The sequence below is a fragment of the Anolis carolinensis genome, chromosome 4, assembly GCF_035594765.1.
Source record: "Anolis carolinensis isolate JA03-04 chromosome 4, rAnoCar3.1.pri, whole genome shotgun sequence".
In the NCBI taxonomy this organism is placed as follows: Eukaryota; Metazoa; Chordata; class Lepidosauria; order Squamata; family Dactyloidae; genus Anolis; species Anolis carolinensis.
The window spans coordinates 252,741,831-252,886,009 of NC_085844.1; the positions used below are offsets into that span (position 1 = coordinate 252,741,831).

Sequence of the window (144,179 nt, forward strand, 5' to 3'; positions counted from 1 at the left end):
GCAGGGTTCCATATTTCACACTTTAACAACACAACCGTTCAATGCTAAGGCTTCCCGCCAAATAGAACTGTAGAGGAGAGTCTACCGCACAAGCCAGTACCTGCCGCATACCAGGACTGCCACTTGTTGGAGTTATGAAGGTGGAGGCATTACTTTTCATTCAACCCTCATATCTCGCATCTCACAAGATCCCTTTGGCTGTGCCTAAGAAGTAATGTTTTCCCCACTTCTCTTCTATAGGGTAAACCCTATGGCATATCCAAAATGAAACCATTTTATTATCATGTCCTTCTGCTTGAGAGCTGTAGTTCTTTGGTTTAGAGGAGAATCTATTTGAGAAGTACACGGATGGTTCATGCCCAGCCTAGGAGATGCCTTAGAGGCCTAGACTAGAACGAAAAACAAATAAATGACTTTAAGGGCTGGAAATAAATGCCTTTATGAGATGCTTGTTGTGCTGTTGTTACCTTCCTGGAGGTCTGTGCATTCGAGGGTGCAGCCGGTGAAGCAGCATTTCTGCCACGGGAGACAGTCCTGGTCATTCTCACAGTTAGGTGTGCAGGGATCATCATTTCGCAACACTCTCTTCGGCGGACACACTCCTGGGTGAGCTAGGAAAAGAACATACATGATAGTATAATTTGATATTACATGATTCGCCATCTTTCCCCTCGTTTTGGCAACAAAACACTAAAACATACCATGGAATCATAGAAGAGTAGGAAGGGGTCGCACAGAAGCCACTTAGTCCAACTCCCAAAAGAGGCCATCTAGTTCAACTCCAACGACTCAATGCAGGATCTCCCACTCAAACCCTTTTAGAAGGGGGTTCTCAGAGGCCATCTAGTCCAACCACCAGCAACTCAATGCAGGATCTCCCACCAAAGCCCTTTTAGAAGTTGTCTCCACAGGCCATCTATTCCATCCCCAATGATTCAATGCAGGATCTCCCACTAAATCCCTTTTGGAAGGGGTCTCCAGACGTCATCTAGTCCAACCGCAATGGCCTAATGCATGATCTCCAGCTAAAGCCCTTTTGGAAGGGGTCTCCAGACGTCATCCAGTCCAACCCCAACAGCTCAATGCAGGATCTTCCACTAAATCCCTTTTGGAAGGGGTCCCCAGAGGTCATTTAGTCAATGACTTAATGCAGGATCTCCCACTAAATCCCTTTTGGAAGGGGACCCCAGACGTCATCTAGTCAATGACTTAATGCAGGATCTCCCACTAAAGCCTTTTGAAAGGGGTCTCCAGAAGTCATCTAGTCCAACCCCAATGGCCTAATGCAGGATCTCCTGCTAAAGCCCTTTTGGAAGAGTTCCCCAGAAGCCATCTAGTCCAACCCCAAGAAGCTCAATGTGGGCTCTCCTGCTAAAGCCCTTTTGGAAGGGGTTCCCAGAGGTCATCTAGTCAATGACTTAATGCAGGATCTCCCACTAAAGCCCTTTTGGAAGGGTTCCCCAAAAGCCATCTAGTCCAACCCCAAAAGCTCAATGCGGGATCTCCCACTAAATCACTTTTGGAAGGAGTCCCCAGAGGTCATCTAGTCAAACTGCAATGACTCGATGCAGGATCTCTCACTAAACCCCTTTTAGAAAGTGTCCCCAAAGGCCATCTAGTCTGGCCTCAACAGCTGAATGCAGGATCTCCTCCAACAAAGCCCTTCTGGAAGTGGTCCCCAGAAGCCATCTAGTCCAATGCAACATCTCCAACTGAAGCCTCTTTGCCTCCTTCTTGCTGGATCTCTGTCCTGTTCTCTGCAATGCCTTCCTTCCCTTATTCCATCCCTATTCACCTCGCTTCCAGGCTCATCCTTACCTGGCTCTGCATCGACGCAGGTAGAGACACAGCCCCACTGGCAGCACTTCTGGCTGGGACCGCATTCGGCATCCGTGATGCAATTTGTCTCACAAACATCGGGGTCGCTAGGGTTGGACTTGGGGCAGTAACCAGGATGCTCTGGCCAAGCAGACAAAGAGAAGGCAGAAAGTCAGGGGCTGAGCAAACTAGTTTGGGAAATGACAGCTGAGAAACTGCGGCCTTCCCCTGGGAAGGTTGGGTGTGAATGTGTTTGCATAGAATTTGCACCCAAATACGTGTTTCTCTTTCTCTGCACAAGCACAGCTTTCTCTTTCTCTGCACAAGCACAGCTTTCATGCAGCTTCCTACATGAAAGAGAATATGGTTAGTGCAACATACATTGACTAGCCTGAAGCCCGATGCTGGTGTTCATGCATGCCTAAGCCATCTCTTGCCATGCAGTTGTATTTTTCTGGCCATAGTGCAACCATTGTGGATTCCTGAATTGTGCACAATAATTTCCCTGTTCCTTCAATGATTCACTGATATTCTAGAAAGCAGAAATGGAAAGAATAGCTAAAGACCTGGGAGAGGAATGAAGAGGAGTGTTGAATTTATTAAAAACCTGTTTCTTCATTCCCTTCTATAACGGAAAACCTAATTATAATGGGGATTTTGTCTATGTTTATGGATGTTGTTACTGTGAAGGTATGGTTTTGTGTAGTTGTGAAATTTCACTTATGGTTTAAAGCAAACTAATTGTGTATGCCTGTAATGCAGCATTCCAGTAATGGAAGAGTTAATTGCATAGAGTAGTGTTTTATTGCTAGAGGGAAACAGTGTGTGGTTTCCAGATTCGTAACAGGATATTCATCATTGCTCTGGAATGTGGGAGTGGACAGCAGTTGGGCTTCTCTCCTGGCCATCAATCAGGTCGGATGCTCAAATGCTAAGCTCTGGCAAAGCTATGTAAATAGTGTACATTACTTCAATAAATACAAGTGCCGCTGGCTTCAGCTTTTTCTTTTTTTCGTGTCAGGAGCAACCGGAGTTGCTTCTGGAGTGATAGAATTGGCCATCTGCAAGGACGTTGCCCAGGGGACGCCCAGATGTTTTTTCTGATGTTTTACCATCCTTGTGGGAGGCTTCTCTCATGTCCCTGCGCTGGCTTCAGCTGACAGCTGGGAAGTGTGTGTTTATTTCTGTGCAAATGCCAGATCATCAGAGAAGAAGGTAAATTGAGACAGAAAGTGAATGTGTCTCAATTTAACCCTTTCTTGACTGTTATGTGGCAAGGGTAGGCAGGAATTGACTGCACCTGATTGGTCGTTGCATCACCATGGATACACAGCCATTGCAGTAGAAATGTACCCATTTTAGAGTGGCTAGCAAGAAAAAGGGGTGGGGCTAGATGAGAGGAAAAAGAGGGAACATTCTGAAGTTTATTTAGTCTCTAGCTGGGTGAGCTAGAGGGAATAGGATCCATGTTTAAGTTGTAGCTTCCACTGTTATATTGAAGTAAAAAAGTGACTATTTTGAGTCTAGGTTCTCAGTCAAGTGGAACCGAGAGACAGAGAGTCCTTTGAGACTAAGTTTAGGTCAGATTATTGATGGTAAAGAGTGACTATAAGTTATCCAGCCAGAAGGATAACTGAAACTGAAGAAAGTACCATATATACTCGAGTATAAGCCGATCCAAATATAAGTCGAGGCACCTAATTTTACCACAAAAAACTGGGATAACTTATTGACTCGAGTATAAGCCAAGAATGCGAAATTCAGCAGCTACTGGTAAATTTCAAAATAAAATAGATACCAATAAAATTTCATTAATCAAGGCATCAGTAGGTTAAATGTTTTTGAATATTTACTGTATTGCAAATAAAAACAATAAATTAGCTCTATAAGTGGAAAAGTAGGAGCAACAAAAACAATATGGTATCAACAATAACATCATAATAATAATAATAATAATAATAATAATAATAATAATATTCACATCTGATGTACATGGATGACCTGAAGCTGTATGGAAAAACGAAAACTGAAATCCAGTCTCTGACTAACACTGTCCGAATTTTTAGCACTGATATCAACATGGAGTTTGGTTTGGACAAATGTTCGACAGTGGCATTGAAGAAGGGGAAAATCATTGAAAGTGAGGGCATAAATATGCCTAATGGCCAAACAATAAAGTGTCACCAGCCAGAGGCCTATAAATATCTGGGCATATTACAGCTGGACAACATCAAGCATGAACATGTGAAGACTGTGGTCAGTAAAGAATACACACAAAGGGTCAGAAAAATTCTCAAAAGCAAGCTCAATGGAGGCAACACCATCAAGGCCATAAACACCTGGGCCATACCTGTCATAAGATATACTGCTGGCATTATAAACTGGACACAGATGGAACTGGACAATTTGGACAGAAAAACAAGAAAACTCATGACCATTCATCACTCACTGCACCCTCGCAGTGATGTTGACCGGCTATATCTGCCTAGAAGATCAGGGGGCAGAGGACTCTTACAAGTCAAACAAGCAGTCAAAGAAGAAGGACATGCCCTGGCAGAATATGTAAAGCAAAGGGAAGAACCTGCTTTGATTGAAGTCAAAAATCAGAAACTCCTCAAAGCACAGCAGACAAAAAAACCAGTACAAGAAAGCCACACTACAAACTAGAGCTGACAGCTGGCACAACAAAACATTGCATGGAAAGTTCCTTGACAAAATTGAAGGAAAAGCTGCCAAGGAGAAGACCTGGCTCTGGCTCACGAATGGGACCCTGAAGAAGGAGACAGAAGGCCTGATCCTTGCAGCCCAGGAGCAAGCCATCAGAACAAATGCAATTAAGGCCAAGATTGAAAAATCAGCTGATGACCCAAAATGCAGACTGTGCAAGGAAGCTGACGAAACCATTGATCATCTCCTCAGCTGCTGTAAGAAAATTGCACAGACAGACTACAAACAGAGGCACAACTGTGTGGCCCAAATGATCCATTGGAACTTATGCATCAAGTACCACCTGCCAGCAGCAAAGAACTGGTGGGATCACAAACCAGCAAAGGTCGTGGAAAATGAACACGCAAAGATACTGTGGGACTTCCGAATCCAGACTGACAAAGTTCTGGAACACAACACACCAGATATCACAGTTGTGGAAAAGAACAAGGTTTGGATAATTGATGTCGCCATCCCAGGTGACAGTCGCATTGATGAAAAACAACAGGAAAAACTCAGCCGCTATCAGGACCTCAAGATTGAACTTCAAAGACTCTGGCAGAAACCAGTGCAGGTGGTCCCGGTGGTGATGGGCACATTGGGTGCCGTGCCCAAAGATCTCAGCCGGCATTTGGAAACAATAGACATTGACAAAATTACGATCTGCCAACTGCAAAAGGCCACCCTGCTGGGATCTGCACGCATCATCCGAAAATACATCACACAGTCCTAGACACTTGGGAAGTGTTCGACTTGTGGTTTTGCAAAACGAAATCCAGCATGTCTATCTTGTTTGCTGTGTCATACAACATCGTTGTGTCAATAATAATAATAATAATAATAACTTGCTTATATAAACAATGCAGAGCTAGATATAGCGAAAATGTTGGATAATACGAAGGGATTAAGGAAAAGCCTATTAAACATCAAATTATGTTATGATTTTACACATTAAGCACCAAAACATCATGTTTTACAACAAGTCTGTCACTTGAATGGGAGTGTGGCTGCACTTGTGTTGTTGTTGGGTGTGTTGGCCTCCTGCATGTTGCTGCCTAGAGAAACAGATGTGGATCCAGGCAGGAGGCAGACTGCGTTGGATAATACAGAATGTTGGATAAGCGAGACTCTACTGTACATGGCCATGCCTTTCAGGTGCAGAGGAAGCCAAGCACTGGTTGTCAATAGCCATAGCTGCCAGGTTCCTGCATTTGGTTGTCAAAGCTGGATAGTGGAGAAGGAGGAAAGCTCTTTGGACACTGATCAAACCAAGCCTGAACTTTCCCTAGGAGACAAGATGACCATGAGCTGAATGTGGGCATGAATTGTGCTTGCACAAGGAGCTGCAAGAGAGACTGACTGACATCTCCTACCGTCAACAGGGAGCAGACACTCCTGGCAGCAGCCGTACTGGCAGCAAATCTCATTCTTGGGGCAAGGGCCGTCCAAGGAGCAGAAGGGCCCGCAGTCCTCATCTCTGTCACTTGCATGGCTCGGGCATTGCCACGTCTCTGACCAAACAGACATCTCTTCCTCTTGCATGCTTAGGGCTGGAAAGTGAGCTAAGAAGAGAAGAAGAAGAAGAAGAAGAAGAAGAAGAAGAAGAAGAAGAAGAAGAAGAGGAAGAAGAAGGGATACTTTGAATGCCGTTCCCAAGCTGAGGCCTGGGGGAAAGTGCTTTACATGTATAAACAACACATATCAAAACTGTAAGGGGGTGATGGGGTGCAGAGTGGATTCCAAAATTCATCATCCCGGTCTCACCTCCTTGTCCCGACTGTATTCCCATGCGGAGAATCAGCACTGGTCATGAAATACTCCAGCAGGCGAAGTCCAACTGTTGATTAACTTTATTTATATGTCTATTTACAGTTTGCATTTCTCGGCTTCAGAGCATAGCATTCATAGTCCATCTTCAGCGAGAGCTCAAGCCGAACACACCACAGATAAGATAAGAAACATATTCCTCTGTCCAGAGGAAGTTCCCCCAAAGTCATGCCTGATAGGTCATAGCAATCACAACAGGCTGTCAGTCAAAACTAGCCTGCTGTTAACTATTTCATTACTGAAAAATACACACTCTTGCTCATCAGTAGTAAACGCTTGATTTACATTTCATACAAATACAACCATACTCCAACAAAAACAACAACGACAATAGTTTAAAACCATTAAAATTATAAAAGTAGAAAGCAACAGTCACACACAATACATAAAACATTTAGGCCTTGCACAATCCCAATGATATCCTTAACTACTTACATGTTTCCATGTTTCCGTCTGTTGATTGATGCTCCTCAGAAGATGACGACACTGCAGGGAAATGGAGAGGGAGCAGGATGAGATGTCATGCAGGCAACAACTCAGTGGCAGCAAGGTTGGTGGACCTCAGTCCACGAGAGCTTGGATCCACTTCAGCTCCACTTTAAATCCACTTGAGGGACGGGGCTTTAAACACCTCAACCGGACAGGTCCTGGGCCTCTCCAAACTACAAATCCCAGAATTCTGCAGGAGGCAGAAACCGGATTTAAAGTGGATTCATGCTCTAGTGTGATGAGGAAGTTAAAGAGGCATCTTTGAGAGGGAATCATCCTCATCATCTAAACAGGTTTTGAAGTAGCAGTGGTTTGGATTATGCCCAAAACTCTAGGATTCAGAAGATCCAGCATGGCAGAATGGTTTGAGCATTGGACTACAGGAGCATCTACACTGCAGAATTAATGCAGTTGGGCAACACTTGTCTTTTATGGGATTATGGGAGTTGTAAGAGTTTGGTAAAGCACCAAGGAGGGCTTGTGAGGCACCACCAAACTACAGCTCCCAGGTTTCCTGAGCTAGAACATCCCCTGTAGGGTTGTTGTGTGTTTTCCGGGCTATATGGCCATGTTCCAGAAGTATTGTCTCTTGACGTTTCTCCCACATCTATGGCAGACATCCTCAGAGAATATATCTCACAACCTCTGAGGATGTGGGTGAAACGTCAGGAGACAATACTTCTGGAACATGGCCATATAGCCCGGAAAACACACAACAACCCTGTGATTGCAGCTGTGGACAAGTCTACATAGGGACCACCAAACACAGCACCCAAACAAGAGTCAAAGAACATGAAAGGCACTGCAGACTAATTCAACCAGAGAAATCAGCCATAGCAGAGCATTTGATGAACCAGCCTGGACACAGGATATTATTTGAGAACACAGAAATGCTGGACCCTTCCAACAACTATCATGTCAGACGACACAGAGAAGCCATTAAAATCCACAACCATGTGGACAACTTCAACAGAAAGAAAGAAACCATGAAAATGAACAAAATCTGGCTACCAGTATTACTAAACTCCAAAATCAAAACAGTAGATGGGAACCAACACTCTGAGGGCTTGACTGAACAAAGGATGCCCCCAGGCAAGAGGCAAAACATTTCCAATGCTAATTAGGGTGATTAACTGAAACATTAATGCTGGCTCCCAGTGACAAAGGACTCTTACCACACCTTGGACTCTACACAGATATATATTCTTTCCTTTCCTTACTTAGTTTATCCATACCTCACAACCTCTGAGGATGCCTGCCATAGATGTGGGTGAAACGTCTGGAGACAATACTTCTGGAACATGGCCATATAGCCCGGAAAACACACAACAACCCTGTGATTCCGGCCATGAAAGCCTTTGACATCCCCTGTAGGGTTTGAAAACTGTTGTACATGAAGTGATTTATAGTTCTCAAATCACAACCTCCCCGAACCACTGCAAGCTGGATAGCAAGTGTCCCAGAAGCAAACAAAATACAGCAGAGTCCTTTCACAGCAAAAACATGTGCTTCAACCTGTCTATCAGCAGAGTCCAACTCCCAGTTCCTGACCCTTATGTACACACTGTTTAGTAAATTCAAAGATTCGGGTTTTTATCCAAAATGTCTGGAGGCTTTAATTCTCATTATTGCAATATATACAGAAATGTACAAAGAGGATCTGCAGATCCACTTTCTGTCTTGTACTTGCAAACAATCAGAGTCATCAAATAGTCATAGACATAGGCAGACACTCACACTGAGTCACACAGCAGAGAGTAAGATGAAAACTTTCAGTCTCCTTATCTAGCCACCTGTGATAGGTCATTGGATTTGCAATACCTCTCACACGGTTATGACTCAGCCATTACTATACTCTGTTAGGTATTGAGGAGGAGTGTCTTTTAGACCATCGGGTTGATACCCGTTGGGTTATGCTGTTATGCTATCGCTCTACCCGACTAGTGCCATGCCAGTCGCCATTATGCTCCACCAGAAGACCGAACTTTTCAGTTTCCTTAACTAGCCACCTTCTGATAAGTCTGTTAGAGTTTTGTTGATATGTAGTGAAATGTTTACTCTATTGTTGCTGTGGAAGTGTGTGTATTTTGTTCCGGCAAGCATTCCAGCAGTCAAGGGGTTAATTGCAGCGAGCCCTGATTGATTGCTAGAAGGGAAAAGGACAAAGACTTCCGTTTGAACTATGTGACAGGAAGATATGTCACAGGCTGTGGAATGCAAAGAAGGTGCTTCAGTGTACTGATAATGAACTCTGAGAGAGACGGAGAAGCTCCATGTTTTGATCTTGCGAAGGCAAGATGTGTCCAGACAGCTTCAGTAATTAGCACTGTAAATATTAATGTAAATAAAGCTTTCAGTGCCGCTGGGATCAGCAGATAAAATCAACAAAGTTGTCGTTCTTTGTCAGTGCCACTTTCGCCGTTTGCTAAGTGGTCTGATGGGTGAGCAGTGGTAAGACCTGACTCATTAATCAGTCAGGGTCACCGGTTCCCTGAGAAGGTCAGTAAAGGACATTGGATTTGCCATAACTCTGTCATGGTTATGACTCTCCCATTACTATACCCCCTTAGATATTGCAACATGACACTCACAGTCACTACCCAGGTGCTATCAATATTCCGCATGTGCATCAAAAACTATTTTCTCTATGAGTAGAAATGCTTTGCCATTTCTATCTAACAAAGACATCCAAAGAAAGAGACCCCCACCTTCTCTCTAGGGCCAGTTAGCTTCATTGACAAAGCATTCTCACTCTCAAGAAGTTCCTTTTAATGTTCAGTCGAAATCTATCCCATCAATTCAAACCATTACAGTTGACCCCCCCCCCCCCCTTTCGGGGCAAGAGGACAGCTGTCTCCAAAAATAAAAAATAGCTCCTGGTCTCTCTTCCATCAGGCTGAACAGGCCCGGTTCCTTCACCTTTCCTCATATTTTCCCCCCTCCATAACTCATGTCATCCTTGTTGTTGTTCTTTGAATCTGGTCCAACTTGTCTCTATCCTTAAAATGACAATACTGAGAACTTCAGAAAAAAACTGAAGACCTGGCTATGTACGCAGGCATTTGAAGAATAAGCATGTGTTGGCTTTGACGCGGTCTGAATTACGGCTCTTGTATAAGGTCTGGTGGATGAATGGCATAAGCACTTTGCATTGTTTTAAACTTTGTATATTGTATTTTATGACTGTTTTAACTGTTTTAATGTTTTAGTTCATTGTATATCAGTGTAACGGCATCAATTGCCACTTGTAAGCCGCCCTGAGTCCCCTCGGGTGAGAAGGGGGGGTATAAATGATTGAAATAAATAAATAAATAAATAAATAAATAAATAAACTGAACATAGGATTCAGCATGGAATACAGTTGGACTATGACTTCCCCATGTCCTCTTGTAAGGCAGCTGAAAATTGCATCCCCTTTCTTTGCTGCAGCATCACACTGCTGGTTCATGTTGAACTTATCATCAACAGTCCTCCAAAGAGGTCAATCCTGTCATCCTTTAGTCTCACCCTTCAGTCTTCTCTTCCCCTGCTGAATCTGCTCAACCCCTTCAACTTCTCCTCATAGGTTTTCTACTCCATCCCTCTCTGAATCTACCTTGAATTGTCTTTATCCTTCATAAAATGAGGCACCTAGAACTGAACACAGGACTCTATATGGGGCCTTCATGATAATTCTTGATGATATATTGAACACAAGCCAGCAATGTAATGCTGAAACCTAAAATAGCATTCGCCCTCTTTGCTGCAGCACCACACTGCTGGCTCATGTTCAATATAGGTAAAGGTTTCCCCCTGAAATTAAGTCCAGTTGTGTCCGACTCTGGGGGTTGGTGCTCATCTCCATTTCTAAGCTGAAGAGCCAGCGTTGTCCATAGACACCTCCAAGGTCATGTGGCTGGCATGACTGCATGGAGTGCCGTTACCTTCCTGACGGAGCAGTACCTATCGATCTACTCACATTTGCATGTTTTTGAACTGCTGGGTTGGCAGAAGCTGGGGCTAATAATGGGAGCTTACCCCGTTCCCCAGATTCGAACCTGGCAACCTTTAGGTCAGCAAGTTCAGCAGTTCAGCAGTTTAACTCGCTGTGCCATTAGGGGCTCCCATGTTCAATATATCATCAAGAATAATCCCAAGAGGGATATCATGTCCCTACTCAGTCTTCTCTTCACCAGGCTGAAAATGCCCACCTCCTTCAACTTCACCACATGTGTTGGTTCTCCATAGTTCTTCACACTTGTATTGCCATCATTTGAACTCACTCCAACCTAACTATGTGTGTGCATGTATGTGCATTCAAGACACCTATAGATTCATGGCAACCCCATCAATACCATAGGATTTTCTTATAACAACAACAACAACAACAACAACAACAACAACAACAACAACTTGCAATGAAACAATGGAAAACTGAGTTGTTTGTGGGCAACAAAAGCTATGGAACTGTTAACATAAGGAGAGGAATTTTCTAGGGTGATTCTCTGTCACCACTGCTGTTCATCATTGCAATTACTCTGTCAGTAATTCTACAGAAAACAAACCTGGGCTACCAAACAGCAAGAAATTCACGAAAAAATTTCCCACTTACTGTACATGGATGATCTAAAGCTTTACAGAAAATCAGAAACAGAAATCCAATCACTGACCAACACAGTCAGAATCTTCAGCACTGACATCAGTGTGGAGTTCGGCCTAGACAAATGCACCACAGTGGCATTAAAGAAAGGGAAAATTACTCACAGCGAGGGCATAGAGATGCCTAATGGACAAACCATAAAACGCAATCAGCCTGAAGCCTATAAATATCTGGGCATACTACAGCTGGACAATATCAAGCATGGGCATGTGAAAAATGTGGTCAACAAAGAATATATCCAAAGAGTCAGAAAGGTTTTGAAGAGCAAATTAAATGGCGGAAATACGATAAAGGCTATCAACACCTGGGCCATCCCCGTCATTGGATACACTGCTGGAATTGTGAACTGGACACAAGCAGAGCTGGATGATATGGACAGAAAAACAAGAAAACTGATGACAATCCACTACTCATTATACCTGCGTAGTGATGTCTACAGACTTTACCTGCCCAGAAAATCAGGAGGCAGAAAGAGGGCTTCGACAAGGGAAACAAATGGTAGAGGAAGAGAAACATGCCCTAGCAGATGATGTGAAAGGCAGTCAAGAACCAGCATTGAGGGAAGTCAACAGTAGTAAACTGCTTCAAGTACAAAAGACAAAGAATGAATTCCGCAAAAACACAATCTAGAGCAAAAGAGAAAACTGGTGAAAGAAGGCTCTCCATGGACAGTTCCTGGGAAAAATCGAGAGCCAAATTGACAAAGAAAAAACATGGCTGTGGCTCACAAATGGAACTTTAAAAAAGGAGACGGAGGGCCTGATTCTGGCAGCCCAAGAACAAGCCATGAGAACCAATGCTATCAAAGCCAAAATTGAAAAGTCGATGACAGATCCCAAATGTAGACTCTGCAAGGAAGCAGATGAAACAATAGATCACATCCTCAGCTGCTGCAAGAAGATTGCACAGACAGACTACAAGCAGAGGCATAACACCGTTGCTCAGAGGATTCATAGGAACTTGTGCCACAAAGACCATCTGCCTGCAACAAAGAACTGGTGGGATCACAAGCCGGAAAAAGTTACAGAGAATGAACATGTCAAGCTACCCTGGGACTTCCGAATTCAGACAGACAGGGTTTTGGAGCACAAGACTCCTGACCTCATGATAGTGTTAAAAGACAAAGTATGGATTGTCCATGTTGCAATCCCAGGGGACAGCAGGATTGAGGAGAAACAACTGGAAAAGCTGACATGATATGAGGATTTAAAGGTCGAATTGCAAAGACTGTGGCACAAGCCAGTCAAGGTGGTCCCAGTGGTGATGGGCACACTGGGTACAGTGCCTAAAGACCTTGGCCTGCACTTAAACACAATTGGTGCTGACAAAATTACCACCTGCCAGCTGCAGAAGGCCACCTGACTGGGATCTGCACGCATTATTCGCCGATACATCACACAGCCCTAGACACTTGGGAAGGGTCTGACGTGTGATCCAATACAACAACCAGCAGAATGTCTGCTGTGGATTCATCTTGTTGGGTTTCAAATAATAATAATAACTTTATTTTTATACCCCGGCTCCGTCTCCCCGAAGGGACTCAGGGCGGCTTACAAGGGGCCAAGCCCAAGTGGTTACGAACATAGTGATAAAAACACATCAATGTAAAAACAGATGAATACACATAATAAAATCACATTAAAATAAAACCTGGTTTCATACATAACCAGAGAGTATTCATAAAAAATGAACTGGGCCGGAGAAAGTGCATATAGTGAAGAATGTAAACTAAAAAAGTGGTAAGTCACCCGAGACTATTATTATTGGTAAGGGGCTTGGGATGGGTAGGGGCTTGCCTGAGCTCCCTGGGGAGCAGGGTTCCAAAGCCGGGGGGGGGGTCACCACGGAGAAGGCCCTCTCCCTCATCCCCACCAACCATGATTGTGAAGGTAGTGGGATTGGAGGGCCTCCCCCGATGATCGAAGAGGCCGTGCAGGTTCATAGGGGGAGATGCGGTCACAAAGGTAGGTGGGCCCTGAACTGTTTAAGGCAGTGGTTCCCAAACTTATTTGGCCTACCGCCCCCTTTCCAGAAAAAGTATTACTCAGCACCCCCTGGAAAGGGGGGGCATGGCTTAGAGGGGTGGGCGTGGCTCCTACTCAAGAGGGCGGGGTTGGGCCTCTCCCCTAGTCCAAGATGCAGGGCTGGGAGGTGGAGGTGGGCGGGACCACAAATGGGCAGCCAGGACTGAGATGGCTGGAGTTACGAGCTCTGAGGCAGATCTGAGCTTCTATCCCTGTCCTGTGGTGCCTGCTGTCACGCCCAAGGCAACGGAGCACTGAGAACCGAACACAGAGGCCAATAACTATCTAATATCTTTATTAAGGAAATATATAAGAATAATAAAAACAAGTAGAAAATATAGTCCAGAGGCAGACCTATCAGATGAGGTCAAATATAGTCCAGAAATGTTTTGTCCAATAAATGATATTAGAGTTCAAAGTAGAATCCAACAAACCGAAACACACACTATTGCCAAGCAATAGTGTGGGGAAATGTCCAGAGTCTTTCAAGGTCCGAGGTAAATCCACAACAAGGCTGGAAACAAAACTTGATTCTACGAACAAGGTCCGTGGCTAGGAACAAGGCAAGGTAATTCTTGAATACTTAGTTAGGCAAAGCAAGGAGACTGCGGTTGCGGACTTTGCGAAGTCCACACTAGGCTGGAAACACGAAATCACTCCTGAAGCTGCTCTGTTGACTCCACACGGAACCTACCGTGCCAGTCACATTTAACTAGGTCTCGTTTTCCTGCAAAGCAGGTGTCCAGCGCTCCCTTTCCCTAGGGAACAGGAAATGAAACACAGCTCTCTCCAGATGTAAGACTCCCTAGATTTTCCCAGGGGAACATGGCTAATCAGTGTCTTGTTTAGCTGCAAGTCTCAAACTCCTCTGAACCTGCTCCTTCTCTCCCCTGCCCGCAGTGTAGAATTCTCTCCTAACAAAAGGGGGTGAGAACTGCTCAAGGTCTGTTTTAATGGGTTCTTGGGCAAAAACATCAACATCAGGCATCTGGAAAGATTCCGGCTCTTGCTGAGCCGGCGAAAACCCCATGTTTTCATCTTCATCAGCCACGGTGGCACTGGGAGCAGGACTACAAGGCCCATGAGGCATTACATCTGCCAGGACACAGGGGGCGGGGCTAGAGCAGGGGGCGGGGCCTCTTCCCAAGTGCCTGATGGGGCTGAACCTCTATACCCTCAGCGCCTCAGGGGAGGTATACAGAGGCTCAACCCTGTCTTGTGCTCTTGGGAAGAGGCCCCGCCCCCACCCCTAGCCCCGCCCTTTAGTCCTAAAAGGCCTCTCAGGAGAGGTATAGAGGCTCAGCTCTGTCTCGGGCTCTTGGAAGGAGGCCCCGCCCCCTTCTCTAGCTCCACCCTCTGTGTCCTAACAGGCACCTCAGGAGAGATATAGATAGATTCTCAGCCCTGTCTTGGGCTCTTGGGAAGAAGCCACGCCCACTCCTCTAGCTCTGCCCCCTGTGTCCTAACAGGTGCCTCAGGTGCTCCGTGTCACACCTCAGATTAATTCACCTTGCCGTAGACACCAGGCAGCACACAGTAGATAATCTTTTGTAATTTTATTGAGCAAAAGCAGAATATATATAGTATCAAAGCAGGCAGAAATATAATTCCAAAAGTAGTTGCAAATCCAATAATCCATAGACAAGAAGCAATAGTCTTTTCCCAATGATACACAAATCCAAAGGTTACAAGGATTCACAAACAAGAGTATATCCGAAACAGGAGTAGCATGAAGACATAGACCATCCACCCTGATGAAGCGAGAATTTGCTTTGACAAAGATTTGCCCTTCAACACACTGTTTTAAAAGCAACCCAAAAATGCATTCTTTTTCCCTTTACTGGCCTCCCTTTTCCCAGCTAATCTAAGACTTCGCTGTGGCATTCCTTTCCATTGTAAATGATCAGCCCGAGAGAGCTACGGGCCTTTAGACTCTCCCTGACTGTCAAGGCCAAACTCCCCATTATCATTATCTCGCACCTGCACCTGAGCCTGAGACAGATCAAGCTCATTATTTCCCATGGGAATGTTTCCCTGGTTCTCATCCATTACAGGCTGCATCTGGAGCTCATCAACAGGCTGCACTTCTGAACCAGCCTGTGTCTGAATTCCATAATTCCCCACAGCATCATACTGAAACTCATCTTGAATCCCATCATCTGACATCTGCATCTGTAATCCAAAATCCCCTTCCTCATCTTCACTCTTGAACTGCTGCTGAGTCACAACACTCAGCCCTGTCTCCGGCACTTGGGAAGAGGCCCCGCCCCTCCCCTGGCCCCGCCCCATCTCCTAATACGTGCCATCACCACCCCCTGGATCTCTGCAGCACCCACCAGGGGGCGGTAGCACCCACTTTGGGAATCACTGGTTTAGGGCTTTGTAGGTGATTACCTGAACCTTGAATTGGAAAATAAATGGCAGCCAATGGAACAGGGGGGTTAACCGCTCCCTGTAATTCACTCCAGTTAATAATCTGGCTGCCGAACGCTAGACTGGTTGTAGTTTCCGGGCCATCTTCAAGGGCAGCCCCACATAGAGAGCGTTGCAATAATCCAATCTAGAGTTAACCAAGGCATAGACCACCATGGCCAGATCCGACTTTATGAGGTATGGTCGCAGCTGGTGCACGAATTTTAGCTGTGTAAAGGCCCTCCCGGCCACTGCCAGCACCTGAGCATCAAGCACTAGCGCCGAATCCAGGAGGACCCCCAAGCTGCGGACCTGTGTCTTCAGGGGGAGTGCGACACCGTCGAGTACAGGTTGCCACCCCATACCCCGATCAGACATTCGACTGACTTGGAGGACCTCTGTTTTGTTAGGATTCCTCAGAGGTGGTTTTTCTTGTCCCTTCCTCTGAAATACAATCTACACTGGAAATCTCCCATCCATATCCTAACCAGGGCTGACATTGCTTAGCTTCCGAGATCAGATGTGATCCAATGCCCTTGTGTGTCTTCAAGTCATGTGTCGACCTATGGCCAGTGCATCAGATGTTTTTTAAGAAAAGGAATCCTCAGAGATGCTTTTGCCTTATTCCTTCCTCTGAAATATCACCTACAGCACCTGGCATGCATTGGCAGTCTCCCAACCAAGTCCTGACCAGGGCTGGCCCTGCTTATCTTCCATGATGAGATGGGATCTGGTGCCTTTGTGCTTCTGCAGTGCCCGTTTTATAGAGACATCTGAATGTGTCTCATCACGCTATGGACAACTAAATACCCAGGATGTTCTGGACAAGTTTACATAACCTTACTGCTCTCAGATACCATCTCGGCTGTGACGTACAACGTCGCCAAGTTCTGCACAGCTGCGATTAAAATCTGGCAGACGATGATTGAGAGCCAAAAGATCTAAATATTACCCATAGAATATAGATGGGAAAGCAGATATAGACCAATATTTATAGCTAGTTATACTGTTATTTATTTACAGTTATGGGTATCCCCCCCCCATTGGTGCCATCCCCATTCCCTCCCTTTAGACTCCCCCCAGATGATCCTGTGGGTTGAACTGGATGGGTCTTAATAGTACTGGTATGTGGTCTTTAACCTAGATTTTAAATTTTGTCAATGATTCTATTTTATAACGGTTTTTATTAATATTGAAGTTTGAAGTATGCAACCCCTTGGGCTTCATTTGGATGTACAGGACTGGGTACTCTTGATATGAGCTGGTCATTGACCGTAATAAAAATTTATTTACTTACTGGTGCCAGATGGTTATTGTGTGTTTTCCAGGCTGTATGGCAATGTTCCAGAAGTATTCCTTCCTGACGTTTCGCCCACATCTATGGCAGGCATCCTCAGAGGTTGTGAGGTATATGGAGAAACTAAGCAAGGAAGGTTTATGTCTGTGGAAGGTCCAGGACAGGCATCCTCAGAGGTTGTAAGGTATGGAGACAAGAGTTCTTTCTCTCACCCTAAACAGAGGAGTTCCAGACATGGGAACCAAGGGCAGCTAACGACTCTGAACAAAGGATTCCCCCAGGCAGGAAGAAGCCAGTAGATAAAGCTATTCAATGCTAATCAAGGTGATTAACTACAACATTCACACTGGCCTACAACTGACAAAGAGTTCTTCTCTCACCCTGGACGTTCCACAGATATATAAGCCTTCCTTGCTTAGTTTTTCCATACCTCACAACCTCTGAGGATGCCTGTCATAGATGTGGGTGAAACGTCAGGGAAGAATGCTTCTGGAACATGGTCATACAGCCTGGAAAACATACAACAACCCTGTGATCCTGGCCATGAAAGCCTTCGACAACACATTGAACACCAGATGTTTCCACCATAGATACCAGTGGAGATGGTAGAATGGAGAGGACCTCCCCTGCGTTGGGGGGGCTCATATAGTAGAACATATTTATTTATTATTTATTTACATCATTTATATTCCGCCCTTCTCACCCCGAAGGGGACTCAGGGCGGATCACATTACACATATTAGGCAAACATTCAATGCCTTTTTAACACAGGACAAAGACAAACAACATAGCTCCGAGCGGGCCTCGAACTTATGACCTCCTGGTCAGTGACTCATTGCTCTCCCGTCTGCGCCACAGCCCCGGGCTAGTCACAGAGAAATAGAATCATAGACCTGGAAGAGACCACCATGGTCAACCTTCTTTTGCCACACAGGAAAATGCAATCCAAGCCCTCCTGACAGATGGCCGCCAGCCTCTGCTTAAAAACCCCCAGAGAAAGAAGGAAAGAAGAGGACTCCATTGGACTCCAAGGCAGTAGATGCTATTTACTGCCATGAGGTTCTTCTCCCTCAAGATATCCAAAAAAGTTCTCAGTTTCACCGATGTGCAAGCCTTCTCTCCATCAATTCCCATCATCCCCAGCAGCTGTTGTTTGCATTTCCAAAAGCTGGCCACCTTTAATGCCAAGGGAATGTGTCCTATCCCAATCCACCCCACAAGGAGGCCCAGAAGTGCTTGCCAGAAGGCTTACCTCTCACCCTCCTCTGAGCCGACGCAGGGGGTCTCCTGGCCCAGAAAGCCACAAAGGCCACCAGGAGAAGAAGGCTTCCCTTCCTCATTTCTTCCTTGGCACTTTGGTATGCTGCTGGCACACAATTTGTTTTTATACCGGACGTCAGAAAGGGAGGAGAGGTTGCCAAACAACCAACCCCCAAACAACCATGATAGCAATCAGTCCCAGTTGCTATGGATCCAGGATATTTATATATCAAGGAATTGGACATGGCTGTGTGGCCTTGAGACCCACAAAATGCCCCATGAGTTCATGCACGATTTGAACCCAGGATTTCTGAGTCATGACCCAACTCTCAATATACTGCACCATATGAGCTTACACTGACTCTATCAGTGCACCTACATTGTATAATTAACACATTCTGACACCACTGTGAAATCCTGTGAAATCCTGTGAGCTGTAGTTTGCTAAGGCACCAGCACTCTTGGGCTGAGAAGGTTAAAGATCTAGCCAAACCCAGACTCCTTGTTATGAGCAGATCTTGTAAACCCAACTCTGTGGCTTCTTCAGCCTATATTTTAATGCACTTACATCATTTTAATTTGCACTGTGTCATATTTATTGTTAGTTCCAATACTGAGAGAAAATAAGGTAAAAAATTACAGATGTGTAAATAAAACATATAACGTGAAATGTCTCCAGCGTCCTGTTCCAAGGAACCCAAAAGCCAGGATAACGTTCCCTGGAAATCTCACTATTTGGAGAGTCGGATATAGAATCAGAGATGAAGTGTTACTTTGTTTGATTTGGGACCTTTTATATTGGTGTTTGCTAATGCAACCAACCTTTTAATATTGCTTGAGTTTTATTCTGTATTGCATGCCTTCTCTTAGCTCACCAATATCTATCAAAGCCAGATAATGAAGATGCCAAGATACACATGTCCAAGCTGTAAGATACATTGGTAGCTGACATGTGTTTGAGGAGTTGGCCAGCCAGGTTGCACATACTCCATTCCCTTCTTCCACTCTGAATCTTGCACTTACTTGTCTGGAAATGCAGCCTATTTTTCAAAATGCAGCTCATTCTTGCACAAACTCCATTCATTCTTCCAAAGGTCCAAAGAATAGCTTACAATGGAACAGATGTAATTCTGATGAACAAACAAGCCAAGTTCTTGTGGCTTCCAGCTGAATGTGGCTGGAGACAGAGCAGTGCAACCAGAGCAGATGGTTCTTGGGTCTGCAGGGATCCATCAGGGATCTTTGAATAATAGCTCCATAGAATGTTGGAAGGGACTCCCAGAGGTCATCCAGTCCAACCTCTTTTTGTTATGCAGAGGATACACAACCCAAGCCTTTCAAACAGCTTCTGTTTCAAAAGCTCCAGAGGAGACTCCAGCAGACTCCCAAGCAGCACAGTCCACTATTAAACAGTGCTTACCGTCAAGGGTTCCTTCTTAATGTTTTGGTGGAATCTCTTCTCCTGCTAGTTGAATCTATTGCTCCATTGTGTCAGTAGAAAGCCTTATCCCATCTACAATATGACACCCTTTGAAAGATTGAAACCTGTCTCTCATGCCCTTTTCTCTCAACCTTGTCTTCTACCAAGCTAAACCTTCCCATCTCCCAATGTCTCTCCACATTTGACTTGCCTTCCAGATACTTAACCATCTCGATCACCCTTCTCTGGCCACCTTCTCACTTGTCAATATCCTCCTTGAATTTTGTTGCCCAGACCTGGAGTCAGGGTTATTCCAGGTGAGGTCTGATCAAAGCAGAAGAGAGTGGGACTATGATATGATCACTAAACTCCTCTTGATGCAACCTATAATCACATTGGCTTTCTTTGTTGTATCAAACTGTTGATTCATGTTCAACTTACGATCTACTACGACTCCTAGATCCATTCCACATCTATTCTTTTCAACCCAGGTGTCACCCACCCTAGGTCTGTGTAATATCATACAATACTCCCTGTTGAAATGCATTTTGTTGCTATTGGCCAGTTAGCTATCTCATCTCCTAAGGTCATTTTGGATCCGGATCCTATCCTTTGAGGTATTAGTTATTCCTCCCAGTTTGATTCCCTCTGCAAATTTGATCTGCATGCCTTCTCGTCCATCATCCAAGTCATGGATAAAGATGTTGAGGAGCCCTGGTCCCCACTTCTCTCTCTTCAGGATGAGCCAGACCCATTGAGAAGCACCTTTGGATTTGGCCAGTTAACCAATTCCCAATCCGCCTCACACTGTCATTGTCCAGCCCATATGTAATTAGCTTCTATGTGCAAATATAGTCCTTCATTTACCTCATTTCCAGACTATTTTCCACTTGTGACTGGAATGCCCTGACTTGCAGGGCTTTTCTTCCGGAATCTAAAAGAGTCTCTCATTGTTCTGGATGTGGCTTTGATCTCATATAATGGCATTAATGGCACCACAAGAGGTATTAGTCTCTGGTATTGCAGACTGATAGCGATCTGATTGTGCTCACAGGACAACACGTCTCTGCCACACAAACCTGGTTAGGTGAGTTGCACAGGCAGAGCCACAAGTTTGTGTAAAAGGATATACATGCAGACAATTAAAGACTATAAGTGTCTGCATGCTGCCATATCGGTACAAGTGTTTGTGTACATTCATACCCTGTTTCCCCAAAAATAAGACATCCCCGAAAAATAAGACCTAGTAGAAGTTTTGCTGAATTGCTAAATATAAGTCCTCCCCCAAAAGTAAGACCTAGCAAAGTTTTTGTTTGGAAGCATGCCCAGCGCCTTCCAAACAGAACACCAGAGCCTGCAGGATTGGTAAATGTACATACCAGCTGTACATGGAAATAATGGTTATAACAAGAAATTCTTGACAGGATTCACAGTTGTCTGGTTATGCTGGTTTGTGATGACAACTACGGTACAGTATATAATAAATGTTCATTTTTTTGTTCAATAATAAATGTGAATTCTTCTTCATGGAAAAATAAGGCATCCCCTGAAAATCAGACCTAGCACATCTTTGGGAGCAAAAATTAATATAAGACACTGTCTTATATAACACGGTATCTGTACATATGACCGCAGTTCCGTTCCTTTTGGATCCCACAAATGTAGCTGTAGGTTCTGAATCCCTTTCTGTTTTCCTGACATGGAGGAATGTACATAGTCCAAGAGGCCTCTCCCTGGGTGCATTTATACTATAGAATGAATGTAATTTGACCCCAATTGAACTGCCGTGGCTCAATGCTTTGGAATCTTGGAAGCTGTAGTTCCACAAGGTCTTTGTTCTTCTCTGCCAAAGAGTGCTGATGCCTCACCAAACTACAACGCCCAGGATTTCAGAATCGTCTTCCATGGCAGTTAGAGTGGGGTGCTTAGAGCAGGGGTCCCCAAACTAAGGCCCGGGGGCCGGATGCGGCCCTCTGAGGTCATTTACCTGGCCCCCTCCCTCAGTTTTATAATATAATATATTGTATATACATATAATATTGATAATAATATTATAATGTAATACAATATAACACTAATAATAATACCATATAATAATATTGATTATATATTCTATATTACATATAATATTACTAATAATATTACAGTATAGTGGTATAGTTCAATATAGTAATATATAATGCTAATATTGTGCAATGCTAATAATATAATATATTGTATGTTCATATAATTTGTAAGCCAATCTGAGTCCCTTTTGGAGTGACTTTGGGGTGAATGTAGTAAATAAATGCAGTAAATAAATAATAAATAAATTTTTAGACTTAGGCTCACCCAAAGTCTGAAATGACTTGAAGTCACACAACAACAACAACAACAACAACAACAACAACAACAACAACCCTAATTAACTTGACTATCTCATTGGCCAGAAGCAGGACCACACTTCCCACTGAAATCCTGATAAATGTATGTTGGTTAAAATTGTTTTTATTTTTAAATATTGTATTGTTCTTTCATTGTTCTTGTTGTTGTTCTTATTCTTGTTGTTGCTTTTGCACTACAAATAAGACATATGCAGTGTGCATCGGAATTTGTTTGTATTTTTTTTCAAATGATAATCCGGCCCCTCAACAGTCTGAAGGATTGTGGACCGGCCCTCTGCTTTAAAAGTTTGAGGACCCCTGGCTTAGAGTAATAAATGTGTGCTACAATTGTAGCAAGTTTCATTGTGATAGCCCTAAAACTGAGAGAGGGAGGAGCCCCATTAGTGTCCCATTGGCACAAATGGGTGAATAACTTAACAAAAAGTGAACAACCTGTTCGGCATGCCGTATGTGATGTCCCATGGCCCTCTGGGTCCTGACCCTGGCGCCATTATGGATCACAGCGATGAAGACATGGGATTTCTGCCGCTTCAGCAAGAAGTTGTTCCTGTCCAGATGCCTATTGTTGACAATTCTAGCTCGGAGCTCATTAAACAGGACCTTGAACAGACACTTATTCCCAGCACCTCTCCCCCCTTTGCAAGAAGGGAGTTTTTGGAAGCTGGCCGTTTAGAAAAATCGCAAACACGAAGAAGCGCCAGATTAGCGGCCAGAGAGGGGGTTAATTAGCTCGTTTCCCCTGAGAATTCTCAGGGAGGATCGCATCTGGACGAAGATGTTGTTTCAGTTCTTTCCCTTGAGAAAAGGAGCTTTGGACACCTGCTTTGTAGGAAGAATTGAAGTTCTTTAAAAGTTCCCCGCACTGACTAATCCGTGCGGAGTCAACGAGTCAGTTGAAGGATTAACTTCGGTTCCAGCTAAGTGTGGACTGCGTTTTGAGTCCGCTATCTCCAGTCTCTCCATGCCTTGCCTTGCCGTGTTCTTGACCGGTCTCACCGTGTTCCCAGCCTTGCATCTTGTGCCAAGTACCCAGTCTTGTCTTCAGTTTCCTGCCTTGGACTTACTTTGAACTCTAGTAAAACTCTTGGACGCTTTCCCCACTCAAACTGCTTGGAAGTTGAGTGTGTTTCGGTTTTGGGATTATAACTTTGAACTCTAATATTATATACTGGACAATATATTTCTGGACTATATTTGACCTTCCCTGAAAGGTCTATTGCTGAACTACATTTTCTACTTGTTTTTATCCTACTATATTAATCCCTTAATAAAGATATTAGACTGTTATTGGCCTCCGTGTATTGGTTCCCAGTGCTCTAGCTGCCAGGGCGTGACACCGTAATAGTTCTGACAAGGACCCCTTCTGATTTCTCCAACACTTTAGAATCAAAATGGGGGTTGCTCAATTTTCATTTAGACAAACATGGCAGTTTTTCAAAGTGGGTGCACTCTTACTAGTTAAACAATGGGTGACAAAGGGTGTTGGCACAATTTGAGTGGATTCCCAGGAAAAGGGTCTGGCTGGGTATTGGGTAACTTCTGTGATCCATTATTGGGTACACAGAGCTATTATGAAGGGATTATGCTTACTTCCTGGAGGGATGATGGGAATTGCCCTGCTGTGTGTACATGTGCTTCTGAAGCATGCTGGGTTCAGATTAAAGGTTGCCTGCTGGGGTTAATCAATTGGGGTTTCTGGGGGAAAGGTCATCCGTGGGCTCTGTGTCTGGGCACTCCTGGTGTTGCAGGTGTCGGAGTCTCTTCTTGGAGTCCCAGGGTGTCAACAGCATCCTCCTAAAGTAGTTCAGCACATGAAAGCCCCTGCAACTTTCAGGCCAACATCATGGCGTGGATATGGGAAGGACTGATAGCATGGCTTTCCTTGCAAATATACCATCAGGGAAAGGGAGGCAAGATGTGCAAATATTCACAGCACATGGACCAGGGTGCAACTGGGAAAGGTAGATATAATTATTTTTTATTCAGAGGTAAAGATTTTTTTTTTAAAAAAAAATGAGGACAATTTAAAGTGGATTTTCATACTATTTAACCCTACAATACTATGTAACTCTAAAACTACAACATTTTATGAAACTAAACCTAACACATACTAATTGAAGAATTATTTATTTCCATCATTTCTATCCCGCCCTTCTCACCCGAAGGGACTCAGGGCGGCTTCATACCATTAGTGTAGGTATGAAGACATACCTACACTAATGGTCCTGGAACTCCCAGGGGCACAATGAGTTGTGTTGGCAGGACTGCTGACCAATTGGTTGGCGGTTTGAATCTGGGGAGAGTGAGTGAGCTCCCTCTGTTAACTCTAGCTCCCCATGCGGGGACATGTGGGAAATCTCCCACAGGATGGTAAAACATCAAAAAATCCAGGCATCCCCCCAACAATGTCCCTGAAGACGGCCATTTCTCTGTCATCAGAAGTGACTTGCAGTTTCTCAAGTAACTCTTGACATGAAAAAAACAATGATCCTGCATGGCGGGGTTTGGGCTAGATGGCCCATGTGCTGTCTTCTACCTCTATGATTCTATGATAAGGGTATTAAACAGAGCAACAAGAGCTGAAAAATACCTCAAAGGAGCAAACAGAATAGGGTTTTAATTAAAAGCATTTGCAGATGATATAATAATAGTCTTAAAAGATCCTTGCATCCAGGTAGGAGTTTGAATGCCTTCCTGAAGGAATATGGAGAGAGGTCAGGTTTCAAAATCATTAAGGAGGAAACAGCCATTTTGATAAAGTATATAACTAAAAAAGAACCAAAAAATTCAACTGAGAATCTGGGTTACCAGGTTGCCCAAAATGTCAAATATTAGGGAAAAAATATCTACCAAAAATCTAACTTATTTAATTATAATGATGATACAATATGGAAAGAGATTTATAAAAAGATTTGTAAAGGTGAGAAGGTCTACAACAGACATGGGCAAATTTTGGCCCTCCGGGTGTTTTGGATTTCAACTCCCACCATTCCTTACAGCCTCAGGCCCTTTCCTTTTCCCCTTCAGCCGCTGAGGGGCAAAAGGAAAGGGCTTGAGGCTGTGAGGAATGGTGGGAGTTGAAGTCCAAAACACCTGGAGGGGCAAGGTTTGTCAATGCCTGGTCTCCAACTATCAGTTAGAATCTACACTGCTTACAATGCAATTTGAAACTGCATTATCTAAGTTTACACTGACCATCTAATGCAGTTTCAAATTGCATTAAATGTCATTGTAAACGAGTCCTCAGCAATCAAGATGAATTTGTTACCTAAGATCCTGTTTCCATCACTACCAGTATCAATGAATGACATGCCATTTAAGCAATGGAGGAAATGTAGGTCTTTATTTCAGAGCAAGCGGGCGGTTCCAAGAACTGCAAAGCTGTCCTGCAATTCAGTCATCAGTCGGACTTTTCTGTGGAAAGAAAAAGGAAGAGATCAGAAGCCGACAGTTCTTTCATATAAAGAGATAAAGTGTGGAACAACAACAACAACAACAACAACAACAACAACAACAACAACAACAATTCCACATTTGCCTCAGAGGAAAGCCAAAGAGTTCTGTGCAACACCAGAACACCAAGGTGTTTGCACACTTGCAAGACAATCTCCTATGTGTAAATAATCCCTTGTCTCTTACTGATCTCTCCGCAGACCATTTGGCACTCCAACCGGGTGCGGAACTGGTTGCCGCTGACCCTGCACCCACAAAAAGCATCCTTCTTGCAGGAGCTGGTGGTTGAGTTGTAGTAGAAGAACTCTGAGAAAGACAGGCAACTCCCCGTTTCTTTTGGCAGCTTGCACACATCTGTGTAGGGAGAGAAAGATGGATAGGGTATAGTATAGATGGTATCAGTGATGGCGAACCTATGACATGCATGTCAGCACTGACACATCTAGCCAATTCTGCTGACACGCGGTGGTCACCTCTTGGGTTGTTAAGTGTTTTGTGGCCAAACTTGGTGTCATTTCATTCAGTTGGTTTTTTATTTGTTTACTCCGTCCTACAAATGAACAGTACATATATATATATATATATATATATATATATATATATATATATATATTATATCATATTATTATATTATCCTATTAATATATTTTATATCATTATATTATATTATATTATTTATATTCTATCTATATATATAAAAGAGTGATGGCATCACGGCAACCCACAAAACAACAAAACTACAGGCCCCCCAACCTCGAAATTTGACAACACAACCCATCATCCACGCCTCTAGGTTGATACAACAAAAAGAAAAGAAAAATAAAGTCCTAATTAGAGAGAGAGGAATAATTGCTTTTATCCAATTGCTGCCAGTTAGAAGGCTAAGCTCCTCCAACTTGGTCTCCTAGCAACCCAATAAAAATAATAAAAAACACTAAAAAATAATTAAAAATACTAAAAAAATTAATACAATAAAATACTATAACAGAAAATAACTAAAAATAATACAAGAAAATAATAAAATATAATAAATAAAAAGATAACATACAATAAAATTAATTTAAAAATACAAATAATGTCAAATAAAAATTACACAACAATTTTTAACCAATACCACCACCACTTTGCCACAGCAACGCGTGGCCGGGCACAGCTAGTTATTATTATATCCTTCATTCTATTATTCTAGTGTAATATCATATTATTACTATTATATTATATTATTATTATATTATTCATTATTCATGACTATATTGAAACTAGAATAGAGAGAAATCAGTGTGGAAACTTTGTGAAGCTTAAAATGCAAGAAGTACCATAGATTGTTGTACATGGAAATAATGGTAGTAAATAGTTTTTGATTCATTAAATACAGTTATATATTACACTTATACATTTTTGTTATTTAAACTACAGTAGAGTCTCACTTATCCAACACTCGCTTATCCAACGTTCTGGATTATCCAAAGCATTTTTGTAGTCAATGTTTTCAATACATCATGATATTTTGGTGCTAAATTCGTAAATACAGTAATTACTACATAGCTTTACTGCGCATTGAACTACTTTTTCTGTCAAATTTGTTGTATAACATGATGTTTGGGTGCTTAATTTGTAAAATCATAACCTATTTTGATGTTTAATAGGCTTTTCCTTAATCTCTCCTCATTATCCAACATATTCGCTTATCCAACGTTCTGACGGCCCGTTTATGTTGGATAAGTGAGACTCTACTGTATACATATTGTGAAATTATGGTTTGTTTGTTTTTTGTTCAAAGTGACACACCACTCAAGTCATGCTAGGTTTTTTGGCAAATTTTGACACACCAAATGCAAAAGCTTGCCCATCACTGATCTATACTGTAGAATCAATGCAGTTTGGCACCACTTGAACTACCATGGCTCAGCGCTATGGAATCCTGGGAGTTGTAGTTTAGTGAGATACCAGCACTCTTTGGTAGAGAAGGGTCAAGACCTTGTGAAACTACAACTCCTGGGATTCTATAGCATTGAGCCAGGACAGTTTTTTCTATAGCGCGGATGCATCCATAGAGCGCTCAATCGATGTGCCTCTTTGTCTTTCTGAGCCGGCCAAACCTGCAGCCTACAACCTTGAGCAGGTGCCCCTTACCTGGGCTCATCTTGTCGCAGGTCTTCAGACATTCCTCCTCGGTCTTGAAGTTGTTGGTGTTGCCCTGGCATCCGCCGTAATAAAACGGCAGGCAGGCCTTGTTCAGAGGGCTATAGAAGTAGCGCCGGAACATGGCTCTGCAAGGACCTCTATCCGGAGGAAGCTGGCACTGATAGCTGCGAACTAGATTGACAACAATAACAATGATGATGATGATGATGATAATAATAATAATAATAATAAATATGAAATCCAGCATATCTATCTTGTTTGCTGTGTCATAATAATAATAATAATAATAATAATAATAATAATAATAATAATAATAATAATAGATTCCCAGGAGCAAGCCATCAGAACAAATGCAATTAAGGCCAAGATCGAAAAATCAGCTGATGACCCAAAATGCAGACTATGCAAGGAAAGGTTTGGATCATTGATGTCGTCATCCCAGGTGACAGTCGCATTGACGAAAAACAACAGGAAAAATTCAGCCGCTGTCAGGACCTCAAGATTGAACTGCAAAGACTCTGGCAGAAACCATTGCAGGTGGTCCCGGTGGTGATGGGCACACTGGGTGCCGTGCCAAAAGATCTCAGCCGGCATTTGGAAACAATAGACATTGACAAAATCACGATCTGCCAACTGCAAAAGGCCACCCTGCTGGGATCTGCGCGCATCATCCGAACATACATCACACAGTCCTAGACACTTGGGAAGTGTTCAACTTGTGATTTTGTGATACGAAATCCAGCATATCTATCTTGTTTGCTGTGTCATAAAATAATAATAATAATAATAATAATAATAATAATAATAATAATAATAATAATAATAATAAATTAATTTGTATCACAATGTCCTCTTTCAATTGAGGCTGGATCTACACTGCCCTATATCCTAGGAGCTGATCCCAAGTTAACTGCTTTGAACTGTATTTTATGAGTCTACACCTACCGGCTGTTAGGAATGGTGGGAGTTGATGTCCAAAACACCTGGAGGGCCCAAGTTTGCCCTTGCCTGGTCTACACTGCCAGATAATCTGGGATAAACAGATAATCTGAGAGCAGATTCTGGGATATAGGGCAATGTAGATCCAGCCTGAGTCCCAAAGCAGCTCACAATATTAAAAGCAATGCAAATAAAAAACCTACAGGTATTAAAATAGAATTAAACCTAAAATGGCTAAAACAGATAATAATGTAGATCTTTCTTTCATTTCTCAGTCAAGTCCCCAATATTTCTCCTTCCAATAATAATTTATTTTCTGCTTTCCTTTCTTAAGTACTACTGCTGCTATTACTACTTCTATTACTAATAATTTATATCCCACTATCCTCTCTTAAACACTATGAGCAATACAATCAAAATACTACTACTAATAATAATAATAATTTATATCCCACTTTCCTCTCTTAAACATTATGAGCAATACAATCGAAGTACTAATACTAATAATAATAATTTATATCCCACTGTCCTCTCTTAAACATTATGAGCAATGCAATCGAAGTACTAATACTAATAATAATAATTTATATCCCACTTTCCTCTCTTAAACATTATGAGCAATGCAATTGAAGTACTACTACTACTAATAATAATTTATATCCCACTTTCCTCTCTTAAACATTATGAGCAATGTAATCGAAGTACTACTACTACTACTACTACTACTACTACTACTACTAATAATAATAATTTATATCCCATTGCCTTCTCTTAAACACGAGCAATGCAATTGAAGTACTATTACTACTAATAATAATTTATATCCCACTTTCCTCTTTTAATTGAGACAGAAAACAATTCACATAATTAAAAGCAATGCGATTAAAAGAAACCTACATTTAAAAGAGAATTAAATCCAGAATTGCTAAAACAAATTCATTATATTACTAGTACTACTATTAATTTTATTTTGCTTTACTCTCTTAATCAAGTCCCAATTATTATTAGAACTAGCATAAATTTTTGTTCTGCTTTCCTCTCTTAAACATTAAAAGCAATACAACTGAAATAATAATAATAATAATAATAATAATAATAATAATAATAATAATAATAATAACAACTTCAAAGACTCTGGCAGAAACCAGTACAGGTGGTCCCGGTGGTGATGGGCACACTGGGTGCCGTGCCAAAAGATCTCAGCCGGCATTTGGAAACAATAGACATGACAAAATCACGATCTGCCAACTGCAAAAGGCCACCCTGCTGGGATCTGCGCACATCATCCGAACATACATCACACAGTCCTAGACACTTGGGAAGTGTTCGACTTGTGATTTTGTGATACGAAATCCAGCATATCTATCTAGTTTGCTGTGTCATAATAAAATAATAATAATAATAAATTCCACTTTCCTCTCTTTATCAAGGCCCAAGGCACATTACGACATGAAAACCAAGAAGCCATGGTGGTGCAATGGGTTAAGCCTTTGTGCTGCTGAACTGCTGACCTGTTCAGTAGTACCTATTTATCTACTCACATTTGCATGTTTTCAAACTGCTAGGTTGGCAGAAGCTGGGGCTATCAGCGGGAGCTCACCCTATTCCCTGGATTTGAACCATCTTCATTTCAGTCAGCAAGTTCAGCAGTTCAGTGGTTTAATCCACTGCACCACCGGGGGCTCCGTCATAACAATAACAATGTATATTTTGCTTTCCTCTTGAACCGTGATCAATTCTGTACTCTTAAATAAAGCTGGTAGACTTCCAGTGGTCAAAGGGGCCACGGGGTGCAGCTTGAGGGAGTGATGCTTGGCCACTCTACCTGGGTCCAGGCAACCAAGGCTGCAGCCTGTGAAGCAGCACTTCTGTTCCAGGGGACAGTCCCGGTCATCGCTGCAGGTGTCGTTGCAAGGAGCAAAGGTCTGCACAACCGGCATTTTAGGGCACACACCAGGGTGCTCTGAAAGAGAGAAGAACAGGAGCACTACCTCATAAAAGTGCATCCACACTATACAGTTAATGTTGTTGGATCCCACCATATATGGTGCGATTAATGCAGTTGGATATAACGGATTGGTCCTCAGTATTGGCCACTACTGAAGTCAACAGAGTTGAAATGTTAGGGCAAACAAATTAGTCAAATGTGGGCTAAGCGAACTACGGTGAGGTGGATCTGTAATTGGCTAAGTGAACGAACCCAAAAGGTGAATCTCCCCAAGGCTTTCTCTTGATCCTGGAAAGAAGTCACGAGTGGAGGGCCATCTGCAGGGTTCTGTCCTGGACCTGGTTCTGTCCAAGATCTTTATTAATGATGAAGGGTAAGAAAGCATGATAGTCAAGTTTGCAGACAACACCAATTTGATAGGGATAGCTAATACACCACAGGAGCAATGGGGGACACCTAGCACAACAACAGTATGTGTGGAAAAGATCTTGGAGTCCTCATGCGGAGGAAGGGGAACATGAGTCAACAATGTGATGTGGTGGCTTAAAAAGCCAATGGTATTTTGGTCTGTATCAATAGGAGTATAGGATCTAGATCCAGGGGAGTCATGCTCCCCCTCTATTCTGTCTTGGTCAGACCACACCTGGAATCACACGGTGTCCAATTCTGGGCATCACAATGGGAGATGTTGACAAGCTGGAAAGCGTCCAGAGGAGGGCAACTAAAATGATCAAGGGTCTGGAGAACAAGCCCTATGAGGAGAGGCTGAAAGAGCTGGGCATGTTTAGCCTGCAGAAGAGAAGGCTGAGAGCAAGGAGACATGATGAGGGCCATGGATCAAGAGGTGAGGGGAAGTCCTAGCAAGGAGAGAGCAGGTTTGTTTTCTGCTGGCCCAGAGACTAGGACGCAATGGAACATTGGCTTCAAACTACAGGAAAGAAGATTCCACCTGAACATCAGAAAGAACTTCCTCACTGTGAGAGTTGTTCAGCAGTGGAACTCTCTGCTATGGTGTGTGGTGGAGGCCCCTTCTTTGGAGGCTTTAAAGCAGAGGCTGGATGGCCATCAGTCAGGAGTGTTTTGAATGTGATTTTCCTGCTTCTTGGCAGAATGGGGTTGGACTGGATCTCCCACGAGGTCTCTTCCAACTCTAGAATTCTATGATTCTAAATGTATCCAGCCAACACTGTGTTATTGGTGTATTTCCATCAGTTGTCAATCAAGCTTAATGGAAAAATATGTCCCATTAACTCACACTTCTATTGTGCCTTTAGTGCTGTAGAACTGTATTGATTATATATTTTTATATATGGATCTTATAAATACAGTAATAGTGAGATGCACTTCAAGCTTCTGTTGGTTTCATCAGTGGCCAATACCGATGTCCAGTCTTTTTTATTTCATAGTTCCTCCTGCTAGTCAGAGCTGGAAATACTTGGAGGAGATTCTTCATGAAATAATTTGAAGGCAGAGGATACTTCTAATCTTTTTCTTATAATTTTATAATACAGGCAGTCCCCAAGTTACAAACATCCAACTTACAAATGACTCATACTTAAGAATGGGGCAGAGACAAAATGAATTGAGAGAAATGTGTCCCTTGGAAGGGAGATCCATTCCTGAAAGGGTTATTATTAGGGTTGTGCAATTTGGGTAAACTGCGATCCATTTTGGTGTCCCAATTTTGGTGGGTGTCCTGATCAATTTTTCGGGAACTTCCCAAATACAGGAGGACATAAATCTGTTTTTGATCTGGGAAGCTGAAAGATCCATTTTCAATCCAGCCCATTGGTGGCAATGGGGGAGGGACTTCCCAGACTCCCCTTCCCATCATTTTGGGGCATCAGTCCTAAGAAACCACCCTTTCTGACATCGTTTGTCCTTATATCCTTCGTTAAGACCTGGATTAAAAACACCAGAGTTAAGATACCACCCTTTCTGGTATAGTTTGTCCTTATATCCTTAATTAAGACCTGGATTAAAAGTACCAGTGTTAAGAAAGCACCCTTTCAATGGGAGCCACAACACCTAAAAGAGCATTAGCCATTCCTATAAAAAGATAGAAATTGCCCCCACATCTTATGGTGACTTTAGAAATGGTAAGATAACCCTACCACATATTTGAAGCTTGTCTCCTATGAAGGGCTCCAGTTTACTGCATCATAGGAGAAGCTTGTCTCCTATGATGCAGTAAACTGCTTATTTGTTGCTATTTAAGTCAAAAAGCAAGCCAAGCCATGCAGGGCTGCAAGTGGCACTGAGAAGGATCAGTCTCTCTCAGAAGCTTGCTCACAAAAGAAAAACAGATACCCAGCGTGGGTAAAAAACATGATTGGCTCAACAGGCAGGGTTCACAGGGAAACCCATGTGCCCACTCGTGACTGCCTCTGCGGCAAAAGAAAAAAAATTACGGCAGCCTGTGCTGTTACAGCGGCCTGTGCGCAACCCTAGTTATTATCATTAGGGAAAGGGGCCTTCATTGAAGCTTTGTCAGTAATCTTCATTTCCACAAGTCAATTTTTCCGTAATCCAATTATCACAGGGTCAGAAAGTGAGGTGAAATCTTCATGCTTTAAACCCGCAAACCTTTTTGCCACTCGTTGCCCACTTCTGATTTTGGGGAAAGGAGGCAAGTTGTATGTCCAGTGCATATGACAATGGGGGCCACCTTTGAAAAGCGCCACGGGGGCAAGTGTGGAGTGATCCCATTGGCCACAACCTGCCCGATGAATTTATGGTAGGGGAGATGCATTGTGCATGCATTGACTTATTTTAAATAAAAAATTTACAAAGGAAAAAAATGATAAGGGAGGCTCAACAAGTATATCTACGTATAAACATACTTATGTAGTCCATGTGGATGTGTGACTAGCCCCCTTTCTCCCATCCCTCACACCCTATCTATAGCTCTATCTACAAACAGAATATTCCAAAATCTATTTAACCTCTGCTCCCAGGCATTTCCAGTAAGGAATATTCAACCGGTATATGTATATAAATTTACCTACATATTTCTTATGGATTGTATGGCTACCCTCTTATCCCCACTCTCTCTCTATATAGACAGATATTCCAAAATCCAAAACACTCCCAGGAATTTTCAATAAGGGGGACTCAGACTGGATATCTGTATATACTAGTCTATTCATTTATGTATTTCTTTTAGACCTGTGACTAGCCCCCTTTCCCTTGTTCTTCATTCACAATGTATATACAAATACTGGCATTCCCAAAGCCTAAAAATGTATAGTCACAAGCATTTGCGATACGGGGGGGGGGGGGGGGGGGGCTCAACCTGTGCAGCTGCATATAACTTTCCTTATATGTTTTCTGCCTCTGTTGGGATATGAATGTGGCTCATCGTCCTTTCCCCCAGGGCTCTGTCATGTTTCCAGAATGTCCCACCTTCTTCGGCTTCCCTGCAGATCCGCCGGCATCCGTATCTGCAGCACTTCTTCTTGGGAACCCGGCTACCCAAACCGCAGTCCAAATCCTCAGTGCAAGTGACCGCACAGGGGATGCTGATCCTTCCTGGTTCCTTCGGACAGTATCCAGGATGGACTGGGAAAGAGAAGAAGCAGAAAGGCTGAGGGCCACTTTGTCGAGGATATGGATGACCATCAGATGGATTTTTGGAGACTGGTGAGAAAGGCCTAATGCACAAATGGACTGAATCCTATAGGTTGGTCTTGCCTGGAGTGTCCTCATGGAATCAGCTTGAATTTCCTTTTGAGCAGTGGTTCTCAACCCAGGGTCCCCAGATGTTTTTGGCCTACAACTCCCAGAAATCCCAGCCAGGTTGAGAACCACTGCTTTTGAGGAAAAGGCAGAATTTAATGGGAGACATCAGACACCACTGGGTTTTTGTTATATGAAGGCCTCTAAACAAAGGTTGGATGGGCGTTTTTCAGGAGTGCTTTTGTTGTGTATTCCTTCAGAAGAAGGAAGTTAGACTAGAGGTGCATCTACACCTTAGAATGTGTGCAGTTTGACACCACTTTAATTGCCATGGCTCCATGCTATGGAATCATTAGCCATCTTGCCGAAAGAGTTCTGGTGCCACAGTGAGCTACAACTTCCAAGATTTCATTGGAAAACTGAAAGTTTTTTTTCATTATTTGAATTGGCAAAGCACTCACCTGTGAGAACTGAGTTGGCCCTGTGTAGTGCCAGATTTTTTAAAAACCACCATTTAAGGAGAGAGGATCATGTGGAGCTGGATTGCGGGAGCACCCTCAGACCACAGGGTAAGACCAATGGCTTGGTCCTGGGCTTTCTTTGAGCCTCGCATGCCAACAAGGCCAAGAAACAAACCTGCCCTTTCCTTCTTACCATTTAGTGGGAGATGGCACATGTGACCACAGCTGGTCTCGCAGCATTTCTCATTCCCAGGGCAGCTGGCATCCGTGATGCAGTACTCGCCACACATCGTGCTGTTGCTCTCATTCAGAATGGGGCATGTTCCAGGCTTGAATGGGGATGGCTCCGGCTCTGCTGTTTCTGGCTCTGGTGTTGTTGTTCCTGGATCTAGAGTTGTTGTTCCTGGATCTGGTGTTGTTGTTCCTGGATCAGGTGTTGTCGTTTCTGGCTCTGGTGTGGTTATTTGTGGCTTGGTATGTGGCCCTGGGATGGAAACACAAAGCCATGAAGACTAGATCTTTGACAATGTAGTATGGAACAACATACTTTCCAACATATTACAGAAAAAAATTTGGGACATGTGTGGCCAAGAGGGCAAAATATATTTCTATCTCTACCTCTGCCTCTACCTCTCTATCTCTACCTCTCTACCTCAACTACTCTGTCTCTGCCTCTTTACCTCTCTACCTCTCTCTCTTCTTCCACCTCCACCTCTCTATCTCTATCTCTATCTCGTTGCATTCATGTGGTATTGAGGCAGTGTGATGGTGGTGGGCGTGTGGAGGGGTGGGTGTGTTGTGTTTGTGATGTGTGCTTGGGCAAGCATTTAATTTCATTGTACAATGTACAATGACAAAAAAGTTATTCTATATCTAAGGGTGGAAATACATTTGTTTATTTGTTCTCGGAAGTGTCCTGTTTTGTCTTTCAAGAACACCCTCAAGACACTGTGGTAAGTAAATGAAAACTGCTTTACTTCAGCAAAACATAAAGTACAGTACACTCAGTGAAATAATGCAAAAGAAAGCCAGGATGTCTTACTTCAGACAAAGAAACAGGCATAAATCCAGACACAGACTTGGAGCAGGCACACAGAGAGTGAAGGCATTAGAGTCAGTTTGTTACCAGCAAGAGCTGGCTGTACCTGCTTCTGCTTTATAGCCCTGAGTCCCCTCACAGCTGCTAGGGCGGTTCCTCATTACTCAGCTGCATTTCTGGCAGCTAATCTAGCTGAACGATGTCTCTGCTCTGTTTCCTTTCACCTCTTCTGGAATGAGGGTACTAGCGAAGTCTCCTCCTCAGACTCCAACTCACCCTCAGATTCATGAACACTTTCCTGCTCCCCTTCCTCTTCTGAAGAAGAGGAATCCCTGACAGGAAGACGCCTACATGACGTGGTGGATCTGGACCAAAATTGATACACGTTCCCTTCAATATCCAACTTAAAATACTGGGAGGTTTTCAACTAAAAAAAAATGACCCTCAAAAACAAACAAATAATATTTAAGTATGTATGCAGTGCCCAGACGCAACCACAAGAGGAGAGTATATAGACAAGAAGGAAAGCTACCTCTGAGGGAGAGATAACAAATGGAAGAGAGCTTCATCATAAGCTGTAGATGTTTTATGAGTCCCTCTCAGAGGACTGGCCCACCAATATTTAGACCAGTGGTTCTCAACCTTCTTAATGTAACCCCTTAATCCAGTTCCTCATGTTGTGGTGACCCCCCAACCATACAATTATTTTCGTTGCTACTTCATAACTGTCACTTTGCTACTGTTATGAATTGTAATGTCAATAACTGATCTGCAGGATGTATTTTCATTCACTGGACCAAATTTGGCACAAATACCCGATATGCCCAAATTTGAATACAGGTGGGATTGGAAGGGGATTGATTTTGTCATTTGGGAGTTGTAGTTGCTGGGATTTATAGTTCACTTACAATCAAAGAGCATTTGGAACTCCACCAATGACGGAATTGAACCAAACTTGCCACACAGAACTCCCAAGACTAACAGAAAATACTGGAAGGCCTTGGTGGGCACTGACCTTGAGTTTTGGAGTTGTAGTTCACCTACATCCAGAGAGCACTGTGGACTCAAACAATGATGGATCTATACCAAACTTGGCACGAATATTCAAAATGCCCAAATGTGAACAATGGTGGAGTTTGGGGAAAATAGACCTTGACATTTTGGTGTTGTAGTTGCTGGGATTTATAGTTCACCTATAATCAAAAAGCCCCTTGAACACCACCAAATGATAGAATTGGGACAAACTTCCCACACAGAACTATGACAACAGAATATACTGGAGGGATTTGGGTTCCTAAGGCCATCAGAAATATATGTTTTCTGATGGTCTTGGGCGACCCCCGTGAAACCCGCCTTGTGACCCCCCCTGAGGGGTCCCGACCCCCAGGTTGAGAAGCGCTGATTTAGACTATGCATAAAATCCTTAACGCCAAATGTGAGTATTCCTAATAAACTCATATTAGAAAATGCATATCTGGGCAATGCTGGATAGTGGCTACTAGCTAGTTAATGATAAAGAAAATCTAAGCTAGGGGAGGCTGTGGCAGGTTGCTCTTGTCTTGATCTTTACCCAATTCTCCTTAATTCCCAGCTGAGTTCATTGAGTGCAAATTATTTTTGAATTTCATACCCTCAGAATAACAACAACAACAACAACAACAACAACAACAACAACAACAACATGCTAGACTCGCAGTTAACCAGAACTCAAGCAACTGGAACCTTCAAACAACTGGCAAAATTTTTGAAGAAATAATACTTTAAATAAAAATAAAGTTGGGTCTAGCTTAGGCATGGCGAAACTTTGGCCCTCCGGGTGTTTTGGACTTCAACTCCCACAATTCCTAATAGCCTACCAGCTGTTAGGAATTTTGGTAGTTGAAGTCCAAAACACCTGGAGGGCCAAAGTTTGGCCAAACCTGGTCTAGCTTTATGCTTATTTGAAAGAGCTATTGGATCACATCTAGTATCCATCTCCAGGGGAAGGTCTGCTGATTCCTACTTGGGTAGACACATTTGCTCTCGCAGTCTTCCCGGGTCTCGAAGTTGTTGTCGTTCCCTTCGCAGCCGCCATAAGTGAAGGTCAGGCACTGTCTGGCCCAGGCGTCATAATACCACCGTGTGAACAAAGCCAGGCAAGAGCCACCCTCCGGAGGAAGCCGGCAGAGGCTTGGGACCACGGCAAAGGGACCTGCGGGGAAGGGGCAGAGAAGACAATGCTCAGCAAAGGCAAAAAGGGTGATGGAATGGGCAGAAACCCAAAGGACCATCCAGTCCAACCCAATTCTGCCTGGCAGGAATCCATCAAGCCTCTCTTTAAAAAAACTCCATGGAAGGAGACCCCACCACACTTGAGTGCTATCACTTTATCCCATGGAGAAATTATCCTCTTGAAGGACACTTCAAGAAGAAGGAGACTCCATGGAAGGAGACCCCACCACACTTTGAGCCCTATCACCTTATCCCATGGAGAAATTACCCTCTTGAAGGACACTTCAAGAAGAAGGAGACTCCATGGAAGGAGACCCCACCACACTTTGAGTCTTATCACCTTATCCCATGGAGAAATTACCCTCTTGAAGGACACTTCAAGAAGAAGGAGACTCCATGGAGGGAGACCCCACCACACTTTGAGTCCTATTACCTTATCCCATGGAGAAATTACCCTCTTGAAGGACACTTCAAGAAGAAGGAGACTCCATGGAAGGAGACCCCACCACATTATGTGTCCAATCACCATATCCCATGGAGAAATTACCCTCTTGAAGGACACTTCAAGAAGAAGGAGACTCCATGGAAGGAGACCCCCACCACATTATGTGTCCTATCACTATATCCCATGGAGAAATTACCCTCTTGAAAGACACTTCAAGAAGAAGGAGACTCCATGGAAGGAGACCCCACCACACTATGAGTCCTATCACCTTATCCCATGGAGAAATTACCCTCTTGAAGGACATTTCAAGAAGAAGGAGACTCCACGGAAGGAGACCCCACCACATTTTGAGTCCTATCACCTTATCCCATGGAGAAATTACCCTCTTGAAGGACACTTCAAGAAGAAGGAGACTCAATGAAAGGTGACCCCACCACACTATGAGTCCTATTACCTTATCCCATGGAGAAATTACCCTCTTGAAGGACATTTCAAGAAGAAGGAGACTCCATGGAAGGAGACCCCACCACACTATGAGTCCTATCACCTTATCCCATGGAGAAATTACCCTCTTGAAGGACACTTCAAGAAGAAGGATACTCCATGGAAGGAGACCCCACCACACTTTGAGTCTTATCACCATATCCCATGGAGAAATTACCCTCTTGAAGGACACTTCAAGAAGAAGGAGACTCCATGGAGGGAGACCCCACCACACTTTGAGTCCTATTACCTTATCCCATGGAGAAATTACCCTCTTGAAGGACACTTCAAGAAGAAGGAGACTCCATGGAAGGAGACCCCACCACATTATGTGTCCAATCACCATATCCCATGGAGAAATTACCCTCTTGAAGGACACTTCAAGAAGAAGGAGACTCCATGGAAGGAGACCCCACCACATTATGTGTCCTATCACTATATCCCATGGAGAAATTACCCTCTTGAAGGACACTTCAAGAAGAAGGAGACTCCATGGAAGGAGACCGCAACACATTATGTGTCCTATCACCATATCCCATGGAGAAATTACCCACTTGAAGGACACTTCAAGAAGGAGACTCCATGGAAGGAGACCCCACCACACTTTGAGTCCTATCACCTTATCCCATGGAGAAATTACCCTCTTGAAGGACACTTCAAGAAGAAGGAGACTCCATGGAAGGAGACCCCACCACACTATGAGTCCTATCACCTTATCCCATGGAGAAATTACCCTCTTGAAGGACACTTCAAGAAGAAGGAGACTCAATGAAAGGAGACCCCACCACACTATGAGTCCTATCACCTTATCCCATGGAGAAATTACCCTCTTGAAGGACATTTCAAGAAGAAGGAGACTCCATGGAAGGAGACCCCACCACACTATGAGTCCTATCACCTTATCCCATGGAGAAATTGCCCTCTTGAAGGACATTTCAAGAAGAAGGAGACTCCATGGAAGGAGACCCCACCACACTTTGAGTCCTATCACCTTATCCCATGGAGAAATTGCCCTCTTGAATGACACTTCAAGAAGAAGGAGACTTCATGGAAGGAGACCCCACCACAGTATGAGTCCTATCACCTTATCCCATGGAGAAATTACCCTCTTGAAGGACACTTCTAGAAGAAGGAGACTCCATGGAAGGAGACCCCACCACACTATGAGTCCTATCACCTTATCCCATGGAGAAATTACCCTCTTAAAGGACACTTCAAGAAAAAGGAGACTCAATGAAAGGAGATCCCATCACACTATGAGTCCTATCACCTTATCCCATGGAGAAATTACCCTCTTGAAGGACATTTCAAGAAGAAGTAGACTCCATGGAAGGAGACCCCACCACACTTTGAGTCCTATCACCTTATCCCATGGAGAAATTACCCTCTTGTAGACACTTCAGACTCTTTTCAAGCATGGAGAGACATGGAGCTCATCACATGAGTTAAACTATTTCCAGCCATCATGCAATAGATAGGTTCAAAAGAGGCAGAGCTGTCCTGAAAGGAGGGAACTCCAGCAATCGACCCCATCACATTGAGACATTTGCCCCTGGTAGGACACTTCAGCCTCTTTCCAAGCATGGAGAGGCACGGAGCTCATCACACGTTCCGGGGTTGATTAGAGGTAGAAACATCCTGAAAGGAGGGAACTCTGAACACGGGACAGCAATCCTGTTCAGAACTCCTGTCTTTTATCACACTTTACTCCCATGTTTACAACTGAAAAACAGGTGGGGTGGGAATCAACAACAACAGCAAGAAAACTTTGTTTATATACCACTCTATCTCCCATGGGGACTCAGTGCAGTTTACACATGGTAAACATTCAATACAGCATACAACAGTCCAATAATAAAACAACTGCTTAAGCATAATAAAAATTTAAAACAATGTGTTCTTTAGGTATAAAAACAGTTTCAGATTATTCCATTGGATAATTGGGTGATTTAACAACCAAATGGGCTTAATTTCTGGATAGAACAAGACAGCTGTAAGTGCTAGGGTAAGGGCCCAACAATAAGAATAACATAAAGTCTGGGGTGAAGTGTGAATGGATAGCAGGGATCTGCTGCTGCTCAGTCGCATAGTCGTCTCTGACTCTTGTTGACCTCATGGACCAGTCCAGGCCAGAGCTCCCTGTCTGCCGTCACCACCCCCAGTTCCTTCAAGGTCAAGCCAGTCCCTCCAAGGATCCCATCCATCCATCTCGCCCTTGGTCGGCCTCTCTTCCTTTTTCCTTCCGTTTTCCCCAGGATCGTGATCTTCTCCAAGCTTTCCTGTCTCCTCATGATGTGGCCAAAATACTTCAGCTTTGCCTCTAATATCCTTCCCTCCAGTGAGCAGCCATCGGACATTATTTCCTGGAGGATGGACTGGTTGGATCTTCTTGCCAAGGTCCAAGGCACTCTCAGGATTCTCCTCCGGCACCAGAGTCCAAAAGCGTCTCTCTTCCTTCGCTCAGCCTTCCTTATGGTCCAGCTCTCGCATCCATAGGTTACTATGGGGAATACCATTGCTTTCACTATGCAGACCTTTGTTGCCAGTGTGATGTCTCTGCTCTTCACTATTTTGTTGAGGTTGGCCATGGCTCTCCTCCCAAGAAGGAAACCTCTTCTGATTTCCTGGCTGCAGTCTGCATCTGCAGTGATCTTCGCACCTAGAAATATAAAGTCTGTCTCTGCCTCCACGTTTTCTCCTTCTGTTTGCCAGTTATCAATAAGTGTGGTTGCCATGATCTTGGTTTTCTTGTTGTTTAACTGCAACCCAGCTTTTGCACTTTCTTCTTTCTTTCCCCTTGGTGATAAGGCTCCTCAGCTCCTCCTCGCTTTCGGCCATCAGAGTGGTATCATCTGCATATCTGAGGTTGATAATGTTTCTTCCAGCCATTTTAACTCCGGCCTTGGATTCCTCCAGCCCCGTGTATCGCATGATGTGTTCTGCGTACAAGTTGAATAGGGAGGGTGAAAGTATCCAGCCCTGATGTCCGCACTCCTTTCCCAATCTTGAACCCGTCTCCTGTTCCGTGGTCTGTTCTGACTGTGGCTACTTGGTCTTTATACAGATTTCTCAGGAGACAGACAAGGGGACTTGGTCTCCCCAGACCACCAAGAACATGCCACAGTTTATTATGATCCACACAGTCAAAGGCTTTAGAATAGTCAATAAAGCAGAAGTAGGTGTTTTTCTGAAACTTTGCAGGGACCAAAGGCCAGGATTTCACCACTTCAGACCTGCTGAGTAGCTAACAAGGATTAAACTAGTTAAATTAGCACCCATAAACAAAATCGAAGGAAGTGGGTAAAGTGCTGAGCAGGGACCGTACGGTGGTCATAATCCCTATAACTACCTCCGGTCAAGAGCCTGGCTGCAGATCTTTCCAGGCCAGCTGGAATTTCCAGGCCGTCTTTAACAGTAGCCCCACTACATTACAGTGCATTACAGTAATCCAATCTAGATGTAACCAAGGCATGGACCACCATGGCCAAGTTGTTGAAATGGGAATGATTGTATATAGCGTTGTTTAAATGTAATTGAGTTATAGTGTTGCAATGTGAGCTGGAAATTGCATCATGCACTGTCTGCTGTCCACTATGCGAGTGTGTAAAGAGTTAACTGTGTATTGCATCAGACAGCAGAGGTGGTTATAAATAGCTCCTTGTGTTCTGCCCTTTGCTCCCTCTGCTCTCTGCCTCTCTGCACTCTGTCTGTATATATCGTCTTGTGAGTTTTCCATTTGTTAGTAAACCTTTTGTAGATAGCCAAACAGGCTTCAGCCTCTTTATTGGTGCCAGTGATTCTTCGTTGATCTTCCGCTGCATGTGTGTTTATCCAAACCGCGCGCTCTGACACAAGTTAGGCTTCTCGAGGAATGGTCACAGCTGGCACACAAGCTTCAACCATCACAGTTTCCCATCCTGTTTCATTGCCCAACCATCAGCAATGGTTTTAAACTGGGGCACTGTCTCTTGTATCCTATGGGGTTTGATGCAGAAACATAGGATCCCATGGAAAGCAATGGTTTTAAATTGGTACCAGTCTCATTTAATATAAGGGGCTTTGGGCATGACAAGGGATCTCTTGTTTTTTGGGTATTGCTGTTTCTCCTGATTAAAAACAAAAATAATACTGACCTCGTAATGAAGATAAGATAAATCTTTTGCCAGCTCTTATGTTTCCATGTGTGCGTGTGAATGTGATGGGGAGACAGAACGTGAAACGGGACTACTGAGGATATAAGAGTCTCTACTTTTAAAGGGACGGTCACCCATGCTTTCCCCTCTCAATGGGATGAGGTGGCTCGAATCGCAAAGTGTTAATTCTACGTCAGTTCTATATTGGAGACACACTCCATATTTCTTTCACCTTGGGAGACTCTTCTTGGCCAGGAAACTAGCCATCAAAGGTTCTTTTCATCCCTAGACTGAAGGAGAAGAAAATGGAGAGAGATTGGATGGATAACCATCTGCCAAGGGTGCTTTGATTGTGTTTTTCTACCTGGAAGGATGTTAGACTGGATGTGTTGTCGAAGGCTTTCACAGCCGGGATCACAGGGTTGTTGTATGTTTTCCAGGCTGTCTGGTCATGTTCCAGAAGCATTCTTTCCTGATGTTTCACCCACATCTATGGCAGGCATCCTCAGAGGTTGTGAGGTATATGGAGAAACTAAGCAAGGAAGGTTTATATATATCTGTGGAAAGTCCAGGGTGAGAGAAGAACTCTTGTCTGTTGGAGGCCAGTGTGAATGTTGTAATTAATCACCTTTGTTAGCATTAAATGGCCTTCCCAGCCTTGCATCCTGGCCTGGGGGAATCCTTTGTTCAGAGTCATTAGCTGCCCATGATTGATTTCTGTCTGCAATTCTTCTGTTTTCAGAGTGCTGCTCCTTATTTACTGTTCTGATTTTGGAGTTTTTTTTTTTAATACTGGCGACCAGATTGTGTTCATTTTCATGGTTTCCTCCTTTCTGTTGAAGTTGTCCACATGCTTGTGGATTTCAGTGGATTCTCTGTGTCATCTGACATGATAGTTGTTGGAGTGGTCCAGCATTTCTGTGTTCTCAAATAATATTCCGTGTCCAGGTTGGTTCCTCAAGTGCTCTGCTATGGTTGACTTCTCTGGTTGAGTGAGTCCGCAGTGCCTTTCATGTTCCTTGATTTGTGCCTGGGCAATGCTGCTGCGTTTGGGGGTCCCTATGTAAACTTGTCCAAGGCTGCATGGTGTACAGTAGACTCCTGCAGAGGAGAGAGGATCCCTCTTGTCCTTCACTGATCGTAACATTTGTTGGATTTTCTTCGTGAGTCTTAGTGAGATTTTCTTAGACTGGATGGCTTCTTGGGATCTCGTCCAACTCTAGGATTATAGGATCCCATGGTTTTAGTCTATGACTGTGCACTGTAGAATCAGGAAATCATAGAATCATAGGGTTGGAAAAGACCTCCAGTCCAGCCCCCTGCCAAGAAGCAGGAATGAATAGAGTTTGAGCACACTTGCCTCAATGCTAGGGAATGATGGGAGTTGCTGTTTTCTGACAAAGTGTGCTGAATGCTGATGCCTCAGGGAATTATCAGTCCCAGGATCCCATAGCATGGAAACATGACAGTAAAGGCAAAATCAAAGGGCATTACAGTAGAGTCTCACTTATCCAACATAAACAGGCCGGCAGAATGTTGGATAAGCGAATATGTTGGATAATAAGGAGGCATTAAGGAAAAGCCTATTAAAAATCAAATTATGTTATGATTTTACAAATGAAGCACCAAAACATCATGTTAGACAACAAATTTGGCAGAAAAAGTAGTTCAATACGCAGCAATGCTATGTAGTAATTACTGTATTTATGAATTTAGTACCAAAATATCACGATATATTGAAAACATTGACTACAAAAATGCGTTGGATAATCCAGAATGTTGGATAAGCGAGACTCTACTGTATTTCTATTGTTTAGATGCACGCTGGGTGACCTTGCACAGGTCACATTTTCTCAGAGAAAGGAAGCAGCAAACTCTTAGCTGAAGATCAAGTGATCTCTAAGACAGGCTGGCATTGACTTGACAGCACATCACAATGACAACTTGTGACTGGAGGTCCAAAAAAAGGCTTGGCACAGTTTCAGGAACCCAACAACACCAAAAGGTGCATCTACACTGCAGAATGAATGCAATTCTATGGAATCTTGGGAGATGCAGTTTCACAAAGTCTTTAACCTTATCTGCCTTATCAAATTGTCTGGTTTCCATTGCAGTTCAACTGGCATCAAGCTACAATGCAGATCAGGCATGGACGAACTTTGGCCCTCCAGGTGTTTTGGACTTCAACTCCCACCATTCCTAACAGCCTACCGGCTGTTAGGAATGGTGGGAGTTGAAGTCCAAAACACCTGGAGGGCCAAAGTTCACCCATGCCTGGTTTAAATACACCCAAGGACTGAAAGGCAGGGAAAAAAAAGAAGATAAATGAGAATGGAGGAAGAAAGGGTACCAATTTGCATAAAGAGGTGCATCTATACTATAAAATCAATGCACTTTGGCACCACTTTAATCGCCATGGCTGTATACTATAGCATCCAGGGATCTGTACTTTTGGTGAGGCCCCAGCAATCTTTGGCCATTGTAAAACTGCAGTTCCCAGGACTCCATAGCAGCCAAAGTGGTGCCAAATGGCATGCATGCTGCAGTGCAGATGCAGCTAAAGAGGAAGAGAAAGGTCTGGGAAGGGTCCCCGGGGTGGGATGCCACTCACCCGCCCAGTGTTTGGCCGATGACCACACTGCCCCCGTCGGCTGGGAGCAGAGCACCACGATCCCCCCAAAGAAGAGGAGGCTGGAGGGGCGCATGATGCAGCCAGGAGGAGAGATTTCCCTCTTTAGATCAGGCAGAACATGTGGCACTCTCTTATACCCGGACCTTCCATAGGAAGCCCAGCCCCAGACAATGGGAGGGCACAGAGAGGCAATGTTCCTGAGCGGGAGGGTACATGGCAGAGAGACAAGCCGTTCAGCCGGGCACATAGATTGGATCTGAGGAACCGCCAGAGTGCCTGACAGTCTGTACTACAGGATGGAGAACTTGCAAGAGCCTCTTGATCTACAGAGAGGAAGGTCTCCAGAAATACAAGAAGGGAGATTCCACCTAAACATTAGGAAGATCTTCCTGATGATCAGAGCTGTTCAACAGTGGAACATGCTATCCTTGAGTCTCTGTTTCCATAGGTTCTAAACAGAGGCTGGATGGCCATCTATCGGGAGGGCTTGGATTATGTTTCCCTGCCATTGCAGTTCAATTAGCATCAAGCTACAGTGTAGATTAGGCATGTGCAAACTTCGGCCCTCCAGGTGTTTTGGACTTCAACTCCCACCATTCCTGCAAAAGTCGGACTGGGTGGCCCTTGGGGTCTCTTTCAACTCTATCATTTAGTTATTCTAAGATATCAAAATATCAATGAAAAGTGGAGCCCCCGGTGGCGTAGTGGGTTAAAGCCTTGTGACTTGAAGGTTGGGTTGCTGGCCTGAAGGCTGTCAGGTTCGAATCCCATCCGGGGAGAGCACGGATGAGCTCCCTCTCTCAGCTCCAGCTCCATGCGGGGACATGAGAGAAGCCTCCCACAAGGATGGTAAAACATCAAAACATCTGGGCGTCCCCTGGGCAACGTCCTTGCAGACGGCCAATTCTCTCACTCCAGAAACGACTTGCAGTTTCTCAAGTCGTTCCTGACATGAAAAAAAAAAATCAATGAAAAGTGGGATTCAAGCATCTGAACCTCTTGGGCTTTATGGGCCAACACTTTGAATTGTGCCCAGTATAGAATCATAGAATCATAGAATCGTAGAGTTGGAAGAGACCTCGCGGGCCATCCAGTCCAACCCCCTGCAAGAAGCAGGAAAATCTCATTCAAAGCACACCTGACAGATGGCCATCCAGTCTCTGTTTAAAAGTCTCCCAAACCAATAGGAAGTGCAGCTTTTTGCAATAAAGGAATTGGATAACAAGCTAGCTGTAGCCCTTTGTGCTAACTGAGGTTTCCAGCTTCAACACAGAATCCTAGGGTTGGAAGTGAGCCCCTTCTGCCAGGCAGGAAGACACCATTAAAGCCCTCCCAACAGATAGACATCCAGCCTATCGAGAAGAAGACGCCACTGGACTCCCAATTCCACTTTTGGAATTGATAGATAAGTCCTTACCATAGATAAGTCCTTCCTAATCATTTGGTGGAATCTTTTTTCCTGCAGTTTGAATCCATTGCCCCAAATTGTTCTCATCTCTGGAGCAGCAGAAAACAAGATTGTCAAATTGCATTAATTTTACAGTGTTAAATGCACCCTTGGAGACAATGGAGTAATGAGTTTAAATTGCAGGAAAAAAAGATTCCACCTAAACATTTGGAAGAACTTCTTAAGATTCAGAGCTGTCTGACAGTGGCATCCGTTGCTACCTGGGAGTCTGATGAAATTTCCTTCTCTGGAGTTTTTAAAGCAAAGACTGTCTGTCTATCTGCCAGGAAGGCTTCGATCGTGGCAGAAAGGGGTTGGGCTGGATGTCTTCTTGGGTTCCCTTCTAATTCCATGATTCTATGGAATGTCCTAACTATGACAGATAGAAACCTTCCCTCTAATAGATATAGTACCTTGGAGAGCTCCATTCATCAACATGGAGAAAACTCCTTGGATGTGAGAAGCTTCTCCTTGATTCTGCATAGTATTTCACTTACTATGTGATGAAAGAGTCTCCATTGCCACCTTGTATGGCCAATTTATATTCTAATGAGTTTGTGACATAATCCAGTGCCGAACTCTTGCTAAGCTAGGAACAAAGAAAGGGGGACAAAGGAGCACCCAGATCTACTCCTTCCATTGGTCACCAGACTTTCTCTCCCTTTTCCCCATTGTTCTGGAACTGGCATTGTGGACATTGGGAAGGTTGTGTGCAAATGATAGGCATCTCACTGTGTGCCCCGGACACTTTGTCTCTGTCAAAAAGACCTAGAAGCAGAGCTGCACAAACACTTCTTTGTGCAGCTCTTTAATTGGCTGTTGTACCTTTTATCAGGGATATTTTTAATTCTCCAAAAATGCATTGTGTTTTGATGTTTGCAAGATGTTTGCTCAGACTTCAATGCAGGGTCAGTTAAAAATGGTTTTGAACACACCTACCTTGCCATCTTCAGGAAAGGGATCTGAACAGTTGCTTCAAGAACTGGAGCTCTTTCTCTCCTGAATAAATTTACAAGCAACTAATCATTTGGTCCAGATAGCATCCTTTGCCTAGGAGTCATTGCCTAATGCAAATGTAGAGTCCTTGTTCTTCCAATCTATATATATAAAAGAGTGATGGCATCAGGGCAGCGGACAAAACAACAAAACTACAGGCCCCCCAACTTCGAAATTTGACAACACAACCCATCATTCACGACTCTAGGTTGATACAACAAAAAGAAAAGAAAAATAAAGTCCTAATTACAGGGAGAGGAATAATAGTTTTTATCCAATTGCTGCCAGTTTGAAGGCTAAGCTCCGCCCACTTGGTCTCCTAGCAACCTACTCAGTCCAGGGGACAGGCACAGTTAGGCCTCACTTAGGCCTCTTCCACAGATTATCAGATTTTAACTGGATTATATGGCAGTGTAGACTCAAGGCCCTTCCATACAGCTATATTACCCATTTAGAATCTTATATTATCTGCTTTGAACTGGATTATCTTGACTCCACACTGCCATATAATCCACTTCAGTGTGCATACTAAACATAAAGACAACCATACAACAGACATTCAATACCACCACTACCTCAACAATTTCTCACCAACACCACCAGACAACGCCACAGCAACGCGTGGCCGGGCACAGCTAGTAACGGTATATAACATATTGCAACAACATCACATCAGTCTTTGAAAAGACTTAGAGGAAAGATCATGGTAAGAAATGCCAGTTAGAATAGTGGCTGTTTCAGATCAATCGGTGGAATTAATAGAACATCTGGAGAGGTAGGTCCTATATGGTAGAAGTTGCTTGTCTGGGCTCAAGCTGGAGATCATCTACTCCTTCAAGTGGTAAAGGACATCTGCCTATAATAGCATCTGTTTTCCCTCACAAATCTGAAGAAGCCTCTTTATGAAGGGCAAGGCGTTACTCAAGTAGAAGGCACTGGATTCCATCTGTTCTTGGAATCTAAGCAAGTCAGCCGAGGGAGATACTTGCATGGGAGACCACCAAGGCATCCCAGGGGCTTTCAGCTCTATTTCAGAGGAAGAAACTGGTCAAACAGAGATCATCTATAGCATGGGGCAGGGTGTTATCAGTATATTAAAATATATATATATATATATATATATATATATATATATATATATATATATCCATGCCTTCAATACAGCTTCAACTAAGGATAGTGTGTCTCCTCTGAATGAATGCCTGGAGGAGGTAACAGGCTGGATGAAGAAAAACACTTTGAAACTGAATCCAGACAAGACAGAGGTGCTTACCATCAAGGGTCCTCATCTGGGGGTGGAGGTGTGTCAACTAGTCCTGGGTGGGGTCCCACTTCCCCTGAAAGACTGTGTTCGCAATGTCTTTGTGTTCGCAGACAGGCTCCTGGATCCGTCTCTCCAAATGTCAGCCAGGGAGATGCAACAATGGTCAGGAGTGCTTACTACCAGCTTTGGCAGATCCGCCAGCTGCACTCCTTCCTGGACTTGAAGGACTTGAAGATGGTAGTGCATGCGCTGGTCACCTCACAGTTGGACTTCTGCAATGCACATTACATTGGGTTACCTTTATACCAAGTTAAGAAATTCGAGTTGGTTCAAAATACTGCAGCCAGATTGCTTATGGGAACATCTAGGAGTGAGCATATTACATCTATCCTAAAGTCACGCCACTGGCTGCCAATTATTTATTTATTTATTTATTTACAGCATTTATATTCCGCCCTTCTCACCCCGAAGGGGACTCAGGGCAGATCACATTGCACATATTAGGCAAACATTCAATGCCTTAACATAGAACAGAGACAGAGACAAACGCAGGCTCCGAGCTGGCCTCGAACTCATGACCTCTTGGTCAGAGTGATTTGTTGCAGCTGGCTGCTAACCAGCCTGCGCCACAGCCTGGCCCAGGCAAAGTAGTGTCCAGGCAAAGTACAAAGTGTTGGTTTCGACCTTTAAATTGTTTCGGTCCAAGTTCCCAACAGTATCGCCTTCTCCCGTACAATCCACCCCACACACTGAGGTATTTTGGGGGGTGGTCACGTCATCCTGCCAGAGCCCGACTGGTGACCGTCACCCTTTTCATCGGCCACCCCAAGTCTATGGAACAACCTGCTGGTAGGGCTTTTTGTGAGCATATCTCTGTATATGCTGATTGTTTGTCAGTATAAATCTGATTGTGGAGCGATGTATCCTGATCTGTGTACAGTTGTAAATAGTGCAGCATGTCAAAATTAAAGCCTCTTGATATTTTGGATGAAAACTGAATCTGTGAGTTTACGAAACAGTGTGCTGAAGAAGGTCAGATGTTGTAGTTGTTCTCTGCTGATAAGAACTAATGAACTAAGCAAAACTGTTATTTGCTGTGAATGAACTTTGCTATGTTTTTTGCTTGCCTTTGTGGCACATGTTTGTCCAGTGTGCAGTAGTTCCATGGAGGGTGTGATTGGAAAACTATAAATCACACACCTATCCTGCCACATAATCTTTCCCTCCACCACAAAACTGGTCTAACTGAGGGATTTGGAAAGCAAGTGGATCCAGGAAGTGGTGGAAACGCTTCCTGGATCCACTTCCCAGTGATAAGGCATTGTAACAATCCACCCCAGAAGTTCTGGAGCAATAGGTGGTTGACCTTTCTATCCATGCTTGAGTCAGGATGGTCTTTTTAGGCATCTAAGATCTCTTAAAAATTCCTAGAGACACTAATGGGTGTATCAGTGCTGCAGAATGAATGCAGTTTGAAACCCTTATATAGCTTTTAGCCTTCTCTGTCAAAACGTGCTGGTGCCTTGTCAAAATATAGCTCCCAGGATTTCATTGCCTTGAGCCATGGCAGTAAAAATGGGGTCTAACTGTATTAATTCTGCAGTGCGGATGAACCCTAATTCTTCCCATTGTTCATTGGAAGAGTAATTGGCTGGTTTGCTCAAGTTTTTTCCTTTCTTTAAGAATAGAGGTTCCCAAACTTTGGTCCTTTAGGTGTTTTGGACTTCAGCTCCCAGCACGCCTGACACTTGGCCAAGCTGATTGGACCTTCTGGGAGTTGGACAGCCAAACACCAGGAGGACCAAAGGTTGGAAACCATAGTTATGTCTGACCATAATAGAAGCATGGGGCCGGGCTGTGGCTGTGGTGAGCAGCCTGCTGCAATAAATCACTCTGACCATGAGGTCATGAGTTCAAGGCCAGCCCATGGTGGGGTGAGCACCCGTCAATTAAAAAATAAAAAATAGCCCCTGCTAGTTGCTGACCTAGCCACCCGAAAGATAGTTGCATCTATCAAGTAGGAAATAAGGTACCACTTATAAAGTGGGGAGGCAAATTTAACTAATTTAGGAAATTGGAATGAGGAAGTGCCGTCAGAGTGGATGATGAAGCAGCTGCTCCCCCTTGTGGCCAGAATCGGACATCCCCTAGGAGAAGGTTAAATTGCCTCTGTGTCTGTCTCTGTCTCTGTTCTATGTGTATATGGGCATTGAATGTTTGCCCTATGTGTGTATAATGTGATCCGCCCTGAGTCCCCTTCGGGGTGAGAAGGGCGGAATATAAATACTGTAAATAAATAAATAATAAATAAATGATAATAAAAAGAAAATTGGAGCAAGAAAGCCTTGAAGGTTGCTGAGAAGGTTTCATTTATTTGACCTCCTTCTCATTCTTCTGGCCAGTTCATAGAGCCCATGGGGGTGAGGTCAAACTGCATTCATCCAACAATGTAGGTGCCACATATTTTCCCCTTTTTTCTTAGAAAGAAGCTTTGCCCAGTGGCTCCAGGAATGGGAAATGTGACCAGCAGCCCTGTGGCATTTAGTCTTCATTTGCAAATGCCATGATTACTGGGACAGGAATTTCAAGCTTTGGGTCCCCATCTCTATGACGTGATTTCCTCCTTTCTTGAGAGTTTTTCTCTTGCGAAACCTGTTCTTCCAATACATAAACGAGAGAGAGCTGGGACAAGGAGCAAGTCCAGAAGAGCCTCACAATGCAGCTGCTAAGGACCCGTCTGTTCTTTGTAGGGCTCCTGACCCTTTGGGTTGAACTTCATGCCATTTCTGTTGATGATCCACCTGGTAAGTGATCCATTCTCCCCCTTGGCTGCATCTACACTGTAGATTGAATGCAGTTTTACCCCACTTTGGTTCCTATGGCTCAATGCTATGGAATCCTGGGAGTTGTAGCTTGGTGAGGCACCAGCTCTCTTTGGCACAGAAGACTAAACACCATGTCAAACTACAACTCTCAGGATTTCTGGGCACTGAGTGGTGTAAAACTGTATTCATTCTACAATGTAGATGCACCCATGTTGAAGTGGAAGCCAGATTGAGAGATGAAAACTGGGGCAGGTTGACCAACATCTGACTGGCTGCAAGGATGCAAAGGAATTAATGAAGAAAAGCAGGCAGGGGATATTGTTTTAAGCAGAGAACCTTGGAATTTATGCACCGAGTTTAGTAAGGTCTTGGGAAGGTAGGAAAGTAGCCAACTTGGAAGGGAAATGTTCCACATTTGCAACATTCCTCCAACTGAGTTAATAGAGTGCAAACAGCTTTTGATTTTGAACACAGTTTGCAGGAATTGAAATGCACAGATGGAAGACGGGTGACGCCTGGCTTGAAAACAGTAAATATTGTAGTGTGAAAAGGATCTAGGAGCCTTAATAGACTACAAACTGAACAAGAGCCAACAGTGTGATGCAGCCATTTAAAAAGCCAATGCAGTGCTAAGCAGCATCAAGAGGACCATTTATTGAGTACTAGCTGTGCCCGGCCACGCGTTGCTGTGGCGAAGTATGCTGGTATGGGACGTAAAGTATTGAGGAATTGGTGGTAGTTAATGTAAAGGGTAAAGGTTTTCCCTGACATTAAGGGCAGTCGTGTCTGAGTCTGGGGGTTGATGCTCATCTCCATTTCTAAGCCGAAGAGCCGGCGTTGTCCGTAGACTCCTCCAAAGTCATGTGGGATGACTTCATGGAGCGGCAGCAATTGGATAAAAACAAATTAGATAATCTGTAGAAGAGGCCTAAGAGAGGCCTAAGTCTGCCTGTCCCCTCGGCTGAGTTGGTTGCTAGGAGACCAAGTGGGCAGAGATTAAAACAAACAATTATTTCTTTCCCTCTAATTAGGACTTTATTTGAATCATAGAATCATAGAATCATAGAATAGTAGAGTTGGAAGAGACCTCAAAGGCCATCTAGTCCAACCCCCCGCTAAGAAGCAGGAAATCGCATTCAAAGCACCCCCGACAGATGGCCATCCAGCCTCTGCTTAAAAGCCTCCAAAGAAGGAGCCTCCACCACGGCCCGGGGGAGAGAGTTCCACTGCCGAACAGCCCTCACAGTGAGGAAGTTCTTCCTGATGTTCAGGTGGAATCTCCTTTCCTGTAGTTTGAAGCCATTGTTCCGTGTCCTAGTCTGCAGGGCAGCAGAAAATAAGCTTGCTCCCTCCTCCCTATGACTTCCCCTCACATATTTGTACATGGCTATCATGTCTCCTCTCAGCCTTCTCTTCTGCAGGCTAAACATGCCCAGCTCTTTAAGCCTCTCCTCATAGGGCTTGTTCTCCAGACCCTTAATCATTTTAGTTGCCCTCCTCTGGACGCTTTCCAGCTTGTCAGCATCTCCCTTCATCTGCGGTGCCCAAAACTGGACACAGTATTCCAGGTGTGGTCTGACCAAGGCAGAATAGAGGGTTAGCATGACTTCCCTGGATCTAGACGTTATTCCCCTATTGATGCAGGCCAGAATCCCATTGGCTTTTTTAGCTGCCGCATCACATTGTAGGCTCATGTTTAACTTGTTGTCCACGAGGACTCCAAGATCTTTTTCGCACACACTGCTGTCAAGCCAGGCATCGTCCCCCATTCTGTATCTTTGATTTCCATTTTTTCTGCCGAAGTGAAGTATCTTGCATTTGTCCCTGTTGAACTTCATTTTGTTAGTTTCGGCCCATCTCTCTAGTCTGTCAAGATCGTTTTGAATTCTGCTCCTGTCTTCTGGAGTGTTAGCTATCCCTCCGAGTTTGGTGTCATCTGCAAACTTGATGATCGTGCCTTCTAACCCTTCGTCTAAGTCGTTAATAAAGATGTTGAACAGAACCGGGCCCAGGACGGAGCCCTGCGGCACTCCACTTGTCACTTCTTTCCATGATGAAGACGACGCATTGGTGAGCACCCTTTGGGTTCGTTCGCTTAGCCAATTACAGATCCACCTAACCGTAGTTTTGTCTAGCCCACATTTTACTAGTTTGTTTGCCAGAAGGTCGTGGGGGACTTTGTCGAAGGCCTTACTGAAATCTAGATATGCTACATCCACGGCATTCCCTGTATCGACCCAACTCGTAACTCTATCGAAAAAAGAGATCAGATTAGTCTGGCATGACTTGTTTTTGGTAAATCCGTGTTGACTATTAGCAATGACCGCATTTGTTTCTAAGTGTTTGCAGACCACTTCCTTAATGATCTTTTCCAGAATCTTGCCTGGTATTGATGTGAGGCTGACCGGACGGTAATTGTTTGGGTCGTTCTTTTTTCCCTTCTTGAAGATAGGGACCACATTCGCCCTCCTCCAATCTGCTGGGACTTCTCCTGTTCTCCAAGAACTCTCGAAGATGATTGCCAGTGGTTCTGAAATAACTTCCGCTAGTTCCTTCAATACTCTTGGATGTAGCTGATCTGGCCCTGGGGACTTGAATTCGTTTAGAGTGGCCAGGTGTTCCTGGACAACTTGTTTCCCTATTTGGGGTTGGATTTCCCCCAATCCTTCGTCCATTCCATGTTGCTGAGGTTGAAGATGGCTTTCTTTTTGTGAGAAGACCGAGGCAAAGAAGGCATTAAGCAGTTCTGCCTTTTCCCTATCCCCTGTCACCATCACCCCATCTACTCCTTGCAGTGGCCCTATCGCCTCCTTTTTCTTCCTTTTTCTACCAACATAAGCAAAAAAACCTTTTTTGTTGTTTTTTATGTCCCTGGCAAGCCTGAGCTCATTTTGCGCTTTAGCCTTGCGAACCTTTTCCCTACAGGAGTTGGCTATACGTTTGAATTCTTCTTTGGTGATTTCTCCCCCTTTCCACTTCTTGTGCATGTCACTTTTGAGCTTTAGCTCAGTTAGAAGTTCTTTGGACATCCATTCTGGCTTCTTTGCACTTGTCTTATTTTTCTTCTTTGTTGGCACTGTTTGCATTTGCGCCTTGAGTATTTCACTTTTGAAAAACTCCCATCCATCCTTAACTCCCTTGTTTTTTAATATCGGCGTCCATGGAATGCCGCTCAGTAATTCCTTCATTTTTTGGAAGTCAGCTCTCTTAAAGTCCAGAATGCGTGTTTGACTTGTCTTAGTTTCAGCATTCCTTTGTATTGCAAACTGCAGGAGCACATGGTCACTTGCCCCTAAGGATCCAACCACTTCAACTGTATTGATCAGGTCTTCCACATTTGTTAAGATTAGATCAAGAGTTGCTGATCCCCTTGTTGCCTCTTCTACCTTCTGGACCATAAAATTATCTGCAAGGCAAGTGAGGAATTTGTTGGACTTTGTACTCTTGGCTCCCAGAAACTCAATTAACAGGGGACAATGCCTGCTGTCAATCAACTTAAGTACCTGGCTCTCTTTCAACACAACAGTCACACAACAGTTAGACTTTGACCACAGGAGCCAAGCCCAAACTCAGTTTAAAATCTTAGCCAAATCTTAGCCAAATCCTACCTGAAGCCAGGGAGCAAAAATGTCCTCCTGCTTCCTCTGCTTCTGCGAGAACCAACTGCCCTTCTGGGATCAGGCTCTGGCAGAAACTCACACTGGCAAATAAAGCTTTCCCAGAAACTCAATTAACAGGGGACAATGCCTGCTGTCAATCAACTTAAGTACCTGGCTCTCTTTCAACACAACAGTCACACAACAGTTAGACTTTGACCACAGGAGCCAAGCCCAAACTCAGTTTAAAATCTTAGCCAAATCTTAGCCAAATCCTACCTGAAGCCAGGGAGCAAAAATGTCCTCCTGCTTCCTCTGCTTCTGCGAGAACCAACTGCCCTTCTGGGATCAGGCTCTGGCAGAAACTCACACTGGCAAATAAAGCTTTCCCAGAAACTCAATTAACAGGGGACAATGCCTGCTGTCAATCAACTTAAGTACCTGGCTCTCTTTCAACACAACAGTCACACAACAGTTAGACTTTGACCACAGGAGCCAAGCCCAAACTCAGTTTAAAATCTTAGCCAAATCTTAGCCAAATCCTACCTGAAGCCAGGGAGCAAAAATGTCCTCCTGCTTCCTCTGCTTCTGCGAGAACCAACTGCCCTTCTGGGATCAGGCTCTGGCAGAAACTCACACTGGCAAATAAAGCTTTCCCAGAAACTCAATTAACAGGGGACAATGCCTGCTGTCAATCAACTTAAGTACCTGGCTCTCTTTCAACACAACAGTCACACAACAGTTAGACTTTGACCACAGGAGCCAAGCCCAAACTCAGTTTAAAATCTTAGCCAAATCTTAGCCAAATCCTACCTGAAGCCAGGGAGCAAAAATGTCCTCCTGCTTCCTCTGCTTCTGCGAGAACCAACTGCCCTTCTGGGATCAGGCTCTGACAGAAACTCACACTGGCAAATAAAGCTTTCCCAGAAACTCAATTAACAGGGGACAATGCCTGCTGTCAATCAACTTAAGTACCTGGCTCTCTTTCAACACAACAGTCACACAACAGTCAGACTTTGACCACAGGAGCCAAGCCCAAACTCAGTTTAAAATCTTAGCCAAATCTTAGCCAAATCCTACCTGAAGCCAGGGAGCAAAAATGTCCTCCTGCTTCCTCTGCTTCTGCGAGAACCAACTGCCCTTCTGGGATCAGGCTCTGGCAGAAACTCACACTGGCAAATAAAGCTTTCCCAGAAACTCAATTAACAGGGGACAATGCCTGCTGTCAATCAACTTAAGTACCTGGCTCTCTTTCAACACAACAGTCACACAACAGTTAGACTTTGACCACAGGAGCCAAGCCCAAACTCAGTTTAAAATCTTAGCCAAATCTTAGCCAAATCCTACCTGAAGCCAGGGAGCAAAAATGTCCTCCTGCTTCCTCTGCTTCTGCGAGAACCAACTGCCCTTCTGGGATCAGGCTCTGGCAGAAACTCACACTGGCAAATAAAGCTTTCCCAGAAACTCAATTAACAGGGGACAATGCCTGCTGTCAATCAACTTAAGTACCTGGCTCTCTTTCAACACAACAGTCACACAACAGTTAGACTTTGACCACAGGAGCCAAGCCCAAACTCAGTTTAAAATCTTAGCCAAATCTTAGCCAAATCCTACCTGAAGCCAGGGAGCAAAAATGTCCTCCTGCTTCCTCTGCTTCTGCGAGAACCAACTGCCCTTCTGGGATCAGGCTCTGGCAGAAACTCACACTGGCAAATAAAGCTTTCCCAGAAACTCAATTAACAGGGGACAATGCCTGCTGTCAATCAACTTAAGTACCTGGCTCTCTTTCAACACAACAGTCACACAACAGTTAGACTTTGACCACAGGAGCCAAGCCCAAACTCAGTTTAAAATCTTAGCCAAATCTTAGCCAAATCCTACCTGAAGCCAGGGAGCAAAAATGTCCTCCTGCTTCCTCTGCTTCTGCGAGAACCAACTGCCCTTCTGGGATCAGGCTCTGGCATTTGTCTTTTCTTTTTGTTGTATCAACCTAGAGGCGTGGATGATGGGCTGTGTTGTCAAATTTTGAGGTTGGGGGGCCTGTAGTTTTGTTGTTTTGTTGGTCGCCGTGATGCCAGCACTCATTTATATATATAGATTAATTAGGAATGTCCCCGCTGCATTGGGACATTAGGAGAATATCTTACCTACGTTGCTGTTTCATATATTTAGCAATATGGATCAAGGGCCAGAAACTGTATACTGTGGAGGGGAATTTTCACTCTGACGAGTATATGCTACTGCCCTGGGGGTGATATTACATTATTTCTTATTATATTTTTCTGCATGTTTCAGAGAGCTGGGGTGAAGCTAAGCTGTCAACTTCATAGGCAATTTGAACACCCCTGATATCATTTCCATTGGAACAACCATCCAATTTGTATTAAACTTTTATAGATTGTGGGGGATACTTGGGATTTTTTGAAACTCAACTGGGGAGCATTGGGGAATGCAAAAGTGAGGTTTGGGTCCAGATGTGACCCACAGGTTGTGGTTTTCAGACCCCTAGTTGGATGGGCATGCTCTGGAAGAACTCTTTTTCCTTGCTGTCGCCCAGCCCTCAGTACTAAAGTCTTTAGTCTGAAATGTTTTCTGTTGCAGAGCAAGTAAGGCGCTGCCCCACGCCTCCCCCTGATTTAGAGCCCACTTGTGATGTCCAGTGCATCGGGAATGAGGACTGCCTGGAGAACATGTGGTGCTGCAACTACGGCTTCAGCAGGGCATGCCTCACGCCCATCTGAGGTGAGACCGGTTTGCACCATTGGAGATCTCTCTTGCAAAGCCCTTGGGTTTGCTCTGAGTTCTTGAATTGGAAGAAACCCCTGAAGCAGATGCCATCTACTCAGAAGAAGTAGAATGCACACAGTCCCATGAAGTGTGCTTCCAGGTGGCCAAAGTTTCTGCTTTCTGGGGTTATACGAGAGGCTTACAGTTTTGGGTGGGTATGGAAGACCCCTGTGATGTCTGTGCAGGAAAATAACTTCTCATGAAATAATGCAATGCCTCATGATATGTAATGAATAATGGTCACCCCCTGTTGCCTACATTCTCCTGTTTCCCAGAGTTGCCAGCAAAATTGGGTAAAGTTAAGATGATGATGATAATGATGATATTATACCCGACCACACACAAGCTGGTTGAAGAGGGGGTGTCTCTCTGAAGATTGGATGGTGCCCTCCATTTCCAGCCTTGTTCAGGCATTGGCAATATCTAATCTGTTAGGAATATAATGTAATGTTAGATAGGATTGTTAGAGTATTTGCAGCGCAGAAGTAGATGGATGGAAGCAGTGGAGCACAGAATGAAGAGACACTCAGAGACGTTAGTAAAACTATTTACAAAGTTTTACTGTATGCAGCAGTAATCAACACAAACAGACTTGCAGACGACAGACGAACACAGGACTGTTCTGTTCTCCAACAGAACTTGACTCGAACTCTAGGCAGACAGAACTGAACTGAACTGAACTGAACTGATGCAATCGTTATGCACAAACACTTGTGTCTGGATGCTCCCTAGTTCCAGCCACACATCAAGGTCATCATAGCTTCTTGGCAATTAACTCTTCCCACACTATGGTACATTCTGGATGATGCAATCAGTTGCAACACAAGCATGGCACAAATTGCATTTAAACACTATCAATACACAAATCCCACTTTAACAAGGATTGCATTGACTGCAACCCCATTGTGCAAACTGGTTGGAAAATACAGTTTTAATGGACATGTGGTCACACACCTACTAAAGGGTTAAGTAGGTGGTGATGTGGAACTTGAGGGACATGCAGAGAAGCTGTCATGACAATGTGACAGGCATGATGAGAATGTGAGCTTTGAATGAAAACTAGATTCAAGGAGTTTTCTTAAAATGGCGAGCAGCACAAGGTCAGGCTGTGCAGTAAAACTCTACTGTCAACTGATAAGGACTCTGCAATGTTTGGGTTGATTTTTATAGCTTGCCTCTCAGACAATCAGTCCAGAGCGCAGTGTAGGGAGAACATAATTGAGAAAGGCGAAAACGATAAATCATGCACCCGTCCTGCCATTTCTGACATAATAAACAACAAAGAAGCGCACAAATGGCAGCATCTCCCTATGGCATGTCCTTGTATACTGGTGACTGGGGATGCTTATATCAGTGGTGAGGTGAATCCACACCTGGTTTCAATCTGGACATTCCAGAGTTAACCTTGGTGCTGAAGCAGGTGCCTTCTTTTGCCCATGATGGGTCACGTGCCTTTGCCAATGGCTCCTGACTAACATTCTTTCTATTGTAGGCCAAGAGAGATGCCCAGAAACCAGGACAAGAGCTGGGCCTCTCCCTTCTCAAGGCTTGTTCAGACCCTGGATCTTGCAGTCAGTCAAGGCACCATATGAATAGTTTCACTCCACTGCTAGATCTCTTCTGATTTGGGTTTTGCTCCACCACCAGACCTCCTTCACCTTCTCATCTGTAATAAATACACCAACACATTTGGAAGCTGGAGTTTGTGTCCTCCTGTTCTCTCTTTTCCTTTCTGACTCATGTAGTTTCCAGACAATCCAAGCACTCTCAACTGATGGACATCCAGGTTCTGCTTCAAAACCTCCAGAGAAGAAAACTCCAATGGATGCTGGGGCAGTAGCATATCCGTTGCTTGATGCTGGAACATGATTTATAGTTTCCAAATCACGACCTTCCCGAACTACAGCAAGCTGGATAGCAAGGGTCTGGAGAACAAGCCCTATGAGGAGCGGCTTAAAGAACTGGGCATGTTTAGCCTGCAGAAGATAGCCATGTACAAATATGTGAAGGGAAGTCCTAGGGAGGAGGGAGCAAGCTTGTTTTCTGCTGCCCTGCAGACTAGGACACGGAACAATGGCTTCAAACTACAGGAATGGAGATTCCACCTGAACATCAGGAAGAACTTCCTCACTGTGAGAAGGGCTGTTCAGCAGTGGAACTCTCTCCCCCAGGGCCGTGGTGGAGGCTCCTTCTTTGGAGGCTTTTAAGCAGAGGCTGGATGGCCATCTGTCGGGGGTGCTTTGAATGCGATTTCCTGCTTCTTGGCGGGGGGTTGGACTGGATGGCCCATGAGGTCTCTTCCAACTCTACTATTCTATGATTCTATGATTCTAAGTGTCCCAGAAGCAAGCAAAGCCCTTTCACAACATACTTCAACCCATCTATCAGCAGAGTCCAACTGAGAGCCCCTGACCTTATTTACATACTATTTAGTATATTCACATATTCAGGTTTCCATCCAAAATATCTGGAGGCTTTAATCTTCATAGTTGCAATATATACAAAAATGTACAAACAGGATACACAGATCCACTTGTAGTCTTGTTCTTGAAAATAATCAGAGTCATCAGATAATCACATACAACACAGGCAGATACTCCAACTTACCTATCTGAATGTATCTCCTCTTATGAGCCCATGAGAACCTTAAGATCGTCTGGGGAGGCCCTGCTCTCGGTCCCACCTGCCTCACAAGTGTGGCTGGTGAGAACGAGGGACAGGGCCTTCTCGGTGGTGGCTCCTCGGCTGTGGAACTCCCTCCCCAGTGACATCCGGCAGGCTCCATCCCTTCTGAATTTTAGAAAAAAGGTGAAGACCTGGCTTTGCGAACAAGTGTTTAATGAATGAATTATGATGGCTTTAACTCAGCCCGGATTAAGGTTTACGTGCAAGGTTTATGTGGACAAATGGATTAAGTATTTTTATTGTACTGTTTTAAATGTATTTATTGGATTATTCTAAATTGATTGTTTTAATTGCTATGCTTTATTTTTGTACTATATACCGGCATTGAATTTGCCAGATTGTGAGCCGCCCTGAGTCCCTTCGGGTGAGAAGGGCGGCATAGAAATGATGGAAATAAATACTCTCACTGAGTCACACAGGAGAGAGGAAGATGGATTCTTTCATCCTTCTTATATAGCAGTGGTTCTCAACCTGTGGGTGCCCAGATGTTTTGTCCTCAACTTCCAGAAATCCTGACAGCTGGTAAACTGGCTGGGATTTCTGAGAGTTGTAGGCCAGAACACCTGGGGACCGACAGGTTGAGAACCACTTGCTGATAGGTCATCAGTAAGGGACACTGTCTGATGCAACCCTTTGCAACAACTCTCACATGGTTATGACACAGCCGTTACCACACTCTCTTAGGTATTGTGTCATGACATTCAGTCATACCCAAGTGTTATCAATATACCACATGTTCATCAAAGAGTATTTTCTCTATGATTAGAAATGCTGTGCCATTTCTATCTAACATGAGAGATGGTGGCATAATTATTTCTCTCATTGCCTCCCTGTTCAATAGTAAAAAACAAAAGGAATGAAACCAAAATAAATAAATTTATTTATTTATTTATTTACAGCATTTATATTCTGCCCTTCTCACCCTGAAGGGGACTCAGGGCGGATCACATTACACATATAGGCAAACATTCAATGCCTTTTAACATAGAACAAAGACAAGACAAACATAGGCTCCGAGCGGGCCTCGAACTCATGACCTCCTGGTCAGAGTGATTCATTGCAGCTGGTTGCAGCTGGCTTGCTCTCCAGCCTGCACCACAGCCCGGAGAAATAGAAATAATCATCTAATTATTTAAGAACTAGCTGAAGGAGAATGCCAAAGAAAAATAAATTTTCTATGATAAGAAATGCTTACCAAAATAGATAGAAATAATCCCCTAATTATTTAACAAAAAGCTGAAGGCGAATGCCAAAGAAAAAGAAATTTTCTATGATTAGAAATGCTTTGCTATTTCTGTCTTACATATTCTACTGTCAAACTTCAGGAAGTTCTGCCTAAGGTTTAGGTGGAATATCTTTTCCTGCAGCTTGAATCCATGGCTCCTTTGTGTACTAGTCTCCAGAACAGCAGGAAAAAAACCTTGGCCCCTTCCTCAGTAAGATGTCCTTTGAAATATTTAAACATGCCTCCAATGTCCCTTCTTTTCTTCAAGCTAAACATCCCAGCTCTCCCAATTGCTTCTTATAGAGATTCATGGTTTCCAGATCTTTTACTCTTTTGGTCACTGAAAGTTTGCTTGTGGCTAGGGCATTGCTGATAGCCCCTTAGATGTTCAGAAACATACTAACAAATGCCTGGTTGTTTGAGATGCTTATGGAGTATCTCCAGTGCCCGTTTGGAGTTTAAAAATGTGCCATACAACCACCCTTAGGATTGTTTGAGGGGCTTATGAATTCCATGGGTCCTTCAGAGGAGGCTGTGTCCTTTTCCATTTCTGGTGGGATGGGGGGCATGAGATTTAACTCCTTCCAGAGCAAGAAACCAGGCTTTTCCCCATTGCACAATTTCTATGGGTGAAATTGTATCAGGTCCCTTTATGGCCACTGTGGAGAAGTCCAAGATCCTGCATCCAGGAGAGATGCCAAATAATGTTCCCCTTGCAATGTTAGAGGACGGTGACACAATTCCATCTCATTCATGAGTTGCAACTTGGTGCAACCGGGTGAGCAAGAACGTCTATGCACAAAATGCACATCTGCATGCCTGGCCCCATTTCTATGGGTGCATCTCCATTTCTGGAATGTTGAAATGAATGCAGGGAATGCATATGTTCTCCAACAGGACTCCATCAATCAATAGGAGAAACCACAACTCCATGCAAGAAATGTGCTGTTTCTAATAACAAAAGGATAGTGTTGTATGTTTTCCGGGCTGTGTGGCCATGTTCCAGAAGTATTCTCTCCTGACGTTTCACCCACATCTGTGGCAGGCATCCTCAGAGGTTGTGAGGTATGACAAAAGGATCATTTTTGCCTCATTCCAGAAGAGCAGCCCAAGTCTATCTGACAATATAGGCATGCTCTCTTTTTCCTAATACTCCTAATCAGTTTTTGTTTCTATGAATGTGACCATTTCCTAAAGAAGATGTTAATTCAGCCACAATTCACAGCAGCTACTCAAAGCAGAAGAGGAGACTAGTCTTCCTTGAATCTCCTTCCTCCAGTTCCTTGCTTTGAATGGATGCTGGCGCTGGCTCTTGCTCACAGGTGCATCTACACTGTAGATTTAATGCAGTTTATTTATTTATTTATTTATTTATTTATTTATTTACAGCATTTATATTCCGCCCTTTTTTCTCACCCCGAAGGGGATTCAGGGCGGATCACATTACACATATAGGCAAACATTCAATGCCTTTAACATAGAACAAAGACAAGACAAACATAGGCTCCGAGCGGGCCTCGAACTCATGACCTCCTGGTCAGAGTGATTCATTGCAGCTGGTTGCAACTGGCTGCTCTCCAGCCTGCGCAACAGCCCGGGCGTGACACCAGATTAATGACCAGGACTCAATGCTATGGAATCCTGGGAGTTGTAGTTTGGGGAGGCAACAGCCCTCTTTGGTAGAGAAGGTGAAACACCTTGTGAAACCACAACTCCCAGGATACCATTGCATAGAGACATGATAGTTAAGTGGTGCAGAACTGCATTCATTCTACAGTGGAGATACACCTGTTGGCTTCAGATTAAGATAGAAAGAACCACCAAGACTGAAACATAATTGGGTTACAAATTCAGTATGTATTTATTGAAGAAAAGGAAGGGAGTAAGTCAGGCAAGAAAGTGGATCAAACAAGAAGATCCAGACCAAGAGATCCTTGGTCCAAATTGGTCTTTGGCTTTGGCCTCCTGAGCCCTGGAAGCAGTTCAGGATCATCCAATAGTTTTGGATCTCTGCTGCTGAAAAAGAGAAAGAAAGCATCAGCTAATTTTGCACCCACAGTACAGAATGAATGGCACATGATACTTCTTCCACTGCCACAGCTCCATGAAATCCTTGAAGTTGTAGTTTTGCAAGGTCTTAGCTTTCTTTGCCAAAGAAAGAGCACAAAACTACAACTGCACAAAGTCCATAGCGTGGAGCCATGGCAGTGAAAGTGGGATCAAACTGCATGCATGCCTTCCAAGAAGATCAGCTTCTGTCCAGCATTGCTCTGGACTGGCACCGGGATAAATGCAGCAGATACTTGGGAAAAGCAATCTAAACTTGATCAAATAACCACTTTGGGTCACAGTTCTGGGAGACTGATTTAAATAATGACAATGCAAAATAGTTGTAGCTGGAGTTCTAGGTAATCATTCATGATGCAATCACTTACCTGCGTTTCTAGGCAGGCAACAGCTAATGCAAATATATAGGTTAATTGCTAGATAGAAAGATAGCCTAAGGATATTCAAAAGATTAGATCTGACTCAATCTCTCTCTGGTTGCATCTATGCAGTTTGACACCTCTTTAACTGCCATGGCTCAATGATATGGACCTTTGGAAGTTGCAATTTTACAAGGCCTTTAATATCTTCTGCCAAAGAGTGCTGGTGGCTCACCAAACTACAACTCCTAGGATTCATTAGCATTGAACTATGCTAGTTAAGGGAGTGTTGAACTGCATTAATTCTGTGGTGTAAATGCACCTTTTGGCAGAGAAGGCTAAAGGCCTTGTAAAGCTACAACCCCCAGGATTCCATATCATTGAACCATGGAAGTTGGAGTGGGGTCAAACTGCATTAATTCCACAGTGCAGAGCTAGCCTTTGCCACAGGTAAACAAACAACAATCAGGATTTTTAAAAATTAAAATTGGCAAAGGCTATCTATCTAATGCAGCAGTTCTCAACCTTCCTAATGCGGTGACCCCTTAATCCAGTTCCTCATGTTGTGGTGACCCCCAACTACAAAATTCTTTTTGTTGCTACTTCATAACTGTAATTTTGCTACTGTTAGGAATTGTAATGTAAATATCTGATATGCAGGATGTACAGTAGAGTCTCACTTATCCAACATTCGCTTATCCAACATTCTGGATTATCCAATGCATTTTTGTAGTCAATGTTTTCAATACATCGTGATATTTTGGTGCTAAATTCGTAAATACAGTAATTACTATGTAGCATTACTGCATATTGAACTACTTTTTCTGCCAAATTTGTTGTATAACATGATGTTTTGGTGCTTAATTTGTAAAATCATAACCTAAATTGATGTTTAATAGGCTTCTTCTTAATCTCTCCTTATTATCCAACATATTCGCTTATCCAACGTTCTGCCAGCCCGTTTATGTTGGATAAGTGAGACTCTACTGTATTTTCATTCACTGGACCAAATTTCGCACAAATACCCAATAAGCCCAAATTTGAATACTGGTGGGGTTGAGGGGTTGATTTTGTCATTTGGGAGTTGTAGTTGCTGGGATTTATAGTTCACCTACAATCAAAGAGCATTCTGAACTCCACCAACTATGGAATTGAACCAAACTTGGTACACAGAACTCCCATGACCAACAGGAAATACTGGAAGGGTTTGATGTGCATTGACCTTGAGTTTGGGAGTTGTAGTTCACCTACATCCAGAGAGCACTGTGGATTCCAAACAATGATGGATCTGGACCAAACTTGGCTCAAATACTCAATATGCCCAAATAGGAACCCTGTTGGAGTTTGGGAAAAATAGACTTGTAGTTGCTGGGATTTAAAGTTCACCTACAATCAAAATGCCCCTTGAACCCCACCAACGATTGAATTGGGCCTCCCTGGAGAACTCGCATGACCAACAGAAAATACTGGAGGGATTTGGGTTCCTAAGACCATCAGAAATATGTGTTTTCTGGTGGTCTTGGGCGACCCCTCTGAAACCCTCCTCGTGACCCCCCCAGCGGTCCCGACCCCCCAGGTTGAGAAACGCTGATCTAATGCAAGCAAAAAAAGGAGGGAGGCCATAGGCACAATCTTAACATTCAAGGGCCGAACCCAGGTGAATCAGAGCCTGCTTTTGCTCACGTGGATTGGACAACTTCAAGTGAATAATCATGCAAAAAGGCCTCCTTCTGTGCTTCTTTTCATAAGAGGAGATGATTGTTGTGACTCAGCCACAGCATAGCCAGAGTGAGGATGAAGAAGGGGATTCTGGGTTTCAGATACAAGAGCCAGATGATGGGATGCAGGATGAATTTCAGGATGATGGCATGGGAATGGGAATGATACAGGGTGATTTAGAGGCTCGAGAAATGCAGCTTGAGCAGAATGAACTGTTGACCCACCCGGCCACAGGTAACAGCCAGGATGACATTCCCATGGGAATTAATGAGCAAGAGATGTCTCAAGCCCCGGTGTCTTCAGCCCCGGTTCAGGTGCAAGATAACGAGGACCTTGAAGGGGCGCCATCATTATCTAGGGCGGACCGGTTGTTATGGAAGGGAGTTCAGCCTCGTAGGAGTGTAAGATTGGCGGGGAAGAGAGAGGCCTCCGCAGGAAAGAGAAATGCATTTTTGGGGTGCTTTTAAAAGTGTGTGTTTTGAGATAGATTTTTGTCAAAGCAAATTCTCGCTTCATCCGAGTGGGTGTTCCTGCTTCATGCCTAAGAGAAGTTTCCTGTTCCTGGATCTTTGAAACCTTTGGGCCTTTGTTCTTTGGGATCTATCATCTACTGTTTTGGCTCATGAACTATTGGATTGTTATGGCTTATGGATTAATGGATTTTTATGGCTTATGAACGATTGGATTCCTATTGACTCTTTTACTGCAATCTTGAAAACTTTATAACTGCCTGCTTTGATTTATATTTGCTTTTGCTCAATAAAACTACAAAAGACTTCCTTCTGTGTGTGACTGGGTGTCTATAGAAAGGTGAACTATTCTGAGGTGCGACAATGATGGGTATTGGTATTTAGAGATCAGCGATGCAAGCGCATTCCCAAACGGTGCAGATGATGCATACTCAAGAAGCGGCCCAGTGCAGGCTCACAGAGAGCGTGATGGCTGTCCTTCTCACCTTAGACAGGATTCATGCATTGAATGATGCACCCATAGTGGCAGCATTTCTGGCTCCCAGTGCATCCCCAGTCATCGTAACAATGTACAGGGCAGATGGTGCCGGTATTTGGAGGAGGGCTGGGGCACCTGCCAGGTTTCTCTGCAATGGAAAAGGAGACTGTTTAGAAACCCTCAAAGAAGGGGACTCCACTGGTCTTCCAGGCAGATGCCTCTTCCACTTAGGAACAATGGATGGATGAATTATAAGGTTTGGAAGGGTCCCCCAGAGGCCATCCAGTGCAGTCCTATTCTGGCAGGTAAGAAGACCCCATTCTGTTTAGAAACCTCCAGAAAAAGTGACTCTGCTGTCCTTCTTATTAATGGATGGATGGGTGGATCATAAGGAAAGGGTCCCCCAGAGTCCATCCAATCCAACCCCATTCTACTAAGCAGGAGGATATCATCCAAGCCCTCCCAAAAGATGGCCATCTAGCCACGGCTTAACAACTTCCAGAGAAGGAGACACCACCACATTCCAAATCGTTGAGTTGGAAGAGACACCCAAAGACCACACAGCCCAACCCCATTCTGCCACACAGGAACACCCAATTCAAGCCCTCCCAACAGATGGCCATCCAGCCTCTGCTTCAAAGTCTCCAGAAAAGGAGACTCCACTGGATCCTCAGGCAGCAGCATCTTCCACGATGTAACAAGTTTTATAGATGGATGGATGAACTGTATGATTTAGCAGGTTATCCCAGAGGCCATCTAGTCCAACCCCCTTCTGCCATGCACAAATATATATTCCAAGCACTCCAGACAGATGGCCATCCATCCTCTGGACCAAAACCTCCAGAGAAGAAGACTCACCAGACTCTGAGTCGGTTAATTACTCTGTTGAACTACTCTCTGAACTTTCTTCTTAATATTCAAGTGGCATCTCTTTTCCTGCAATCTATGGCTTCATTGTGTCTCTACTGCAGAATGATTGCTGTTTGGCATCACTTGACCTCTCATTACTCAATGCCATGGAAACCACAAGAGTGGTACTTTGAATTGCTTTCTCTACCCAAGGGGTCTGGTGCCTGACCAAACTACAACTCCCAGGACTCTATTGCTTGGAGCCATGGCAGTTATATGGCACCAAGCTGCATTCATCTGCTCTTCCCCACTTACCAATGCAGGAATAATGACATGCATATTGAGACTGAAAATTGTTCCCATTCCCTGTGCAGCCGCTGTAAGTGAACGTCTCGCATCTATTGGAAGTCGGGTTGTAGTAATAACGGGTTACGTATCCTCTGCACCCTCCATAGTCTGGAGGAAGGTTGCAATGAGCTGGAAGAAGGGAAAAAGTCATCATTGTTGATGCACCCACCAGGATTACATTCCCTATCACATTATTTCCCAAGGCAGCCACAAGGATAGCCAAAGGCCAGCGAGTTGTGGCTTTTCTATTGTTTTCTACTGAAATAATGCTGTAAGGAATTGAATATCCCTTATCGGAAATGTTTGGGACAAGCAGGACTTGGTATTATCGTTATTGTCATTTGAATTATATTTTCCTTATAAGAAATACCTGGAAATGGGACCCACATCTAAACATGAAATTTGTTTACCTTTCAAATATTCTTTATATAGAACCTGAAGGTAATTTTATACAACATTTTAAGTAAGTTTATGCACGCAACAAATTATGTGTACAATGAGTCATCAGGAAGCGGGAGAGTCACTTTCTCAGCCAGTCTTGGCTTTTGGGGTATTTTGGAGTACAGCATAAGGGATGCTCAAGTTGAACGAGCAAAATAAGTCATTAAGAAGGGGACCCAGATCAGAAGTGGCTTCTCCTAGCTTTATTCTTTGAAATATCATGCTGAAAAGAGTGCCACAATCTGCTGTTGTTTTTCAGAGAGAAGAATGGGCAAAACAATGGTGCATGCAATGAGCATGGTGCAGGCAATGGTCTCCATGATGCATGCAATGGTGCATGAAATGAGCTTGGTGCATGCAGTGTCTCTGTGGGGCATGCAATGGTGTGCAATGAGCATGGTGCATCTAGTGTCTCCATGGTGCATGAAATAGTGCACAGAATGAGAATGTTGCATGAAATTGTGCATGTGATGAGCATGGTGAATGCAGTGTCTCGGTGGTGCACACAATGGTGTGTGTGATGAGCATGGTGCATGCAGTGTCTTGGTGGTGCACACAATGGTTTGTGTGATGAGCACGGTGCATGCAATATCTCTGTGGTGCACGCAATTATGTGTGCAATGAGCATGGTGCATGCAATGTCTCTGTGGTGCATGTAATGGTGTGTGCAATGAGCATGGTGCATGCAGTGTCTCTGTGGTGCACGCAATGGTGTGTGTGATGAGCATGGTGCATGCAGTGTCTCTGTGGTGCACGCAATGGTGTGTGCGATGAGCATGGTGCATGCAGTGTCTCCATGATGCATGCAATGGTGTGTGCGATGAGCATGGTGCATGCAGTGTCTCCATGGCGCATGCAATGGTGCACAGAATGAGCATGTTGCATGAAATTGTGCATGTGATGAGCATGGTGCATGCAGTGTCTCGGTGGTGCACACAATGGTGTGTGTGATGAGCATGGTGCATGCAGTGTCTTGGTGGTACACACAATGGTTTGTGTGATGAGCACGGTGCATGCAATGTCTCTGTGGTGCACGCAATTATGTGTGCAATGAGCATGGTGCATGTAATGTCTCTGTGGTGCATGTAATGGTGTGTGCGATGAGCATGGTGCATGCAGTGTCTCTGTGGTGCATGCAATGGTGTGTGCGATGAGCATGGTGCATGCAGTGTCTTGGTGGTGCACGCAATGGTGTGTGCGATGAGCATGGTGCATGCAATGTCTCTGTGGTGCACACAATGGTGTATGCAATGAGCATGGTGCATGAAGTCTCTCCATGGTGCATGCAATGGCGCACAAAGTGAACATGTTGCGTGAAATTGTGCATGTGATGAGCATGGTGGATGCAGTGTCTCCATGTTGCATGCAATGGTGCATGCAATTACCATGGTGCATGCAATGGCTTTTGCAAACTTTGGAGAGGAATGGAGAATCCATGACGACCTGCAAAACAAATTCAGTAATCCTGACTTTTAATTTCAGCTGGTCAGGTGCCCACATCTCCTTGAGAAAGATATAGTTTGTGGGAGATATAATTTGGGGATCTGAGTCAGGAAGACTGGAAGTGAAGGGTCCTCTTACCTGGCCTGGTGGCAACGGTCAGTCCGGCCCAGAAGCTGAGAAGCCCCAGAAGGAGGAGGAAGGCCACTGGCCGCATGGTTTGGCTGGTCTTGGTTTGCCTGAGCTGGGGGTCCAGTGCCCACTCCAGCTCACCTGGGCTCTTTTAAATGCTTGCAAACAGGTTCAGCCGGGACTTTCAGGAGAAAGTGGACCAAAGGAGAGAATGTGGGGCTTTCCAGAAAGGTGGAGGAAGCCAGAAATGTGGACAGAGTGGACATTCTCTCCCTTTGGCAAGGTGACTTTGGCAAGGTGAAGGCTTGCAGAACAGCTTTAGAGACAGTGACTGATGAGCAAATGTTCCCAGTTTTCTAATCCTTTTGAATTTTGTTTCTATCTATATATATAAAAGAGTGATGGAATCGCGGCACCGAGCAAAGCAACTAAACTACGGGCCCCCCAACCTCGACATTGGACAACACAACCCATCATCCACGCCTTAAGGTTGAAACAACACAAAATCACTTCACGCACCTCCACATGGAGAGAACCCACAAGGCCCCATCGGGAGCCATGCCCGGGAGGGAAACAGAAAGTATAATGGCCGGCCGGCAACAGGGAAGGTAGGCAATGGGAAAAAGCTGTCCCCTGGGTCCTAGCACCCGCCCATCATCCAAACCATTTATCTCCACTCCAACCTTCTACAATAACCAACCCATTTTAATACTTTAAATTTTAAATATATGCTATGAACCATGACAATCAACACAATCTCTCTCCTAATATTTTAACAAGCTTAAAATCCCAACACCAAATAAAAAACAACACTCTTAAAACACGGGAATGCCAGACACTAAACAATCAGGGCCAGCGAACACCTCCCACGATCTATCATGCAGGACACAATCCAAGCACTCCCAACAGATGGCCACCCAGCCTCTCAATAATAATAATAATAACAACAACATCATCATACAATCCTAAGGTTTGCAGAGGCTGACTATTTCTGTGGCCCTGACATGTCACATCTCTTTTTATGTTTGGAACCTTTAGAGTGTTCCTTATCTTTTTCACATAGAAAGAAGATAGCTGTATATTAAGAGAGGCCTGACTATTTATGTGGCCCTTACATGTCACATCTCTTTTTATGTTTGGAACCTTTAGAGTGTTTGCTTATCTTTTTCACATAGAAAGAAGATAGCTGTATACTAAGAGAGGCCTGACTATTTCTGTGGCCCTTACATGTCACATCTCTTTTTATGTTTGGAACCTTTAGAGTGTTTGCTTATCTTTTTCACATAGAAAGAAGATAGCTGTATACTAAGAGAGGCCTGACTATTTCTGTGGCCCTTACATGTCACATCTCTTTTTATGTTTGGAACCTTTAGAGTGTTCCTTATCTTTTTCACATAGAAAGAAGATAGCTGTATATTAAGAGAGGCCTGACTATTTATGTGGCCCTTACATGTCACATCTCTTTTTATGTTTGGAACCTTTAGAGTGTTTGCTTATCTTTTTCACATAGAAAGAAGATAGCTGTATACTAAGAGAGGCCTGACTATTTCTGTGGCCCTTACATGTCACATCTCTTTTTATGTTTGGAACCTTTAGAGTGTTTGCTTATCTTTTTCACATAGAAAGAAGATAGCTGTATACTCAGAGAGGCCTGACTATTTCTGTTTCCCTTACATGTCACATCTCTTTTTATGTTTGGAACCTTTAGAGTGTTTGCTTATCTTTTTCACATAGAAAAAGGATAGCTGTATACTCAGAGAGGCCTGACTCTACTGTACATACTAAACATAAAGACAACCATACAACAGACATTCAATACCACCACTAACTCAAATTTCTCACCAACACCACCAGACAACGGCACAGCAACGCGTGGCCGGGCACAGCTAGTTACCCTATATAACAATGTGAAAGCAGCTCCATCCCATCCCTTTTCTCCATGCCAACATCTAAGGGCGCATCTGCACTGTGAAATGAATGTAGTCTTGATGTCAAGCACGCAAGCCCCCGAACTCACACTGCTTTGACACACTCAGCTGATCTCTGCCAAGAGTTTCACAAACTCAAAGAAACATTGTATTTCCCCTTCAAATTAGCTCCAGGCACTCAGAAGCACTGTATTTCCACTTCGAATTAGGCACAGCCGCTCTCAATACCTGCACTCGCTACATTTTAACCAGAGTAGTGAATTACATCCGCTTTGTGCTTTCACTTCCAAGGTCTGCAAATGCTCCCTCCTGCACCATTCCCTTGCAACTCAAAACGGTCCAAAAACCCCTTTCCGAGCCATAGATCACCACGGCTTGGGAACAAGGGGATGAGGTCCCCTCAAACCACGGATACGGAAACCGACAAAAACCCCGTAACTGCGTCTCACGGATTTACACCGGACCAACGCCATTTCACTCCGGAACACCTTTTAAGACGAACTGCTATCTCGCTTTTTGCCGCAAAGACCCCAGATCCTCTCCTGACAGATAAATTGGTTCCCTTTTTCTTGAATGAATTTCTTTTTATGAATGAGCATGGGCAACGTGATCCAAAGTGTCTTCCTTGCGCCTTTTATGAACTCCCAAGGTATCAGGGACCCTCTTTCCCTCTCCTGCATGAACCCCTTGTAATCCTTGCACCATCTCCCAGTTCTAGGGAACCCCAAAAGCCCCCTGCCTGCTGGGCTGCAGGAGACCCCCGGAACTCCTCATCATGTCCCCCAAGGGAAGCGCAGGGGAGGTCGAAGCCCCTTGTAGCACCTTGGATGAAAACTTGCGTGTGTCTCCCAACACAATGGAGATGCTGGATCTCTTCTCCTCCTTTGTGAATCCCCTATGTGTCTTCTATCTATATATATAAACTAGCTGTGCCCGGCCACGCGTTGCTGTGGCGTTGTCTGGTGGTGTTGGTGAGAAATTGTTGAGGTAGTGGTGGTATTGAATGTCTGTTGTATGGTTGTCTTTATGTTTAGTATGCATTTGGTTGTTTGTGTACTGTGAATGTGGTGAGGGTAGAGGGGGTCTATGTCTCTGCATAGTATTGTATAGTATTTATACGTTGTCCATGTGTTGTGAATGCTTGGATTGTGTCCTGCTGCATAGTAGAAAGGGTTGGGCTGGATGGCTCTTAAGGGTCTCTCCAAACTCTTGTGCCTGTCCCCTGGGCTGAGTAGGTTACTAGGAGACCAAGTGGGTGGAACTTACCCTTGTAACTGGCAGCAATTGGATAAAAACAATTATTACTCTCCCTCTAGTTAGGACTTTATTTTTCTTTTCTTTTTGTTGTATCAACCTAGAGCAGTGGATGATGGGTTGTGTTGTCAAATTTCGAGGTTGGGGGGCCTGTAGTTTTGTTGTTTTGTCCGCTGCCCTGATGCCATCATTCTTTTATATATATAGAAGGGTAATGAAATTTCGGCCTAGGACAAAACAACAAAACTACACATCCCAGAAACACTAAACTTGGCAGCACAACCCCTCATCCATGCCTCTACATTCATACAACAAAAAGCTCCAGCTACTCCAGAAAACGGCCAGGCTTTGAGGCTGAAACGCTATTCACTGCTATTCCACCTGGCCAACAAAGGATTCCCATAAGCCACAGCAACGCGTGGCTGGGCAAAGCTAGTTTTATATATATATTTATTATTACATTTTATGATAGCATATCCCTGTATAAAATGAAGCAAAGTGACCCCGTTGTGAACTCTGGCCAGCATTCCTTGGCCAAGGTGCAACAAACCTGCCCCAGGCCCATATCCTTACTCAATGGACTTATCACGATCATCATCTGAAAATAGCACAATGGACTTTTTCTTAAGCCAGACCACTTAAGAATTGCGCAAGCTTTGGACATTTTAATCAACCTTCATGAATGGCATATCCCTTCCATCGATTGCAAGTATGCTCCTATTTTTCCAAGACAATGCCATCTTCCTCTCTCCGAAACCTGAATCACCTAATCCCATCAAGATTGCTGATACTGCTGACTTTTGAACAATGGAACTGGATGGTCATCTGTTGGGGGTGCTTTGAATGCAATTTCTTGCTTCTTATTTATTTATTTATTTGCAGTATTTATATTCCACCCTTCTTTCTCACCCCGAAGGGGACTCAGGGCGGATCACATTATGTACATATAGGGCAAACATTCAATGCCCATAAACACATCGAACCAAGACAGAGACAGACAGACAGACAGACGCAGAGGCAATTTAACCTTCTCCTGAGGGGATGTTCGATTCTGGCCACAGGGGGGAGCAACTGCTTCATCATCCACTCTGATGGCACTTCCTCACTTCCTCATTCCAACATTGTAAATTAGTTAAACTTGCCTCCCCACTTTTATAAGTGGTACCTTATTTCCTACTTGATAGATGCAACTATCTTTCGGGTTGCTAGGTCAGCAACGAGCAGGGTCTATATTTTATTTTTAATTGACGGGTGCTCACCCCACCATGGGCTGGCCTCGAACTCATGACCTCATGGTCAGAGTGATTTATTGCAGCAGCTGCTCAACAGCCTGCACCACAGCCCGGCCCCTTGGCAAGGGGTTGGACCAGATGGCCCATGAGGTCTCTTCCAACTCTACTATTCTATGATTCTATGACATCTAGGTGTCAGACCCCTAGTCAAGGGACTTGTTATTTCAATCTTTGTATCAATAAGACAGTTTGCTAATCTAAACACTATGATTTGCTTTGCTGCAATCCAGATAAATGACATTCACAGCACATACATTTTCTACTAAAGTGGTAATTTTATTTTAAAAAATACAGATACCTTATCTGGAATTCCAAAATCCAAAATGCTCCAAAATCCAAAATTGTCCACGTGAGTGGTTGAGAGAGTGATCCCTTCTCTTTCTGTTGGTTCAGTGTCTTTAGACTTTGTTTCATGGATAAAATGATTAAATATGTTGTGTATAAAGCTCATGTTAAGTGTTAAAAAGGTAAAGATTTTCCCCTGACATTAAGTTTTGTGGTGTCCGGCTCTGGGGGTTGGTGCTCATCTCCATTTCTAAGCCGAAGAGCCGGAGTTGTCCATAGACACCTCTTAGGTCTTTACTTATGTCCATGATATAGCACTTTATGAAACCTGTCCCCACTGGTTCGCTTTTAATTACTCTGATTTTATCTGCTTGGATTTTAATGTATTGTTCATCATATTATTCTGTTTATTGTTGAAATGTTTTAAGTTTTTGTCAAATATGTTGTGTTGTTGTTGGGCTTGTCCCTGTTGTGAGCCGCCCCGAGTCCCTTCGGGAAGATGGGGAGGGATATAAAAATAAAATTTATTATTATTATTAGGTTATGCAGCTGGCATGACTCCATGGAGTGCTGTCACCTTCTCACTGAAGCAGTGCCTATTAATCTACTCACGTTTGCATGTTTTTGAACTGCTAGATTGGCAGAAGCTGGAGCTAACAGTGGGAGCTCACTCCACTCCCTGGATTCAAACTGCTGACCCTTCGGTCAGCAAGCTCAGCAGCTCAGTGGTTTAGAATCATAGAATCATAGAATCATAGAATAGTAGAGTTGGAAGAGACCACATGGGCCATCCAGTCCAACCCCCCGCTAAGAAGCAGGAAATCGCATTCAAAGCACCCCCGACAGATGGCCATCCAGCCTCTGCTTAAAAGCCTCCAAAGAAGGAGCCTCCACCACGGCCCCGGGGAGAGAGTTCCACTGTCGAACAGCCCTTCTCACAGTGAGGAAGTTCTTCCTGATGTTCAGGTGGAATCTCCTTTCCTGTAGTTTGAAGCCCTTGTTCCCTTGTGTCCTAGTCTGCAGGGCAGCAGAAAACAAGCTTGCTCCCTCCTCCCTATGACTTCCCTTCACGTATTTGTACATGGCTATCATGTCTCCTCTCAGCCTTCTCTTCTGCAGGCTAAACATGCCCAGCTCTTTAAGCCGCTCCTCATAGGGCTTGTTCTCCAGACCCTTGATCATTTTAGTTGCCCTCCTCTGGACGCTTTCCAGCTTGTCAACATCTCCCTTCAACTGTGGTGCCCAGAATTGGACGCAGTGTGATTCCAGGTGTGGTCTGACCAAGGCAGAATAGAATAAGGGGGAGCAGGACTTCCCTGGATCTAGATGCTATACCCCTATTGATGCAGGCCAGAATCCCATTGGCTTTTTTAGCTGCCGCATCACATTGTTGGCTCATGTTTAACTTGTTGTCCACGAGGACTCCAAGGTCTTTTTCGCACACACTGCTGTCAAGCCAGGCGTCCCCCATTCTGTATCTTTGATTTCCATTTTTTCTGCCGAAGTGAAGTATCTTGCATTTGTCCCTGTTGAACTTCATTTTGTTAGTTTTGGCCCATCTCTCTAGTCTGTCAAGATCGTTTTGAATTCTGCTCCTGTCTTCTGGAGTGTTCGCTATCCCTCCCAGTTTTGTGTCGTCTGCAAACTTGATGATCGTGCCTTCTAACCCTTCGTCTAAGTCGTTAATAAAGATGTTGAACAGAACCGGGCCCAGGACGGAGCCCTGCTTGTGGCACTCCACTTGTCACTTCTTTCCATGATGAAGACGACGCATTGGTGAGAATCACCCTTTGGGTTCGTTCGCTTAGCCAATTGCAGATCCACCTAACCGTAGTTTTGTCTAGCCCACATTTTACTAGTTTGTTTGCCAGATGGTCGTGGGGTTATGGTCATTAACACACTGCGCTCCTGGGGTTATGTGTTTACAAAACATAAAGGAGTCTCGTGTTTTGACTTGGGGCCCATCTCCTAGATATCACCTTACGGACATATATGCAAGTGTGAGTATTTCAAAATCAGAAAGGCATTTGCAAACATGAACAGAGAAGCTTTGGTGGCTGCAATCACCAATATATATAGAGAGAGGTTCTGGCTGGGGAATTTCTCCCTGGATTAAGGGGAAACTGGGAGGCCACTCATTACTCTTGAGCAGGGGTCCCCAAACTGCGGCCCATCGAAGCCATTTATCCGGCCCCCATGATGGCGGCTCCCTCCACCTTTCCCGCCTCCTCCCTCACCTGTTGCGCGCCTTCTAAAGCTTTGCTTGTTTATAATGGTATTTTAATCATTATTTAATTAATAATTAATTATTAAGGGGTGCTTTGCCAGTGCTTTTGGTGCACAAAGGCAAAAGGGGGTTGGACTAAATGGCCCAAGGGGTCTCTTCCAAACCTCTTTATTATTATCATTATCATTATTATTATTATTATTATTGGCACAAAGACACAATATAACAGCAATATATATGTGTGTGTGTGTGTGTGCTGGATTTTGTATCACAAAATCACAAGTTGAACACTTCCCCGGAGTTTAGGACTGGATGATGATGATGATGATGATGATGATGATGATGATGATGATGATGATGATGATTAACAACATTGAGGCTGGGTGGCCATCTGTCAGGGGTGCTTTGCTTGTGCTTATGGTGCACAAAGGTAGAAGGGGGTTGGACAAGATGGCCCAAGGTGTCTCTTCCAACCGTCTTTATTATTTTTATTAAGATTATGATTATGATTAACATTGAGGCTGTATTTCTTCCCTTTTTTTTTACTTCAATATAAGAGATGTGCAGTGTGCATAGGAATTTGTTTATAGGGTTTTGTTTTTTTCAACTATAGTCCGGCCCTCCAACGGTCTGAGGGACCGTGAACTGGCCCCCTGTTTAAAAAGTTTGGGGACCCCTGCTCTTGAGAAACCTTCCTACCTGCATCGGGTCCACAGGCATCAGGTGATCAGGCACAAAAAGAACAGAGGTGGTGCAATGTAACATTTTGTTCATTCTGCTGAAAGCTAATTTTCGAGCTCAATAAGCCTGCCACAATGCTTTGTTTAATTGTGTTGTCGAAGGCTTTGATGGCTGGGATCACAGGGTTGTTTCAGGTTGTGTGGCCATGTTCCAGAAGTATTCTCTCCTGACGCTTCGCCCACATCTATGGCAGTCATCCTCAGAGGTTGTGAGGTATCCTCTGAGGATGCCTGCCATAGATGTGGGCGAAACGTCAGGAGAGAATACTTCTGGAACATGGCCACACAATCCGAAAGACATACAACAACCCTTAGTTTAATTATCTTTTTATTTAGGATCTGAAATTAATTTTTGTAAAAAACAAATACAGTTGAGTCTCACTTATCCAACATAAATGGGCCAGCAGAACGTTGGATAAGCGAATATGTTGGATAATAAGGAAGGATTAAGGAAAAGCCTATTAAACATCAAATTAGGTTATGATTTTACAAATTAAGCACCAAAACATCGTGTTATACAACAAATTTGACAGAAAAAGTAGTTCAATATGCAGTAATGTTAAGTAGTAATTACTGTATTTATGAATTTAGCACCAAAATATCATGATGTATTGAAAACATTGACTACAAAAATGTGTTGGATAATCCAGAACGTTGGATAAGCGAGACTCTACTGTAAATGGAAATTGCAGAAGAATGACCCCAATACATGGACATAAAGAAAGCCTTTTTAATATATATATACAAACTACAGAGCTTTATTACAGTTTGCCCAAAAGGGATGCAAGTACTAGCAAATGTTCACAAGCATAAATTCACAGAAAACACAAGATGTTTTATTCAGTTCTGGCAGGCATTCAGACTTCCCACACCTTCCACTGATTGGCTGAGAAAGCAGGCTGGCTAGAATCCATGCAGGGATTGGCTGGAGGTTTACCAATGTCACTGGCAGGAGGAGGAGAAACCTGTAGCAGTGAGAAGAAGAGCTGATGGATGGTCAGTTTAAAGGTCCACTCTGTTGAAGGGCAGGAAACAGAAGTGGTGATGGCATGGGTATGCAGATGATTCTTCTTTTTTCAAAGAGATTTTATTTTATCTATCTGATGAGGCTCTGGCAACAGTCATCCATGCCACGGTCACATCTAGGCTGGACTATTGCAACGCCCTGTATGTTGGCCTTCCGATGTCCACGACCCGAAAGCTCCGTATTGTTCAGAATGCGGCAGCCAGGCTACTCACAAGAACACCCATGAAATGCCACATCACACCAGTGCTGCAGCATCTGCATTGGCTTCCAACTGATGACCGTGGTCTATATAAGATGCTAGTTCTGACCTTTAAAACTCTTTACGGCCAGGGCCCATCGTACCTTAGGGACCGTCTCTCCTTCTCCCATCATCGGAGGTCGCAACGACCATCCCAACGAGACTTACTCTATGTACCGGGTCCTAGAGAAGTGCACTTGGAGAGGACCAGGCGCAGAGCTTTTTCTGTTTCTGCCCCTGCCTTATGGAATGCCTTGCTGCCCTAGATGAGAGCCAAGACATATTTGTATGTATGTATTTTTATCCTTTACAATTTTATCTTGTAAATCGCCTAGAGCATCTTGGATGGAGGGCGATTAATAAGTAATTAAATGATGATGGTGATGATGATGATGATGATGATTTCATGTTAAGCACTTTGATACCATAAGAGTGCGGGAAAGGCCAAGAAACGTATAATAAATTGATTATGGTGTTTTATTTATTTATTTAAAACATTTATATTCTGCCCTTCTCACCCCTAAGGGGACTCAGAGCACAACATATATAGGCAAGCATCCCATGGCGGGATATGAAATAATTATAAATATACACAAACATTAAAAACATTAAACATTAATGTTTTGTTAGTAACCTAGGTCTATCCATAAGTCTAATCATAGCATCATAGAATCCTAGAGTTGGAAGAGACCTCGTGGGCCATCCAGTCCAACCCCGTTCTGCCAAGATGCAGGGAAATCCCATTCTTGGCCATTTGAATATAGTCTAATAACTGCTGACCCATTGCATGAATTTTATGGGACTTTCTTAGACCAGGGATCCTCAGAGGTGATTTCTCCAGTTGTCTCATTTGAAAGAGCTCCTTTGCTGTGGCGCAGACGGGAGAGCAAGCCAGTGCAATTAACTGCAATGAATCACTCACCAGGAGGTCATAAGTTCGAGGCCCGCTCGGAGCTATGTTGTTGTTTGTCTTTGTCCTATGTTAAAAGGCATTGAATGTTTGCCTAATATGTGTAATGTGATCCGCCCTGAGTCCCCTTCGGGGTGAGAAGGGCGGAATATAAATGCTGTAAATAAATAAATAAATAAATAGGTCCAAGGCACCTGGGATTCCTTGGTGACCTCCCATTCAGATATGCTGCCCCTGCTTAGCTTCCAAAATCAGATAGGATCTGGTGCCCTTGGGATAGGACCTCATGAAAAATCCAATGTGGTTTCCACACAGCACCATGAAATGACCCATCATCTTCTCAGCAGGATGTTTCGCTGACCATTGTACTTATGGATTGAATGCTCCAGCAGTCTCTCTCTCTTTGCTCTATTTTTTGTGTCTCTCATTTAGGTGATTTGTGTCAACTGCACACAAACACTGCTTTGTTGCAAAAAACTCAGGTGAGTATTTTTGCCACTAGAGTGCAGCAAACAACATGACCTGAAAGGTTTAAGCAGCCTTATGTGCATGCTGTTATCTATAAAGTGCAGTTCATTTTTTAAATTAAAAATGAGTGGACATTGAAAAGACCTGTTGTTGCCTGTGTCCTCATGAAATGTAATGGTAGTGTGATTAAGATATACTTCTCAATGGAAAATCTTAGAGTAGGATCATAGACTCGTAGAGTTGGGAGGGACTCTGGAGGCATCCAGCCAAGTCCTTTCAGTCAATCCAAGCCTTCTCAACAGATGGCCATCCAGCCTCTGCTTAAAAACCCCAAAGCCTACATTGGACTCCCAGACAGCATCCAGTTCCTCTATCAATCAGCCATGATCATCAGGAAGTTCTTCGTAATGTTTAGGTTGCATTTCTTTTCCCTGTAATTTGAATCCATGGCTCCATTGTGTCCCAGCCTCTGGAGCAGCAGAAAACAAGGTGGCCCTTTTATCCTCAATATGACATCCTTTCAGATATTTCAACGTGGCTCTCATGTTCACCACGGAAACACATTATTCCTGTCATTTTAGGCATGTAAGCTCTACTCTAGAGGAGAGCTGCTCAGCTGCAGGCAGGTGTGTGTTTTAAGGAGGCTTCTTATCTGTTTTTTACTCTAGAGAAGGCACTCGGCTGCAGGCATACATACGCACTTTCTGGGCCTGCATGCCACACATGCACTTTTTCCATGGCAAGGAGGGTACTCACAAAAAGCAGGTGAGGGGCTGGGATTAGCTCCAGCTTGCTTTTGTGTTGAGTTGATTTTTGTACTGGGAGGGTGCTTCCTGTTGTGTGCTCCCGAAGATAATGAAAGAAAGGATATAACTGTTGGGATTCATCCTGGAGTACTCAAGTCTAAATGTAGTCAGATAGAAGATAGAGTTAGATTGAGGGAATACTTTCCCCGTTTCCAAAGCATGTTTCTAGAAATGTGATCTCTCCTAGGGCTTTGACATAACTTCACCAATTTGGTCTTTTGGAATGTTTATGGCCCTAGAGAAGAAGCGACCCACGAGGCTTGGTCGCCATTCCAGCTTCCTACTTTGTTCCAGATAGGATGCACCTCTGTCCTCTATTAGTCAAGATGTAGCTATCTATATCTTTCTTATTTTAATCCATCTATGTGTATTAGAACAGGATAAATTAGCTAGTTAGCTCCAAACCTTTTCTATCCATCAATGGATTTCTTTTTACCTCAATAAAGGCTTTTAAACTTTAAAGCTAACTTTGCATCCCTTTGCCTTCCTGATGACACAGAGGCCTTCCAAAACACACGCTGCTTAAGTCTCACCACTGCTGCAATTTTTACTCTGCTATTTTAATGGGAATTTACCTCATAAAGAGGGTGATTAGAGCTCAACTGCTCGTCCATTCCCAACAATAACAAAGAAAAATGGATCCACGCACAACTCTACTACCTAGACACTTTGCTCTTATTGATGCAGCCTAGAATCACATTAGCTTTTTAAGCGGCTCCGTCACCCTGTTGGCTCATGTTTAGCTTGTGCTCTACTAAGACTCCAAGATCCGTTTCCCATGGACTGTTGTCAAGCCAGGTCTCATCCATTCTGTATCTGCACATGGTTGGCTGAGTCACATATTTTCTTACATTCAGACTATTTCTGGTGTCTTATTAGAGGATGGGACAGTTGTGATTCTTTGCCAGAAGCATTGTGGGTGCAATCATAAATTTAAACCCCTTGCTTTGAGAAATCCTTTACATTTCCCCTTTTATAAATAACTAGCTGTGCCCGGCCACGCGTTGCTGTGGCAAAGTGCTGGTGGTATTGGTTAAAAATTGTTATGTAATTTTTATTTGATGTTATTTGTATTTTTAAATTATTTTTATTGTAAGTTATCTTTTTATTTATTATATTTTATTATTTTCTTGTATTATTTTTAGTTATTTTCTGTTATTATAGTATTTTATTGTATTAATTTTTAGTGTTTTTAATTATTTTTAGTGTTTTTTATTATTTTTTATTGGGTTGCTAGGAGACCAAGTTGGAGGAGCTTAGCCTTCTAACTGGCAGCAATTGGATAAAAACAATTATTCCTCTCCCTCTAATTAGGACTTTATTTTTCTTTTCTTTTTGTTGTATCAACCTAGAGGCATGGATGATGGGTTGTGTTGTCAAATTTCGAGGTTGCGGGGCCTGTAGTTTTGTTGTTTTGTTGGTCGCCGTGATGCCATCACTCTTTTATATATATAGATACTGCAAAAAAGAAAGAAAGAAAGAAAGAAAAGAATGTCAGACTCCTGCCACACTCCTTAAACGATGGGGACCGTAATGCAAGAGAAGAGAACTGGAGAGGGAAAAGGAAAGGACCCCTGAGAATTCATGAGATGCCTTTATTGAGAAGAGGTGGGTTGAAGATGCCAGGGGAGCCACATCTGCCAAAGTCCTTGATCCAAGTTGATTTTTGCCTTGGTTTCTGGAGCAGTGCCTCTCATCAGAAAGGGCCAGTGGTTCTTAATCTTTGCTGCTAAGAAAGAGAGAGAGGGAGAGAGATGAACCAGCTATCTAATCTGTTTAAATTATATTGAATTCTGATCCTGTTCTCAGGAGTATTTGCTATCCCGCCTAGTTTGGTGTCAGCTGCACATTTGATCAGCATGCCTTCCATTATATCATCCAAGTCATTGACAAAAAGGTTGAATAGTGCCAAAAGACCCAGAACAGACACATTGGTCACTTCTCTCTATGTTGAAGAAAGGGGAGCCATTGCAACACACTTTGGGTTCAGCCAGTCAACCAATTCCCAATCTACCTGTTGAAGAAAAACCATCATGCATGCTCTGTCCCTGTCTTTGTTTTTCCCAGTCTTCCTGCTTGTTTTATTTATTTATTTATTTACAGTATTTATATTCCGCCCTTCCTGCTCACCCCGAAGGGGACTCAGGGCGGATCACAATGCACATATACGTGGCAAACATTCAATGCCATAAACATACGACACACAGAGACAGAGACACAGAGGCTATTTAACATTCCAGCTTCCGGCTTCCTGAGGGTATGCTCGAATCTGGCCACAGGGGAACTGCTGCTTCATCATCCACTGTGACACTGAGTCCTTCATGGAGTACTTCCTCATCTTCCACACACTGCAGGAGATTTTATGGCATTGTAAATTAGTTAAATTACCCTCCCCACATAAGCTGTACCTAAATTCCTACTTGACAGATGCAACTGTCTTTCGGCTGCATAGGTCAACAGCAAGCTGGACTATTAATGGTCAGGAGCTGGCTTCGAACTCATGACCTCTCGGTCAGTAGTGATTTATTGCAGCTGGCTACTAACCATTAGGCTTGTCCGATCGATGGAAAAAATGTTTCAATTCTCGTTTCTAAAGTAGGGGGTGCCGACTCTTCGATGTAGAAATTATTTCTTAATGTTTCACCCAAAATTTTTGGATATTTCCGAAAATTCGTAATGTTTCTAAAATGTTTCTAAAATGGCGGACGCGCATGCGCAATCGCCAAAAAACAGGAAACCGGGGGGGAGACTTTTCTGGGGGTCTCCCGCCCTCATTTCTTGAGCTATTCTCATCAAATTTGGTACAGTGGGAGAACACATTCCACACTCTTTGCTCAACAAATTGCAGAATGTTTCCTGTCTCCTATGATTTTTGGCGAATTTTCATAACTTTTTATAATACACTATTTTTCAATATTTGAAGAAACCTGTTCCTGGTTTGAAAGTCTTATTTCCTTCAATTGGGTTCTTATCACTGTAAAAGTCCCTCTTCTACTTGTGTAGACTTTGGATTAGAAATGCAGCACACGCCAAGCAATGCCTTGACAGGAGTGCCACTGTCCTTTGGAAACTATAAATTGCCTTTGAACCTTTTGATCAATGGTGCCACTGGCTGACCTTGTGATTGCAAAAATGAAACTCTGGCTGAGGACTTTGGATTAGAAATGCAGCACACGCCAAGCAATGCCTTGACAGGATTGGCAACGTCCTTTGGAAACTATAAATTGCTGTGGACCCTCTATTGAATCAAATCAATGTCTGACTTTGTGATTGCAGAAATAAAACTCAGCCCAAGGCTTGGGAATAGAAATGGAGCGTGAGGGAAGCAATGCCTTGGCGGGTGCCCCACGTCCTTTGGAAACTATTTCTTCCAATGTACCCTTTAGGTTTGAAAACAATGTGTGTCTTTGTGATTGCTGCAATTACACTCAGCCCAGGGGCTTGGGATTACAAACGGAGCGGGAGGGAAGCAATGCACTTGCAGGAACGCAGACGTCCTTTGGAAAAAAAAAGTTCCCTAAAGCCAGCCACATCAAGGACTCTGCCCCAAGCCCCCAGCCAATTTCCCCCAAAAAACCCACAATATCGAACCAGCAACAACAGAAACACTCTACCCCCAGTTAGCCCTCTCTCCCCCAAACAAGCAAGCAGCAGCTTCCCAGCGCGCACCAAACACCCTCTCTCCTCGGTATCCCAACCCAGAATGGCTTGGATCGGCTGCAGTTGGGGATTTTCATAGAGATCCTCCACGTAGACACGGAGGACGCTAGCCCCCACCTTTGGCAGCCATCATGGAAGACTCTGATTGGCCAGGGAGCGGCCATGTTAGGCTGCGCTAGGCTCCCATTCATGTTAGGTTGCAGAAACAAAAAAATAAATAAAAAATAATTTTTTAAAAATATTAAAAAAAAAATTTGGAAGGAAAAAATTAACAAAAATTTTAAGAAACAATTAGAGAATGGGCCAATGATGGTTCGAATTACATTGCCAGTTGCACCCAGGGAAAACGTTTCAATACTTGTTTCAAAAAACGAGAACAATCCGAAATAATTACGAAACGAGAAACATAACGAATATTTGGACAACCCTACTAACCATGTGATTTGACACCCCAAATCACATCTGTGTGTACCTTCTTCCTTTTGGGCTGGTGGCTATGTGACCGAAGGCATGTCCCCATTTTCCTTTGAAGTCTGAAGATGATAAAAGGGCAAGCTCCTTCTTTGTTCATATTTCTATTTGTTCCTCTATGATGCATGGAGCATGGTCTGCTTTGGGCCCATGTGGAGTTGTGACCAACATGTGAGACAAAACAGAGGACTCTACCTTATTCCTCACTCCTCTTGGACTATATTCTTCCTGAATGAGATACTGCAAAACAATCTTATTACCTGTGCGATGTTCTTGCACAAGTCTCATTTTAATACACCAGATCAGTTGATGCATCTTGTTTTGCCTCTTGAATAGATTTTGGTCTAATGTATGCTTTAAAGGGGGTGCTGAAATCAACTATTTGATTAACTAGCTCTGGTGAAGGGGACAAGAGACACAGACCTGATTTAATTTGATTAATAAATAGCAATAGTTTGATGTGGAATTTCAGGGTTGTGGTGTGTTTTCTGGGCTGTCTGGCCATGTTCCAGAAGTATTCTCTCCTGACGTTTCGCCCACATCTATGGCAGGCATCCTCAGAGGTTTGATTAGGTTTTTATTATAATAAATAATCTTAGTTTTCTTAGTGTTAGAAAAGGTCAATAGAAGAGTCTGCCATGAGGAGCACACACAGGAAAAGGCTCATATAAGCAGAACAAAGAAAACACAACCAAATGGCAGAAGCAGAGCCTATCGCTTTCCTTAGTTATTCAAAAGCCACATAGGCAAGACGATAAAAGCTAAAAGCAAGTCTTAAATGTAGGAAGGTTCAAAACAAGAATGATATTTTAATTTTGATTGATTGGACCAAATGGGTGCCCCAAAGGAAGGGAAAGGGTTCAAATGGTAATTGATATATTGAAGGATTTGTAATCAGGGGAATTGTGGGGAAATTGCTTACTTGAACTATTTTGAGAAACAACTGATAAAAGTACCATATGGGAGGATGATAGGGAATAGAGACAAGATTTAAGGGAAAAGGGACATGAGAAAAAGGATGTTTGGAGGTGTGAAATGTACTTGCAAAACCTATAAGAACCTCAACCGAGCTGCCTCTCGGCACTTCCTTTCTTTCATAACTTCTACCCACAGGTCTCTATTTGCAAATAAAGTCTGTTGTATCTCTATCTCCTCGGCTTCTCAGCGCCTCATTCTTAAAGGGGTAACACAATGAGAGCGCCAATATTGGTCTTTAAACACAATCTCCTTTTCCCCCCATACCTCTGGCTCAGTCTGCTGTGTGATGTTATGTTAATGAAAGGATAAACTATTCAAGAGAATTGTTTCTCTCTCACCTAACAGTGTGAGCTCCTTTAACATTTTAGCACACACATCCATTACTACCTCACAGTTTACTAACTTCTTTGTGGGAACAGAGTCCTTCTTTTAGGCCTTAAGGCAACTAAACTGGTCACTTCTTTCCAGGATGAAGAGTAGAGATGTGCGTGAAATTTTTTGTTAGTTTCCTTCGTGCTGTCGTTTTGTGTCAACCGTTCATCTACATGAAGCGACAGATGGCAGTTTGCTTAGCCGTGGCTGGCTTGCCTTATGCCTTCTTGCCTCTGGTGAGGGCATTAAGTTGGGACTACTGGGCAATTTGGATTTTTTTTTGGGGGGGGAGATTAAGACTGGCTGGTTGGCAGTTCCCCTGGCCTTCCTTCTGCTGCTGCAAAAGTTAAGAGGGCTGGGCCAGCTGGGAGGAAAATTGAATATAGGGGATTTTATTTCTAAAAAGGAAAAGAAATCGCTAAGAATTGGGGGAAGATGCACACGTTTTAAAAGTTGGTGGGCTAAAAGGGGTCAATATGCCCTCCGTGTGTGGCAATTTCCACCCCTCTAGCCCTAAATTTGAGCAGGAGGCGAGTCCCTGAAGCCCTCTCATTGCTGCCAATGGCACAAAAATTTTCATGTTTTTCCTTAGCGAGATGAAAATTTGTGTAGTATAGGCGGCTCATTTTTGTTAGCGGGATACAAATACGAAAATGAGACAATACGAATGAAACTACACAAAACGAATAGCAATTCCATACAAATGCACAACACTAATGAAGAGCCATTGGGAAGCGTAATTTCGGTTGGGCTGGATAAGCAATTGCAAATCAATAGAAATGAAACCACACATTCTTTCTTTCACAAATCAGAAAAATTAAATAGCTATCAGGTCTTTGAAGATCAGGGATCCTGAAGAAGAATCATTCAGTACACTTCTTGCCCAGGTTCCAGGCATATGCATAGACACAAACGCACAAAGACACACACACACATCCTTCTTACCTTAGTAAGGATTCACGCACTGCACATGGCAGCCGTAACTGCAGCACTTGGCCTTCTCAGGGCATTCCCAGTCACTGCCGCAGGAGACAAGGCAGATGGTCATCAACTCTGATGGAGATTTAGGGCAGGTGCCCGGTTTCTCTGAAACAGGAAACAGGAGGGTGAAGCTCCCTTTCAAAACAAGTGGTCAACTGCCTTGAATGTCTCTGTGCCAGAGTGCATTCATTCCACACTGTCAAATGAATGCTGTTTGATTCCACTTTAACTGCATGGCTCAGTGCTATAGAATCCTTGGAGCTATAGTTTAACAAGGTCTTGAGCCTTCTCTGCTGAAGAGTTCTGGGCTCTAGAGTCATGGGCTCAAAACACTATGCCACATTTGCTTATACCAGTGGTTCTCAATCTGTGGGTCCCCAGATGTTTTGGTCTTCAACTCCCAGAAATCTTAACAGGTGGTAAACTGGCTGGGATTTCTGGGAGTTGTAGGCCAAAACACCTGGGGACCCACAGGTTGAGAACCACTGGCTTATACTGACCGCTACCCTGTTTTCCCTAAAATAAGACATCCCCAGAAAATAAGACCTAGTAGAGGTTCTGCTGAATAGCTAAATATAAGGCCTCCCCCCAAAAGTAAGACTTAGCAAAGCTTTTGTTTGGAAGCATGCCCGCTGAACAGAACACTAGAGTATGCAGGATTGGTAAATGTACATACCATAGATTGTTGTACATGGAAACAAGTAACAAGAAATTCTTGATAGGATTCACAGTTTGTCTGGTTATGCTGGTTTGTGATGACAACTACTGTACAGTATATAATAAATGTTCATTTTTTGTTGAACAATAAATGTGAATTCTTCTTCGTGGAAAAATAAGATATCCCCTGAAAATAAGACCTAGTGCATCTTTGGGAGCAAAAATTAATATAAGGCACTGTTTTATTTTTGGGAAAACACGGTATGAATCAGGATGCATTCACCCTGTTGAATGAATGCCATTAGATACTACTATAACTGCCATGGCTCAATGCAATGGCATCCTGGGAGTTGTAGTTTGGTAATGAGGTACCAGCACTCTTTGGAAGAGAAGGCAAAAGACCTTTGCTGAACTACGACTCCCAGTATTCCCATAGCATTGATCCATGACAGTTAAAGTTAGTGTCAAACAGCAATACTCTACAGTGTCAATATACAGGTCTCCTATGCCATGTTAGATAGCTAAAAGCCTAGCCTAAATATCCCTCTACAAAAACACTTTGATGCCATTTTAACTTCCCTGGTTCCCTCTCATTGGCTTGCTGGGATTTTTAGTTAAGGATCACTAATCACAAAGACATCAACAACCCAGCCCCAGGGCTTTCCCTTTGAAAAATCTCATATTCGGTGTCCTCTTAGAAAGGCAACTGAATTGATACTGAAATCTCTCAAACTTCACATTGCACAACAAATGATAGTGACCTTTGTTTTATGAAATAAGCAATCAACATAGAGGATAGTCCAAAGATGAATATTCCAAATTTCTGTGTGCATCCTCTGCATCCCTTGCCAACACAGTTAGGCGTTAGCAAGTTTGTCTTGACACATGGAGTGTCATTTGTCATATCTATAGACCCTTGAGCTCTGCACTAGTCACCTTTTGCCATGTGCAAAATTGATGCTCAGGCTTTTAAAGTAATTGTCTTGTTATGTCGTTTTTTCTTTATTGTTGGAATGTTTTACATTGCTGTTAAATTTTATACATGTAATGCTATGTTATGTTGTTCGGGCTTGTCCCTGTGTAAATCGCCCCAAGTCCCTCCGGGGAGATGGTGGCGGGGTATAAGAATAAAGTTTATTATTGTTATTATTGATGGTCCAATGTGCTATTTGCTCTGTACATTGAAAACAAAAGCCACTTAAGAGTAGAGAAACTATGTTTCCAATGCTGACTGTGCATTTTATGTGCAGATGGTCTTTCCAGATCCAGCATATTGGAGGAAAAATGAAGTTGTTCGTAATAAAACAAATGTGGTATTGGAGAATAGAACGCACCTCCGAAACATCAAATAAATGGACCTTAGGGCATTTTCAGTGTGAATGATTCCTTGAAACCAAAATGGCTACATTGAGGCTATCCATAGAATCTTAGAATTGGAAGAGACCCAAAGACCTATATAGTCCCACCCCTTCTGTCATTCAGGAAGACATATTCCAAGCCCTCCTGACAGATGGCCATTTAGCCTCTGTTATTTGAGACCTGTAATACAACCTTCCTCTTTTTCCAGTGCCTTCCATTTTCCCTAGTATTAGTGTGATTTCCAGCGAGTTGTGTTAACTCACTGGAAGGCACACTAATACTAGGGAAAATGGAAGGCAGTGGGAAAAGGGTAAGGTTGGATTACAGGTGATTGTACTCAATTGAGTACATAGCCAAATGTGGATAGATTAGACCACCCTGGGGTGTCTTCCATCATTAGGGTTCTATGAAAGAAATCGCATTATGCAATATCTGAGTTGGTCCATCAAGAAGAGGAGCTTCAATTCTCAATCGTAGGGACTCCATGAGTCTCCATGGCACATAACAATAACAATATCATCATCTTTGGAGGTTTCTCAGATGTATAATCTCGTGGGGAGACTCCATGGAACATTACAACGATGACAGCAACAGCAACAGCAACATCTTTGGAAGTTTCTCAGATGTACATCTCCATAAGCTTCCATGTCATGTAAAAACAACAACAACAACAACTTTAGAGGTTTCTTGGAGATAGGACCTCCATACGTTGAACAATAATTGTTCAAGAGATGCTGCCAGGTCAAGAAAGTGTTAGATGAAAGAAGGGGGTAAGTAAATTCCTCGTGTTTCCTCATACCGACTGCTGGATCTCCATCTCTAGCCTTCCAGTGAGGTGGACTTCTGCTTCATTCTCTCTTGCCCTCTCCCCACTTACCTACGCAGGAGTAGTGACAGCTCTTGAAAGTCTTGAAATTATTCTTATTCCCACGGCAACCCCCGTAAATGAACTCCTCACATCTGTTGGACTTGGGGTTGTAGAAATAACGGGGCATGTACGCCTTGCATGGACCAGTGTCTGGAGGAAGATGGCAGAACTCTGGAGGGGAGAAGAACAAAAAGGTTTCCTGTGGCTCCTCTCTCTTTTGGAAGCCTCTAAAATGCTTTAAGAATCTCTTGATTCGTCCTGAAATCATGGCTGGGAGGTTTGGGCAGTGGTGGCCCAAAAGATCAATATTCTGGTGACTTTAAGTTCAGCAGAGTAAAGTGAAGCAGAAAATCTCAGGGGTCTGCTGAAGCAGAGGAGCAAAACGTGGCTGGTTTGGGGTCTTCAACACTATCTAGATCTCCCTCTGGGTACAATGAAGGATTGCTACATTATCTCTTCCAAAACTTCTAGTGTCTCCAAAATAACCAGATTCTAAAGTGAGAAGACATGGAAAGAGGAAAATACTTCAGAGGATGGCCACCTTGCATATCCATGTTCTACAAAGAAGCTCTATAATTAGAACCTTCCTTCTAATTGCAAGTATTCACTTATATTTCATTAAAAGGAGCCTCTTATTAAAAAGACAGCAAAATAAATGTTTCCAAGTCTGGACCAATCCTAATAAATTGACATGTCAAACCCAGTGCAATGGGAAAAGCCAATCTTGTTCCAAGAACATGAGTGAAAACAGACATTTTGATGGTGTGGTTATGTAAATGCGTAGTGGCTATATTTCTGAAGGAAATTTGATTTCTCAAGAATCAAACTTATATTCTCTTCCTTTTTTCTTTTAAATTCAAACATTTGTAACACTATGTGATTGTGATCTGAAAATGTCTTAGATAAAACGTCAATTTCTGAGATCTCTGTTGCTAAAGACTTTGGCGCGAAAACTTATCAATTCTCAACAATGATTCATGTCTGTCTGAGTAAAATGTGTAATCTGTGGTAGTGCCATATTTCAATCTCCAGACATTCCTTAAACCTATATTATCCTTAAAATTGAAGCATGTTTTTGGGAATTTGCCTTGTTAAGCTTTAATACCCCCCCCCCATCTCCAATTTTCTCTCCATTGATGGAGAAATGAAAGTTGGAAGAGGTTTCTTACCTGGCCGGCCAGAGGTGAGTGCCAACTCAGCCCCAAAGGCAAAAAGCCCCAGAAGAAGGAAGAGGAAGCCAGTAGGTTGCATGGTGCAGAAGGTCTGGGAGCCCAGTGCCCACCTTGCAAAGCTCTTCTCTGAAATGCCCGAGAGGGTTCCACTGGACCTTTAAAAGCCAAACAAGGAAGACGGTGGCCACATGGGATCAGAGTGGAAATTCCCCTCTGTCTTTGGTAAAACTATGACATCAAAGGATTGCCAAAGAGCTGCAGAGATGGTCATTTATCTTGAGTGTCTCCATGATCTATGAGAGGCCGTGGGGCAAAGGCCTAAACTCTTTCCTGTTGTGTGTATGGAGGAGAATTCCCCAGAGAAACCCAAAGGTCAAAGGTGTGGTTAGTTTTCCAAAGTGTGGCAGAGCCAATATAGAAATATAGTGTCATAGAGTTGGAAGAGATCACAAAGGCCATCCAGTCCAACCTAGTGCTAGTCTCCAGAGCAGCAAATAACAAGATTTTCTCATCTCAGAGGGACAGCCTTTCAAATATTCCAAAATGATTGCTCCCCAATGTTCTTGTCTTCAAGCTAAACATCCCCAGCTCCCTCAGTCATTCCTCATAGGACTTGGATTACAGACCTTTGACCATTTTGGTTGCCCTTCTCTGGACACCTTCCATCTCCTCCTCAAACTGTGGTGCCCAGAACTGGAGAGACACAAAATTATTCCTAGTGTTCTGACCAAAGCTGAAGAGCGTGACACTATGATTTCCTCAATCTAGACCAGAGTCCTCAAACTTTTGAAGCAGAAGGGCAGTTCATGCTTCCTCTTGTTATGGCACCACAATACTCCCCAAGAAGATTTTTTAATTCATCAAGGGCTCTGTAATAAATATATATATAATTTATCTTTAAAAAAAACCCCTTTTCCTAACTTTCGTAAGTCCCAGGCATTGGGAGACCAGAAGCAGGCCAGCAACAGCTTCACCCCCTCCAAGACTTTATAGCAGGGGTCCCCAAACTAAGGCCCGGGGGCCGGATGCGGCCCTCCAAGGTCATTTACCTGGCCCCTGCCCTCAGTTTTATAATATAATATTGTTATATCAGTTTTAATAATATAATATCTATATATATATAAAAGAGTGATGGCATCAGGGCAGCGGACAAAACAACAAAACTACAGGCCCCCCAACCTCGAAATTTGACAACACAACCCATCATTCACGGCTCTAGGTTGATACAACAAAAAGAAAAGAAAAATAAAGTCCCAATTACAGGGAGAGGAATAATAGTTTTTATCCAATTGCTGCCAGTTAGAAGGCTAAGCTCCGCCCACTTGGTCTCCTAGCAACCCATTCAGCCCAGTGTTAATAAAAGAATAAAAAATAAAATAAATACAAATAATACAATAAAAATAATTAAAAACACTAAAAAAATTAATACAATAAAATACTATTAACAAAATAATTAAAAATAATACAACATAATAATAAAATATAATAAATAAAAAAGATAAGTTACAATAAAATTAATTTAAAAAATACAAATAACGTCAAATAAAAATTCCACAACAACTTTTAACCAATACCACCACCACTTTGCCACAGCAACGCGTGGCCGGGCACAGCTAGTAATATTATATATACATATAATATTGATAGTAATATTATAATGTAATTCAATGTAATACTAATAATAATACCATATAATAATATTAATTATATATTATATATTACATGTAATATTACTAATAATATTACAGTATAGTGGTATAATTCAATATAGTAATATATAATGCTAATATTGTTCTATGCTAAACTATAATATATTGTATATACATATAAATTGTAACCCGCTCTGAGTCCCCTTTGGGGTGAGAAGGACAGTATATAAATGTAGTAAATAAATAAATAATAATAAATAAAATTTTGACTTAGGCTCGCCCAAAATTTGAAATGACTTGAAGGCACACAACAACAATAATCCTAATTAACTTGACTATCTTGTTGGCCAGAAGCAGGTCCACACTTCCCATTGAAATCCTGATCGGTTTGAGTTGGTTAAAATTGTTTTTATTTTTAAATATTGTATTTTTATTTTGTTGTTGTTGTTTTTGCACTACAAATAAGACATATGCAGTGTGCATAGGAATTTGTTCGGTTTTTTTTTTCAAATGATAGTTCGGCCCCTCAACAGTCTGAAGGATTGTGGACCGGCCCTCAGCTTTAAAAGTTTGAGAACCCCTGCTTTATAGTCTTTAACCCTTTAATAAATTGTATCTATTTTTCATTACTTTATGTGTAATTTGTATCTTTCAATTGTGTAATGTAAATATTTTTATATTTAAAATGTATAAAATGTAGCAAGATGTAGCCCAGAAACAGCCAACTCTCCTTTGGGAACAGAAAGGTTGAACAAACCCCTCTGGCCATTTCCCAAGCCAAGTAATCGTCAGATCCATTGTTTATGTATATGCAAAGATAGGTGACTTCCCCTGCCAGCTCAGGTTAGCTCAAGATGGTTTGTATAAGTGTATGGATCAGCTGAGGCTGAGAGATTGCTGCCCGCAAAACAGAGACTTAAACATGTGCATTCGTTAACTCTTTTATTGTCAGCCAAACCCTTGAGTGGCCAATATCATCACATTTTGCTCCAGGAACCTCACATCTTTGTCTTCAAAAGCCCCTATCTTTGTTCTATAGGGAACTGGACAGTTGAGCTAATCAAAAGATGATTAAAATTTCACTGACTGTTTTTCTGGATTACATCCATCCTCCAGGGGAGCATCACATCTGTTGATTGCTTCTTCACCTGGCCCATCTACTAAAGGCTCCAGCTGGTTTAAGGGGGAAAGTGGTTGGGAAGTAGTAACTGCAACTGCAAGCAAAATTATAATGCAAGTAAAAAGTCTAAACAGAGTAAGTTAAACTGGTTACATCTGAGCAACTGTAACACAAGATAATAGCTTGAGCCCAGAGACTTCATATCATTTTCCCCTCCTTCCTTGTAATTTATTTTGAGTTCTTTCTGTTTGGTCTCATGTCAACACTAACATCTACACTGTCCATAGAATGCAGTTTGAAACCACTTGAACTGACATGGGTTCAATGCCATCTCCACTGGATTCTAAGGCAATCTATATTCTCTTAGTCATCCAGTATAACCCCCTCTCCTTTTCTGTGCAGGAATATGTGATCCTCATGGGAAGAAATCCAAGGCCTCTCAATGGACATGAATATTCACAATGGATTTTCTATCCCTTAGTTCACTGCTGTCAAGAAAGCAGAAAAGACAAAAGAATTGGAAGGACAGCTATGAAAGAATGAGACAAGGTCCTAGAATCTAAAGATATTTAATTGAATTTCAAAATCAGGATTATCTCTCACATGTCTCATTTCTGTGTTTGCTCATGAAAGCTGGAGAGCTGCTCATGGACTCCAGCCTCAGATTCAACCTACCCCTAAACAAGAAAACTCCTTTACTTTGTTTTTTTTTAAGTCAGGAGATGTCTTCAGGAGGCAGAGGAAGGTGGCAATAATTTGAAACTTTTTTTTGAGAGGAAGAAAGAGGAAGCCAGCCAGGGATTAGTGATGCCAAAGTCTGAGGTCCAAGTGGGTGCCTTGCCTTGAGCTTTGCAATGGCTGGTGGCTCTGCATGTCCAACCATGCCTGCAGATGAGAAGAGAGAGAAGCTGATGATGAAGAGGAATCATAGAATCCCATAGTTGGAAGGGACCCACAGAGACTATCCATTCCAACCCTTTTCTGCTGCAATCAGTCTCTCTTAAAAAAATTCCAGAGGAAGAAACACCCCTTTAATTGCCTTGGCTCAATGCTCTGGAATCCTGGGAGTTGGAGTTTGCTTATAGAGAAGAGTGAGGTGTAGAATATCATATCATCCTGGAATGGAAATCGTCTGTTGCTTTGGCTCTGCTGGCTTTAAAACTTTTTAATTAATTTCAAACGCGGCCCATTTTCATTTGTGGGGCACTAATACAAAAATGAGATGACACTAATGAAACTACACAAAACGAACAGAAATTCCATACGAGTGCACAACACTAATGAAGAGCCATTGGGAAGCATAATTTCGGTTGGGCTGGATAAGCAATTGCAAATCAGTGGAATGAAACCACACATTCTTTCTTTCACAAATCAGAAAAATTAAATAGCTATGAGGTCTTTGAAGATCAGGGATCCTGAAGAAGAATCACTCAGTACAGTTCTTGACCAGGTTGCAGCGTATGCATAGACACAAATGCACGAAGACACACACACACACACACCAGTGGAAATGTCCTTCTCACCTTAGTAAGGATCCACGCACTGCACATGGCAGCCGTAACTGCAACACTTTGTCTTCTCAGGGCATTCCCAGTCGCTGCCGCAGGAGATACGGCAGATGGTCATCAACTTTGATGGAGATTTAGGGCAGGTGCCCGGTTTCTCTGAAACAGGAAACAGGAGGGTGAAGCTCCCTTTCAAAATAGTCACCCAAAACAATTGGCTACTGCCTTGAAGTCTCTGTGCCAGAGTGCATTCATTCCACACTGTCAAATGAATGCTGTTTGATTCCACTTTAACTGCATGGCTCAGTGCTATAGAATCCTTGGAGCTATAGTTTAACAAGGTCTCGAGCCTTCTCTGCCGAAGAGTTCTGGGCTCTAGAGTCATGGGCTCAAACCACTATGACACATTAGCTAATACCAGTGGTTCTCAATCTGTGGGTCCCCAGGTGTTTTGGCCTTCAACTCCCAGAAATCCTAACAGCTAGTAAAGTGGCTGGGATTTCTGGGAGTTGGAGGCCAAAACACCTGGGGACCAACAGGTTAAGAACCACTGGCTTATACTGACCCCTATGAATCAGGGTGCATCCACCCTGTTGAAAGAATGCAGTTTGATACTTCAATAGCTCAATGCAATGGAATCCTGGAAGTTGTAGTTTAGTAATGAGCTACCAGCACTCTTTGGCAGAGAGAGCAAAAGACCTCTGCAGAACTACAACGCCCAGGATTCCCATAGCATTGATCCATGACAGTTAAAGTTGGTGTCAAACAGCATTAAGTCTACAGTGTCACTATACTGGTCCCCGTAGCCATGTTAGATAGCTAAGAGTTAGCTCTAGCCTAAATATCCCTCTACAAAAACACTTTGAAGCCACTTTAACTTCCATGGCTTCCTCTCATTGGCTTGCCGGGACTTTTGGTTTGGTATCACAAAGACCCACCCAGGGCTTTCTTTTCTCATTGCACAATAAGTGATAGTGACCTTTACTTTATGGAATATGCAAGCAGCATAGAGGATAGTCCAAAGATGAATATTCCAAATTTCTGTGTGCATCCCCTGCATCCCTTGCCAACACAGTTGTTGCTATTCGGTGCCACCAAGTTTGTCTTGACACATGGATGGAGTGTCATTTGATGGTCCAGAGTGCTATTTGCTCTGTACATTGAAAACAAAAGCCACTTAAGAATAGAGAAACCATGTTTTCAATGCTGACTGTGCAATTTTGTGCAGATGGTCCTTTCCAGATCTAGCATACTGGAGGAAAAATGACCTCAATGGGGAGTCTTCTGAGGAAGATTCAGATGGGGAGTTTGTGGAAGAAATAGATGCTGGTGAACAGGTGGTGGCTGAGGAAGTGGGCACTGACTGGGCACGGGCACCGGAGATGCCTGGGGAATTGGGGCCCATGGATACTGCTGAACCTTGGGTATCTTCAGAAGTAGATCCCACTTGGTCTGTTTGGAGGAGGGAGGATGGATACTCAGGTGTGCATGGTGTTGGATGTGGGCAGGATGATTGGGATTCTGATGAACAATTAGGCACGCCCGATCCACGAGCTCTAGCTGTGTGGAGTTCTGACTCTGATTAAAGATTTGGGACACCTGCTCTTTGGGTGTTGGTGTTTGGATACCCAGGGGGAATTGCGATAAATTGGGAATGTTTGGTCACTTCACTTTGTGTGTGGCAAGGTGTTTGCTGGGCGCCATTGGGATTCCTGTACGTGTTTAAGAAGACTGGACTGGGACTTTGCTTCAGATGTAAGTTTATCTGGGTTGCTCTGCAACGGAGGGCTGGAACTGTGTGGGTTTTCCTGGACTGCATTGTTATTACTATTTTTAGCTGCTGTTGCCTCCGTTGTTTTGGCTCTTTGTGCCATTTCGTGGATCTTGAATTGATGACTACAACCTCTGGACCCTGGACAGGAATTCGACCCTGTTTCTGCCTACGCTCTCTGTTTAGTCTACCCACGGCTCTTGACTTCTGGCTTGCTTCTGGACCCTGCTGCTGTCTCCTGTCCTGACCCTGGATCAACCTGACGACGTCTCTTCGCTTTGTCCCTGGAGCTTCTGGCATTACCTACACTCTTGAAGCAGTTTGCTGCTGTTCATGCTAATTCGACGTTTTTTTGCACTGCCCTTTTAAATCCCCAAAGCTTGTTGCTGGCAACAGTAAAGGTTTGGAGCCATTTCTTCCTTTTTTGCATCAGCTCCAAGTTTGTTTTCAGGCTCTTTTACCCAGTTTCCATTTCTGTTTAGAGCTTTGTTTTAAAACTGCTAGTTTGTGACTCTTGGGAGTTTTTTTGAAGTTTCCAAGTCTTTGTTCTGTTTTGGTTACTTTTCCAAGCCAACTTAGTTTGTTTAGAGCTGAATTGAAGCACCTTTTGTTTTATCTGGATTATATGCTTAGATAACCTGGTTTGGTTGCTAAAGCATTCTTTTGATATATTTTTGTTTGGACTGCTTTTAAACACTGAAAGTTAAGTGCTTAAAGCCATCTTTTGTGTTTATGTCTATTTTTTGGGCTATCTCTTGAATAAACTCTGTTTTGCTCTCAAATTGGTGTCTGACTCTTGACAGGATGAGACCCAAAGGCCCATACAGTCCCACCCCTTCTGTCATGCAGGAAGACACAGTCCAAGCCCTCCTGACAGATAGCCATCCAGCCTCTGTTATTAAAGACAACACAACTCGCTGGAAGACACAATAATTCCAGGGTAAATGAAAAGAAGTGGGAAAAATGGAAAGTAAGATTACAGGTGGATGGACTCCACTGTGTTTTCCTTCAATGCAGAATGGGGGTGGATTAGATGGCCCACAGGTGTCTTCCATCTTTAGGATTCTATGAAAGAAATCCTGAGCTGGTCCATCAAGAAGAGGAGCTTCAATTTTCAATTGTAGGGACTCCATGAGTCTCCATGGCACATAACAACAACAATATCATCATCTTTGGAGGTTTCTCAGATGTATGGTCTCATAGGGAGACTCTATGGCATATACCAACAACAACAACTTTGGAGGTTTCTTAGATATAGGCCTCCATAAGCATCCATCTCATGTAAAAACAACAACTTTGGGTGTAGGGCCTCCATAAGTCACATGGCATAAGTCATATGGCAAATAACAGCAATAATGTGTTTGCTCAACTGTTGAAGAGCTACTCCCAGGTCAAGAAAGTGTTAGATGGAGGAAGGGGACAAGTCAATTCCTCATGTTTCCTCATCCTGGCTGCTGGGTTTCCATTTCTGGCCTTCCAGAGTGGTGGACTTCTGCTTCATTCCATCTTGGTTCTCCCACTTACCTACGCAGGTGTAGTGACAGCTGTCGAAAGTCTTAAAATTATTCTTATTCCCATGGCAACCGCCGTAAATCAACTCCTCACATTTGTTGGACTTGGTGTTGTGGAAATAACGGAGCATGTACGTCTTGCATGGACCAGGGTCTCGAGGAAAATGGCAGAACTCTGGATGGGAGAAGAACAAAAAGGTTTCCTGTGGCTCCTCTCTCTTTTGGAAGCCTTTAAAATGCATTGTGAACCTCTCCATTCATGCTCAAATCATGGCTGGAAGGTTTGGGCGGTTGTGGCCCAAAAGATTGATATTTTAGTGACTTTAAGGTCAGCAGAGTGAAGCAGAAAACCTCAGAGGTCTGCGGAAGGAAAATGTGGCTGGTTTGGGGTCTCCAACACTATCTAGATCTTTCTCTGGCTACAATGAAGGTTTACCATATAATCTCCTCCAAAACTTCTAGTGTCTCCAAAATAACCAGATGCTAAAGTGAGAAGACATGGAGAGAGGAAAATACTTCACAAAATAGCCATATCTATGTTCTACAAAGAAGCTCTACAGCAATGGTTCTCAACCTTCCTAATGCCACGACCCCTTAATACAGTTCCTCATGTTGTGGTGAACTTCAGCCATAAAATTATTTTCGTTTCTACTTCGTAACTTCAGTTTTGCTATAGTTATGAATCATAATGTAAATATCTGAAACTCAGGATGTATTTTCATTCACTAGACCAAATTTGGCACAAATACCCCATACGCCCAAATCTAAATACTGGTGGGGTGTGGGTGCGGGACTGATTTTGTCATTTGGGAGTTGTAGTTGCTGGGATTAATAGTTGACCTACAAACAAAAAACTCCACCAGTGATGTAATGGAACCAAACCTGGCACACAGAACTCCCATGACCAATAGAAAATACTGGAAGCGTTTGGTGGGCATTGAGTATTGGAACTGTACATCTGGAGAGCACTATAAACCCAAACAATAATGGATCTGGATAAAACTTGGCACGAATACTCAATCTGCCAAAATTTGAACACTGGTGGAATTTGTGGAAAATAGACCTTGACATTTGGGAGTTGTAGTTGCTGGGATTTATAGTTCACCTACAATCAAAGACCCCCTGAACCCCACCAACGATAGAATTAGGTCAAACTTCCCACACAGAACCCCATGACCAACAGAAAATACTGGAGGGATTTAGGTTCCTAAAATCATCAGAAATATGTGTTCTCTGATGGTCTTTGGTGACCACTCTGAAATGCCCCACATGACTCCTCAGGGGTCACGACCCCCAGGTTGAGAAATGCTACTCTACAGAAATGACCTTCCTTCTAATTACAAGTACAGTAGGGTCTCACTTATCCAACTTAAACGGGCCGGCAGCACATTGGATAAGCGAATATGTTGGATAATAAGGAAGGTTTAAGGAAAAGCCTATTAAACATCAAATTACATTATGATTTTACAAATTAAGCACCAAAACATCATGTTTTACAACAAATTTGACAGAAAAAGCCGTTCAATACACAGCAATGTTATGTAGTAATTACTGTATTTACAAATTTAGCACCAAAACATCTCAATGAATTGAAAAGATTGACTACAAAAACATTGACTACTAAAAGGCAGACTGCATTGGATAATCCAGAACTTGGATAAGAGAATGTTGGATAAGTCAGACTCTACTGTATTCACTTATATTTCATTAAAAAGAGCGTATTTTTAAAAAGACAGCAAAATTAATGTTTCTAAATCTGGACCATTTGTAATATATTGAGATGCTGACCCCAGTGCAATTTCGTTCCAAGAATATAAGTGAGAGCAGCATTTTGATGGTGTGGTCATGTAAATGCATAGTGGGTATATTTCTGGAGAACATTTAATTTCTCAAGAATCAAACTTATTTTCTCTTCCTCTTTTTTAATGTCACACATTCTTAACACTATGGGATTGTGATCTGAAAATGTCTTATATAAAATTCCAACTTTTGAGATCTCTGTTGCTAAAAACGTTGATGCTAGGATGCTAGAAACTTATTAATTCTCAAAAATTATGTCTGTCTGAGTAAAATATGTAGTCTGCGCTATTGCCATATTGCAATCTCCAGACATCACATAACCTATATTATCCATAAAATTAGAGCATGTTTTTGAGAGTATGCCTTGTCCAGTTTTAATATCCCCCTTCATGTCTCCATAAATTTTCTCTCAATTGATGGAGACATGAAGGTTGGAAGAGGTCTCTTACCTGGCTGACCATGGGTGAGTGCCAACTCAGCCCCAAAAGCAAAAATCACCAGAAGGAGGAGGAGGAAGCCAATAGTCTGCATAGTGCAGAAGGTCTGGGAGTCCAGCGCCCACCTTGCAAAGCTCTTCTCTGAAATGCCCCTGAGAGAGTTCCACTGGGCCTTTAAGAAAAACCGAAGAAGGGAGATTGTGGCCACATGAGGTCAGAGTAGAAATTCCCTTCTCTCTATGACATCAAAGGGTTGCCAAACAGCTGCAAAGATGGCCACCTATCAGGAAGTGTCTCCACAATCTATGAGGGGCCGTGGGGCAAAGGCTCAAACTCTTTCCTGTTGTGTGTTTGGAGAAGAATTCCCCAGAGAAACCCAAAGGTCAAAGGTGTGGATGGTTTTCAAAAGTGTGGTAGATCCCATATAGAACCATAGTGTCATAGCACTGGAAGGGATCACAGCGGCCATCCAGTCCAATCTAGTCCTAGTCTCCAGAGCAGCAAATAAAAAGTTTTTCCTCTCCTCAGAAGGGCATCCTTTCAAATATTAAAACATGGTGGCCAGTGGAGCTGATGCAACAGGGGAGTGGTATGTTTCCTGTACACCGCTCCAGTTAGCAACCTGGACTAATTGGGGCTTCCAAACAGTCTTCAAAGGCAGCCCCACATAGAGTGCATTGCAGTAGTCTATTCAAGATGTAACAAGAGGGTGGGCCACTGTGGCCAAGTCCGGCTTCCCAAGGTACGGGTGCCACTGACGCAGAAGTTTTAACTATGTAAAGACTCCTCTAACCACTGCCAAGACCTGGGGCTTCAGACTCAACAATGAATCTAGGATCACCCCCAAGCTGTGAAACTGTGTCTTCAGGAGGAGTGTAAGCCCATCCAGCACAGGCTGTAACCCTATACCCTGTTCGGCCTTTTCACTGACCAGGAGGACCTCTGTCTTGTCTGGATTCAATTTCAATTTGTTCACCCTCATCCAGACTGTCACAGTGGCCAAGCACAGGTTCAGGACCTGGACAGCCTCCTTGGTGACAGTTGGGAAGGAGTGACAAAGTGACAGAGATGATGGACATCATCTGCTTATAGGTGACACCGTACTCCGAACTGATGATCTCTCCCAGCAGTGTCATGTAAATGTTGAACAACAATGGGGGACAGTATTGGCCCCTGTGGGACCCCACAAGACAATGATTGTGGGACCAAGCAGGTGTCCCCCAATAACACCTTCTGGGACCTTCTTCTTCATTCGGTCAGTGATTTCCGACTCTTGGTGACCTCCTGGACCAGTCCAGGCCAGAGCTCCCTGTCGGCCGTCACCGCCCCCAGCTCCCTCAAGGTCAAGCCAGTCACTCAAAGGATACCGTCCGTCCATCTCGCCCTTGCTCGGCCTCTCTTCCTTTTTCCTTCCATTTTCCCCAACATCGTGATCTTCTCCAAGCTTTCCTGTCTCCTCATGATGTGTCCAAAATACTTCAGCTTTGCCTCTAATATCCTTCCCTCCAGTGAGCAGCCATTGGGCATTATTTCCCGGACGATGGACTGGTTGGACCTTCTTGCCAAGGTCCAAGGCACCTTCTTGCCAAGGTCCAAGGCACAGGATTTTCCTCCAGCACCAGAGTTCAAAAGCATCTCTCTTCCTTCGTTCAGCCTTCCTTATGGTCCAGCTCTCGCATCCATAGGTCACTATGGGGAATACCATTGCTTTCACTATGCGGACCTTCGTTGCCAGTGTGATGTCTCTGCTTTTCACTATTTTGTCAAGGTTGGCCATTGCTCTCCTCCCAAGAAGTAGATGTCTTTTGATTTCCTGGCTGCAGTCTGCATCTGAAGTGATCTTTGCAACTAAAAATATAGTCTGTCACTGCCTCCACGTTTTCTCCCTCTATTTGCCAGTTATCAATAGGTGTGCTTGCCATAATCTTGGTTTTCTTGATGTTTAACTGCAGCCCGGCTTTTGCACTTTCTTTTTTCACCCTGGTGATAAGGCTCCTCAGCTCCTCCTCACTTTCCGCCATTCTCTGCATACCATCTGCAAGGTTGTTAATGTATCTTCCAGCAATATTAACTCCATCAAGCCTCGCGTGTCACATGATGTGTTCTGCGTACAAGTTGAATAGGTAGGGTGAAAATATGCAGCCCTGCCGTACTCCTTTCCCAATCTTCTGGGACCTACCCTCCAGGAATGAGTGGAGCCACGGCAAAATAATACCTCCAAGCCCCATTCCCACAAAGCATCCCAGAAGGATACCGTGACCGATGGTATCGAAGGCCGCTGAGAAGACCAGCAGAACCAGCAGGGACACACTCCGCCTGCCTAGTTCCCACCGTAGATCTTCTACTAAGGCGACCAAGGCTGTCTTGGTTTCATATCTCATCCTAAAGCCAGATAGAAATAGACATAAGAAAGGAAAGGAAATGAGAGTTCAGAAGGATGAAGAGGATGGTGGGAGCAATAGGGCTGTGTTGGCAGAAGTCTAGAGTTTAGAATGGCGGCTAGGCAAAAGACTTTGATGGGCCAGATCTGGCCTGCAGGCCTTAATTCGGGGATCCCTGATCTAGACACCTTACTCCCATTGCTGGAGCCTAGAAGCACATTGGCTTTTTTCACTGCCACATCACTCTTGTCACACCTCAGGCTAAGTTCACCTTGCTATAGATACCCAGTCAGACACACAGGTAGTCTTTTGAGGTTTTTATTAAGCAAAGCAGAATATAAATCAAGCAAGCAATCAAAAGGTAATTCAAAGTTGTAGTGAAAGAGTCAATAGGTCCAAGAGATTCACAAAGTACATAAATGTCTAATAATCCAAAAGGGCTAGGTCCATAGGTTCAAAGAGCATGACAAGAACAATAATCCATAAAGCAAAGAATTAGTCCATAGAGTCCAAAGCACAAGGTCCAAGAATCCAAGATAATCCACAAGGCAAGGTATTAGTCCATAGAGTCCAAACAGCAAGGCCCAAGAATCCAAGAATGCTGGCAAGGTAAAACATCCACACAGATGAAGCGATGAATAGCACTGACAAAGAATAGTCTGTGAAAACATACTTTAATAAAAACTCAGGAATGCATTTCTCTTTCCACAGCTAGACTCCTGTTTGCACGCTAAACGCTCACTTCTACGGACCTGGGAACCCATCCAAGACAAACGGTCCTCTCTGGATAACTCATCGTTATCTTGCACCTGGTCAGGAGCTAAACCGTTATCCTCATCATTTTCCAAGGCTGAAGTCTCTCATTATTTCTCATGTCAGCTTGACTGTTATCTGTTTCTCCTGGAATCAGCAGGTCATCCTGCTCAAACCGAAACTGCATGTCTGAGCTGACTTCAGCCTCAGACTGCTGATCTTGAATCCCAAACCCAGAATCCCCTTCATCTTCATCTAGAATCTGGCCAGCCTGTGGCTGGGATACAACAACACTCTTGACTCACGTTCAGCTTGTAGTCCACTAAAACTCCTAGATCGTTTTCTCATGGACTGTTTCCAAGCAAGTTGCACCCATCCTATATCTGTGCATTTCATTTTATTGACTGTATGTTTCTCCCTGTTGAAATTAGTTTGATTAGTTTGCTCTCTAATCTGCTAAGCTTTTTGTACCATGCGCACATTTGCTGCAATGGAATGAGATGAGTGCCATTCAGTTTCAGACCTTTGCTTTTGCCCTCTCCTGCCCTAGGCTCAGGATCCTATCTTTAAGTCCTGCCGCATTCTTTTGCTATGGATATGTCAAATGTGCTTCTATGCTTGCTATGACTGTATACATTGTACATCCTTTAATGTTCATGTATGCCATAGGGAATTGGAGTATATGGCAATGTCTTTCTCCCAGATAGGTTGCACCCGAATCCTGAAGAACACTGGGATCTGGAGCCTTGATATAATTTTTGGTTTGAAGCTCGAAAGAGATGGGGCCAGATGAGTATCCTTGAGTAATGAGTTCCAAAGTCAAGGGGTTGTGTGCATATGTGCCAACAATGTTTGGTGCTGATCAACATAAATGACTAGAACTTAGCTATACAAAAGTCCAAAGCATCCTTCCATATGAGTTTGGCAGAAAGGTGAAATCTTTGGAGGAGGCCTTATTGCATGTCTCAACATCTCATGAAATTATCTTTGGTGGATACACATCATAGGGCTTTTTCTGTAGAAATCGCTCAACACTGGAGCTCCCTTCCCATTGTAACAGATGTGGGAAGAGTTAAAACAAAGTCCAATATGAAGATTTACTGCCCTAGTTTCCATGCTTCCAGGCTAAACCATAACCATTGAAGATCCAGGCTAAATCTGAAAACACGAACTATTGAATAGCAACTGCTCTTTCACATGTCAGTGGACTGGTACTCCCATTTTGGTGTGTGTACGAACAAATGTTTCATTGAAGAAAGTCCAAAAGAGAAATAATCCAAAATGTTCAAAACAAAAATAATCATGGTTCCTAAGCATAATGGCCTTGAGGAAAAAAAACGACAGTGGTCCTTAAGAACAAAATGCAGAAAGACTCACAATATTGTAAGGTCTACTGGGCATTTTGGACATGCCTTGCATTCAGTGTGAAAGACAGGGAGTGTCTTGGAATTTTTAATTTGAAGCTCAGAAGACATGGGGTGATCTTAACTTCCTTGGGCAGGGAGTTCTACAGCTGAGGGTCTGCTACCAAGAAGGCCCTAGGATATGTACCCATCAACCTAACTTCATGAGAAGTTGGGACAAAGAACAGGTCCTCCTCTGGAGAGCTCATATTTCTGCAAGGCCCCTGTGAAAGCACACACTGGGCTTTAGGATATCTTGACACTAATCCATTTAAGACTTTACAAGTCAACAAGAGCCCCTTGAATTGAGCTGCTGTGGATCATGTTCTGGACTCTGGGAGACCAAAGTTTGACTCCTGACCTATTGTTCACTCTCTCTCTGCCTCAGAGCAAGGGAAAGGTTCCAAAAATATTTATAATAAACCTCTCTTGAACAATCCTTTCCAAGAAAACCCTTGAAGAAGGTCACCATAAGTTGAGGCACATAACAATCCGCTTTGCATATGATCTCACTTCAAAATATGTAAAAAATGAATGCTTTTGAAATCAAAGTACATACTAAAGGCTCCATCTGGCTAATGTGGAAAGTGGTTGGAAAGTAGTAAGTGCAACTGTGAGCAAAATTATAATGCAAGTAAAAAGTCTAAACAGAAGAAGTTGAACTGGTTAGTGACATCTGAACAATTGTAATAGGAGATAACAACTTGAGCCCAGAGACTTTGTATAATTTTCCCCTCCTTCCTTGTAATTTATTTTGCGTTCATTTTGTTTGGTCTCATGTCAACACTAACATCTACACTGTCCATGGAATGCAGTTTGAAACCACTTGTACTGCCGTGGGTTCAATGCAGTGTAACCCCTCCTCTCCTTTTCTGTGCAGGAATATGTGATCCTCAAGGGAAGAAAGGTGCCATAGAAATAAGAATTGGACATGTATATCTCCAATTAATTTTCCACCTCTTAGTTCACTGCCGTCAAGAAATCAGAAAAATCCAGACAATTGGAAGGACAGCTATGAAAGAACAAGACAAGCTCCTGAAGTCTAAAGATATTTAATTGAATGTCAAAATCAGGATTATGATTCACAATTCTCATTTCTGTGTATGCTCATGAAAGCTGGCGCGCTGCCCATGGACTCCAGCCTCAAATTCAACCTATCCCTCACCAAGAATTGGAAAACTCCTTCACTTAGTTTTTTTTTAAGTCAGGAGATGTCTTCAGGAGGCAGAGGAAGGTGGCAATAATGTGAAACTTTTTATTGGAGAGGAAGAAAGAGGAAGCCAGACTAGGGATGCCAAAGTCTGCGGTCCAAGTGGGTGCCTTGCCCTGACCTTTGGAATGGCTGCTTTTGCTGGATCTCCATCCATGCCTGTGGATGAGAAAGAGAGAGAAGCTGGTGATAAAGAGGAATCATAGAATCCTATAGTTGGAAGGCACCCACAGAGACCATCCAGTCCAACCCCTTTCAGCTGCAATCAGTCTCCCTTTAAAAAATTCCAGAGAAAGAGACACTTAAATTGCCTTGGCTCAATGCTCTGGAATCCCGGGAGTTGGAGTTTGCTTATAGAGAAGGGTGAGGTGTAGAATAACATGTAGAGTCATCCTGGAACAGAAATCATCTGTTGTTTTGGCTCTGCTGGCTTAATTTCAAATGCGGCCCATTTCATTTGTGGGGCACTAATACAAAAATGAGACGACACTAATGAAACTACACAAAACGAACAGCAATTCCGTATGAGTGCACAACACTAATGAAGAGCCATTGGGAAGCATAATTTCAGTTTGGCTGGATAAGCAATTGCAAATCAGTGGAAATGAAACCACACATTCTTTCTTTCACAAATCAGAAAAATTAAATAGCGATCAGGTCTTTGAAGATCAGGGATCCTGAAGAAGAATCACTCAGTACAGTTCTTGACCAGGTTGCAGCATATGCATAGACACAAATGCACGAAGACACACACACACACCAGTGGAAATGTCCTTCTCACCTTACTAAGGATTTGCACACAGGACCCGGCAGCCGTAACTGCAGCACTTGGCCTTCTCAGGGCATTCCCAGTCGCTGCCGCAGGAGACAAGGCAGATGGTCATCAACTCTGGTGAAGTTTTAGGGCAGGTGCCCGGTTTCTCTGAAACAGGAAACAGGAGGGTGAAGCTCCTTTTCATAATAGACTCCCAAAAACAAGTGGTCTACTGCCTTGAATGTCTCTGTGCCAGAGTGCATTCATTCCACACTGTCACATGAGTGCAGTTTGATCCCACTTTAACTTCATGGCTCAGTTATGAGAGAAGCCTCCCACAAGGATGGCAAAAACATCAAAACACACGGGCGTCCCCTGGGCAACATCCATGCAGATGGACAATTCTCTCACACCAGAAACAACTTGCAGTTTATCAAGTTGCTCCTGCATTGAAAAAAGTCATGTTAGATAGCAAAGAGTTGGCTCTAGCCTAACTATCCCTCTATAAAAACACTTTGATGCCACTCTAACTTCGATGGCTCCCTCTCATTGGCTTGCTGGGATTTTTAGTTTCGGATCACAAAGACCCACCCAGGGCTTTCTCTTTGAAAAATCTCATATCCAGTGTCCTCTTTTAAAGGCAGCAGCATGGACACTGAAATCTCTCAAAGCTCTCATTGCATAATAAGTGATAATGACCTTTGCTTTATGGAATACGCAAACAGCATAGAGGATAGTCCAAAGATGAATATTCCAGATTTCTGTGTGCATCCTCTGCATCCCTTGCCAACACAATTGTTGCGGTTAGATCATTTGATGGCCCAGAGTGCTACTTGCTCTGTACATTGAAAACAAAAACCACTTAAGTGTAGAGAAACCATGTTTTCAGTGCTGACTGTGCATTTTATGTGTGGATGGTCCTTTCCAGATCAAGCATATTGGAAGAAAAATGAACTCATTCGTAAAATGAAAAATGAGATATTGGAGAGTAGAACGCACTTTCCAAAAGTCATCTAAATGGACCATAGGGCATTTTCAGTTCGAATGGTTCATTGAAGCCAAAATGGCTACATTGAGACTATCCATAGAATTGGAAGAGACCCATAAGCCCATACAGTCCCACCCCTTCTGTCATGCAGGAAATCAGTCCAAGCCCTCCTGACAGATAGCCATCTAGCCTCTGTTATTTAAGACAACACAAGTCGCTGGAAAACACAATAATACTAGGGTTAATGGAAAGCAGTGTGAAAAATGGAAAGTAAGATTACAGGTGGATGGACTTCACTGTGTTTTCCTCCAAAGCAGAATGCGGGTGGATTACATGGCCCTTGGGTGTCTTCCATCTCTAGGATTCTATGAAAGAAATTGCAATATCTGAGCTGGTCCATCAAGAAGAGGAGCTTCAATTTTCCATTATAGGGACTCCATGAGTGTCCATGGCACATAACAACAAGAACAAAAACCACAACAACATCTTTGGAGGTTTCTCAGACCTAGGGTCTCATGAGGAGACTCCATGGAACATAAGGACAACACAACAATGACAAAATCTTTGGAGGTTTCTCATTTGTAAGTCTCCATAAGCTTCCATGTCATGAAACAACAACAACTTTAGAGGTTTCTTGGATGTAGGGCCTCCATAAGTCTCATGGCAGATAACAACAATAATGTAAACGGTTGAAGAGTTGCTGCCAAGTCAAGAAAGGGTTAGATGGAGGGTTAGAAGGGGGCAAGTCAATTCCTCATGTTTTCTCATCTGCTTCATTCTCTCTTGGTCCCCTGCCCCTACTTACCTACGCAGGTGTAGTGACAGCTCTTGAAAGTCTCAAAATTATTCTTATTCCCACGGCAACCCCCGTAAATGAACTCCTCACATTTGTTGGACTTGGGGTTGTAGAAATAACGGGGCATGTACGCCTTGCATGGACCAGGGTCTGGAGGAAGATGGCAGAACTCTGGATGGGAGAAGAACAAAAAGGTTTCCTGTGGCTCCTCTCTCCTTTGGAAGCCTCTAAAATGCTTTGTGAACCTCTCCATTCATGTTGAAATCATGGCTGGAAGGTTTGGGCAGTTGTGGCCCAAAAGATTGATATTCTAGTGACTTTAAGGTCAGCAGAGTGAAGCAGTAAACCTCAGAGGTCTGTGGAAGCCAAATGTAGCTGGTTTGGGGTCTCCAACACTATCTAGATCTTTCTCTGGCTACAATGAAGGATTACCATATTATCTCCTCCAACACTTCTACTGCGCCAAAATAACCAGATGCTAAAGTGAGAAGACATGGAGAGAGGAAAATACTTCACAGCATAGCCATATCCATGTTCCACAAAGAAGCTCTACAGCAATATTTCTCAACCTTCCTAATGCCGTGACCCCTTAATACAGTTCCTCATGTTGTGGTGAACCTCAACCATAAAATTATTTTCGTTGCTACTTCGTAACTGCAGTTTTGCTATAGTTATGAATCATAATGTAAATATCTGAAACTCAGGATGTATTTTTATTCACTACACCTAATTTGGCACAAATACCTGATACGGCCAAATCTGAATACTGGTGTGGTGAGGGTGCAGGACTGATTTTGTCATTTGGGAGTTGTAGTTGCTGGCATTAATAGTTAACCTACAATCAAAGAGCATTCTATACTCCACCAACAATATAATGGAACCAAACCTGGCACACAGAACTCCCATGACTGATAGAAAACACTGGAAGCGTTTGGTGGGCATTGAGCATTGGAGCTGTACATCTGGAAAGCACTATAAACCCAAACAATGATGGATCTGGATAAAACTTGGCATGAATACTCAATCTTCCAAAATTTGTGGAATTTGTGTAAAATAGACCTTGACATTTGGGAGTTGTAGTTGCTGGGATTTATAGTTCACCTACAATCAAAGACCCCCTGAATCCCAATGATAGAATTAGGCCAAACTTCCCACACAGAACCCCATGACCAACAGAAAATACTGAAGGGATTTGGGTTTCTAAAATCATCAGAAATATGTGTTCTCTGATGGTCATTGGTGACCACTCTGAAACACCCCTCATGACTCCCCAGGGGTCCAGCCCCCAGGTTGAGAAATGCTACTCTACAGAAATGACCTTCCTTCTAATTGCAAGTATTCACTTATATTTCATTAAAAAGAACATCTTATTAAAAAGACAGCAAAATTAATGTTTCTAAATCTGGACCATTCCTAATATATTGAGATGCTGAACCCAGTGCAATCTCGTTCCAATAATATAAGTGAGATGGTGTGGTCATGTAAATGCATAAGTGGGTATATTTCTGGAGGACATTTAATTTCTCAAGAATCAAATTTATTTTCTCTTCCTCTATTTTAATGTCATACATTTTTAACACTATAGGATTGTGATCTGAAAATGTCTTATATAAAATTCCAACTTTTGAGATCTCTGTTGCTAAAAACTTTGATGCTAGGATGCTAGAAATTTATTAATTCTCAAAAATTATTTATGTCTGTCTAAGTAAAATATTTAGTCTGTGGTATTGCCATATTTCAATCTCCAGACATCACATAACCTATATTATCCATAAAATTAGAGCATGTTTTTGAGAGTTTGCCTTGTCCAGTTTTAATATTTCCCCCTTCTCTAATTTTATCTTTATTGATGGAGAAATGAAGGTTGGAAGAGGTCTCTTACCTGGCTGACCATGGGTGAGTGCCAGCTCAGCCCCAAAGGCAAAAAGTCCCAGAAGGAGGAGGAGGAAGCCAATAGTCTGCATAGTGCAGAAGGTCTGGGAGCCCAGTGCCCACCTTGCAAAACTCCTCTCTGAAATGCCCCTGAGAGGGTTCTTCTGGGCCTTTAAGAAAAACCGAACAAGGAAGATGGTGGCCACATGAAGTCAGAGTGGAAATTCCCTTCTCTCTTTGGTAAGACTATGACATCAAAGGGTTGCCAAACAGCTGTATAGATGGTCACCTATCAGGCAGTGTCTCCGTGATCTATGAGGGGCCGTGAGGCAAGGCCCAAACTCTTTCCTGTTGTGTGTTTGGAGAAGAATTCCCCAGAGAAACCCAAAGGTCAAAGGTGTGGTTAGTTTTCAAAAGAGTGGTAGATCCCATATAGAACCATAGTGTCATAGAGTTGGAAGGGATCCCAAAGGCCATCCAGTCCAATCTAGCCCTAGTCTCCAGAGCAGCGAATAAAAAGTTTTTCCTCTCCTCAGAAGGACATCCTTTCAAATATTAAAACATGGTGGCCAGTGGAGCTGACGCAACAGGGGAGTGGTATGCTCCCTTTACGCTGCTCCAGTTAGCAACCTGGCTGCTGCCCATTGGACTAATTGGAGCTTCTCAACAGTCTTCAAAGGCAGCCCCACATAGAGTGCTTTGCATTAGTCTATTCAAGATGTAACAAGAGTGTAGCCAAGTCCAGCTTCCCGCCTGTCTAGTTCCCACCGTAGATCTTCTACTAAGGTGACCAAGGCTGTCTCGGTTCCATATCTCATCCTAAAGCCAGATAGAAATAGACATAAGAATGGAAAGGAAAGGAAAGGAGAGTTCAGAAGGATGAAGAGTGTGGTGGAAGCAATAGGGTTGTGATGGCAGAAGTCTAGAGTTTAGAATGGCAGATAGGCAAAAGACTTTGATGGGCCAGATCCAGCTCACAGGCCTTAATTCTGGGATCCCTGATCTAGACACCTTACTCCCATTGCTGGAGCCTAGAAGCACATAGGTAGGGCTGCATACTTTCACCCTCCCTATTCAACTTGGGAATAGGGAGCCCCGGTGGTGAAGTGCATTAAAGCACTGAGCTGGAGACCGAAAGGTCCCAGGTTCAAACCCCGGGAGCGGCATGAGCGGCTGCTGTTAGCTCCAGCTCCTGCCAACCTAGCAGTTCGAAAACATGCCAATGTGAGTAGATCAATAGGTACCGCTCCAGTGGGAAGGTAATGGTCACATGACCCTGGAGGTGTCTACGGACAACGCTGGCTCTTCGGCTTAGAAATGGAGATGAGCACCAACCCCCAGAGTCAGACATGACTGGACTCAACGTCAGGGGAAACCTTTACCTTTACCTATTCAACTTGTACGCAGAACACATCATGCGACGTGCGGGGCTTGAGGAATCCAAGGCCAGAGTTAAAATTGCTGGAAGAAACATGAACAACCTTAGGTATGCAGATGATACCACTCTGATGGCTGAAAGTGAGGAGGAGCTGAGGAGCCTTATCACCAAGGGGAAAGAAAGAAGAAAGTGCAAAAGCTGGGTTGAAGTTAAACATCAAGAAAACCAAGATCATGGCAACTAAACCTATTGATAACTGGAAAAGAGAGGGAGAAAACGTGGAGGCAATGACAGACTTTATATTTCTAGGCGCGAAGATGACTGCAGATGCAGACTGCAGCCAGGAAATCAGAAGATGTCTCCTTCTTGGGAGGAGAGCAATGGCCAACCTTGACAAAAGAGTGAAGAGCAGAGACATCACACTGGCAACGAAGGAAGGTCCGCATAGTCAAAGCAATGATATTCCCCATAGTGACCTATGGATGCGAGAGCTGGACCATAAGGAAGGCTGAGTGAAGGAAGAGAGAGGATTTTGAACTCTGGTGCTGGAGGAGAATCCTGAGCGTGCCTTGGACCTTGGCAAGAAGATCCAACCAGTCCATCCTCCAGGAAATAATGCCCAGTGGCTGCTCACTGGAGGGAAGGATATTAGAGGCAAAGCTGAAGTATTTTGGCCACATCCTGAGGAGACAGGAAAGCTTGGAGAAGATCATGATGCTGGGGAAAATGGAAGGAAAAAGGAAGAGAGGCCGACCAAGGGTGAGATGAATGGACGGTATCCTTGAAGTGACTGGCTTGACCTTGAAGGAACTGGGGGTGGAGATGGCTGACAGGGAGCTCTGGCCTGGACTGGTCCAGGAGGTCAATAAGAGTCGGAGACAACTGAACGACTGAGCAGCAGCAGCAGAAGCACATTGGTTTTTTTCACTGCCACATCGCACTCTTGACTCACGTTCAGCTTGTAGTCCACTAAAACTCCTAGATCCTTTTCTCATGGACTGTTTCCAAGCCAGGTTGCATCCATCCTATATCTGTGCATTTCATTTTATTGCCTAATTGTGGCACTGTACGTTTCTCCCTGTTGAAATTAGTTTGGTTAGTTTTGGCCCTGCTCTCTAATCTGCTAAGGTCATTTTGGATCCTAATCCTTTCCTCTGGGGTGATAGCTTTATAGAAGTATGGTAGAGATGCAAAATGTGGTAAGCCTGGGGCAGTGGGACCTTCCTCTTCTCTCCAGGCAATGGGCATGTGACAGCCCATGGGTGAGTTGACCGCCTCTTCCTGAAAGAGAGATGAATGCACCACACCTGTGATTCAGGTAATTCTTTTTATGGATAGCTAGCTGTACTAGACAAGTACAACTCAGTGGATGTGGGCCCATGCCACTAAGCTGATGGGTGGCATAATCCTTGTCAGCATTATGGCTAAAGAGGAACCATGGTCCATTGGCATGAGAAAGAGTATTTGATGTTCAAAAGGATCGCTCAATGCTTTCTGCTTTAACCTGGACCTTCAAAGATTTATGTTTTAGTGTGGAAGTAGCAAAACTCAATCTGATTTGCAAGCTTTTTGTACCATGCCCACATTTGCTGCAATGGAATGAGATGAGTGCCATTCAGTTTCAGACCTTTGCTTTTGCCCTCTCCTGCCCTAGGCTCAGGATCCGATCTTTAAGTCCTGCCGCATTCTTTTGCTATGGATATGTCAAATGTGCTTCTGTGCTTGCTATGATTGTATACATTGTACATCCTTTAATGTTCATGTATGCCATAGGGAATTGGAGTATATGGCAATGTCTTTCTTCCAGACAGGTTGCACCCGAATCCTGAAGAACATTGGGATCTGAAGCCTTGATATATTTTTTGGTTTGAAGCTCGAAAGAGATGGGATGAGACCAATATCCTTGTGTAGTGAATTCCAGAGCTAAGGGGTTGTGTTCATATGGGTCAACAAATGTTTGGTTTTGATCAACAAAGTCATAAATGGCTAGAACTTAGCTATACAAAAGTCCAAAGCACCCTTCCATATGAGTCTGGCAGAAAGGTGAAATCTTTGGAGGAGGCCTTATTGCATGTCTCAACATCTCATGAAATTATCTTTGGTGGATACACATCATAGGGCTTTTTCTGTAGAAATCGCTCAACATTGGAGCTCCCTTCCCATTGTAACAGATGTGGGAAGAGTTAAAACAAAGTCCAATATGAAGATTTACTGCCCTAGTTTTCATGCTTCCAGGCTAAACCATAACCATTGAAGGTCCAGGCTAAATCTGAAAGCATGAACTATTGAATAACAACTGCTCTCTCACATGTCAGTGGACTGGTGCTCCCATTTTGGTGTGTGTACGAACAAATGTTTCATTGAAGAAAGTCCAAAAGAGTGAGAAATAATCAAAAATGTTCAAAACACAAATAATCATGGTTCCTAGGCATTATGGCCTTGAGGAGAAAACATTGACAGTGGTCCTTGAGAACAAAATGCAGAAAGACTCACAATCATGTAAGGTCTACTGGGCATATTGGCCATGCCTTGCATTCAGTGTCAAAGACAGGGAGTGTATTTGAAATTTTGACTTGAAGCTCAGAAGAGATGGGGTCATCTTAACTTCCATGGGCTAGGAGTTCCACAGTTGAGGGTCTGCTACCAAGAAGGCCCTAGGATATGTACCCACCAACCTAACTTCATGAGAAGTTGGGACACAGAACAGGTCCTCTTATGGAGAGCTCATATTTCTGCAAGGCTCCTGTGCAACCACACACTGGACTTTAGGATATCTTGACACTAATCCATTTAAGACTTTACAAGTCAACAAAAGCATCTTGAACTGAGCTGCTGTGGATCGTGTTCTGGACTCTGGGAGACCAAAGTTTGACTCCTGAAACTACTAGTCACATTCTCTCAGCCTCAGAGCAAGGGAAAGGTGCCAAACATAATAATAATAAACCTCTCTTGAACAATCCTTGCTAAGAAAACACTCAGAGAAGGTCACTATACGTTGAGGCACAGAATGGTCCGCTTTGCATATGATCTCACTTCAAAATATGTAAAAAGTGAAAGGTTTTGCAACTAAAGGAAGTACTAAAAGCTACATCTGGCTAATGTGGAAAGTGGTTGGAAAGTAGTAACTACAACTGTGAGAAAATTATAATGCAAGCTAAAAGACTTTAAAGAAGACATTAAACTGTTTACATCTGAGCAATTGTAATAGGAGACAATAGCTTGAGCCCAGAGACTTCCTATCAGTTTCCCCTCCTTCCTTGTAATTTATTTTGAGGTCTTTCAGTGGCATGTGTTTCCTGTTTTGTCTCACATCAACACCTACACTGTCAACAGAACGTGGTTAGAAACTACTTCAACTACCATGGGTTCAATGCACTTTCCACTGGATTCCAAGGCAATCAATATTCTACTAGAGTCATAAGAGATCCATAAAGGTCATCCATTGTAACCCCTCTCCTTTTCTGTGCAGGAATATGTGATCCTCATGGGAAGAAAGGTGCCACATAAATAAAGTAAATAAATGAAACAAATGAAATCCTGAGCCTCTCAATGGATGTGCATATCCTCAATGGATTTTCCATCCCTTAGTTCACTGCCATCAAAAATCAGAAAGATACAAAGAATTAGAAGTACATCTATGAAAGAACGAGACAGGGTCCTGAAGTCTAAAGATATTTAATTAAATGTCAAAATCAGGGTTATCGATCACATTTCTCATTTCTGTGTTTGCTCATGAAAACTGGAGAGCTGCTCATGGACTCCAGCCTCAAATTCAACCTACCCCTCACCAAGAATCTGAAAACTCCTTTACTTTGTTTAAAAAAAAAGTCAGGAGATGTCTTCAGGAGGCAGAGGAAAGTGACAACAGTGTGAAACTTTATTGGAGAGGAAGAAAGAGGGAGCCAGCCAAGGATAAAGGATGCCAAAGTCTGGGGTCCATGTGGGTGCTTTGCCTTGAGCTTTGGAATGGCTGCTGGTGCTGGATCTCCATCCATGCCTGCTGATGAGAAAGTGTTGGATATCATCCTGGACTGCACAAGTCTCAATTAGTTATGTAGTGGATAGGATCAGACTGAGGGAACCCTCTCTCTATATTCCAAGCATGCCTAGATAGGTCTTTGCTGTTTTCCCTCTCTTGCTTTCCTGTTTACATCCACTCACTCACCGTGTTGTTATAATAATGTGAACCCTTTAGGGATAAGGCAACTTCCTCTACGTAATTGGAATGTTAATTGCCCCAAAGGCTTGGACCATGTGGTCAGGCATATTTCTTCCTCCTTTGTCTAATAACCGAGAAGGACACATTTTGCCCACTCTCCTGGCAAAATGTAGCTATTTAGATATTTTGTTATTTTTACCTGCTTACCTTTCTTAGATGCTAGCCTAGAGAGCTAGTTAGCTCCAAGAACCTTTCTATCTCTACAATGGATTTCTTTTTACCTCAATAAATGATTTTTTGAACTTTCAAGGAGATTTTGCAATCCTTTGCCATCCTGAGAAACAAAGGCCTCTCCAATCTCACCACACATAAGTTTCTGCTGCTTGTGAAGTGTGCTTCTGCCACTCTGCTGTAAGTAAAGGTAAAGATTTCCCCTGACTTTAAGTCCAGTCATGTCTGATTCTGGGGGTTGGTGCTCATCTCCATTTCTAAGCTGAAGAGCCGGCATTGTCCGTAGACACCTCCAAGGTCATGTGGCCGGCATGACTGCATGGAGTGCTGTTACCTTCCCGCTGGAGCAGTACCTATTGATCTACTCACATTGGCATGTTTTCAAACTGCTAGGTTGGCAGGAGCTGGAGCTAACAGTGATTTGAACCAGGGACCTTTTGGTCTCCAGCTCAGTGCTTTAACGCACTGAGGCTCCTTCTGCTGTATTTTTATTTATTTATTTATTTATTATTCAAACTTATATGCCGCCACTCCCCTAGGGCAGACATGTTATTGGCCTGTAGTTTCCTGGTGCTGCTCCTTTAGCTGGATCCTTTTGTATCAGGTATGTTCTTCCCGTTGTTAGCCTTTCACTGATACTTCCTTTCTACAGCATCTCATTGAATTGTTGGGCCATTTTTCCATGTAAACTAATCAGATGTTTGAGCCAAAATCCATGAACTTGATCACTACCAGGCGATGTCCAGTTCTTGACTTCTTCTTCTTCTTCTTCTTCTTCTTCTTCTTCTTCTTCTTCTTATTATTATTATTATTATTATTATTATTATTATTATTATTATTATTATATTTGCTGTGGCACCAGCCCTCTTTGGCAGAGAAGACTACAGTTCTTATAAAACTACAAGTCCTTGGATTCCATAGCCATGAGTAGGGAAGGTGAAAGACTTTGTAAACTACAAATCTCAGAATTCCATGGCAGTGAGCCAGAACAATTAAAATTGTGTCAATTTGCATTAACTCTACAGTGTAGATGCAACCCTGGAGCAGCAGCAAAGAAACTTGCTTCCACCTCTATTTGATAGAAATAAAAAGTTCTAGATGTCAGCAAGGCAAACAACCTTTCTGTAATCCTTGCTACAGACCTGATACTTCAGTTTCTTGGTGTTGCACACACACACACACACACACAATGGCAATTGTCCTTCTCACCTTATTTGGGAGCCATGCAATCCACCATGCAGACATAACGGCAGCACTTCTCCTTTCCAGGGCATGCCCAGTCACTCTGACATCTTACTGGGCAGATGGTGATGGTGCCTGGAGGAGGTCTGGGGCAGGTGCCAGGTTTCTCTGCAATGGAAAAGAGGACTGCTTAGGAAGAACCAAAGTGGGGGACTTGGCTGATCTTCCAGGCAGGTGCCTCTGCCACTTAGGAATAGCTCTATTGAGTGGATGGATGAACTGCAAAATTAGGAAGGGTCCCCCAGAGGCCATCCAGTCCAGCCCGCATCTGCCAGGTGGGATTGTGATGAATGGAATGAATGAAATTTCATGAATGGGGTCTGGCTAGGGCATATTAAGACTTGACAAGGCTGAAAACACATTCTAAAAAATTTAGAATCTTATAAAGTACATTATGGAGAAACAAAGGAGTTGAAGAAAAGTGCTAATGAAGAAAACTACTAAATTACTGATCTGCTGACGTAACTGATCTAGGAACTGTCAGTGTAAACAGAACATGTTTACATGGCCAGAGAAAATTATTCTTTAAGTAAGGAAGTCAGAAACAATGCTCCTTACATTGAGGAAGAAAAACAACATCTGTCCGGAACTCATGGAGTGTCAGCAAGTTTTAGCTGAATAACGTCAACCAAGAGAACAACAACAACAGGAAAATCTGCTACATAAAGAGACACTTTCCTCTTGGAAAAGAGTGTCAGAGCTGCAGGAAAATGCAGAGTCTGGACACCCACTGCCTTTCCCCCAAGATGGCCTGAATGCAAAAGGTAATGAATCTGCTTGACAAAAGAATGCTTGTGGAGTGAATACCGAGTCAATGTTTCCACTTTGTCTGTGTGATCAATATAGCTATTATAGAACAAATACTGGGTCTGTGATTCTGATGCAATCTGTCCCACTGAAAACAGATGAAAGGTTAAAAAAAGGAAGACTCCATCCAATCCCTCCAGACAGACAGCTATACTGTCTCTGCTTAAAAACCTTCAGAGAAGGAGACTCCAATGGACTCCAAAGCAATCGAAATTCCACCAGAGTTGGACAGAACCCCAAAAGCAATCCAATCCCACCCTATTCTGCCAGGAAAGAAAATCACAATCAAAGCCCTCCTGCCTCTGCTTTAAACCACTAGAGACAGATACTTCTCTAGACTCCAAGGCAGTAGCATATTTTACCACTACTCTGACCACAGGAGGTTCTTCCTATTGTTTCATTGGAATCTCTTTTCCTGAAATCTGAATCCAAAATAACCATTGGAGGGAAACGTACGTAAGAGTAAAGAAAGTATTTTTGATGCAGAGTAGACTGTGTGTTTTGTGTGCAGATGGTACTTCCCAGATCCAGCACATTTGAGGAAAAAATGAAGTCATCCATAATAAGAAAAATATAGCATTGGAGGATACAATGCACTTCCCAAGTCATGGGGAGACTCCATGTCGGAGTTGCGACCTTTTGTAAAAGTGCTCAAGACTTGGCTGTTTGGTTGTGCATTTAAGTAAATCAGATCTAATTTGTCAAATAGTCACTGTTGAATGTTTTTATGTTGAATGTTTTTATATTGTGTAATGATATTTTAAATTGTAAGTCGTTCAGAGCACCCTGGTGGAGAGCGACTAATTAAGAAATAAATAAAGTGAAGTGAAGTGAAGATAACAGCAATGAGAACAGCAACAACATCTGTAACGAAGTGTGTGATTTTATTTTGATTAATGGATGATATGTTTATTTGATTTTGTTTAAACAGTCAGGTTTGGTTAAGTTTAAAATGGTGAGTATTAGAGCTGATAATACCAGGAGGTAAACAGCTCAGCATTAAAAGACAGGTTACCATGACAACGGGGGCGGAGCCAACCGCCGTTTGGAGAAGAGAAGAGGGAATGTTTGAAAACCCAGCTTTAGTCTGTGATTTCCAGTCACAGGGAAAGGACTGATTCTCAAGTGGAGGATCAGGGTGGCTCAAATGAGGGAATTTGAGTCAATTCTAAAATAAGGTGACTTATTTTAGGGAGTCTGTGATTTCCAGTCACAGGGAAAGGACTGATTCTCAAGTGGAGGATCAGGGTGGCTCAAATGAGGGAATTTGAGTCAATTCTAAAATAAGGTGACTTATTTTAGGGAGTCTGTGATTTCCAGTCACAGGGAAAGGACTGATTCTCAAGTGGAGGATCAGGGTGGCTCAAATGAGGGAATTTGAGTCAATTCTAAAATAAGGTGACTTATTTTAGGGAGTCTGTGATTTTTAGTCACAGGAGAAAAACTGGTTCCAGGATTGAGGGAAACCAGGAAAGCAGACCTCTGGTAGAGCCAGACTAAGCAAGTTGGGTTACTTGTTTAGGGCTAGTTGTGGAGGCTGTGGAGAAGGGAAATTAATCCCAGTGGATCTAAGAGATCAGTGTTTAGTTTAGTCCTGAGAGAAGGAAATATTTTGAAAGTTGTAACACCTCAAATCCAATTGTAACCGTTAATCTAAGTGCCTTTAAAAAGTTATAGAAACCATTAAGCTCTGTACATGCAATAAACTTGTTTTGATTTTTATTCCATCTAAGTCTCTGTCACAATCATATACTAAGTTAAGCAACATCACCATCTGAAGTAAAATAAACAAAGAAAGCATAAAAAGAATAAGTGCCATCTGCCTGACATCTCCTCCATTGGTGGCAGCGAAGAAGATAGTTAAAACATAGAATAATATAATTAAAATCATCATCAAGACATTTTTTTAATTGGTGGTAACTGTGTGTGGTGGGATCAAAAGGGATTCATCTCTGTCACACACCAGTACAATTGGTGGCAGCGGTGGGATCAAAAAAAGGATTCCTTCCCTGCCACAGTTCAGTACAATTGGTGGCAGCGGTGGGATCAAAAGGATTCCTTCCCTGCCTCACCTCTTTACAACATCTTTGAAGGTTTCTCATTTGTAGGTCTTCATAAGCCTCCATGTCATGTAAACAAAAACAACAATAACAACATATTTTGAGGTGTCTTGGATGTAGGTTCTCATGGGGAAAGTCCATGACAACAATAATGTCTTTGCTCAACGGTTGTTGAAGGGCTGCTGCCAGGTCAAGAAAGCAGGGTTAGGTGAGACCCCAATCAATTTCACATATTTCCTCATTCCAACTGGTGGGTCTCCATCTCCTACCTTTCCCTTGGTTCCCCCACTTACCTACGCAGGTGTAGTGACAGCTCTTGAAAGTCTTGAAATTATTCTGATTCCCACGGCAACCCCCGTAAATGAACTTCTCACATTTGTTGGACTTGGGGTTGTAGAAATAACGGGGCATGTACGCCTCGCATGGACCAGAGTCTTTAGGAAGATGGCAGAACTCTGGAGGGGAGAAAAGCAGAAAGGTTTCCTGTGGCTCCTCTCTCTTTTGGAAGCCTCTACAATTCTTTGTGAACCTCTCCATTCATCCTGAAATCATGGCTGGGAGGTTTGGGCAGTGGTGGCCCAAAAGATCAATATTCTGGTGACTTTAAGTTCAGCAGAGTAAAGTGGAGCAGAAAACCTCAGGGGTCTGCTGAAGCAGAGGAGCAAAACGTGGCTGGTTTGGGGTCTTCAACACTATCTAGATCTCCCTCTGGGTTCATTGAAGGATTGCCACATTATCTCCTCCAAAAACTTCTAGTTCCTCCAAAATAACCAGATTCTAAAGTGAGAAGACATGGAGAGAGGAAAATACTTGAGAGGATGGCCACCTTGCATATCCATGTTCTACAAAGAAGCTCTACAGAAACGGCCTTCCTTCTAATTGCAAGTATTCACTTATATTTATTAAAAAGACAGAAAATTACTGTTTCCAAGTCTGGACCAATCCTAATAAATTGACATGTCGAACCCAGTGCAATGGGAAAAGCCAATCTTGTTCCAAGAACATGAGTGAAAGCAGAGATTTTGAGGACATGGTTATGCAAATGTATAGTGGCTATATTTCTGAAGGAAATTTGATTTCTCAAGAATCAAACTTATTTTCTCTTCCTTTTTTCTTTTAAAGTCATACATTCATAACACTATGGGATTGTGATCTGAAAATGTCTTAGATAAAACTTCAGTTTCTGAGATCTCTGTTGCTAAAGACTTTGGCGCTAGAAACTTATCAATTCTCAACAATAATTCATGTCTGTCTGAATAAAATGTGTAGTCTGTGGTTTGGCCATATTTCCATCTCCAGACTTCACTTAACCCTATATTATCAATAAAACTTTGGGAGTTTGCCTTGTTCATCTTGAATAGCCCCCCATCTCCACTTTACTGTCCCTTTATGGAAAAATAGACGTTGGAAGAGGTCTCTTACCTGGCCGGCCAGAGGTGAGTGCCAGCTCAGCCCCAAAGGCAAAAAGCCCCAGAAGGAGGAGGAGGAAGCTAATAGGTTGCATGGTGCAGAAGGTCTGGGAGCCCAGTGCCCACCTTGCAAAGCTCCTTTCCGAAATGCTGCTGAGAGGGTTGTGCTGGGCCTTTAAGAAAAGCCGAATAAGGAAGACAGTGGCCACATGAGGTCAGAATGGAATTTCCCTTCTTTCTTTGGTAAGTCTATGAGACAAGAATTGCCAAACAATTGCAGAGATGGTCACCTATCAGGAAGTGCCTCCATGATATATGAAGGGCCATGGGGCAAAGGCCCAAACTCTTTCCTGATGCGTGTTAGGCAGAGAATTCCCCAGAGAAACCCAAAGGTCAAAAGCATGGTTGGTTTTCAAAAGTGTGGCAGACCTCATATAGAACCATAGAATCATAAAGTTGGAAGAGACCAAATGGGCCATCCAGTCCAACTACTGCTAGGCCGGGAGACACACTCAAAGCCCTCCTAACAGATTGTCATCCAGCCTCTGTTTTAAAACTTCCAGAGAAGGAGACTCCACCAGACAGGAGCATTTAGCTCTTCTGTCAAGAAGTTCTTCATAATGTTTAGATGGAATGTATTTTCCTATAATTTGAATCTATGGCTCCATTGTGTCCTAGTCATTGTATCTTAGTTTTCCTTCTCCTCAAATATTAAAACATGGTTCTCATTACCCCACCCAGCGTTCTTGTCTCCAAGCTACATATCCTCAGCTCCCTCACCCGTTCCTCATAGGACTTGGCTTCCAGACCTTTGACCATTTTGGTTGCCCTTTTCTGGATGCCATCCACCTGGTCCACTTCCTTCTTAAACTGTGGTACCAACATTGGACACAGGATTATTCCAGGTGAGTTCTGACCAAAGCAGAAGAAAATGAGACTATGATTTCCTGGAATCTAGGGGCAAGGGCCCTCAAAATTTTGAAGCAGAGGGGCTGTTCATGATTCCTTATGTTGTTGGGCCACAATAAGCCCGTCTCCCAGAAGGTTTATAGTTCACCAAGGGCTCTGTAATAAAAAATATGATTTATCTTTTTAAAAAGCTTTTCCTAACTTTCCCAAGTTCGAGGCATTAGGAGAACAGAAGTGGACCAGCAGCAGCTTTAAACCCCCCCTCCCCCAGGCTTTATCATTTCTAATCTTTTAATAAATTGTATATATTTTAATGATTTTTTGTGTAACTTGTATTTTTCAGCTGTGTAATGTATCTATTGTTGCACCTCAGCATTTGTTCATCTTGCTCTTAACACACACTCCACCACAGCAGGCTAGGTTTAAACAGTTTATTGATAAAAGATAGCAAAGTCTGGATAAAAAGCAGTAAAGAAAGCAAACATCCAAATGTAATGGTAGTCAACAAAAACAATATAATTCAATAGTAAAAGCAATTTCCAGAATATAAATCCAAGTCTCAGATATAGGAAATTAGTCCCGAAAAACAAGGCACTCTGAACATCAGAGTAAAAAGCAAAACACAGTTTCCAGGCATGAACACAAACGAGAGTCCTTTTCCATGAGCTTAAACAAGGCAGGAGATGTGCTTCCAAAGATCAACATTGCTTCGTGTGAAATCACTTTCTGTTCTTCTTGTATTTAGCCATGTTTACAAGCCAGAAAAGCATTTCTCTGCCCTTGAGTTCCCACACATTTACCAGCTATTCTAAGGGAACGTCTGGGACGATGAACTTTCAACCTCAACCTTGTGTCTCTATCTAAGAAAGATTGCTCTGACTCATTTCCCAAAATACCTGGAGCTTGTTGATGTTCTGAATCTAGTGAAAGGTCACGCTTATCATTGTTTTCTGTTTCCTCGCCAGCTTGTGGCCTCTCTGACAATTCAAAGCCAGAGCCTTCAACATTCCCAGCATCATCAGAGCCTTCAAGATTTCCCACATCAACATTGCTTTGGTCAGCCTGAATAAACCCCAATCCCCCTTCATCATCAGACTGAACCACAACATCTAATTTTATATTTAAAATGTATAAAATGTAGCAAGATGTAGCCCAGAGACAGCCAATCTCCTTTGGGAACAAAATGGTTGAACAAACACCTCTGGCCATTTCCCAAGCCAAGTAATCATCAGATCCATTGTTTATGTATATGCAAAGATAGGTGACTTCCCCTGCCAGCTCAGGTTAGCTCAAGACTGTTCAGCTGAGGCTGAGAGATTGCTGCCTGCAGAAACAGAAACAGAAACTTAAACATGTGCATTCGTTAACACTTTTATTGTCAGCCAAGCCCTTGGTTGCCCAAGATCATCATCTTTTGCTCCAGGAAACTCTCACCTTTTTTTTCAAAAGCTCCTATCTTTGTTCTATATGGAACTGGACAATTGAGCTAATCAAAAGCTGATTGAAATTTCACTGACTGTTTTTCTGGGTTACATCCACTTTCCAGGGGGCATCACATCTGTTGATTGCTTCTTCACCTGGCCCATCCCCAGCCATCATTTCCCAGCCAAAGAGAATCCCCATCTGAAGGTGGTCATGACAGCAGAGCTCCCAGTCAATCAGGGTACGGATCCTCACCAGCCCCTCTTTCAACCCATCAGGGGCAGGGGCAGGAGGTCTGAATCACTATCAAACTGTATAAGATGTTTTGCTTTTCTTTGTATGTTTATATTTGGATCTTTTGAAGCACCTTGCTTGTACTTGCATCCCTTTCCAGTGAATTGTATCAACCTTTGTGGCTTGTCTTCAACTTGGTGAGTTGTCTTTCTGTCCTGGCCTTTTTGGTTTAGCATACACTTGCCGGGCACAGATCCTCTTATCCACGCCCCTAGCTAAATATCATAATCAGACTGTTGGGGAGCCGGGCTATAGGTTTTTTTTTTTTGTTGCTCTTGTTGTTGATGTTTTTGTTGTTGTGCGCCTTCAAGTTGATTCAGACTTTGGGCAACCTTAAGGCAACCCTCTTCCTAAGTTTTCTAGTCAAGATTTATTCAAAGGAAAGTAGCCTTTGTCTTATTTCTTTATTTATTTATTTACAGTATTTATATTCCGCCCTTCTCACCCCGAAGGGGACTCAGGGCGGATCACATTATGTACATATAGCGCAAACATTCAATGCCCATAAACACATCGAACCAAGACAGAGACAGACAGACAGACAGACGCAGAGGCAATTTAACCTTCTCCTGAGGGGATGTTCGATTCTGGCCACAGGGGGGAGCAGCTGCTTCATCATCCACTCTGATGGCACTTCCTCATTCCAACGTTGTAAATTAGTTAAACTTGCCTCCCCACTTTTTTTATAAGTGGTACCTTATTTCCTACTTGATAGATGCAACTATCTTTCAGGTTGCTAGGTCAGCAACGAGCAGGGGCTATATTTTATTTTTAATTGACAGGTGCTCACCCCGCCACGGGCTGGCATTGAACTCATGACCTCATGGTCAGAGTGATTTATTGCAGCAGCTGCTCACCAGCCTGCGCCACAGCCCGGCCCCCTGCACCACAGCACACCACTTCTCTGGCAAAGGTTGCTGAAGTATTTATTTATTTACAGTATTTATATTCCGCCCTTCTCACCCCGAAGGGGACTCAGGGCGGATCACATTATGTACATACAGGGCAAACATTCAATGCCCATAAACACATCGAACCGAGACAGAGACAACAGACAGACAGACGCAGAGGCAATTTAACCTTCTCCTGAGGGGATGTTCGATTCTGGCCACAGGGGGGAGCAGCTGCTTCATTGTCCACTGTGACCGCACTTCCACACTTCCTCATTCCAACGTCGTAAATTAGTTAAACTTGCCTCCCCACTTTTTATAAGTGGTACCTTATTTCCTACTTGATAGATGCAACTATCTTTCAGGTTGCTAGGTCAGCAACGAGCAGGGGCTATATTTTATTTTTTTAATTGACGAGTGCTCACCCCACCACGGACTGGCCTCGAACTCATGACCTCATGGTCAGAGTGATTTATTGCAGCAGCTGCACACCAGCCTGCGCCACAGCCCGGTCTTCGTCTGAGGCTGAGAGAGTGGGATTTTCCTAAAGTCACCCTGTGGGTGCAGAATCACAGTCTGAAGTTTAAACCTGTGCACCACACTTCATGAATTTCCCTCCTCTGTTTTGGAGGAAAATAGAGATAAGGTAGGAAAGGAAAGGAAAGTTCAGGAGGAAGAAGAGAGTGGTAGTAGCAGCAGGGCTGTGGTCTAGAGTTTAGAGCAGCAACTGGGTCAATGACCTTGGTGAGCCAGATCCAGCCCACAAGCCTTAGTTTGGGGAACCCTGATCTAGACACTTTACTCGCATTGCTGGAACCTAGAAACACATTGGCCTTTTTAGCTGCAATATCGCACACTTGACTCATGTTCAGCTTGTGGTCCACCAAAACTCCTAGATCCCTTTCTCATGGTCTGTTTCCAAGCCAGGTTGCATGCATCCTATATCTGTATATTTCATTTTTATTGCCTAATTGTGGCACTGTACATTTCTCCTTGTTGAGATTAGTTTGGTTAGTTTTGGCCCTGCTCTCTAATCTGCTAAGATCATTTTGGATTCTAATACAGTCTCACTTATCCAACATAAACGGGCTGGCAGAACGTTGGATAAGCGAATATGTTGGATAATAAGGAGGGATTAAGGAAAAGCCTATTAAACATGAAAATTAGGTTATGATTTTACAAATTAAGCTCCAAAACATCATGTTATACAACAAATTTGACAGAAAAAGTACTTCAATACGCAGTAATGCTATGTAGTATTTACTGTATTTACAAATTTAGCATCAAAATATCACGATGTATTGAAAACATTAACTACAAAAATGCGTTGGATAATCCAGAACATTGGATAAGTGAGTGTTGGATAAGTGAGACTCTACTGTAATTTCCTCTGGGTTGTTAGCTATATAGAAGTATGGTACAGACGCAAAATGTGGTAAGCCTGGGACAGTGGGATCTTATTCTTCTCTCCAGATAATGGGCATGTGACCTCCCATGGATGAGGTGAGCAGAGAGTTCCACAGTTGAGGGGCTGCTGCCAAGAGGTCCCTATGATGTGGACCCACTAACTTACTGTATATCCTTGAGTATAAGTCTAGTTTTTCATCCCTCTTTTTAAGACTGAAAAAAAAAAAACCCCTCGGCTTATATTTGGGTGAGGGTCCTGGTTGGCTCATACTTGGGTCAGCTTACACTCGAGAATATATGGTACATTTATTATTTTTCTCTATTATTGGCATTATTACTTTTATTATTTTTCTCTATTATTGCTGCTACTATTACATTTATTTTACTCAATTTTTATTATTGATACATTTATTATTTCACTCTGATATTATTATTATTATTGCATTTATTATTTTACTCTAATTATTATTATTACTTATAATAATTATTATGATAATTATTATTACTTGTATTATTATTTGTATTATTATTTATTGCCCGGGCTGTGGCGCAGGCTGGTGAGCAGCCAGCTACAACAAATCACTCTTACCAAGAGGTCATGAGTTCGAGGTCAGCTCAGGTGCGTTTCTCTCTGTCTTTGTTCTATGTGAAGGCATTGAATGTTTGCCTTATATGTGTAATGTGATCTGCCCTGAGTCCCCTTCGGGGTGATAAGGGCGGAATATAAATACCGTAAATAAATAAATAAATAAATAAATAAATATTATTACATGTATTATTTTACTCTATTATTATTAAAAGGATACATAAGCACATTTACATTGAAGAAGATGAGAATAACAATTTGATCAGAGTTGGACAGTCTTATCTTACATTTGAGCTTTATGTAAATATTCAAAAACATTGAACCTACTGATGCTTCAATTAATGTAATTTTATTGGTATCTGTTTTTATTTCTGAAATTTACCACCCTCGGCTTATACTGGAGTCAATGTTTTTCCAGTTTTTTGTGGTAAAATATGGTGCCTCGGCTTATATTCAGGTCAGCTTATACTCGAGTATATACAGTAATTTCATGGAATGTTGGGACACACAACAGATCATCCTATGGAGATCACCTATTTCTGCAAGGCTCCACTGCAAGCACACATGGGACTTTCAAATATCTGGACACTAATCCATTTAAGAGTTTCTAAGTCAACAATAGCACCTTGAATTGAACTTTAGTGGATCATGTTCTGGACTCTGGGAAACCAAAGTGTGACTCTTGGCTACTAGTCACACTCTCTCAGCTTCAGAGCAAGGCAAAGGTGCCAAACATAGTAATAATACTGTAATAATAAACCTCTCTGGAACAACCCTTGCCAAGAAATCCCCTATGTTTGTTCTGTTGAGGCACAGAACAATCCTCTTTGCATATGATCTCACTTCAAAATATGTAACTAAAGGAAGTACTAAAGGCTCCATCTGGCTAAGTGGTTGGAAAGTGATAATTGGAACTGGAAGCAAAGTTGTAATACAAGCAAAACAAAAGTCTAAACAGATGAATTTAAACTGCTTCCATCTGAACATTTGTAATTGGAAATAATAACTTGAGCCCAAAAACTTCATATCATTTTCCCCTCCTTCTTGCAATTTATTCTGAGATCTTTTTGTGGCATGTGTTTCCTGTTTGATCTCACGTCAACACCAACTTAGAATACATCTGCTATGTCAAATGAATGCAGATTGACACCACTTTAACTGCCATGGGTTCAATGAAGTCCCCATTGGACTCGAAGGCAATCTATATTCTACTAGACTCAGAAGGTATCTCCAAAGGTCATCCAGTCTAACCCATTCTCCTATTTTGTACAGGAATATGCAATCCCCACGAGAAGGAAGGTAAATTAATTAATTAAACAAGTAAATCGGAGGACTCTCAATGGATGTACATATCCTCAGTGGATTTTCCATCCCTTAGTTCACTACCATCAAGGAAGCAGGAAAAGGCAAAGACTTGGAAGGACAGCTGTGGAAGAACGAGACAAGGTCCTAGAGTGTAAAGATATTTAATTGAATTTCAAAATTAGGATTATCGATCACATTTCTCATTTCTGTGGATGCCCATGAAAGCTGGAGAGCTGCCCATGGACTCCAGCCTCAAATTTAACCTACCCTTAACAAGGAATCTGAAAACTCTTTTACTTCGTTTTTTTTAAAGTCAGGAGATGTCTTCAGGAGGCAGAGGAAAGGGACAACAGTGTGAAACTTTATTGGAGAGGAAGAAAGAGGGAGCCAGCCAAAGATTAGAGATGCCAAAGTCTGGGGTCCAAGTGGGTGCCTTGCCTTGAGATTTGCAGTGGATGGTGGCGCTGGATCTCCATCCATGCCTCCTGATGAGAAAGAGAGAGAAGATGATGATAAAGAGGAATCATAGATTCTTATAGTTGGAGGAGACCCACAGAGACCATCCAGTCCAACGCCTTTCTGCTGCAATTGGTCTCTCTTTCAAAAATTCCAAAAGAAGGGACACTACTTTAATTGCCTTGTCTCAATGCTCTGGGATCCTGGGAGTTGGAGTTTGCTGAAGCACCAGCCCACTTTGGCAGAGAAGGCTCAAGTCCTTATAAAACTACAAGTCCTAGGATTCCATAGCAGTGAGCAGGGAAGGTGAAAGACCTTGTAAATCTAAAAATCAGAGGATTCCATAGCACTGAACCAAGATAATTAAAGTGATATCAAATTTCAGTATAGTTGGAGCCTCCCTTGTTAAACCCTTGTGCCAGCAGGGCGGCTGACCGACAGTTCGGCAATTCAAATCCAGGTAAAGCTGTGGGCCGGGCTGTGGCGCAGGCTGGTGAGCAGCTAGCTGCCAGCTGCAACAAATCACTCTGACCAAGAGGTCATAAGTTCGAGGCCAGCTCGGAGCCTGTGTTTGTCTTTGTCTCTGTTCTATGTTTAGGCATTGAATGTTTGCCTTATATGTGTAATGTGATCCGCCCTGAGTCCCCTTCGGGGTGAGAAGGGTGGAATATAAATACTGTAAATAAATAAATAAATAAATAAATAAATAAATAAAATGGGTGAGCTCCCACTGTCAGCTCCAGCTCCACGTGTGGGGATGTGAGAGAAGCCTCCCACAGGATGGTAAAACATCAGATATCCAGGTGTCCCCTGGGCAACGTCCTTGCAGACGGCCAATTCTCTCACACCAGAAGTGACTTGCAGTTTCTCACGTTGCTCCTGACATAAAAAACAAACAAACAAACAACAGTATAGTTGCACTCTCTGACTCAGAAGCAGCAGAAAAGAAGCCTGCTCCAAATATTAGATGGAAATTAAAAGTTCTAAATGCCAGCAAGGTAAACAACCCTTTTCCAGTCCTTGCTACAGACCTGGCACTCCAGTTTCTTGGTGTTGCACATACACAAACACTGACAATTGTCCCTCTCACCTTATTTGGGGTTCATGCAGTCCACCTTGCATCCGTACGGGCAGCACTTCTTCTTGCCAGGGCAGGACCAGTCACTCAGACATCTTAGTGGGCAGATGGTGTCAATCCCTGCAGGAGGTCTGGGGCAGGTGCCAGGTTTCTCTGCAATGGAAAAAGGTATTGATTAGGAAACACCAAAGAAGGGGCTCTGCTGGCCTTCCAGGCCGATGCCTCTTCCACGTAGGAACAGCTCTAGTGAATGGATTGATGAATTGCAAGATTTGAAAGGGTCCTCCAGAGGCCACCCAGTCCAGCCCCCATCTGCCAGGCAGGAAGGTGATGAATGGAATGAATGAAATTGTAGGATTGGGGTCTGGCTAGGGCACTGACATCCTGAGAAATATGTGTTGGATAAATGTCTCTATGGTTAGATAGGAAGCCTAGAAAAAGAGTTAGGGACACCTTCCCCAGTTCTATGCATGCTTTGATTAGGCTTTACTATTGTTTCCTCCCTCATGTCCTGTTTAGGTCAACCCCACCCTTTGATGCTTTAGAAATGTGATCTCTCCTAGGGCTTTGACGTAACTTCCACAATTTGGCTTTTGGAATGTTTATGGCCCTAGAGAAGAAGCGACCCACGAGGTTGGTCGCCATTCTTTCTTCCTGCTTTGTTCCAGAGAGGATGCACTTTTGTCCCTGTACTAGCCAAGATCTAGCTATCTAGAGCTTTGCTATTTTAATCCGTCTATGTGTATTAGAACAGGATTAGATTAGATAGTTAGCTCCAAACCTTTTCTATCCATCAATGGATTTCTTTTTACCTCAATAAATGCTTTTAAATTTTAACACTAACTTTGCGGTCCTTTGCCATCCTGAATACACAGAGGCCTTCCAAAACTCACACCGCGTAAGTCTCACTGCTACATTTTACTCTGCTATTTTAATGGGAATTTACCTCATAAAGGGGGTGATTAGAGCTTAGCGGCCCATCAATTCCCAACAATTTGGAATCTGGAAAAGTGCATAATGGAGATACAAAGGAGTTGAAGAAAAGTGCTAAGGAAGGAAAACTCCTGATCTGCTGACACAACTGATCTGGGAACTGTTGGTGCAAACAGAACATGTTTACATGGCCAGAGAAAATAACTCTTGAAGTAAGGAAGTCAGAAATAATGCTCCTTACATTGAGGAAGAAAACCAGCCAAGCAATCCAACCCCACTCTATTCCGCCAGGCTGGAAAATCACGATCAAAACCCTCCCGTCTCTGCTTAAAACCACCAGAGACAGATACTCCTCCAGACTCCAAGGCAATAACATGATTTACTACTGCTCTGACCAGCAAGAAGTTGTTCCTATTGCTTCATTGGAATCTCTTTTCCTGAAATCTGAATCCAAAACAGCCATTGGAGGGAAAGGATACTTAAGAGAAGAGGAGCTATGTTTTTGATGCAGACTGTGTCTTTTGTGTGCTGATGGTATTTCCCAGATACAATATATTGGAAGAAAAATGAAGTCATCCATAATAAGAAAAGTATGGCATTGGAGGATAGTCACGGGGAGACTCCATGGCACATAACAGCAACAGCAATGACAGCAGCAGCAACAGCTTTGAAGGTTTCTCATTTGTAGGTCTTCATAAGCCTCCGTGTCATGTAAACAACAACAACAACAACATATTTTGAGGTGTCTTGGATGTAGGTTCTCATGGGGAAAGTCCATGACAACAATAATGTCTTTGCTCAACAGTTGTTTAAGGGCTGCTGCCAGGTCAAGAAATCAGGGTTAGGTGAGATCCCTGAGTCCCCTGATGGGTGAGAAGGGTGGGGTAGAACTGATGTAATAAATAATAAATAAATTTCACATATTTCCTCATTCCAACTGGTGGGTCTCCATCTTCTGCCTCTCCCTTGGTTCCCCCACTTACCTACACAGGTGTAGTGACAGCTCTTGAAAGTCTTGAAATTATTCTGATTCCCACGGCAACCCCCATAAATGAACTTCTCACATTTGTCGGACTTGGGGTTGTAGAAATAACGGGGTATGTACCCAAAGCATGGACCAGCGTCTGGAGGAAGATGGCAGAACTCTGGAGGGGAGAAAAGCAGAAAGGTTTCCTGTGGCTCCTCTCTCTTTTGGAAGCCTCTACAATTCTTTGTGAACCTCTCCATTCATCCTGAAATCATGGCTGGGAGGTTTGGGCGGTTGTGGTCCAAAAGATCAATATTCTGGTGACTTTAAGGTCAGCAGAGTAAAGTGGAGCAAAAAACCTCAGGGGTCTGCTGAAGCAGAGGAGCAAAACGTGGCTGGTTTGGGGTCTCCAACACTATCTAGATCTCCCTCTGGGTACAATGAAGGATTGCCACATTATCTACTTCAAAAGCTTCTACTGCCTCCAAAATAACCAGATTCTAAAGTGAGAAGACATGGAGAGAGGAAAATACTTCAGAGGATGGCCACCTTGCATATCCATGTTCTACAAAGAAGCTCTATAGAAACGACCTTCCTTCTAATTGTAAGTATTCACTTATATTTCATTAAAAGGAGCCTCCTATTAAAATGAGACCAAAATTAATGTTTCCAAGTATGGACCAATCCTAACAAATTGACATGCAGAACCCAGTGCAATGGCAAAAGCCAATAGCGTTCCAAGAACATGAGTGAAAATAGACATTTTGATGGTGTGGTTATGCAAATACATAATGGCTATATTTCTGAAGGAAATTTGATTTCTCAAGAATCAAACTTATTTTCTCTTCCTTTTTTCTTTCAAATTCAAACATTTGTAACACTATGGGATTGTGATCTAAAAATGTCTTAGATAAAACTTCAATTTCTGAGATCTCTGTTGCTAAAATCTTTGGTGCTATAATTCTCAACAATGATTTATGTATGTCTGAATACACAATGTGTAGTCTGTTGTTTGGCCATATTTCAATTTCCAGACACCACATAATCCTATATTATCAATAAAACTGAAACATGTTTTGGGGAGTTTGCCTTGTTCAGCTTTAATAGCACCCCATCTCCATTTTTCTATCCATTGATGGAGAAATGAAGGTTGGAAGAGGTTTCTTACCTGGCCGGCCGGAGGTGAGTGCCAGCTCAGCCCCAAAGGCAAAAAGCCCCAGAAGAAGGAAGAGGAAGCCAATAGGTTGCATGGTGAAGAAGATCTGGGAGCTCAATGCCGAACTTGCAAATCTCCTTTCCGAAGTCCACCTGAGAGGGTTCTGCTGGGCCTTTAAGAAAAGCCGAATAAGGAAGATGGTGGCCACGTGGGGTCAGAGAGGAATTCCCCCTTCTCTTTGGTAAGATTATGACACAAAGGATTACCAAACAACTGCAGAGATGGTCACCTATCAGGAAGTGCCTCCATGATCTATGAGGGGCCACGGGGCAAAGGTCCAAGCTCTTTCCTGATGTGTGTTAGGAGGAGAATTCCCCAGAGAAACCCAAAGGTCAAAAGTATGGTTGGTTTTCAAAAGTGTGGCAGACCTCATGTAGAACCATAGAATCATAAAGTTGGAAGAGACCAAATGGGCCATCCAGTCCAACTACTGCTAGGCCGGGAGACACACTCAAAGCCCTCCTAACAGATTGTCATCCAGCCTCTGTTTTAAAACTTCCAGAGAAGGAGACTCCACCAGACAGGAGCATTTAGCTCTTCTGTCAAGAAGTTCTTCATAATGTTTAGAATGTATTTTCCTATAATTTGAATCCATGGCTCCATTCTGTCCTAGTCATTGTGTCTTAGTTTTCCTTCTCCTCAAAGGGACATCCTTTCAAATATTAAACATGGTTCTCATTACCCCACCGGCGTTCTTGTCTCCAAGCTACATATCCTCAGCTCCCTCACCCGTTCCTCATAGGACTTGGCTTCCAGACCTTTGACCGTTTTGGTTGCCCTTTTCTGGACGCCATCCACCTGGTCCACTTCCTTCTTAAACTGTAGTGCCCAGGATTGGATACAGGATTATTCCAGGTGAGTTCTGACCAAAGCAGAAGAAAATGAGACTATGACTACTCTCAGTCTAGACCAGGGGACCTCAAACTTTTGAAGCAGACGGGCAATTCATGGTTCCGCATGTTGTATGGTTCACCAAGGTCTCTATAATAAAAATATGATTTATCTTTTTCAAAGCACTTTCCCCAACTTTCACAAGTTCGAGGCATTGGGAGACCAGAAGTAGACCAGTAGCAACTTTAAACCGCCATCCCCCTCCCAGGCTTTATCGTTTCTAACCTTTTAATAAATTGTATATATTTTTAGTGACTTTCTGTGTAACTTGTATCTTTCAATTATGTTATTTATCTAATTTTATATTTAAAATGTATAAAATGTAGCAAGATGTAGGCCAGAGACAGCCAATACTCCTTTGGGAATAAAAATGTTGAACAAACCCCTCTGGCCATTTCCCAAGCCAGGTAGTCATCAGATCCATTGTTTATGTATATGCAAAGGTAGGTGACTTCTCGTGCCAGCCCAGATTAGCATAAGACTGTTTGTATAAGATTATTTTTCACCTGAGGATGAGAGATTACTGCCTGCAGAAACAAAGACTTAAACTACCCTCCTCTCCTTCCGGAAGAGCCTAAAAACCTGGCTCTTCAAAAAGGCCTTCGACGATTAACTATTAGGTTGAACTATCTGCCCATCCAACTACAGGTCCTTTCTGCCACTACTATTTTGCACTTTATTGAGAAATCTACCTCTCCCATTTGATATACTTTGCACTTTGGCCCAGATCCTTGTTTTACTCTTCTGCTTTTAATATGTTATATGTTGATTATTATGATGGTTTTATTGATATTGATGTTTTATTGTTGGTATAATTGTTTATCATTTTATTGTTGTATGTTTTCGGGCTTCGTCCCCATGTAAGCCGCTCTGAGTCCCCATTGGGGAGATGGGGCGGAGTATAAAAATAAAGTTATTATTATTATTATTATTATTATTATTATTATTATTATTATTATTATTATTATTATTATTTGTTAACAGTTTTATTGTCGGCCAATCTCTTGGTAGCCCAAGATCATTAGCTTTTGTTCCAAGAACCTCACACCTTTATCTTCAAAAGCTCCTATCTGTATTTTATATGGAACGGGACAATTGAGCTAGTCAAAAGCTCATTCAAATTTCACTGACTACATCCACCTTCCAGGGGGGCATCATACCAGCTGATTGCTTCTCCACCTGGCCCATCCCCAGCCATCCTTTCCCAGCCAAAGAGAATCCTCACAGTGATGTCAGTGGAACTGCCAGTCAACCAGGGTACGGATCCTCACCAGCCCCTCTTTCGACCCGTCAGGGGCGCGAACAGGAGGTCTGAATAGCTGTCAAACTGTATAAGATTATTTGCTTTCCTCTGAATGTTTATATTTGCACCTTTTGAAGCACCTTGCTTGTACTTGCATACCTTTTTGCTGAATTGTATTCAAGCTCTGTGGCTTGTCTTCAACCTGATGAGTTGTTTTTCTGTCCTGGTCCTTTCAGTTTAGCATACACTTGCCAGGCACAGATCCTCTTATCCACGGCCCTAGTTAACCACTTCTGTGGGGAGCCAGACAATAGGTTTATTTATTTTATTTATTTACAGCATTTATATTCCGCCCTTCTCACCCCAAAGGGGACTCAGGGCAGATCATATTATATACATATAGGGCAAACATTCAATGCCCATATACACATAGGACCGAGACAGACAGATGCAGAGGCAATTTAACCTTCTCCTGAGGGGATGTTCGATTCTGGCCACAGGGGGGAGCAGCTGCTTCATCATAGAATCATAGAATCATAGAATAGTAGAGTTGGAAGAGACCTCATGGGCCATCCAGTCCAACCCCCTGCTAAGAAGCAGGAAATCGCATTCAAAGCACCCCTGACAGATGGCCATCCAGCCTCTGTTTAAAAGCCTCCAAAGAAGGAGCCTCTACCACGGCCCGGGGGAGAGAGTTCCACTGTCGAACAGCCCTCACAGTGAGGAAGTTCTTCCTGATGTTCAGGTGGAATCTCCTTTCCTATAGTTTGAAGCCATTGTTCCCTTGCGTCCTAGTCTGCAGGGCAGCAGAAAACAAGCTCCCTCCCTCCTCCCTATGACTTCCCTTCACGTATTTGTACATGGCTACCATGTCTCCTCTCAGCCTTCTCTTCTGCAGGCTAAACATGCCCAGCTCTTTAAGCACTTCCTCATTCCTCTGATGGCACTTCCTCATTCCAACATCATAAATTAGTTAAATTTGCCTCCCCACTTTATAAGTGGTACCTTATTTCCTACTTGATAGATGCAACTATCTTTCGGATTGCTAGGTCAGCAACGAGCAGGGGCTATTTTTTTTATTTTTAATTGATTTTAATTGACGGGTGCTCACCCCACCACGGTCTGGCCTCAAACTCATGACCTCATGGTCAGAGTGATTTATTGCAGCAGGCTGCTCAACAGCCTGTGCCACAGCTGGTTGTTGTTGTTGTTGATGATGTTTTTTTTTGTTGTTGTGTGCCTTCAAGTTGTTTCAGACTTTGGCCAACTTTAAGGCAACCCTCTTGCCGAGTTTTCTTGCCAATATTTATTTAACGGAAATTTGCCTCTGAGGCTGAGAAAGTGGAACTTGCCTAAAGTCACCCATTGGCTTTTTTAGCTGCCACATCATACACTTGACTCACGTTCAGCTTGTGATCCACTAAAATTCCTAGATCCCTTTCTAATGGACTGTTTCCAAGCCAGGTCTCACCCATCCTTTATCTGTACATTTCATTTTCCTTGCCTAATTGTGCCACTGTACATTTCTCCCTGTTGAAATTAGTTTGGTTAGTTTTGGCCCTGCCATCTAACATGTTAAGGACATTTTGGATCCTGATCCTGTCCTCCGGGGTGTAAAGGTGTGGCACAGATGCAACATGTGGTAAGACGGGGGCAGTGGGGCCTTCTTCTGCTCTCCAGGCGATGGACATCTGACCACCCATGAGTGAGCTGACCACCTCCACCTGAAGGAGAGATGAACACACCACACCTGCATTTCAGATAATTCTTTTTATGGATAACTGTACAAGACAACTACAACTAGGCTGATGGGTGGCATTCCCCTTGTCAGCCTTATGGCTAATGGGGAGCTGTGGTCCATTGGCATGAGAAAGAGTATTTGATGTTCAATAGGATCACTCGATGCTTTCTGCTTTAACCTGGACCTTCAAAGGTTTATGTCTTAGTGTGGAAGTGGCAAAACTCAATCCGATTTGCAAGCTTTTTGTACCATTCCTACATTTGCTGCAATGGAATGAGGTGAGTCCTGCCGCATTCTTTTGCTATGTATATATCAAAGGTGCTCCTGTGCTTGCTATGACCGTACACATTGTACATGCTTTAATGTCTGTGTATGCCATAGGGAATTGGAGTGTGTGCCAATGGCTTTCTTCCAGATAGGTTGCTCCCAAATCCTGCAGAAAACTCGGATCTGGAGCCTTGATATAATTTTTGGGTTGAAGCTCGAAAGAGATGGGGCTAGATGACTATCCTTGAGTAGTGAGTTCCAAAGTCAAGGGGTTGTGTACATATGTGCCAACAAATGTTTGGTGTTGACCAACAAAGTCATAAATGACTGGAACTTAGATAAACAAAAGTCCAAGGCATCCTTCCATATGAGCAGAAAGGTGAAATCTTTGGAGGAGGCCTTACTGCATGTCTCAACATCTCATGAAATTATCTTTGGTGGATACACATCATAGGGCTTTCTCTGTAGCAGCCCTTCAACAGTGGAGCTCCCTTCCCATTGTAACAGATATGGGAACAGTTTTTAAAAAGTGTGATAGGAATATTTACTGCCCTAGTTTTTCTGCTTCCAGGCTAAATCATAACAACTGAAAGTCCAGACTCAATCTGAAAGCATCTACTATGGACTGGTGCTCCCATTTTGGTTAGTGTGCAAGCACAATTTTCACTGAAGGAAGTCCAAAAGAGTGAGAAATAATCTAAACTGTTCAAAGCACAAATCATCATGGTTCCTAGACATAATGGCCATGGGGAGAAAATGTCCACAGTGGTTATTGAGACCAAAATGCAGAAAGACTCACAACCTTGTAATGTCTACTAGGCATATTGGTCATGCTTTGCATTCAGTGTCAAAGACAGGGAGTGTATTGGAAATTTTGACTTCAAGTTCAGAATAGATGGAGCCATCTTAACCTTCTTGGAGAGAGGAAGGACCTAGGATGTGTACTCATCAATCTAACTTCATGAGATGTTGGGACACGCAACAGGTCCTCCTATGGAGATCTCATATTTCTGCAAGGCAAGCACACATTGGACTTTAGGATATCTGGACACTAATTCATTTAAGACTTTATGAGTCAACAACAGAACCTTGAATTGAGCTGTGGATTGTGTTCTGGATGTTGGGAAACCAAAGTTAGTCTCCTGACCTATTGTTCATTCTCTCTCAGCTTCAAAGGCAGAGGTGCCAAGCAGAATAATAATAAACCTCTCTTGAACAATTCTTGCAAAGAAAATCCTTGGAGAAGGTCACCATAAGTTGAGGCACAGAACAATGCACTTTGCATATGATCTCACTGCAAAAATATGTTAAAAATGAATGTATTTGTAATTAAAGGAAGTACTAAAGGCTCCATCTGGCTAATGTGGAAATTGGTTGGAAAGTAGTAAGTGAGCAAAATTGTAATACAAGCAAAAAGTCTAAATGGAAGAAGTTAAACTGGTTCCATCTGAACAATTGTAATAGGATATAATAACTTGAGCCTAGAGACTTTGTATCATTTTCCCCTCCTTCCTTGTAATTTATTCTGAGGTCTTTTTGTGGCATGTGTTTCCTGTTTGGTCTCATGTCAATACTAACACCTACACTGTCCACAGAATGTGGTTACAAACCACTTGAACTGACATGGGCTCAATGCACTTTCCACTGGAATCCAAAGCAATTAATATTCTACTAGAGTCATAAGAGATCCATAAAAGTCATCCATTATAACCCCTCTCCTTTTCTGTGCAGGAATATGTGATCCTCATGGGAAGAAAGGTGCCACATAAATAAAGTAAATAAATAAAACTCCAAGGTCTCTCAATGGATGTGCATAACCCCAATGGATTTTCCTGTTGATGTGGGATTTGTGTATTGGTAGTGTTTAAATGAAATTTGTGTCTTGCCTGTATTGCATACTGATTGCATCATCCAGAGTGTAACATAGTCTGGAAAGAGTTAATTACTGAGAAGCTGTGGTGTTCTTGATGTGTGGCTGGAACCAGGGAGTGTCCAGACACAAGTGTGTGTGCATTGCTGATTGCATCAATTCAGTTCTTAGTTGAGTCGAGTGCTGTCTGCTGTGACCATTGTCTGCAAGTTTATTTATCTTTATTACTGCTTTCAGTAAAACTTGTATATAGCTTTACCATCGGCTCTGATGTCTCTTCGTTCAGCGTTCCACTGACTCCATCCAACTGCTGCTGCGCTGTGTAAATTACTCTGACATTTCCACCCCTTAGTTCACTGCCTTCAAGAAAGGAGAAAGGACAAAGAATTGGAGGGACAGCCATGAAAGAACGAGACACGGTCCTAGAGTCTAAAGATCTTTAATTGGATTTCAAAATCAGGTTTATCTATCACATTTCTCGTTTCTACGTATGCTCATGAAAGCTGGAGAGCTGCCCATGGACTCCAGCCTCAAATGCAACCTATCCCTCACAAAGAATCTGAAAACTCCTTTACTTAGTTTTCTAAAAGTCAGGCGATGTCTTCAGGAGGCAGAGGAAGGTGGCAATAATGTGAAACTTTTTATTGAAGAGGAAGAAAGAGGAAGCCAGCCAAGGATAAGGGATGCCAAAGTCTGTGATCCAAGTGGGTGCCTTGCCTTGACATTTGCAGTGGCTGGTGGTTCTGCATCTCCATCCATGCCTCCTGATGAGAAAGAGAGAGAAGCTGGTGATAAAGAGGAATCAAAGAATCCTACAGTTGGAAGAGACCCACAGAGACCATCCATTCCAACCCCTTTCTGCTGCAATCAGTCTCTCTTTCAAAAATTACAAAGGAAAAGACACCACTTTAATTGCCTTGGCTCCGTCCTCTGGAATCCTGGGAATTGTAATTTGCTGAGGCACAAGCCCACTTTGGCAGAGAAGGCTCAAGTCCTTATAAAACTACAAGTCCTAAGATTCCATAGAAGTGAGCAGAGAAGGTGAAAGACCTTGTAAATATAAAAATCACAGGATTCCATAGCACTGAACAGGGACAATTAAAGTGGTATCAAATTGCATTAACTTTACAGTATATAGTTGGAGCCTCCAGTGGTGCAAAGTGTTAAACCCTTGTGCCAGCAGGGCTGCTGACCGACAGGTCAGTGGTTCGAATCCAGGGAGAGTGGGAGAGCTCCCACTATTAGCTCCAGCTCCCCATGTGGGGACATTTTATTTATTTATTTATTTATTTACAGTATTTATATTCCACCCTTCTCACCCCAAAGGGGACTCAGGGCGGATCACATTACACATATAAGGCAAACATTCAATGCCTTAATATAGAACAAAGACAAACGCGGGCTCCGAGCTGGCCTCGAACTCATGACCTCTTGGTCAGAGTGATTGGTCTCAGCTGGCTGCAGCTGGCTGCTCACCAGCTTGCGCCACAGCCCGGGCATGAGAGAAGCCTCCCACAGGATGGTAAAATATCAAACATCTGGGCATCTCCTGGGTAACGTCCTTGCAGACAGCCAATTCTTGTTAGGTTTTACAATGTACTGAGTCATGCACTGCTAAAGGACTTCTATTGGGAATGCTGATTGATTGTATATGGGGAATCATTTGGGGAATGTGTTTGGGCCTACTCTAGGTGATTGTCAATGATTCAATCCTAAGTTTGGGTTGGGTCATTTAGTTGGTAGCCAATCAAGGATTACTATGTGTAAATGTATTGTATATAAGGTGTCAGGGTATTGTGTATTGTGAAATGTTAAAATCAATCTGGATACAGCAATTATGGAGATAATGAGAGTCTGCTATGATTGATGTATCACAGGACCAATGGGGTCAAGTGTGTTTTGACCGGGACGTACTATCTTGGTTCCTGTGGAATGCGAGGGAGTGTGTTAGTTTCCTGTGTCGAACGGAGAACAGCGATGAGCAATGTGCTGTGTGTGTGCATGGGTGCTTTCGGCAAGCACTCATGGAGGAAAGGACTGAATTTGCTCTATTTGTATATAGTTCATGTAAATAAAGTTTAATCAACAGTTGGACTTCGTCTGCTGAAGTGAGTTAATCCAGTGCTGTTTTCCACACGGGGAAACAGTCTGGAGAGAAGGAGGTGAACCGGGATGGTGAATTTTTGGGATTTCACTCTGCTACCCATCATCCCCGCTGACATAAGGAACCATGTTCAGTGTATTTTCCCTCCCCTTTTCCTTTTGATGTTGTGAAGTCTATATGCAATTAAACCTGTCTACTAGGACAAGATACTGAGAACTGTGGTGAGTCTGTAATATCGTCTAGACTTGGAGAAAGACAGTAGTAAAACCTGACAATGGCCAGGCATGTGCTCAAGCGTCTACTGTGGAAGCAGATTGGAAGACTGAAAGTACTGAGCAGGTGTAAGCTACAGGAAGGCGCTGAGACTCTGCAAGTATAAAGTTAAATCTCAACAATTCTCCCACACCAGAAGCAATTTGCAGTTTCTCAAGTAGCTCCTGACATGAAAAAAAAACCAGTATAATTGCACTCTCTGATTCTGAAGCAGCAGAAAAGAAACCTGTTCCAAATATTAGATGGAAGTTAAAAGTTCTAAAAGCCAGCAAGGCAAAGAACCTTTCTCCAGTCCTTGCTACAGACCTGGCACTCCAGTTTCTTGGTGTTGCACATACACAAACACTGACAATGGTCTCTCTCACCTTATTTGGGGTTCATGCAGTCCACCTTGCATCCGTAGTGGCAGCACTTCTTCTTGCCAGGG

The 144,179-nt window shown here is 43.1% G+C and overlaps 2 protein-coding genes across 2 annotated transcripts; both read right to left on the reverse strand.

Annotated features, from left to right (window-relative positions):
• Positions 1-27,788: 27,788 nt before the first annotated feature.
• Positions 27,789-102,602, reverse strand: LOC103280508 (papilin). Its single transcript, XM_062979793.1, has 15 exons — positions 102,470-102,602; positions 100,234-100,395; positions 96,960-97,097; positions 95,401-95,527; positions 92,662-92,819; positions 91,502-91,663; positions 88,589-88,713; positions 70,981-71,119; positions 68,864-69,276; positions 45,823-45,943; positions 37,942-38,229; positions 35,094-35,384; positions 34,167-34,322; positions 30,639-30,776; positions 27,789-28,045 (listed from the first exon to the last, which is right to left on the reverse strand). The coding sequence occupies exons 1-15, from the start codon at positions 102,549-102,551 to the stop codon at positions 27,789-27,791; spliced, it is 2,757 nt and encodes a 918-aa protein (XP_062835863.1). The 5' UTR covers positions 102,552-102,602.
• A 29,495-nt stretch (positions 102,603-132,097) lies between these two features.
• LOC103280507 (kunitz-type serine protease inhibitor PPTI-like) lies at positions 132,098-134,479 on the reverse strand. The gene is made up of 2 exons (XM_008119738.2): positions 134,164-134,479; positions 132,098-132,400 (listed from the first exon to the last, which is right to left on the reverse strand). The coding sequence occupies exons 1-2, from the start codon at positions 134,405-134,407 to the stop codon at positions 132,261-132,263; spliced, it is 384 nt and encodes a 127-aa protein (XP_008117945.2). The 5' UTR covers positions 134,408-134,479; the 3' UTR covers positions 132,098-132,260.
• Positions 134,480-144,179: the final 9,700 nt, after the last annotated feature.

Bases quoted from the DNA above. Each gene is read 5' to 3' on its own strand.
- LOC103280507 (XM_008119738.2), bottom strand. From the start codon at position 134,407: ATGGAGAGGTTCACAAAGAATTGTAGAGGCTTCCAAAAGAGAGAGGAG. The intron at 132,401-134,163 runs GTAAGTGGGGGA...TTTCCATTGCAG, and splicing joins CTGTCACTACACCTGTGTAG to AGAAACCTGGCACCTGCCCC.
- LOC103280508 (XM_062979793.1), bottom strand. From the start codon at position 102,551: ATGCAGACTATTGGCTTCCTCCTCCTCCTTCTGGTGATTTTTGCTTTT. The intron at 97,098-100,233 runs GTAAGTGGGAGA...TTCCTGTTTCAG, and splicing joins CTGTCACTACACCTGCGTAG to AGAAACCGGGCACCTGCCCT. The intron at 34,323-35,093 runs GTAAGAAGGAAA...TCTCTTTCCCAG, and splicing joins GTGCCATCTCCCACTAAATG to TCCATCCTGGATACTGTCCG.